General features: G+C 34.6%; 12 protein-coding genes, 1 long non-coding RNA gene, 1 other non-coding gene and 5 pseudogenes across 14 annotated transcripts; 6 read left to right on the forward strand and 13 right to left on the reverse strand.

Moving 5' to 3' along the window:
* Window positions 1-8,520: 8,520 nt before the first annotated feature.
* On the reverse strand, window positions 8,521-15,029 carry LOC106420887 (putative defensin-like protein 234). The gene is made up of 2 exons (XM_022706070.2): window positions 14,915-15,029; window positions 8,521-12,161 (listed from the first exon to the last, which is right to left on the reverse strand). The coding sequence occupies exons 1-2, from the start codon at window positions 14,979-14,981 to the stop codon at window positions 11,965-11,967; spliced, it is 264 nt and encodes an 87-aa protein (XP_022561791.1). The 5' UTR covers window positions 14,982-15,029; the 3' UTR covers window positions 8,521-11,964.
* A 3,980-nt stretch (window positions 15,030-19,009) lies between these two features.
* On the reverse strand, window positions 19,010-19,981 carry LOC106420965 (putative defensin-like protein 234). Its single transcript, XM_013861796.3, has 2 exons — window positions 19,528-19,981; window positions 19,010-19,344 (listed from the first exon to the last, which is right to left on the reverse strand). The coding sequence occupies exons 1-2, from the start codon at window positions 19,592-19,594 to the stop codon at window positions 19,148-19,150; spliced, it is 264 nt and encodes an 87-aa protein (XP_013717250.2). The 5' UTR covers window positions 19,595-19,981; the 3' UTR covers window positions 19,010-19,147.
* Window positions 19,982-27,721: 7,740 nt separating this feature from the next.
* Window positions 27,722-28,359, reverse strand: LOC125590059 (putative defensin-like protein 234). Its single transcript, XM_048763009.1, has 2 exons — window positions 28,245-28,359; window positions 27,722-28,061 (listed from the first exon to the last, which is right to left on the reverse strand). Exons 1-2 carry the CDS (start codon window positions 28,309-28,311, stop codon window positions 27,865-27,867), a joined length of 264 nt encoding a protein of 87 aa, XP_048618966.1. The 5' UTR covers window positions 28,312-28,359; the 3' UTR covers window positions 27,722-27,864.
* An 861-nt stretch (window positions 28,360-29,220) lies between these two features.
* Window positions 29,221-31,323, reverse strand: LOC106420831 (chromatin remodeling protein EBS-like). The gene is made up of 5 exons (XM_013861690.3): window positions 31,042-31,323; window positions 30,416-30,758; window positions 30,264-30,332; window positions 30,031-30,169; window positions 29,221-29,615 (listed from the first exon to the last, which is right to left on the reverse strand). Exons 1-5 carry the CDS (start codon window positions 31,136-31,138, stop codon window positions 29,589-29,591), a joined length of 675 nt encoding a protein of 224 aa, XP_013717144.2. The 5' UTR covers window positions 31,139-31,323; the 3' UTR covers window positions 29,221-29,588.
* A 5,605-nt stretch (window positions 31,324-36,928) lies between these two features.
* On the forward strand, window positions 36,929-38,357 carry LOC125590061 (annotated as a pseudogene).
* Window positions 38,358-38,790: 433 nt separating this feature from the next.
* On the forward strand, window positions 38,791-42,186 carry LOC125590060 (annotated as a pseudogene).
* A 739-nt stretch (window positions 42,187-42,925) lies between these two features.
* Window positions 42,926-44,658, forward strand: LOC125590660 (annotated as a pseudogene).
* Window positions 44,659-52,852: 8,194 nt separating this feature from the next.
* On the reverse strand, window positions 52,853-55,274 carry LOC125590062. Its single transcript, XR_007326279.1, has 2 exons — window positions 53,247-55,274; window positions 52,853-53,147 (listed from the first exon to the last, which is right to left on the reverse strand). It is a non-coding gene; the product is annotated as an uncharacterized LOC125590062 (long non-coding RNA).
* Window positions 55,275-55,373: 99 nt separating this feature from the next.
* On the forward strand, window positions 55,374-56,956 carry LOC125590661 (annotated as a pseudogene).
* Window positions 56,957-57,322: 366 nt separating this feature from the next.
* LOC106356322 lies at window positions 57,323-58,583 on the reverse strand. Its single transcript, XM_013796091.3, has one exon. The coding sequence runs from the start codon at window positions 58,460-58,462 to the stop codon at window positions 57,491-57,493; it is 972 nt and encodes a 323-aa protein (XP_013651545.2). The 5' UTR covers window positions 58,463-58,583; the 3' UTR covers window positions 57,323-57,490.
* Window positions 58,584-64,493: 5,910 nt separating this feature from the next.
* LOC111208126 lies at window positions 64,494-66,029 on the forward strand (annotated as a pseudogene).
* A 9,696-nt stretch (window positions 66,030-75,725) lies between these two features.
* LOC106420939 (death-associated inhibitor of apoptosis 1-like) lies at window positions 75,726-77,117 on the reverse strand. The gene has a single exon (XM_013861779.3). It carries the CDS (start codon window positions 76,644-76,646, stop codon window positions 76,029-76,031), a length of 618 nt encoding a protein of 205 aa, XP_013717233.2. The 5' UTR covers window positions 76,647-77,117; the 3' UTR covers window positions 75,726-76,028.
* A 3,061-nt stretch (window positions 77,118-80,178) lies between these two features.
* Window positions 80,179-82,949, forward strand: LOC106420844. The gene is made up of 5 exons (XM_013861702.3): window positions 80,179-80,857; window positions 81,462-81,914; window positions 82,010-82,313; window positions 82,389-82,514; window positions 82,607-82,949. Exons 1-5 carry the CDS (start codon window positions 80,429-80,431, stop codon window positions 82,618-82,620), a joined length of 1,326 nt encoding a protein of 441 aa, XP_013717156.2. The 5' UTR covers window positions 80,179-80,428; the 3' UTR covers window positions 82,621-82,949.
* Window positions 81,316-81,401, reverse strand: TRNAY-GUA. Its single transcript is given in 2 exon segments — window positions 81,316-81,351; window positions 81,365-81,401. It is a non-coding gene; the product is annotated as a tRNA-Tyr (tRNA).
* A 14-nt stretch (window positions 82,950-82,963) lies between the features above and the next one.
* Window positions 82,964-88,698, reverse strand: LOC125575491 (isoleucine--tRNA ligase, cytoplasmic-like). Its single transcript, XM_048763010.1, has 22 exons — window positions 87,590-88,698; window positions 87,405-87,518; window positions 87,231-87,328; window positions 87,067-87,148; window positions 86,809-86,967; window positions 86,644-86,733; window positions 86,429-86,562; window positions 86,035-86,194; window positions 85,869-85,952; window positions 85,557-85,766; window positions 85,347-85,472; window positions 85,108-85,245; window positions 84,913-85,019; window positions 84,764-84,827; window positions 84,527-84,615; window positions 84,301-84,442; window positions 84,161-84,224; window positions 83,991-84,058; window positions 83,699-83,821; window positions 83,501-83,566; window positions 83,310-83,421; window positions 82,964-83,189 (listed from the first exon to the last, which is right to left on the reverse strand). The coding sequence occupies exons 1-21, from the start codon at window positions 88,622-88,624 to the stop codon at window positions 83,335-83,337; spliced, it is 3,240 nt and encodes a 1,079-aa protein (XP_048618967.1). The 5' UTR covers window positions 88,625-88,698; the 3' UTR covers window positions 82,964-83,189; window positions 83,310-83,334.
* Window positions 88,699-90,628: 1,930 nt separating this feature from the next.
* LOC125590063 (isoleucine--tRNA ligase, cytoplasmic-like) lies at window positions 90,629-94,220 on the reverse strand. The gene is made up of 15 exons (XM_048763011.1): window positions 94,059-94,220; window positions 93,894-93,977; window positions 93,582-93,791; window positions 93,372-93,497; window positions 93,133-93,270; window positions 92,938-93,044; window positions 92,789-92,852; window positions 92,283-92,371; window positions 92,047-92,188; window positions 91,907-91,970; window positions 91,737-91,804; window positions 91,445-91,567; window positions 91,248-91,313; window positions 91,057-91,168; window positions 90,629-90,942 (listed from the first exon to the last, which is right to left on the reverse strand). Exons 1-14 carry the CDS (start codon window positions 94,203-94,205, stop codon window positions 91,082-91,084), a joined length of 1,515 nt encoding a protein of 504 aa, XP_048618968.1. The 5' UTR covers window positions 94,206-94,220; the 3' UTR covers window positions 90,629-90,942; window positions 91,057-91,081.
* A 248-nt stretch (window positions 94,221-94,468) lies between these two features.
* LOC125590064 (isoleucine--tRNA ligase, cytoplasmic-like) lies at window positions 94,469-95,045 on the reverse strand. The gene is made up of 3 exons (XM_048763012.1): window positions 94,907-95,045; window positions 94,742-94,831; window positions 94,469-94,645 (listed from the first exon to the last, which is right to left on the reverse strand). The coding sequence occupies exons 1-3, from the start codon at window positions 94,946-94,948 to the stop codon at window positions 94,505-94,507; spliced, it is 273 nt and encodes a 90-aa protein (XP_048618969.1). The 5' UTR covers window positions 94,949-95,045; the 3' UTR covers window positions 94,469-94,504.
* A 6,817-nt stretch (window positions 95,046-101,862) lies between these two features.
* LOC106420828 (isoleucine--tRNA ligase, cytoplasmic-like) lies at window positions 101,863-103,463 on the reverse strand. Its single transcript, XM_048764332.1, has 3 exons — window positions 102,318-103,463; window positions 102,052-102,165; window positions 101,863-101,982 (listed from the first exon to the last, which is right to left on the reverse strand). The coding sequence occupies exons 1-3, from the start codon at window positions 102,948-102,950 to the stop codon at window positions 101,863-101,865; spliced, it is 867 nt and encodes a 288-aa protein (XP_048620289.1). The 5' UTR covers window positions 102,951-103,463.
* Window positions 103,464-110,594: 7,131 nt separating this feature from the next.
* LOC125590065 (uncharacterized membrane protein At1g16860-like) lies at window positions 110,595-112,793 on the reverse strand. Its single transcript, XM_048763013.1, has 4 exons — window positions 111,901-112,793; window positions 111,634-111,789; window positions 111,352-111,563; window positions 110,595-111,008 (listed from the first exon to the last, which is right to left on the reverse strand). Exons 1-4 carry the CDS (start codon window positions 112,666-112,668, stop codon window positions 110,816-110,818), a joined length of 1,329 nt encoding a protein of 442 aa, XP_048618970.1. The 5' UTR covers window positions 112,669-112,793; the 3' UTR covers window positions 110,595-110,815.
* Between the last annotated feature and the right edge of the window lie 1,110 nt (window positions 112,794-113,903).

Consider the following 113,903-nt stretch of genomic DNA (forward strand, 5'->3'; position numbering starts at 1 on the left):
GAGTCTACTCTCAAATCCGACGGGTTGGTTTTGCAATTGACCAAAATAAAAAGTAGACTTTATATGCAGTCTACATTTTTTTTTTAAGATAAGAAGACTGCATATGAAGTCTACAATTTAATAAATTTTTGATTGTTTTTTAAACTTTTTGGTCAAACACAAAACTAACCTATTCCACGAAGTCAAAGTTTTGGTCAAATGCAAAAATGACCTTTTATAGACTTCGTTGGCAGTCTACATTTTGTAGACTTCCGTTGAAGTCTATTTTGAAAAGTCAAAAGTTCAGTCAAATGAAAAACTAACCTCTTTTAGGTAGACGTCTTAGTAAGTCTACCGAAAATTTTATTTTTGTTGTCAAAGGTAAAGACGGAGACTACTAGGGAAGTCTGCGTTAGAAAAAAAATTTGTCTGGTCAATTGCAAAACTAACCCGTGCGTTGACAAATAGACTGCATCGTAAGTCTCCACGGAGGCGTAGACATACAAAACAGTCTACCGTCGCGACACAGATCTGAAAAAGAACGAAAACCATGTAAATAGTTACCTTTTTCATGTGTAAAGCTCGTTTCCAACCTTTTCAACCGTCCAAACTCCAAATATGAGCAAAAAGAAGCATCTTTAACGATTCACTAATGAAAAAACTCGAAAATATGAAGTTTGTGATTATGAAAATGATAGTTATGAGAGTTTTTTAGATGGAAATGTAGAGGAGATGAGAGGAAATTAAGTTTTTTGGGTTAGAATGAGAAAAAAAGTGGTTGAAAATTGAATTCTAGAGTTTTAGAGCTCAAAAATGGTGGTTTATGGTGGTTGGAAAAATTGATGAAGATGGCATTTTTGTAAATAAGAAGAAATAGTTAGGGTGTATTTGGTTTTTTGTTAATTTCGAAATTAATAAAAAATAAATAAAAATGGCAATTTTGTGAATAATTCAAAAACATAAGGATAGTATGGAAATTTTATTGATGAATAGTATGGACAAAAAAAAAGGTTGGTTTTGTGTTTGACTTGAAAATATGGGTTGGTTTTGAAAAACACCCTTTAATATATGGTGATATATATAAAATAAAAATATTTTTTATCAAATAAAATATATTTAATAATATAAATATATTATTATTATTTTATATTGAAATATTTGATACAAAAAAATAAACAAATATAAAACAACATAAAAACAGTATCATAATTTAAAACCTAATTTAATCTCACTAAAGTTCTTAACGTTTATAAAATAATTTTTTTTATATTTTCTTAGGTTAATTTAATTGCAAATCTTATTATGTGTTTGTGTGATATATATAATATAAATAAAATTTGTAATTTTTGTTTGTAGTTATAAAAACCAATGTTAATTACGCTAGGCATAATGCGTGCACTTGACCCTAACCTAGCGGCGAATCAATTATTCTTGTAAATATCACATATGAGTAAGATTATTTATAATTATTTCTCATGTTTTATTAAGGTTATTTATGAAGGTCGGGTGTCGGTCGACGGTTGGGTGCGAGAATCGGTCTACGTGAAAGTTGTTGCGTCGATCGATGTGGAACGTTGGTCTTTGCGGATCGAGTGTTCCAAGTGAGCAGGATCTTCTGAGAATATCATGTGTTTGTCCTTGTTGCTTCTGGTACTGCTGGGCATACACCTGAAAAACAAGAAAAAAATTGTGTCAGAATGGGGTAGAGAAAAAAATAAGAATCAATAACACTAAATCTAATGGCAATCAAAGCTCCCCGGCAACGGCGCCAAATTTGATACCACTCAAATTATCCTAAGGAGTGAATTACTCTCTCAAATAAGAGGTTCAGTTGCAGTACTTAGGGATCGAATCCATAAGGAGCTAGGGAACTTATTAAATCTAGTCAGGTTATTAATTCTAGGTGTTTGTTGTTTTATGGTTTTAAAGTAAATAGTAATCCTAATTGAGCAAGGCTATTGCTTGACAAACAAGATGATTGGGGGTGTAACTTTATTGGAAGGTATTAGATGCAAGGTTTCTATTGAGGTGTTGGAGATTATAATCCTATAGATGCCTAACAGTTGCATGCATGATATATTGGAGCTCAACTCCTTAATCACAGTGATCAGCGATGGCAATGTTTCACTGGTTAACTAACTAGATCTTGGATCTCAACTGTCGTTTTTTGATCACAAGAAAGTGTCGATCGATGATCCTATAGGGATATCAATCAATACACCTTTCGCAATATCGATCGATTGTCAGATGACAATATCGATCGATAGCTTCTAGTTAAGCCCTAGGCGCAGGTTGATAATGCTCACTAGTCTCCTAGATCAGCGGTTAGCTCTCTCTAGCAGTCCTAGCATGACAGATTAGATTCAAGAGAGGATGATCAAGGATGCTTGACACATGCAAATTCCTAGCTTCAATATTCTAGTTAGCAAGGCTACAACAAGCATTACGAACAATCAATCAATGAATATCACAACTAAGTAATTCTATAGTTGGGGCTAATCCCTCTAACCTATTTGAACCCTGAATCTAACAAGTAAACTACTCAGACATAGCTAACCAATTCATGACACAAAATACAGATAGAACAGACATAGCTAACCAATTCACAAATCTCTCTATGATCTTTTCTCCTAAAACTCTCTCTCTCTCTCTCTTGCTGAAAGTAAGAATACAATGATGGTAAAAAAAATCCTCTTGCCTCCTAACACTTAGGAAAGTATATAACTATAAGGTTAAAAACTCGTCAGGGGTAATCTTGTAGTTTGGTGAAGCATTGGGTTTAAAGTCGGCTGGAACCAAGTCGCGCGTTCCGCGTCTCGACATCGATCGATGGTACAGGATGTACATCGATCGATCATAATCTTCAATCGTCGAGGCTTCTCTTCTGTATCGATCGACGGCACTGGCTGTGCATTGATCGATTGCTTCTTTTGCATATCGACCTCTAATGGTCAGCTCGGATAAAATCTCTTTTAAGCTCCTAAATGCTCCATAATCATCACTTTACTCCAAGATACTCCTGAACCTGAAAACATACCTAATACGATAGAATATATAATATATAGATAGTAAAACACTTATATACCGTGGATGAAAATAGGTCAGATCCATGGTATATCACTAAACTACAAAAAATTAAAATAAAAAAGAAATCTAAATCATCATATAATCGGCTATAGGCATGCTTTAGCTATGTATTTTGAGTTTAGGTATGCAATTCAAATTTTTATTTAGTTTAGAAATGTTTTGGCACATTAATATTGTTTAGGTATGTATTTTCCCGTTCTTCGTAGTGTGGGCATGAATAAGCCGTTTTCCCCAATTTAGGCTTAAACTAACTTATTAACAATGTTTAAAATTACAAAATATGTTTAGTGATTTACTAAAATTTTGTAATTATAGAAAAATAAGATTAAAACTAAGATAAATCCAAAGTTTTTAAAATAAAAATATATTAGTGGTAATTAAATTTTGTCTTTAATGTTTTGTAATTATTTTTGTGGGGTCAAATTTATTTTTTAAGTGAGGTCAATACAAAAATTATACAAATTTTATCAAAAATTTTTTTTAAAGAAGTGGGGTCAGCTAAGCTTCCTCCGGCCCTGGTATCTATCACTCCAAGCAATGTACAATCCTAGTTTTGTTAAACTTTGAACTCTTAATTTATGTCAAGAAAATGGCGTAAAATATATATTCAACCAGAGCTGATTTATTAGAAAAAAACAAAATACATCAATAGCACATGATAAAATCAGTTAAATGTTTATTTTTGGGCATATATGGTCGAGTGTTTTTTTTGGTAAAAAAAAAGTGTTTTCACCCTTTTGCCGGGAACCCAAACATTGTAAATAGTCCCTCCCACCGTGAGTTGAACCCAAGTGGCGGAAGTTACAGCCGCAATCCATTTACCACTATGTCAACTCATCATTGGTTATATGGTCGAGTGTTCTGCCTAATATAGATATTTATAATTAAAATATTGCTATTTTCTCCTATATTTTACTTTACTTTTGCTCGACTTTTAAAACTATTTTTTCTTATTCAAAACTTTCATTCAGAAATAATTTTATCAGTGAACTATAGAAAATATCTGATGTAATTATATTTACATTTATAAATTTACATGGGATAAATATATAAGTTGTGTGAATTTGAATTTTATTTAGTCAAATACATAGTAATTTAATTAATTTTAAATATATAAGATATCCATTTTAAATTTTTTGAAGGTTTATTTTAATTTAGATAATTAAGTTTGTTATACTGAAAACAAAAAAAATCAGTTTATTACTAATAAACAAACTGTATACAATTTTACCATTAATAAACACAATTTACCAAGAAAAAAAATAATATATGGTATTATTAATTCAAGTTTTGAAAATGTTTAAAAACATGTTTCACTAAGTTAATTTTTACTATCCCTCGAAAGTTTAAGTTACATATAAAGTGATTAAATAGTTTTCGTCTCTTTTGCCAAGTAAATATTTATGAGTTATTTTTGGGTTCACCTCATAGGATTTCTTCTCTTTTACCATGTAAATATTTATGTTTAGTGTTTTAATGTTTAGTGTTTTTATTTAGATTTTAGGATTTAGGGTTTAGGGTTTAGTGTTTTGCTGACGATATTAAAAAAAAATTAATATTTTTTTAACTACTACTATTTTTTATTTAATTTTTTACCTTTTTATTTTATAAACATAATACAAGTTGACAATATTTTATTTTCTTTTTCAAAAGATATCGAATATGAAATTAAAAAATCCTATTAGTTGGTGAACCTAAAGATTCACCATAGGGGGTGAACCCAAGAATAACTCAATATTTATAAAGTAAGGATCATTACCTAGTTGCTACATCAAATTAATTCCCCCCTCCCACCCCAAAAAAAAAAAAAAATTGGTTACTTATCTAAGTATGAAGTTTGTTGGGAAATTTGTTTAGGCTAAAAAATGATAACTATGTCATATTAGGCTAATCTCATATACTATATGTCTTATTATTCTAAATATTTTTTAAATGACAATAATGCCCTTAATTTCAATTAAAAACTCGAAATTACAATTAATAAAACAAGTGTTAAATATTAAATATAATTTTTAACTAAAATAATTTTTAAAAAAAATCCCCCAAAAAAACCTGAAGTTCGAAGTTCTTTTTTCTTAAAGGGAATCAATCGATCCCGTAAGCAACCGTTTGATCTGAACAGGTCGATCCTGATAAATATATCCAGAACAACGAAAATATGTGAAGCATATACTGATCGACCAAGCCCATGTCAGTAGATCGCAGAAGCTCGATCCCACTTCGATCGATCGGTCGCATCTTCGGGATCGATCGATTCCATGCCCAGGTAAGTCTTCCAAATCGATTTCCTGATTTTCGTCGGTTAAATCTGGTTTGATTTCCACTTGATTTGAACCGAACAAACACGAGCTGAACTCTTAAAACCCGATTTCTAATCAATAAAACCCATTTTCTCTTCTCCTTGAAGAACAAAGGGGAGAAGAAGATGGCGTGAGAATAAGTTTCCAAATCGACGTTTTAATTTTATTAATTTAAAAATTGATTTTATAAATCATGATTTTCTTTTAAAAAAAATCGATTTAATAAATATAATAAAAATAATATTTTCAAATATTCTCTTTCCATATTTTTGGAACTGATTATCCTTATCCATAGAATTTGTATTCTATTATATGTAGAACAGAGTAAACATGTTTGAAATCGATTTCTACTAGTTTTAGATTTATACTAATGTGTAGATTTTGATTTCTTCAGGTTTTAGGTTTATAGTAATGTGTAAATTCCGGATTCTACAAATTTTAGAACGATATGTTAAGCGCGGAATGTGTTTTCCAAATATTTTTTAGATTACTATTATTTACGTAGATCACATATTCTAAACATATTAGATTCAATGGAAAAAAAATTGATTACATTTTCTACTATGTAGAATGTCAATTCTAATTTTTGTAAAACAAAATATGAAATTATGATTTAAATATTTTTAGAACTGGAAAAAAATACCAATAAGTTGATATAGGTATTTCATCGGTAGTTACTATTTTATAAAAAAAAAATTGTTCGTAAAACTATTTATTTGATTTGTTTTAAAAAATACTAAAGGGTATTTGAGAAAAAAAATGGTACAAAAAAAATTAGCGTAATAGGACGTAGTTATCATTTTTTGGACTAAAAAATAATTTTCCCAAGTTTGTTTAACTTCCTAGTTAATTAAATTGACTCTTAGGATCATAATTGTTCTAAAAACAGTTTAGGTGGTGTTAAGCGTTCACCTAAACGGCCAATCGGTCATAAGCAAAACAATTTCTGTACATTGATTTTTTAAATGTTATAAACCATGCAAAGAAGTACCGTGTTTGTGTGTTTGGAGAGGCAACGGAAAACCGTGTTTGTGTGTTTCAACAAAAAGGAAACGAAACGACCTTTTCACACCGCTGGCTTTGGAGAGGCAACGGAAAACCGTGTTTGTGTGTTTCAAGAGGGAAAGAGAGAAATCAAAGACTAATACGCATTTTTCTTTTGCGAGTTGAACACATTTTTGTATTTTATTCAAAATAAACTGATTTGATCAGAATCTTGATAGCTTTAGTTACGGTTTACTAAGTGTTGCCACTATTTTCTTCGTTACATTTTCTTTAATGTCCAAAATGCTTTAAGATACGCACCGCAATAGAACTAGTTTATTTGGTTTACTCTACAGTATTTATTTATGGAGTATGTTTGTTTATCACTTTATTTTCCACTCCATTTTGCAGTAAATTATGGAGTGTGGTTAAAGATGCTTTTATCTAGCAAGGAAAATCGCATCGGCATAAATGTTCTTTGCTGAAGTTAATAGAGCATCTCCAATGGTGTACTCACCATTGGAATCCTTTGGAATATTATAGTATTTTTTTTTTAAAATAGTTAAGGACTCTAATCAAATTAGTATGTCAAATGGTGTTATCCAATTAGGAATCTTTAAGAATAAAAAATAATAAATTTGAAAACATGTGAAATATTAAGAAAGAAAAAATCGTTTTGAAACCCAATTCTCCTGAAAACCCCAAATTTCACCGATTCGATTGAAAACCCAATTCCCCAATTCCGTAACCTAATTTGAGAAGAAAACGACATGAAATCGAATGTAAATCCCAAAAATCAGAGGAAATCAACAACAGAACCCTTCGATTAACCTTCTTTACCCGGAGAGAGCACAATCGCCTTATCGCCGACACTAACTTTTTTTTTTCTCGTCTGGACTCGAAATGAAACGAACGCGTGAAACCCTTCACTCGACGGACAAAATTGATGTGCCACGTCAACAAGGATCAACACATTTTAATCCTTAGCAAAAGACTGATCCTTACGTTATTTGGGTTAAATATTATTATTATATGCCTAATAGTTAAGGATTTGGACTTAAGGATTCATTAAAATCCCGTGTTGCGGATGGTCTAACACTCGCAACTATAAGGCCTGTCGCCTCCTTTCTTAACAAAGTCATTTGTGCACGTCTCGTCTCCGTTAGGGCCACATCTACCGACAAATATATCTTTCTGGCTACATAGGTTACCCATTGTAGTAAATCCAGCTTCCGCATCTATTATTTCATAGGAACCACACATAATCGTTAAATTTTACACGAAACACTTTAGTTGTTGATAAAGCGACCAATTTAAATTGGTAAATGTTTTATAACTTTTTCTCTCTAGAAACTATAGAATTAAAGACTGAATTAGTTCTTTATTAACAACCGTAGAAGGTATTTATACATTATACAAGTAGGGTATTTAGTATTCTATACTAATTACAAGGAGGTCTTCTAGATATATACTTATTGCCTAACAGAAACAACTTATTCGCAATATGCAATACTTGGATTTTTTAAGTTTTACGTGTAAAGAAAAAATAGATGTCTTACCTATGACATTGTTCAGAATAAAGGACATGAGAATACAAGAAACGAAAAAAAAAATAGAAGCAGATCTCATGATTCTTGATGAGTGACTTTTATACTTCAACTCTTGTCTGCAAATTATTTTTCTTTCTGTATGTCTTAGTATTATTATATGTGATGAAACAGTTTGTGTAAATTTCTATATATACGCATATTCAACCAATGCATTGGTAAACGCAGTGGGGCCTGGTTTGGAAAGTATGTATACAAAGACCAAATCTTCATAATAATACTTTTGGAAATAGTGACCAAATCTGTAAACAATTAATGAGTATTTTAACTAGTTTTGGAAGGTAACGTTCAATTTATTTTCTTAAAGCTATTTTTGGCCATTATGTGCATATGTATTTTTTTGTACAGCTCCATTATTTACATATATATATATATATATGTATTTTTTATATATATATTTATTTCATTATTATTCAACAAAGATTAAAAAAAATCGTTTTAAATTTGTAAATGAAATAATGAAATTTCTATTTATTTATGATGCAATCTAAAAACAATATTTGAAATAGTGTCATATATCTAGTATTAGTATATAAATATATATATATATATAGATATATATAATCTTTTACAAAAATATGCATTTTTCTGACAATTCTTTCATTTTAGAGACTGTTAAGTACGTAAGAGTTTTAAAAGTGGTTGAATACAAAACAGCTCACAGCTAAATATATTACGATCTATCTAAATTTGTCCATTATTTATTCAAATTCTATCTGCTGGATTAAACCGGTTGTTTGATCATAGCTTAATGTGTATAAGTTAGTTAAGGTAATACACACTTTCATTTTTCTATATTTATTTATTTATTATTTTCTTCTCCACACTTTCTTTTTTTTATTTTAACTTCTAAAAGCAAATAAAATAATTATCTGAGATATGAATTACACTTTTTTGCTAAAATATAAATTATACTTTGTCAATATTTTGATATTTGTTTTATTATTTTTCTATTTGCAGATGGACCGATCTTGTAGATTTGAAAGATACAACATATGATGGTTTATGTGGTCTCGGTCCATTATTTTTGGATGTACTAAGCAGAGAAAAAAGTATTTTAAAAGTTGGCACACATAATTTTATCAAACTAACTGCACATCAATATTAGTCAATGTTATCATAAATATTTCACTGATAATACAAAATTTCACGTTTTAAAAATAATTATTATTTAACAATACACTTATTCAATATATATATTTTTTTTTATCAGACATTCACATATTCATATTGACTATGTAAACCAAAACGGTAACTCCGCATCCATGTAAACGACGAAAGACGGTTGTTTCCTAGCACTGCGTGCTAAGTTATCCGCCCGTAGGTTCTCTGCCCGAGGTACATGAACAATATCTGAGTTGAGAAAGCTTCTCCGTAAAAGCTTGATATCTTCCAGGTAATTTTCAAATGTTGGCCATTCTGCTGGTTCCGAAACCACCTTCACCAATTAAAAACAATCAGTTGCAAATGTAACCTAAAACTGTCGTAAATTCTTCATACATTCCATTGTCCAAATCAAAGCCTCCACCTCCGAGTGAAGAGGTGAAAGAAATGTCCTTACATTCTTTGCTCCTAATAAAACATCAAAGCCCGATAATGTACTATACCATCCCTGCCCCGAAAATAGTTCCTTATCTTTCCACGAATTATCTATAAACACCATCGTCCTGGAGTTTCTAATGTGGGTCTGGGCAGTACATGTCGCTCCCTCTGCTGATCAGTGACTACATGTGCCTTAGCCCAAAATGATGATTCAAATTCTGTTAATTGAAGTGTTTCCCTTGGATCAATATCCAGATTACTAAACACTTTATTATTCCGGCCTTTCAATATATACCATAATATCCATGCAAATTGATGGTCATCCATCTTTAGATTAACTCTCCAAAAAAGATGATCCATATTACGAAAAAAGAACAAGTAGGAAAAATATTGGGATTCGATGGTATTTTAGATAATGCCCACACTTGACGTGTTGGAGGACATTCAAAAAACACAGGGTTTATTGTTTCCTCCAGATCTCCGCATCGAGCACAACATATATCCCCTTGTATTCCCCTCGCGCTAAGATTCTTCATTACCGCTATACAACCTCAAAGGAGTTGCCATAAAAAATGTTTTATCTTCGGCGGGCACCGCACTTCCCAACAGAAGGCTTTTAGTATATCCACTGTTGGTCTATAAAAATCAGGTGGTTTTTCCTTATTAGAATAGACCCGTTCCACTTGATATCCTGATTTAACCGAATATTTCCCATTGTTAGTGAAATGCCATCCATTCCTATTTTCCATCTGATTTCTACTCAATGGAATACTTTCAATGATTTTTACATCATGAGGATCCACCAAAGCCCTAATTGCCTCAAGGTTCCAAGTTCGGGATTCCGAGTTAATGAAGGAATCCACTGTGAGGTCCGGGTAACTGTTTTGAAGGTTTTTGTTTGCTGGTCTCGGGCGAGTGGCTGGAATCCAAGGATCATTCCATACTGAAAAAGATGAACTTGTTCCCACCCTTTTAATTAGTCATTTAGAAACCAAATATCTAGCAGATATAATACTTCTCCAGCCATATGACGGAGAGTAAGATCGGATCGGTTCTAGGGGTGAAGCATTCCTATAGTACTGTCCTTTAAAGACTCTAGAAAAAAGAGTATTTGACTTCTCAATCAGCCTCCACAATTGCTTTCCAAGCATCGCTGTATTAAAATCCATAAGATCCTTAAAACCTAGTCCACCATTGTCTTTAAACGCACATAACTTATTCAATATATTTTTTAGTAAAATTTACATAAACGAGGGTAAACTTTTATACAAATATTAATATTATCAAAGGAATTGTAAATCATATTTACATATAAATAAAAATAAATAAACATGAAAAAAAAATCTACCTTCTAAAGCTATATGTTCAGAGTGGTTGTTTGGCTGACTTGCCATTTGGGCGGGCCTTGTATATAAAAGGCTGCCGAATCTCTAACGGATGATCGCATAAGATCGAAACAATATTTTTACTATGAATTTATCTATATGAACGAGTTATTATGGTCAACTTATAATGCATAAAGTATCGTAGAAATCAATGAATAAAAATTGATGTATGATAAAAACATTGATAATTTATATATATACATATTTCACACATTCACGAAATTATTATTAGAAAAGAAAATATGTGTAAATTTACAATCATGATTGAATATAGTTGAGTATTTATGTTGGTTTATTATGATATTAAAAAAAAAAGACCTTTAAATTGGCAAGCAGTCTAAACCCCACTAAAACAGAAATTCGTGATGTTTTACTACGAAGAAGCTGAAGGAACAAAGGGATGATGCTAGAGAATTACATTCTGTCGAGTTTGGTAATGCAGGCTTGTAATCTAAGTGGAGACAGACAATAAGGTCATGGGACATTGGGCTGATCTCTTTGGGCTGGGTTCGGTATTGCTCTTTACTGGCCTTCCCATTCCAAGTCAGTTGAGTGTCCGGACTCGAGCGAAGGCCGGTTCAGACTCTCTTAGAGCGGAGACTGTGTGAGGCTCGTTTCACAGAGCAGCGTCCTTCTTCCGCTTTTGACGGTTGAAGGATTACGGGCTCAGGCTGTTGCCTCCCGAACCCACTATGACCCAATAAGTCGGCTCCAACTGGACAAAAAAAAGTTAGAAAAAAGAAGCTGAAGAAAACATGTCGCTCTGCAATTGCGTGATCCCATGGGATGTGATATGATATCTGATACCATACTAATATGCAAATCATGGTACGTGAGATGACTTGCAATTGCGTGAGGCCGTCATTTATTGTTTTAAAAAAAAAATATTTATTGGGGTAAAAGAACATGGTGGGCAACCACCTATAAAAATTAGGTTTATTAAGTTTGCTACTATTTTCTTATGACTTTTTTTATTCAAACTTTCTTATGATTTTAGACACAACAATAACTAGTTTGTTCTGTGTTATTATTCTCCACTATTTTCTGTTATAGAATTTTGTTTATAGGCCATAACAAAAGCTAGCAAGAGAAATTACATCGGCATAAATGTTCTTCGCCGAAGTCATCACACTCGCAACTAGAAGGCCTATTCCCTTCACCTCCTTTCTTAACAAAGTCGTTTATGCACGTTTTGTTTCCGTCGGGACCGCATCCCCCGACAAATATATCCTTCCGGCCGCATTGGTTATCCATTGGAGTCAATCCAGCTTCCACGTCTATAATTATTTTACATCAACCATACAAAATCGTAAAGTTTAAAACAAAAGAATCTAGTTATTAGAGATATGTTGGGCCGAAAGATGTGTATCTTACGAACCAAGACTGTGAAGTCCGTGAAATCCAAACTAAAAGGAAAGACTTGAAGAACAAGTTAACCACAAGATATTATTAGCATATTTACATTAAGTGTTTAGGAAAGTTAGCATTATCTAGTGTTAACATTTTTTTAATGTTACCGCTATATATATGTGTCTTGGATTATGAGGTGTATCACCTCGGTCAAGTACAAAGTACTCATGAATGGAGAGCCAAAGGGAAATATTGTCCCAGGTAGAGGTTTACGTCAAGGAGATCCTCTGTCTCTTTTCATATTTATTCTATGCACGGAAACGCTCGTTAGCCTTCTTAATCATGCAGAGAATCAAAGGAAGATAACAGGGATGCGAGTCGCACGCGCTAGCCCCTCGGTATCACACCTTCTCTTTGCTGATGATAGCCTTTTATTTTGTAAGGCGGAGCCTCGTGAATGTGAAGAAGTTATGAAAGTAGTCACGAAATATGGGAAAGCATCAGGACAATGTATTAACTTTGATAAATCCTCATTACTCTTTGGTAAGAAGATTCCTGCAAATGATCGACAGCTGATTAAAGACACACTTGGTATCCAAAACGAAGGGGGAATGAGATCCTACTTAGGAATTCCAGAGGATATTAGTAGATCCAAGTGTAAGCTATTTGCGTTCTTAAAAGATAAAGTACTACACAGAGTGAATGGATGGACGAGTAGATGGCTATCAAAAGGTGGAAAAGAAGTTCTAATAAAATCTATTTTGTTAGCTCTTCCGACATATGTCATGTCCAATTTCTTGCTCCCCATGGAGATATGTGAGAACCTTGCGAGTGCCATCGCAAAATTCTGGTGGAGTTCAAATCCACCAAAGCATGGGATCCACTGGGCTAAATGGGAGAAGATGTATGCCCTTAGAGAGGAGGGAGGTATTGGTTTTCGCATGATCCAAGAATTTAATCTTGCTCTTCTGGCGAAACAGCTTTGGCGTCTTGTACAATTCCCAGATTCACTAGTGGCGAGAGTTCTCCGGGGAAGATACTATCGATTGAGTTTGCCTTTGCGAATCGGTGCAGTGGATAGCCCATCGTATGTGTGGACGAGTATCATAGCGGCAAGGAAACTATTACTTTTGAGCATCAGGAGTAAATTGACTCAGGATATGAAATTAATGTTTGGCAAGATCCATGGATTCCTCGATTCCAGCAAGACCGGCGCGCCCCAGAGCCCCAGAAGTTAATCCAAAGATGACAGTCAGTAATCTTATTGATTTTGAAATAAAGGAGTGGGATACTCTAATACTGGAACAGTATATAGACCAAGAGGATATACCAATGATTCAGAGTCTGGCCATAAGCCCTACTCATCGACGCGATACTTTTTGCTGGAGCTACACCAAAAATAGACAATACACTGTCAAATCAGGATACTGGGTAGCTACAAATATACTGAGAGATGTTGAGGAAAAATAAGTTGTTGAGCCCAGCATAACCAAACTTCAAGCATTTGCTTGGAAAGTCAATGCACCACAAAAGATTTGTCATCTTATATGGCAACTAATTTCTGGGCAGGTAGCTGTCACAAGGAATCTGGTACGTCGCAATATGCGATGTGGTAATTACAGCCCAAGATGTGGAGAGCCGGAAGAGACGGCCACTCATGCGATCTTTGAATGCCCACCGGCAGTACAAGCATGGACACTGTCATCAACACTGTCAAGCTCTCAGACTTTCCCTACTTCGAGTATCTACACCAACATGAATTATCTCTTTTGGAGGAAGAATAGTATTATGGAACCACAAAATGACAGAGACCCATATCCTTGGATAATTTGGTATATCTGGAAAGCGAGGAATGACAAGCTGTTCAGAGGTATAGATAGGGACTCCTTGGAGTTAGTCAGATATGCAGAGAGTGAGTGTCAGACATGGTACAGTGCAAAGGATTCTATACATGTTCCTCCACAGACACAAATGGTTGAAGACACACAAGCCTTAAGCTTGGAGAATGGTTCATGGACCTCTACGGATCAATTCAGTTGAATTGGATGGGTATGGAAGGATTACAAAGGGAAGATCCAACTAATGGAGACAAGGAATTTAAGGAGGCGTGAGACGTCACTACACTCTGAACTGGAAGCATTAAGATGGGCAATGGAGAGCATGCTACAGCACTCGACATGTCAGAGATTTGGGATGGATTGCAAGGACCTGATTGCAATGGTGGTGGATCCACAAGCATGGCCAAAATTTTCAACTGAGCTGGAGGTCATTCAACTTCTCAAGATGTGTTTTCCGGACTTCAAAATTGAATACTTCTCAAGGGTGCAAAATGGAATTGCTGACTCGCTAGCTAGGAATGCCCATTTTTTTCATAGATCTTTGTGTTTTGTTAGTTATTCTATTCCGGTCTGGTTACCCAGGTCACCTCAAGTTTGAGTAATAGAATAACCCTTTGTTGCTAAAAAAAAAAAAAAAAAAAACACAACACAATAATATATCTATTCTCATATCACACAAAATCGTAAAGTTTAAAACAAAAGAATCTAGTCACTGATAATCCAACAAATTTAAAGCACTATATGTTCTATAACTTTTTCCATGGAGAACGTATTTAGCAATAGGTAAAATTTAAAGTGTAACTAATCAACAGAAACAGACAATGGATGAATGGATGCCTTACCTTTGACATTGTTCATGATGAAAAACATGAGAATACAAGAAACCAAAAAAATACTAGCAGATCTCATGATTCTTGATGTGTGAGTTTTACTTTTCACTCTTTTGTGCCAATTTATTTTCTGTATATTGTATTGGATGAGTTAATACAACCGCATATATATAGGGCGTATTCAACAAATGCCTTGGTAATCAACGTGATTCGGAAAGTATGAATACAAAGACCAAATCAAAAATAATTAATGTGAATTAACTAGTTTTAGAAGGCAATCTTCAATTTATTCTTCAAAGCTATTGGCAATATATATTAATTTTACCGTTTGAGATGGATTAGTTACTATAAAACATCAATTAATATCTTCTGTTACTCTTGGTGATATTTATTAAAAAGTAATGTTAAATGAATTCATCTCCAAAAAAACAGTTGTACAAAGAATGTAAGCTATGGTTTGGTTTCATAAATCAATCTACATGTGATGGAAACTTGGAAACCAAAGCGTTTGAAAACAGAGTATCCTTTTACAATAGAAACTGAAACCACTTCGACTTTGTTTTATCAAAGTGTGTACTCCTACCTTCCAATAAGGTTGAGATTCTGTTACGCACCATATGAAATGTTAATTTAATTCGCAGAAGTTTAGAAAAATAATGTCTAGTGTATATAGTGTCTAACTCTTATTAGTATGAGATTTTGCCATTTTGGGAAGAAATTTAAAATCAAATCTATGCGAACTTTGCTACTTTAGGATCGCCATAGAGTTGGCTCAGGATTAGAAAAAGAAAACCAACAAGTGGTATTTAGAGCTCAGAGAAGACGACACTCCGCGTCAAAAGATTATGGACGTTCTGGTGTGGAAGATACCCTCAAAGTGAACTTCCAAATGGTGTGAATCGAAAGTCTCTTTAACTAAAATGTCTGGTAAATACGGTGGTACCCGAACATGGGCCAACTCAAGAGGGAGAGAGTTTTGCGCAATACATGTGGGACTCTGATCCAAAAAGATGTCAGAAGTAAAGAGAACAAAAAGAGTCTCCGTATCATGCCTTGATCATCTTTCTTGTTTCTTTTTTTTCCGTCGAATAAACAATCAATCTTAGACTTCCTTTGCATCCACATAACATTTTGAGCCTTGCCATATTTCAAGATTTGCTAACATGACTAAGAAAACTGAAGATAGATATGACGTTAGTTTTGTTGGGATAACCCAAAATCATAAGCGCTCTTCATGTTCTCATCAGACACAACAAAATAACATAGCCACAATGAACAGACCTAAAGTTAACTTAAGACTCCCCACGGAAAAGTCTATACAACAGACTCTGCCACCATAACTTGTCTTCAACATCTCTCCGATCTCTCTTTTTTCTCTTAGTTTTGGAACAGCACCATACAGACATAATCACAACCATGACGATATAGACAAGAAAAAACCTAAATTACTAAAATCTCCACCAAAGAGCTTCCAAGTTATGACTAACTTCCCAGCCCCCCTGTGGCTTGTACCCATGAGAACCTCGAGATTATCTTTTTCTGCGCTTCGTTCCAACCTGAAGACAACAATGCCATTGTTAAAATCAGCCTCAGGCTTTTGATATGATGTTGTGTTTTTAAATAAATAAATAAAAACAAAAATACAACATTAATATATGTTTTGTACAATTTCATCAAAAACGAATCTCAACAAATATAAAATTTTCAAAATAATATTATATACATAAAAGTTGGTATTATATATATTTATATATTTATAACTTATTTTAGATTTTAAATGTTATTAAAAACAAAAATACTACATTAATATATGATTTGTACAATTTCATCAAAAACAAATCTCAACAAATACAAAATTTTCAATTAATATTATATACATAAAAGTTGGTATTATATATATATATATATATATATATATATATATATATATATATATATATACTTATTTAAAATCTTAAATGTTATTAAAAAAAATATCCGCACGGACGTGCGAATTCAATCTAGTTTATCTATATGAACGAGTTATTATGGTTAACTTATAATGCATAAAGTTTTGTAGAAATCAATGAATAAAAATTGATGTATGATACAAACATTGATAATTTTATATATATATATATATATATATATATATATATATATTTCACTCATTCACGAAATTATTATTAGAAAAGAAAATATGTGTAAATTTACAATCATGATTGAATATAGTTGAGTATTTATGTTGGTTTATTATGATATTACAAATTATGAAAATATTACATAAAATTTTACAACCCACAGTTTTATATGTTTTACGAGAGTTCATGTATGATTCCACCATCATAAACAGTCTTTGAGAGTTATATTTGCACAATGTCGATTTTTTAAAAATAATTCTGCAAAATTCACTTTTCGAGATTCAAAACTCAGATATTTAGTGTAAAATCGTTAGTAAATCATATATTTACTAGATTATAGTGGCTTTTATATATAGTTTGTTTCAAGACACCATTATAATTTACATGAAAACTCGATTGCAAAATTCACCTTTTTCGAGATTCAAAACTCAGATATTTAATGTAAAATCGTTAGTAAATCATAAATTTACTAGATTATGGAGGCTTTTCCTATATAGCTTGTCTCAAGACAACATTATAATTTACATGAAAACTCAATTGTCAAAAAATAATTTATATTTTTAAAAATATTTTTTGGTTTTTTAGAAAGTCAGAGTTTGTTTTTTTTTTTTAAGTTGAAATTTCTTAAGGTTTTGATACTTTTGTGAGTTTTGCAAAAAAATATAAGATTTATATGAATTTTTCAAAAACAATTTGAATTTTCTTTATAAAATAATTTTATAATCTATTTATTTTTCCTATTTTTAGTTATTTACTTGTATTTATTTTTTTTATTTTATTTATTTTCAATTTTTATTAACTAAATAATAACTAAAAAACTGTTATGTTTGTACATTTTATTATTATCCGTTATATTTTGACTTGATTTACTAGTTAAATCAAGCTGAATTAAAAGTGTGATGGATTATTATATATAACTGATTTACTAGTTATTTTTTGTGATAAAAGTGTAATGGATTAAAATGTTAATTATATACAATGATGATTTAAAATGTAAGTGAATGCTATTTTAATGGGTTTTTATGTGATTTTGCCAAAGAATATATATAAGGTTATTAATGACAGAATTAAAAAGAAGCCCAATACTACATGTGCTACACAAAAGCCTGATGTTCTTGAATCATTAATTGGGATGATAGACCTTTAAATTGGCAAGCAGTCTAAACCCGACTAAAACAGAAATTCGTGATGTTTTGCTACGAAGAAGCTGAAGGAACAAAGGGATGATGCTAGAGAATTACATTCTGTCGAGTTTGGTAATGCAGGCTTGTAATCTAAATGGAGACAATAAGGTCATGGGACCAGAGGCGGATCCATGTGCCAGGTTACGAAATGGGGGTCACATGCAACATGTTTAATTTATATTTTAGTGTTTTTGTCATTAGCACGTTAAGATTTTGTAGCAATTCTGATTTGGGTACACAGCTTATGACCCATAAACTGGGTTCGAAGCTCCACTAATGCATATTTTTCCTTTAAATTGGGTTTCAGTCCAACTTATGACCCCTTTTAAATCTGAGTCTGGGTCCACCACTGCATGGGACATTGGGCTGGGTTCGGTATGGCTCTTTACTGGCCTTCCCATTCCAAGTCAGTTGAGTGTCCGGACTCGAGCGAAGGCTTGCGGTTCAGGCTCTCTTAGAGCGGAGAAGACTGTGAGCCTCGTTTCACAGAGCAGCGTCTATCTCCCGCTTTCGACGGTGGAAGGATTACGGGCTGTTGCCTCCCGAACCCACTATGACCCAATAAGTAAGCTCAAATTGGATTGAAAAAAAAAAAGCTGAAGAAAACATGTTGCTCTGCAATTGCGTGATGCCATGGGATGTGATATGATATCTGATACCATACTAATATGCAAATCATGGTACGTGAGATGACTTGCAATTGCGTGAGGCCGTCTTCTATTATTTTTTTAACTTTTTTTTATTTATTGGGGTAAAAGAACATGGTAGCTAGGCAACCACCTATAAAAATTAGGTTTATTAAGTTTGCTACTATTTTCTTGTGACTTTTTTTATTCAAACTTTCTTATGATTTTAGACACGCAACAATAACTAGTTTGTTCTGTGTTATTATTCTCCACTATTTTCTGTCGTAGAATTTTGTTTATAGACCATAACAAAAGCTAGCAAGAGAAATTACATCGGCATAAATGTTCTTCGCCGAAGTCATCACACTCGCAACTAGAAGGCCTATTCCCTTCACCTCCTTTCTTAACAAAGTCGTTTATGCACGTTTTGTTTCCGTCGGGACCGCATCCCCCGACAAATATATCCTTCCGGCCGCATTGGTTATCCATTGGAGTCAATCCAGCTTCCACGTCTATAATTATTTCACATCAACCATACAAAATCGTAAAGTTTAAAACAAAAGAATCTAGTCACTGATAATCCAACAAATTTAAAGCACTATATGTTCTATAACTTTTTCCATGGAGAACGTATTTAGCAATAGGTAAAAGTTAAAGTGTAACTAATCAACAGAAACAGAAAATGGATGCCTTACCTTTGACATTGTTCATGATGAAGAAAATGAGAATACAAGAAACCAGAAAAATACTGGCAGATCTCATGATTCTTGATGAGTGAGTTTTACTTTTCACTCTTTTGTGCCAAATTATTTTCTGTATATTGCATTGGATGAGTTAATACAACCGTCTATTAAGAGGCATATTCAACAAATGCCTTGGTAATCAACGTGATTTGGACAGTGAATACAAAGACCAAATCCAATTAATTAATGGGTTGTAGCTAGTTTTAGAAGGCAATCTTCAATATATTCTTCAAAGCTATATTAGGCAATATATATATTAATTTTACCGTTTGAGATGGACTAGTTACTATAAAACATCAATTAATCTCTTCAGTAATTAATATAAGAGACTATTTTTCTGTTACCCTTGGTGATATTTTTTTTAAAAACAACTAGGAGTTTTCCTGCGCCATGCGCAGAAATAGTAATTTTAACGTAACATTTTTTATTTCAAAAGAAAATTTTGATTTATATTTCAACATTATTAATTTATATTTTAACTTCAATAGTTATAAGAAATCATAAACGTATTTTTGTAATCTTATTCTTTTTGATTTGGTATAATTATTTAAATTTGATTTGATTTAATTTTTAATAAAGATAAAATTAGATTTTATAAAAATAATTTTAATTATATTATTGTGTTTAATGATTGTTTATTTTAAATATATATATATATATATATATATATATATATATATATATCTTCCCATCTAATTTTAAATATATATATATATATATATATATATATATATTTACATATAACTATAAATTCTAATAAATTTGAGACTTTGTTTGTTTTATTTAAACTGAAAAGTCTTTATGTTAATTTAAATGATGAAGATGAACAGATAAATTTAAATAATGTTTAAATATTTAACTATCAAATTTTTTTTGGATTAGTGTTACTTTATTTAGTTTATTTTTATTAATGTGAGATACATATATACATATATATTATTATTTTAATTGTGATATATGAATTATTAATATATTTAATAGTTTACCATAAATAAATATTTATATGGAAAATTGACATTAATGATTATATATGAGTTATTTTTATTACCATATTTAAAATCCCTGCAAAAAAAAATAATAATAATTTTTTATAAAGAAATTTTACATCTCACAATTAATATGATGTCATGTCACTACTTTCTAAAATCATGTAATCCTCCTATACATTAGAAGAGAAGTCACTTTAGTGATTTCTGCTGACATGGCATTAATATAATGCTTCTCAGAAAAATTGTTATAATTCTATTGGTCAATTTTTTTGAATTTTATTTTTCATTTATTTTAATCAATCGCTTATGTAGACAAGCCCAAAACTATTGTCGATTTCGTTAAACCCATATATAGCTAAGGGATAATAATTATCGATTTAGTTTAGCCTTGGGCAAGATTTAGAACTAATACAAATATTAAAAACTTTCCTTATTATTCAAACAGTAAACTTGCGCATGTTGATATCATATTAATTACATTTGCTTAGAAAATATTTTAATGTTTCTAATTAGTAGGGGTGGGCGTTCGGGTACCCGTTCGGGTTCGGATCGGGTATTTTGGATTTTCGAGTATTTCGGTATAGAGATGTAGAACCCGTTCGGGTATTTCTGTACTTCGGGTCGGGTTCGGGTATTTTTAGTTCGGATTTGATTATTTCAGATCGGGTTCGGATATTTAGATTTTGAAAAAAAAAATTAAAATTTTCATTTCTCAAATTTTTTATATTTAAAAATATAACTTTCAGTTAACTAATTTTTTATTTTTAATAGATTGAATGGTTAATAGATTTGAACATAAAAATTTAAAACTAAAAAGGCATTAACTTAGTTATTTTTTTAAAAAAATTGGATGTAACTTTTTGTTAATTTTTTAAATAAAAAACTTGATATGCATTTTCGGATCGGGTTCGGGTGCCACTTCAGATATCGGGTAAAGTACTCACCCCTACTAATTAGGTTGTTTGTTTTTAATAACTTACCTTTCTAATATGAATTACTTGCGCAAGTTGAAATCATTAAATATGCAAATAACTTATTGACAAAATTTGTTTTTAATAACTTACATTTCTAATAAGGATTACTTGCGCAAGTTGAAATCATTAAATATGCAAATCACTTATTCACAATATGAATTACTTGCGCAAGTTGAAATCATTAAATATTATAGATTTAGTTTACCCTTGGGCAAGATTTAGAATTAAGACAAATATTAAAAACTTTCCTTATTATTCAAATGGTAAACTTGCGCATGTTGATATCATATTTATTACATTGCTTACAAAATATTTTAATGTTTCTAATTAGGTTGTTTGTTTTTAATAACTTACCTTTCTAATATGGATTACTTGCGCAAGTTAAAATCATATCATATGCAAATCATTTTTTGACAATACACATTTAATATCTTTCTTTAAACAATTTCATTATTTATTGTGCAAAATATTGTGCGTCATTAATATGAGAAATAAATCGACTGTATATATATAGGAGACACCCAAGGTCTTAAAATACAATCATTCTCTTTTCATTCTTTAAAGTATTATTCACAAATCTCTCCTCTCATACTATTAAGTTATTACGACGATGCTGCTTGTGTGCTAAGAAAAATGTGTTTAGACGCAAAGGCTCTTCATCTTATTTATGTTTTAAAGTATACGAATGTGTAATAATACGCAAAGACTCCTCATCTTATTTAGAGTTTTCTTAGCATACAAATCACATTTATCTCATCTATACTTCTATCTGTTAAAATTTTGTTATTACATGACAGTGGCGATCGAACTCCAAAACAGAAGGTGAAACTAAATGTTACAGAGGAGAAACTGTTAAACTTGATGCTGAAGTACAATGGTGGAAAGCTAAGAGCTGAGGTGCGAGAGGCTCCAGCTTTTCTGTCACCCATCTTTTATCAGAGCCTTGATTCATTTTATATTTTTTTTTTTTGTAGACAAAACTAAAAAGTGCAGTCTAGTTGCAAGACCTATTAGATGCAACAAGAATGTTAGTTCCCCGTACAAGGTAGAACCATGAACTCAACTCTTTGAGTCTTGTCTCCAAAAAGCATGTCTGATCTATCCTTTCCATGTGTTGAATACTGGTAACGACAATATGGTCTTCCTTTTTTTTATATGTAGACCAAGTCGTGAGAGTGATAGTGATCCAGAAGACCTTGAACATGCTGAGAAGCTTCGCCAAATTAAAGCAGTTATTGAAGAGGTTATTTAGTACTTTCTCTTTTTTTGTTGAATATAGTCCGGGGAAAGTATTACATAGTATCATTTAGTAATACTATCTTATATTATTTTTTCTTATGCTGAATATACTATCTTATAAGTAAGCTAGCATTATGCATTTTTTATTTAATTCATGAGGTCATTTTCAAAGCAGTCAAAAACCTAGAAAATTATTAATCGAACCAGCTACCTTTTTTTATTAGACTGGATATTAGTTCCACCAATAATCGTGGTCAACTTACCAACATGGTGCATATATGTCAAATTGACAAATATACGTTTAAGTAACCCAACCTGTAAGAGATTTAGATTTTTTTTGTGAATCTCGTGGACTGATCTATCACAAATTGGGGTTCATAGGTGAAGTTTCAAGAAATTGTTATAATTTGATTGGTCGATTTTTTTTAATTTTTATTTATTTAATTTAGATCTAAAAATTTAAGATAAGTCTAAAATCATTTAACATCACTTGCCATATAATCAAACGAATATTACAAATAACAATTTATGGAAACTAATTTTCGAAATTACAGAAAGATTAATAATTTTTTGTTTATTACTTTTAATATTTATAAACTATAAAATACAATGAACAAAATTTTATTTAAGATAATTATAATAGTTTTATACTCTACTTGATGAATTGTGTTCGAATATAATTATATAATAACTATTTTAAATATTACAAAATCCAAAAATGTTTATTAATATTATTTTTAAATTATTTATCGTTGTTTAAAGAATAAATTTATCATAATTTTAAAATAATTTATAAAATGCTTACAAAATGCAAGGCAAAGTTGCACTTTCAAGAGTTTAGTCGAGATGTGGATTAAAAATTCTAATAACTGGTAAAGAAGGGAAGCCACAGACAAAAATATTGAATGTTGTCTACAAAAAAGTTTTTCAGAATATTTCGTAGCCACGGTACGTAATTTTAATCTACTTTTTTTTCAAATACAAATTTTAAAATAAATAAACTGTTGCAATTATTTATTTTTTGTATTTGCTAGATGGGTTGTGATGAGTTAGGAGACCGATGACAGTATGTCAATTTAATATTATTGCATGTTCAATAAAATTTAGAAATTTATAAATCTATCAAATAATGTTAACCCGTCAAATTGCTTACAAAATTTATTTAGTTTTTTGCAAGTTTCTAATTGAATCTGCTTTCTTTATCGAGAAATGTACTTCATAATTTATATTATTTATGGATAATATTTTGATTTTTATTATATTTTCTTTTATTATGTCTACATAAATGTTTGTTTATTATTTATGGAAAAATAATATTATTCACCTAAAATAAAGAATTACGAAACATATACAATACAATTCTAATTAATGATAATATAAAATCTGTTACTTCTAAAACTATACACTATTTATTCTATTTTTTGAATGAAAGTCGTAAACAAACAAAATATTTTGTGACGTTGCAATTATACATACACACAATATCTGCCTCTTCATACTGACGTTACTGTGTTCTCTCTCGTGAGGTACGGGCCGAGAGAGAACACAGGGTGTGCCGAGAGAGAACACAGGGTGCGGGCTGGTCATGTTCTTATGCCCGCACAGGGTGCGGACCGGTCACCTAGTTTATTTTAAGTGTCATGTCATCTTTTTTTCAGCGAGAATGATTGTAGTGACGACATGTGTATAAATCACTTCGCAAATATAGTGTAGGGGAAGTAAAATTAATTCATCTAAAAAGACAGTTGTACTTGTACAACGAATGTAAGCTATGGTTTGGATTTATACATGTGATGGAAACTTGAAAACCAAAGCGTTTAAAAAACAGAGCATCCCGTTGGTAAAGACGGTGGTACCCCCGAACATTAGGCCACACATAAGGTACTCTGATCCAACAAGATGTAGCAAAGGTCAAGAGTACACAAGAGTCTCTGTATCATGTCTTGATCATCTTTGTTTTTTTGTCGAATAAACAATCAATCTTAAGACTTCCATAGCATCTGCATAACATTTTGAGCCTTGCCATATTTCAGGATATGCTAACATGATTAAGAAAATGGAGATAGATACGCCTGTTAGTTTTTGTCGGGATGACCCAAAGTCATAAGCGCTCTTCATGTTCTCATCAGACACAACAAAACAACATAGCCACAATAAATAGACCTTAAAGTTAACTTAAGACTCCCCACGGAAAAGTCTATACAACAGACTCTGCCACCATAACTTGTCTTCAACATCTTTCCGATCTCTCTTTTTCTCTTAGTTTTGGAACAGCACCATACAGACATAATCACAACCATGACGACATAGACAAGAAAAAAAACTAGCTTACTAAAATCTCCACCAAAGAGGTTCCAAGTTATGACTAATTTCCCAGCCCCCCTGTGGCTTTGTACCCATGAGAACCCCCTCGACATTATCTTTTTCTGCGCTTCGTTTCCATCTGAAGACAACAATGCCATTGTTAAAATCAGCCTCAAGCTTTTGAACCCTTAATGAAGCTTTATATATGCGGAACAAACGAACCTTGACATCATCAGCTGGAGACGCAGCAAACCCGTTCTGCGATTTCTTGACATCATCATCAGAACTGCATTCAGCACACACAAAGTGGTCAAGCTTCTTTGCTTCTTCAATCGTCATTCCCACACACGCAGGATGATACCTACAACATCAAATAATTCGTGGAAAAAGGGTATTAAACTCTCCTTCTCGTTGAACCAGAAGTAATCAAAGCTAATAAATGAGACAGGACATTAACTATTACCAGTCTTTGCAACCTTCATTTTGATATTTTTTCTATTTCCAAATGGATCAATCCTTGTAGATTTGAAAAAGAATCTAACAGATGATGGTACATGCGGATAAATCTTTAATGGGCGATTGCATAAATCGAGTAAGCATTTAAAAGATGAATCTATGTATGAACTAGTTATTATGGTCAACTTATCATGTATATATCATAGCCATCAATGAATAAAAATTGATGTATGATACAAACACTATAATTTATATAATTTTCACATATCCACTAAATTATTATTAAAAATGAGAAAACATGTGTAAGCTTACAATCCTATGTGAATATAGTTGGTTTAAAGCCACCAGTAAAATTAACATGAAGACTCGATATGGTAAGGTCTAACGCACCTCACTGAATCCTATAGGATATTAATAGAAACAGGTAGTTTGTCAATATCGCTCGAAGTTACATTCCTTAGCTCCGTGGGCAACTCCATTGTGTTGTTTGTCCAGTTGACTAGCACAAGAACTACCCATACAAGCCCTTCTACTGGAGCAAAGACCTTAACCTGCGCATAAAAGAAAACAAAAGAGATATGTTTATGAAATCATTCGAGAGAGAAGACTAACAAAAATCGTCGTTAGGAGGTTCACATATAAAACGTGTAATGTGAATTTAATATATTTATGCTACATACATTCTTTGGCATGATTGGCTCAACTACTCAGCATCTAAATTAATTTATCCATGTGAGTATATATATAATAAGAAGTTACGTTCCAAATGTGATTTATGTAATATGAACTCTTGTTCCAAATGTGATTATATTATCATCTGAAGTCTTGTTCCAAGTTTCATAAAAATATATGCACAAATAGTTACAATACAAATATTAATAGTATGTCGGAAGAAAATATATGAGCTTCCTAGTAGCCAAGTTTAAAAAGAAACCCACGACTACATGTGCTGAAGGAAAGCATGATGTTCTTGTATCTTTAGTTCAGATTAGGCATGGGCATTCGGGGTCCCAATCGGGTTTCGGTTTTGTCCAATCGGATCTCAGTTTTTCGGATTTATAAAAATCAGCCACATTCGGGTTATATGAAAGTTCGGTTCGGGACCGGTTTGGGTTCCGCCGGGTTCGGGTCGGGGTTAGTAAATCTCCAAAGAACCGGTACAACCCGATGTACTTTCGGGTTTTGGTCCCAATCGGTTCTTCGGTTTAAAACTACATGATTTGTATCTACTTTGTAAGCAAAACATTAATAAAATCGATTCTTCGGTTTTAAAATACTTGATTTATACCTATTTTGTAACCAAAACATAAGTAAAATCTATTCAAAAATAAGAATAGAACATCATGATCATTCAAAATCAAACGAAAGGTAAACATAGTTATTGGAAGAAATAAAATCAAATAAATGAAAGCATAAAATGAAAACCAAGTTCTCATGAAATGAGAAACATTATTCAATGAAAACAAAACCAAAATCTAAAAACTTCAAGCTTCAACCGCCACCTTTAACCATCAACCTTCATGTAATAGATAATTATTTTAGATGTTCAATAATATATTAGTGTATTTTGGATACATATTAGAAACCGAGTCATGTTCGGTACAAATTCTTTTTTTTTTGATATTTTGAATCTTTCGGGTTTTATCGGGTATCCATTTAGGTTCGGATTCGGTTCGGATAATACCCATAACCCGAAATACCATAAAACAAGATCTATTTGGTATTTACATCGGATTTGGATCGGTTCGAATTTATTTTTATCGGATCGGATTCAGTTCGGGTTTTCGGTTTCGGTTTATTTGCCCAGTCCTAATTCAGATGATGGACCTTTAAAATGGCAAGCAGACTAAAGCCACTAAAACAGAAATTCGTGTTGTTTTTACTACGACGAACGAAAGAAGCTAAAGAAGACATGTCGCTCTGCAATTGCGTGATGCCTTGGGACGTGATATGATATCTGATACCATACTACTAATATGTAAATCATGGCACGTGAGATGACGTGCAACCGCGTGATGCCTTCATTTTATTTGATTTTCATACTTTTATTTTTAAATATTTATTTTGGTAAAAGATCATGGTAGGAAACCACCTAAAATAATGTCCGCAGTTTGTAACGTTAATGGAGCTGTAAAATCTCTGAACTATTGTAGGAATCTTCAAGTTTAATTAATGGAGAACATGTTTGCACAAATAATAAAGTTTATTAAGTTTTGCTACTTTTTTCTTATGATTTTAGACACACACAACAACAAAACTAGTTTCTTCTGTGTTAATCTCCATTAATTATTTATTGTTATTGAGTTTTGTTTATACCATAACAAAAGCTAGCAAGAAAAATTACATCGGCATAAATGTTCTTCGCCGAAGTCATCACACTCGCAACTAGAAGGCCTATTCCCTTCACCTCCTTTCTTAACAAAGTCGTTTATGCACGTTTTGTTTCCGTCAGGACCGCATCCCCCGACAAATATATCCTTCCGGCCGCATTGGTTATCCATTGGAGTCAATCCAGCTTCCACGTCTATTATTATTTCACATCAACCATACAAAATCGTAAAGTTTAAAACAAAAGAATCTAGTCACTGATAATCCAACAAATTTAAAGCACTATATGTTCTATAACTTTTTCCATGGTGAACGTATTTAGCAATAGGTAAAAGTTAAAGTGTAACTAATCAACAGAAGCAGAAAATGGATGCCTTACCTTTGACATTGTTCATGATGAAGAACATGATAATACAAGAAACCAAAAAAATACTAGCAGATCTCATGATTCTTGATGTGTGAGTTTTACTTTTCACTCTTTTGTGCCAATTTATTTTCTGTATATTGTATTGGATGATATAATACAACCGTATATATAGGCGTATTCAATAAATGCCTTGGTAATCAACGTGATTCGGAAAGTACGAATACAAAGACCAAATCCAAAATAATTAATGGGAATTAACTAGTTTTAGAAGGCAATCTTCAATCTATTCTTCAAAACTATATTGGTCAACATATATATATATATATATATATTAATTTTACCATTTGAGATGGATTAGTTACTACTTATCTGTTTCATATTAAGTATCGTTTTAAGTTTGTTCACACGGATTAAATAAACAATTAATTTTGTATATTTTCTATATAAAAACACAATTACCAATATACCTAACTATATTTCAACCAATAGAAAAATAAATTGCTGAATAAAATTAATAAATTTTGCATTAAAAATCGAAAACGACACTTATTTTGTAATGAAAAAAACTCTCTACAACGACACTTAATATAAAATGGAGAGAGTATAAAACATAAATTAATATCTTCTGTTACCCTTGGTGATTTTTAAAAAAAAAATAATGTTAAATTAATCCATCTCCAAAAAAAACAGTTGTACAAAGAATGTAAGCTATGGTTTTGGTTTTATAAATCAACCTACATGTGATGGAAACTTGAAAACCAAAGCGTTTGAAAACAGAGTATCCTTTTACTCTAGAGACTGAAACCACTTCGACATTGTTTTATCAAAGTGTGTACCCTACCTTCCAATAAGGTAGAGATTCTGTTACGCACCATATGAAATGTTAATTTAATTCTCACATTAGAAGTTTAGAAAAATAATGTCTAGTATATAAAGTGTCTAACTCTTATTAGTATGAGATTTTGACATATTTCAAGATATGCTAACATGACTAAGAAAATTGAAGATAGATATGACGTTAGTTTTTGTTGGAACAACCCAAAATCATAAGCGCTCTTCGTGTTCTCATCAGACACAACAAAACAACATAGCCACAATGAACAAAGACCTAAAGTTAACTTAGACCCCCACAGAAAAGTCTATACAACAGACTCTGCCACCATAACTTGTCTTCAACATCCCTCCGATCTCTCTTTTTCTCTTAGTTTTGGAACAGCACCATAAATACATAATCACAACCATGACGACATAGACAAGAAAAAACCTAACTTACTAAAATCCCCACCAAAGTGCTTCCAAGTTATGACTAACTTCCCAGCCCCCCTGTGGCTTGTACCCATGAGAACCCCCTCGAGATTATCTTTTTCTGCGCTTTGTTTCCACCTGAAGACAACAATGCCATTGTTAATATCAGCCTCAAGCTTTTGAAAACTAAGCAGAAAGAAAGAAAATGAGATTTATAATTGCGAAACAAGCTTTATGAAATCATGTTCTCTCTGGTAACAGTCAATGAAATTTCTAACTCCAATATCTACTAGTAAGTGAAGCGTTATAAAATTAATCTTTAATAACCTTCACAGACAGATTGTTTTGCAGCAAGAAACTGGAGCAACGTTAAGCATAGATCAGGTCCAGACAGGACCAAGAACCACAAAAATTGTATCTTTCTGGGCATGCCATTCCCCACTCAGTAAAGCACCATCAAGCAAATTTGATAGGACAAGGAGCGGCAGAGGCTAAGGTTATCAAAGTAATAGAACATTTTACACATGAACTGACAAAAGAGAGACACACGAACCTTGACATCATCAGCTGGAGACGCAGCAAACCCGTTCTGCGATTTCTTGACATCGTCATCAGAACTGCATTCAGCACACACAAAGTGATCAAGCTTCTTTGCTTCTTCAATCGTCATTCCCACACACGCAGGATGATACCTACAACATCAAATAAAATTCGTGTAAAAAGGATATTAAACTCTCCTTCTCGTTGAATCAAAGCTAACAAAAGAGACAGCACATTAACCATTACCAGTCTTTGCAACCTTCACATTGCACCATGAGATCGTCTGGATTATAAGGCATTTCACATTTGCAATACCTTAACCCACAAAATTAAAATTAAAAAAAAAATAATGGAAAATTACAACGTTTTTATCTGAACTGATTACTTTATCTACTTACACAGCAACTCGGTCAGGGGTGAATGCACCAGTAGCAGCCTTGTACTCGAATCTACAATAATAATCCTCAGCGCCAACGTTCTCAAGCCTCGTGTAGTTTTTGAAGGTGTGAACAATGCATTTCCCTTCAATGGTGTGCGCGCTCTGAACATCAAAATGGTCAGACAAGAAAAGCTCTTTGGCTCCATGGAACTGTCTCCTGCCGCCAAGGGACTCCTCAGGGCGGTAATACCACCGACAGTGCACCTTCACGTTGTTCCTAGCGTCCGCTTCGATCTTCTCAACACGGGCCACGTACGGTGGCTTACCAGCATCTGAGGGACGCATCAACACACAATCTCCAGCTGCAGATGACAACCCTCAAATATTATTACTTCATAGCTCCTCTCATCAGTAAAACGAATTATTGTAACAAGCCCAGCAAAAAAGTAATGGTTTTTTAGAAACACTTCTTCAAAGAGAGGAGACCCAACAAAAAAAAGTAAGTAAATTTACATAAAACAAGCCCCAAAAGCAAAACAGTTCACTCTGTTTCGGAACAAGAGAGCTACAAAAAAGATCACATTTTGCATAAACCAAACACTTCCGAAAGTGAAGCTACAAAGTGACGAAAGAAGAAGGTATTACCTCTGACGACTTTGTTGGTGCCTTTGATGGTGTAAGAGTCAAGCTCCTTCCTCCCAGGTTTGATTTTCGACGGGACTCCTGGTCGAGTTTTCGCCATGGAAGCGCTAAGTCGGAATAAAGGTTGGGTTTTTTTTATTTATTTATCTTCAAATGTAACAGAGATTGAAGATCTGAGGATGTGTAGATCGATGAGGAAGATGGAAGAGTAAATCTGGAACCCTAGATTCTCTCCTGGTGAAGAAGAAGAAGCAGAAGAAGAAGATGAGTCATTTGCAATTTGGGACTTTTACTATTTGTCAAGCCCAATTTATTATTTTGCCCTTTTTCTTTTTACTATTACATCTTTTTTTTTTGGTAATAAAAGTTGGAATTATGCTTACTTTTCTTTTTTTTTTGGTAAAATGTTAAAATTTATACCTTTGAATTTTTTTGAGTGTTGATTACAATTTATTAAAAACTAAAAAAAAGAGACTAAAACAACCAAACTCAAACCCAAAAAGACTTTGAAGAAGTCGAACAGAAGAAAAATAGAATGTAATGAAATGACAAACCCCAATGAGAAGATAGGTGGTAGAGTACGAGCTTTGTCTAGCTTTCAGAGCTTTAATACAATGATTCAGATTTGTGATTTTAAAGGATTTGAAGCATTCGGGGAATCCTTTTAGCTGGGTTGGTCGCAGAAGAAAGGAGGTCATTGAGTGTTGTTTAGATAGAGTCATGGTAAATACATCTTGGTTGAATAAGTTCCCGGTCTCAGTGAATGAATATTTGGAAATAGCAGAATCTGATAATAGACCGATGATCATTTCCATTGATTATAAACACCGTCGAAGAAAGGGTTTGTTTTGTTATGATAAAAGATTGGTTGCAGATCAGAGATTTGTGGATACGGTCATTGATACTTGGGGTCAAACAGAGTTTATTAGAGGATGAAGTCAGAAACTTGGTCATTGCCGTACTGAGATTATTAAATGGAAAAGAAGGAATCAAACGAACTCGGCTATCAGTATAGTTGAGATTCGTGACCAGTTGGGGACAGAAACACTCCATTTTACCATGGACTGACTAAAATGAAGAAAAGTAAGAATAAAATCTTAAAAATGAGTGATAAATATGGAGTGATTCATTATCAAGAGGAAACAATAACTCAGGTGGCTGAAGATTATTTTAAAGAAATGTTCTCATCATCTCCTACAGTATCTCTTGAGGAGTGTTTGCCTAATATTCATCCAAGGGTGACGCTGGAGATGAATGAGAGACTTATTGCTTTGGTTACAGATACAGAGATCAAAGAAGCTTTGAATCTAATTGGTGCGGATCGAGCCCCTGGCCCTGATGGATTTACTGCAGCATTATATCATCAATTTTGGGAGTCTATTGGACCAGACGTTTATCACATGGTAAAGAGATTCTTTGAAACTGGTGAGATGGAGAATGGAATTAATCATACTAATATTTGTCTCATTCCAAAGTTTCCTAAGACGGCAAATATGTGTGAGTATCGTCCTATAAGCTTGTGTTCTGTTGCGTATAAACTGATCTCCAAAGTCTTGGGTTTGAGAATTCAAAGATGCTTGGATGTAATTATCTCAGAATCACAAGCTGCATTTGTTCCAGGAAGACAGATTTCTGATAACATACTAGTAGTTCATGAGTTAATAAATTCTCTGAAATCAAAGGACTGCTTTGAGAAATATATGGCAATAAAGACTGACATTAGTAAAGCTTATGACAGGGTAGAGTGGAGTTTTTTTGAAGATATTCTGGTTAAGTTGGGTTTCCATACCATGCATATGTATCTCTTGGATAATGTCTTGTGTCAAGTCTGTTACCTATTCGGTATTGATTAATGGAACACCATTTGGGGAGATCAAACCATCAAGAGGTATACGGCAAGGTGATACATTATCTCCGTATTTGTTTCTCATCTGTGCAGAAGCTCTTAGTCAGATGATTGATAAAGCACAAAGAGAAAATAAGTTTCAAGGAATGCAATTGGCAAGACGATGTCCATCAGTATCTCATCTTTTATTTGCGGATGACTCTCTATTTTTCTGTAAAGCAAATGAGGATAATGCATCTTGTATGGCTGATATTCTTGTTAAATATGAAAAGGCATCTGGTCAGAAGGTTAACTTGGAGAAGTCTTCGATTATCTTTGGTGCGAGAATAGATAATCAAAGAAGAATTCAAATTCAGAATATGCTAAATATTCATGTCATTGGTGGAGGGGGTAAATATTTAGGACTTCCTGAACAATTTGGTAGAAGTAAAGTCAAAGATTTTGAAGGAATTGTTCAGAAGATCAAGACTATTACGTCACAGTGTCACAACCAGTTCTTATCTCAGGCTGGTAAAGAGGTTCTAATCAAGTCTGTTCTTCAAGCCAAACCGGTTTACCCAATGAGTTGTTTTTTGATTCCTAAAATCACTTGTGATGAGATCAATTCAATCCTATCTGAGTTCTGGTGGGGAAAAGGAGATGAAAGAAGAAAGATCTCATGGGTATCTTGGTAGCGATTATGTCTACCAAAGAAAGAGGGTGGAATGGGTTTTCGAGATTTATATAGCTTCAACAAAGCGTTACTTGCTAAACAAGCTTGGCGGATATGGCAAAACCCTAATTCTCTTCTTAGTAGAATATATAAAGGAAGATACCACCATTCGCTGACTTTCTTACAGTCTTCGAATCTTAAGCATGCCTCTTATGGCTATAAGTCTATTCAAGTAGGTAAAGAACTACTTCAACAGGGACTTCGTGTAAAGATAGGAAATGGAAAATCTACAAATGTGTGGCTTGATCATTGGTTACCGGTGATCCCTCCTCGTAAAGTGATTCAGGTGTCATACAATCAAAACATGAGAGTAGAGGAGTTCATTGATAAGGATACCTTTTCTTGGAACATGCCAATGTTAGAGAGATATCTTCAGCCTGGGGATATAGATCAAGTGTTAAAGATAAAGTTGTCTCGATTCGCTAATGAGGACAGTTTGGTTTGGCCTTTTACGAAGGATATGAGATATACAGTCAAGTCGGGTTATTGGACAATAACTCATCTCTATCAGGAGGGAGAAGCCATTATCAGACCGAAAGGCTCTCTGGTTATTAAACGGAAAATTTGGAAACTCAATATCTTACCAAAGATTAAACAGTTCTTATGGAGAGTTGTTTCTGGAGCTCTTCCTACTTATACAAAGCTGTGTACTCGGGGAATTAATATTGATCCAACCTGCCAGAGGTGTTGTCAAGAAGATGAGACAATAAATCATATTTTGTTCATGTGTCCTCATGCAATGGCGATGTGGAGATGTTCAGGTATTCTACCATCTCATGTGTTTACTCTTAATTTGGAAGATAATTTACAGGCCTTATTTGGATTCATGGAGTCCTTACATGCGAATGAAAGCATAAGACAACTGGTGTTTTGGATCCTTTGGCTATTATGGAAGTCAAGAAATGAATTCATTTTCCAGAAGAGGAACCTTCATCCTATAGAAGATCTTCGACGGGCTATCGATGCAAATACTGGATGGTATAGGAATGTTGTTCTCCCTAACTCTGGACCACGACAACAAGTTGTGAAATCTTCAAAATGGGAACCTCCACCAATAGGTTGGCTTAAGTGTAATTTTGATTATAGTTCTGCCTCTGGAGATACAATGGATGGGGTTTGTTGGATTTTAAGGGATGATTTAGGAAGATTCTTGGGTGCGGGAAGTGTTTAAGTACAAAAGATGCAGACATCTTTAGAAGGGGAAGCTTTAAGTTTTCTTATAGCTCTTCAACAAGTTTGGGTTCGTGGTTTGCGAAGAGTGTGGTTTGAAGGAGATAACCAAGAGCTGTGTACAACTATTAATCAAGTTAAAGACCATGTGGAACTGGAGAATTTGCTATGTGATATAGGTTACAACTTCTTATGGAATGCTCACTAGATTTTGTGAATAGGGAAAATAATCAGGCGGCTGATGCTATTGCTAAAAATGCTATTCATCAAAGTGTTTCTGCTCTATTTTATCATTTGCTTCCTGTTTGGCTAATTAATATCTTGTATCATCCTTTTACAATCTAATAAAATTTATGTGGTTACAAAAAAAAAAAAAAAAAAACTCTAGCATGGAGGGCGAGGTATCAGGGGATGGAAAAGAGATGAGACGGTTACGAATCTGTCTAGAGCGCGACAAATGCCAGGAGCGTTGGTGGAAGCTGCTTTGAAGACTAGAGTCGATTGAAAAAAAAAAAATTTGTGTAGATAGTCGATTGAAAAAAAAAAAAATTGCGTAGATAGTCGATTGGAAGATGAGTTTACTTTTTTCTTTAAACAAGAATTGCTTTGTAACGTGTGTAGTTAATTTGGATTTAGCGTCGAATCAATTAATGTCAAACTAATCAAAAGTTTTTTTATATGTATGTGTATTTCCTGTGTTCAAAATCATGGTTAAGTAGTTAAGTTTTTAGTTTGATTAATGATAATTGTGTCATTGGATTGCATTGAGTTTACATAGACTTGAACTCATGGTTACAGAGTTTATTATGCTCTTCTAACTACTTGACCAAATTAATATGCTGGCTTAATCGAACAAAATTAATATATATCATAGTTAAGGTATTTTAAACCATTCTTTGACTAAAAAAGTAAAAACTACAAATTAATCAACTACAAATTAATCATGTGTGGAGTATGTCCATAAATAAGCCAGTTTGGCATACCAATAACATGAATATTTGATAGAAGACATGTTAATTTGATAATAATCTCATGTAATAACTGTTTAGATACGAACTTATTTTTGTGGTCATGTCACAATTGCTTAGATTCGATCTCTAATAAACACAAAACCAGATCAATTTTCAAGTGAAAAGATGTAAAAGATCACTTTGCAACCAGACTTTTCACTGTGGTAATATGTAAGGACAGTGAAAAAGTTGATTCAAAAAGTATTTGATTTATTCAGATTTTGGAAACTTAGATTTAATATATATACAGATATTTATAGAGATAATGTTTTCTTTGGGTTTGGTTCCGTTTTTTGCATATTGAGTTTAAATATAAATTTATAATATTTTTTGAGAAAAAAATTAACTCAAAATCCAAAAATATATAGTATACAATATGCACATTTGAAAGAAAAAAACCAAAATATACATTACTTATTATTTGAGTTAATTATCCAAGTTTTAAATACTTATTTTAGGTATTTACTAAGATCTTTGAATATTTTGGATATTTATTCGGAATTGAATTTGGTATGTTTGTTTTGTTTTGTAACTTTTTAGGTATTAGTTTAAAACTCAAAATACCACCGTAGATCAAAACTCATTCCAGGTATTTATGGAAAAATTGGTTCAATTCAGAATTATTTTCAGGTCATTCGGTTCGAGTTTTTGAGTTCAATTTTTTTTTCTATATTGGGTCCTTGGGATCAAAATTATGTCAATAATGTTTCCAGCTATTGCCGTTTGCCAACATGTTGATTCTCAGCATTTGCACATTCCGAGTGGAATGAGAATAAGAAAATCATCACCACATTACTATAAAGTTCCTTAACTTGCCTACAACACGAGAAAGTGATCATTATTAAAAACACATGTCAGTAAGTATCTGATCATTTCATCCACAAGATTTTACTTCTTGAAGAGTAAGGGATCATATAGTTTTCGGTTCGGCTGATTCTACAATACTACCAGGGATACGCACGTTTCACTTCATGTACCTTGATCATCGATACATCACAAATAATGAGTGGCCTTTAAAGACTGGGCCGAATAGGCCCAATTGTAACATATATAAACGAAACCCTAATTCTTTCTTTATTTATAACTTCAAAAGAAACCCTAATCTTTGAACAGAGATTTACGGTGTTTCTCACAACTTGCCATGAAGAATAAGCTAAAGTGCTAAACCCTAATACAGCCAAATCCTGGTACGATCTTCCGTTTGATCTCTTGAATTTGATTTTCGAACGCCTAAGCATTGCTGATTTCCAACGAGCTAAATCCGTATGCTCGTCATGGCTCTCCTCTTCAAGACAATGTGTGCCTAAAAATAACGTCCCATGGGTACTTCTCTCCCCCCAAAACAACCAAACCAATTCTTTCATGTTGTTCAACCCCGAGGAAAAAGACAAACTCTACAAAACGCAATTAGATCTTGGTTTGGAGTTTGCAAATAGCTCGTGTATTAAAACCTTTGGAAGTTGGCTCTTGATGCAAAATCTCCAGCTAAATCTCTACATTGTGAATCTCTTTACCCACGAGATGATTACTCTACCTCTTGTGGAATCACTGCTTGGGATGACAGAGGTGGAGCGTATCTTAGACAATGAGTTTCGCATTAAAAGTAACAATGGACATATGAGTACAAAGATATGTACGTACGATCTCCTGTGTTCTGGATTGACGAGAAAACAAAAGATCATGTAGTTTCATGGGTACTTAGTAACTTTTGTGTGGTCTATTCTAAGACAGGAGACAACTCGTGGAATCAAATTCCCCAATCTTCAGGTTGCCTTGACATGGTTTACAAGGATCACAATCTTTACTTGTCAATCTACTCCAAAAAAGTCAAAATCTTCGATTTTTCTGGAGAGATTCCACAACAGATTATTCCACATCAAACCTGTGTTGTTACTGACGAAAGACATAGTTTCCTACTTCCTTTACAGACTAATCAAGTGAGTTATGGTTGGTCGATAACTGTTACGACCAAAATTATAGTCACAGTAACAGGAGACCAAGGCCTGGAATCTGGTCCTTCCGCCTCTACAAGGTTTATTCATTAGGGTTCTTTAAAAATGATGAAGAAATTCGTTCCTTGGGTGACGAGGCAATGATTTTGGATCTAGGTATCACTGTACTCGCCAATGACAATGATGGAATCCGTAGAAATACCATCTATTTCAGTCGTTCCAAGAAGACAAATTCTATCTTTCTCTTCGATCTAGAGACAGGGAAGATGGAGAAACTACACAAATTCGATTGCTCGTCTGTTCAACTCTCTAGTAAGCGATGGTTCTTACCAAGTAATTCACCAACACATGATTGATGTCAACTATGTTCTCCCCCTTTAATATGTTGTTTACTCTTATTAATTTAATGATATGGTTACGTGCTAGTTTTTTTATGGCGAAGGTTGATGTATAACCAAGGTTAAACTACAAATCTAGTTAGCAAATGTGTTTCAAAATAATATGGTGGCTTAATCAAACGAAGTTTTTCTTTGTTGTAGAATTTACTGGTGCAAAGAAAATTAAAACTCCTTTTAAAAGTAGAATCAAATTAGAAATAGTACCATCACGAACTAATAAGTTTTTCATCATTATACTATTACAGAGCTTTTGTTTACTAACAGACAGAATTATTATATCGGAAATACTTCATCGTGAAACTAACCCTTAATAATTGAGAAAAATAACTACACTATGTCATTGGATTGCATATTGAGCATGAGTCATGATTACATCTATATATTCTATTCAAATAGATTCAATATCTTTTTATCTAACTGTAGAATACCAAAATATACATTAAACTTATTCAGAATTGAGTTTGTTGTTATTTTTTGTTTTTAATATTTTCAAGTATCAGATTAGGTTATGGTAAACCCCAAAATACGATGAATCAAGTTTAGATTTATATTTTAGGCTATTCAATTAGAGTTTTCAGGTTCGATTTTTGACAGTACTATTTACAGCTATTACGGTTTGCCGGACATGTTTCTTCTCAGCATTTCATCAGAAATCATCACCGCATTAAAAGTTCCTTACCTTGTCTTAGTTGCCTAAAAGACGAGAAAGTGACAACATTAAAAACACATCTAGTGTTGCCTAAAACCAATAATCTAACTTAACGATTTAATCAAACAATAATAGAGAGATTTAGAAGCCAAAGGTTTAGTTTATTGAAATGTTTAAGCTGTTTACCGACAAGGAAATATAAGAGTTGATAAGCAGGTAGGCAGTAGCTCACTCTCTATCTCTAAGTCGTGTGTTCTTCTTCTTCTTCTTCTCTCTTTCGTTCCTTTTATAGACCCCTCACCCTTAGCTCCTTTCTTTCGCCTTTGTAGTTATCAATGCATTCATGCATCAGTACAGTGATTGGGAGGGTTGTTAACAGCTACGTTCGGCGACGTAGGCTTGGAGTCCTTCTCCGTTTGACTCCGGGTTGCGTGTGTCAGGTCTACTCTGACAAGCGACAAGTAGGTGGGGTGATGATCACCTTTCTAGTTGGGCTTCGTTTAATTTGGTCCTTTCTTCTTTCAAAAATGTTATCTTTTGTTTTGAGCCGGGCCGAGTCGTGGGTTCGGATATGATTTTGGACCCAATACAACATCTAAGTAAGTATCTGATCATTTCATCCACAAGATTTTACTTCTGGAAGAGAAAGGGACATATACTTTTCCGATCTTCCTATTCCACAATAGTATCAGAGAGAGACGTTTCTCCTCGTGTCCTTGATCATCGATGCATCAAAAATTGCGGCCCAAAACCATACAAGACAAATGATAAGTTTTAAAGACAGGGCTGAATGAGCCCACTTGTAACAGAATATAAAAGAAACCTTTTTTTGTAACTTGAAAAAAAAAAACCTAATTGTAGTAGATTCACAGTATTAGCCATGAAGAAGAAGCTAAACCTTATTATTAAACGTTTCAGAGGATATATTGCCATGAAGAAGAAGTTAAACCCTAATTCTCATAAACGTCTCAGAGGAAATACTGCCATGAAGAAGAAGCTAAACCCTAATTCTCATAAATATCTCATAGGAGATACGTCCAAATCCTGGTCCGATCTTACGTTTGATCTCTTGAATTTGGTTTTCGAAAGCCTCAGCTTTGCTGATTTCCAACTAGCTAAATCCGTATGCTCGTCATGGCGCTCCTCTTCGAGACAATGTGTGCCTAAAAATCACATCCCTTGGGTGTAGGGATGTTAACTGCACGGTTAGGGCTCAGACCTCTTTTGTTTATTATAAGCCCAGCCCTATTTTAACCCAACCCTATTTTAACCCTATTATAATCAAGGGTTAGGGCTGGTACCAGGGTTAACTCATTTAATTGAAAAAAATATTTCATTTATTTTTGTTCTTAAATTTTAAAGATAAAACTAGAAAAATTAAGATATCATATGATTCTTTCCTCCAATTTGTTGAGCATCAAAATCAAAAGTTTTCCTCCCAAAATCGCAAAATCGAGTTTTTGCTCCACAACTAAGAATAAAATTTTTCCGTCAAAAAAAAAATTGTGTTTTTTTCCGCCAAAACCTAATATGAGTTTTTCCACCAAAACCACAAAATCAAGTTTTCCCGCCAAAACCGTAAAATCGAGTTTTCCCGCAAAAACCGCAAAAACTGCAAAATCGAGTTTTCCTGTCAAAACCGGCAAATCAAGTTTTCCCGCCAAAACTGTAAAATCGCGTTTTCCCGCCAAAACAGCAAAATCAAGTTTTCTGCCGAAACCGGCAAATCGAGTTTTCCCGCAGAAACCGTAAAATCTAGTTTTTCCGCCAAAACCGCAAAATCGAGTTTTCCCGCCAAAACCACAAAAACGAGTTTTTCCGCCGAAACCGGCAAATCGAGTTTTTCCGCCGAAACAGCAAAAACGAGTTTTCCGCCGAAACCGACAAATCAGGTTTTCCCGCCAAAACTGTAAAATCGAATTTTTCCGCTGAAACCGCAAAATCGAGTTTTCCCGTCAAAACTAAAACCGCAATATCGAGTTTTCCCTACAAAACCGGCAAATCGAGTTTTCCCGCCAAAACCGTGAAATTGAGTTTTACGGGTTTTCCAGAAAAACTTAATTTAATTTTACGTTTTCACGGGAAAATTCGATTTGAGGTTTTGGCGAAAAACTCGATTTTGATTTTTTGGCGGGAAAACTCGATTTCGAATTTTTGACGAAAAACTCGATTTTGCGTTTTTGGAAAGAAAACTCGATTTTGTTGTTTTAGTTGAAAACTCAATTTTGCGGTTTCGACGGAAAATTTCGTTGTTCAGTTTTTGGCGAGAAAACTCTACTTTAAATTTTTTTTGATGAAAAACATTATTAAATATTGTATAATAGTTGTGTGAATCAAAATAAAAGGGTTAGAATTTAAACCCTGGTCCTATTAGGGCCAATCCTATTTAAACTCTGTTTAAAAAATGAGGGTTAGGGTTACAAATGGGTTTACAGGGTTAGGGCTAACCCTGTTAGGTTGAGCCCATATTAACATCCCCACTTGGGTGCTACGCTTCCCCCAAAACGATGAAAACAGTTCTTGCATGCTGTTCAATCCCCAAGAAAAAGACAAACTTTACAAAACGCAAGATCTTGGTTTGGAGTTCGCAAATAGTACGTGTATGAAAACCTATGGAAGTTGGCTCTTAATGCAAAATCTCCAGCTTACTCTCTACATTGTGAATCTCTTTACCCACGAGAGGATCAATCTACCTCCCGTGAAGTCACAGTTTGGAATGACAAAGATACAATCGCCTGTGTTTTGGATTGACGAGAAAACCAAAGATCATGTAGTTTCATGGGCACGTAGCAAAAAGTGTGTGGTCTATATTCTAAGACAGGAGATAACTCGTGGAATAAAATTCCCAAAACTTCAGGTTGTCTTGACATGGTTTACAAAGATCACAAGCTTTACTTGTCAAGCTATTCCAATAATGTCAAAATCTTCGATTTTTCTGGAGAAGTTCCTCAACGAATTGTTGTTGAGGAAAAACATATTGTACCTCCTCTCGTACTTTTTAAACCAATTGATTGTTTGAGAGCTCATCGGTCGAGCATTGTTGCTACAAACATTATAGTCAGAGTAACAGGAGATGTCCTCGAGGTTGTAAAAATGTGGGAACCAAGGTGTAGAAGCTGGTCCTTCTGTCTCTACAAGGTTTATTCATTAGGCTTTACAAAACATGAACGAGTTCATTCCTTGGGCGACGAGGCAATGCTTTTGGATCTAGGTATCACTGTGCTTGCCAATGACAATGCTGGAATCAGTAGAAACTCCATCTATTTCAGTGATTGCAATAACGCAAATAATGTCTCTCTCTTCAATCTCAAGACAAGCAAGATGGAGAAGTCACACAAATTTGATTGCTCGTCTGTTCAACTCTCTAGTAGTCGATGGTTTTTACCAAGTAATTCACAAAGACATGATTGATGTCAACTTTTATTTCCTCTTCAGTGTGTTGTTTTACTCTTACTTACTAATCGTATGGTTATTTATACACATGCATGCTACTTTTTCAAGTTACGAGTGACGTATAACCAAAGGTTAAACTACAAATCAAATTAGAAAATGTGTTAAAAATGATAACTCTTCTTAATAGTAGAATAGCTCTTCTTAATAGAAGTTTTTTTTGGGAAATCTGTTTTTTAGAACAAAAAAATGGTAACTATGTCCATTTAGACTAATTTATACTACTTTATGTCATATTAGACTAATTTTTTTCAAAATGGCAGTAATACCCTTAAAATTGTAATTTTTTTTAAAAGATATATATTGAGTTCGACAAGGGGGATCGATCGATCCCACTTTACAAGTTATAGTGGATCGATCGATCCCGATCATTATTCAGAACAAAGAAAACGCGAAATATATACTGATCGACCTGGTCCATTTCACTCGATCGGCGAATGTCGATTTACACAGATCGACCGATCTGTAAGAATAGATCGATCGATCCCGTGCCGAGGAAAGAATCCCAAATCGATTTTTTTGGTTTTGTATGATTATATCCGGATTGATTCCCACTTGATTTGAACCGACCAAGCTTGATTTCAACTCTTTAAACTCGATTTCTCTGGGATGAAAGTGAATATTCTCAAATATTCTCAAATATTTGAATTTCTAAACATAGGAATTTGAATTTCTAAAAAGAGGACACGCCTCTTCAAGAATGTTCCATCGACAACAACCAGTAGCACCCCTTTGAATTTGAATTTCTAAAAATAGGAATGAAAGTGAATATTTTCAAATCGATTTGTCGCTTTTTTTTTTGTTCCTTTTTCGTTTTTTTTTTTAAAATCGATTTTTTAAAAAAATATAAAAGTGAATATTCTCAAATATTTTGTTTCCATATTTTTAGGAACTGGTTTCTTATCCGTAGAATACAACTAATATGTAGAAATCAGTTTTTACAGTTTTTTAGAATTATAGTAATGTTTAGAATTGATTTCTACATGTTTTAGATTTTTAGTAAATCTGTAGAAGTCGGTTTCTACATGTTTTAGAATTAGATTAATGTGTAGATTTTGATTTCTAAGAATTTTAGAATGGTAGGTTAAGCGCGGAATGTGTATTCTACATATTTGTAGAATACTCCTATTTACGTAGATCACGTATTCTAAACATTGTAGATTCAATGAAAAAAGTAGATTTCGTTTTCTACTTCGTAGAATGTCATTTCTACGTTTTTAGAACATAATCTGAAATTTATAATTTTAGATTATAAATTTTAGAACATCCCTTGGGTGCTTCGCTCCCCCCCCCCCCCCCAAAACAACGAAAACAGTTCTTGCATGTTGTTCAATCCCGAGGAAAAAGACAAACTTTACAAAACGCAAGATCTTGGTTTGGAGTTTGCAAATAGTACTTGTATGAAAACCTATGGAAGGTGGCTCTTGATGCAAAATCTCCAGCTTAATCTCTACATTGTGAATCTCTTTACCCACGAGAGGATCAATCTACCTCCCGTGAAGTCACAGTTTGGAATGACAAAGATACAATCGCCTGTGTTTTGGATTGACGAGAAAACCAAAGATCATGTAGTTTCATGGGCACGTAGCAAAAAGTGTGTGGTCTATTCTAAGACAGGAGATAACTCGTGGAATAAAATTCCCAAAACTTCAGGTTGTCTTGACATGGTTTACAAGGATCACAAGCTTTACTTTTCAAGTTACTCCAATAATGATCTGGAGAAGTTCACCAACAAATTGTTATTGAGGAAAAACATATTGTACCTCCTCTCGTACGTCTTCGACCACTGGAAGTTAATTGGTGGAGAACTTTTTTTTTTTTGTTTAACCAGGTGTTGGCCTTTCACCTAGGCCCGGCGCCAGTCTTTGTCTCTACCTTTTTACGGGTTCTGGATACGCCTCTCCCTCCCCGCGAGTCGAACAGCCGACCTCCCCTCCCCAAGGAGATAGTACCACTGGACTACGAGGTCCTGGTTTTTTTTTTTTTTTTTTTTTTTTTTTTAAACCACTAGACTATAACACAACAACAATTGGTGGAGAACTGTTGCTACAAACATTATAGTCACAGTAACAGGAGATGTCCTCGAGGTTGTAAAAATGTGGGAACCAAGGTGTAGAAGCTGGTCCTTCTGTCTCTACAAGGTTTATTCATTATAGCTTTACAAAACATGAACAAGTTCATTCCTTGGGCGACGAGGCAATGCTTTTGGATCTAGGTATCACTGTGCTCGCCAATGACAATGATGGAATCAGTAGAAATTCTATCTATTTCAGTGATTGCAAGAACGCAAATAATGTCTTTCTCTTCAATCTCAAGACATGGAAGATGGAGAAACTACACAAATTTGATTGCTCGTCTGTTCAACTCTCTAGTAGTCGATGGTTTTTACCAAGTAATTCACAAAGACATGTTTGATGTCAACTTTTATTTCCTCTTCAGTTGTTGTTTTACTCTTACTTACTAATCGTATGGTTATTTATACACATGCTACTTTTTCAAGTTACGAGTGACGTATAACCAAAGGTTAAACTGCAAATCAAATTAGAAAATGTGTTAAAAATGATAGTTCTTCTTAATAGTAGAATAGCTCTTCTTAATAGAAGTTTTTTTGTGGTGGGGGGTCCTACTGATGTAAAGAATAGCTCTTCTTAATAGTAGAATAAAAGTAGAAATAGTCCCATCACAATTTAATATTTTTTCATCCTTAACTATAGTAATTTAAAGAGTTTTTAGCAAAGACCATGTACCTTCATTAAATTGGTAGTTTAGTAAAGGATAGAAAAATTGTGTATATATAAATACTTCATGAAACTAACCCATTATAATGGAAAAAATAAGGGTTGACATCACTATCCCCTTACTACTTAAACCAACTCTAATCCCACCCGTACTTATAGACTCATCGGTCAACCCCCCCAAACTAATATATTCCATGACTTCCCCCCCCTCCAAACGTGATCAATTCACAATAATTGCGTTTAACTATAAAAATCGCGATTATTATAATTGATTGCCCAATAACCCACCCGACGTAAAGTTAACAACCCTAACCCGTTTTTATGTTAAAGCAAAGAAAACCAATCCTTTTGACCAGTAAATTATTTTTCATTGAAAATTCATATTAGAAATTAGGGTTTACGTGAGGGAGAAGAATAATTTTTTTTTTTGAAACTACGGGAGAAGAGATTTGGAAACAAGGGAACAATGGAGGACGCCGATGAAATCATATGATTATGAATCCTTTTAATACCCCGGAGAAGGAGTCTGAGGAACACGAGAAGTATGAAAAGTTCGAAATCAGAAAAAAACCTGTGAAAAAGAATATGGAAGAGGAAGAAGATAGAAAGGAGATAATCAATTATGGTGAAGCAGATGGGAACGAAGAAATCAGTCATGGTGATGTTGAAGCACATGGGAACGAGGGAATTGCTTCTGCTGAAGACGAAGAAGAGTTTGAGGAATGTTATGAGCATGAAATAGAGCAATCAGTGGCTGACTTTGTGGATGAAGAGTACATTGGTCGAAATACTATTCCTGACAGCTCCGATGAAGAGGAAGATGATTTTGATATTAGGGATAGAAAACGCAAGAAGACATCAGATGATAAATTAGCAAACACGAAAATCTGCTCAAATTCACATATCGTACTCGTACTAAGAGCATCTCCAAAAAGACACTCGATTTTAAAGTTTACAAAAGATCAAATATGAAGTTTAAAGGTAGTGTTCTCCAAAAGCAAAACACCAAACTTAACTTCAAAAGTATTTATATTTTATACTATGATCCTTATATTTATGATTAACTTATAAGTTCATAAACTTTATAAATAAATAACAGATGTATAAATTTATTATAGCAATATCTATTCTATTAGTGCTATACTAAAATATAAAATTGTACATAGAAATACATAATTAAATATTAAATTACAAGTAGAATACCACATCATTCTATAGAACTATTTTCCTAATACTCCCAAATATAATTGATTCGTACATTTATTAAGTTTCTTTTGTAATATTGTTGTTATCTAAATCTAGTTTAAAAAAATCTTATTTAAAAGCTTTTATTTAATTTTATGCGTAAAATTATAATTATAAAGGAAAATTTGAAATATTTATGAGTTATAAAAATTTGAAGGATTAAAAAAATAAAACGACAAAATATTTAAGAATCATAAATGTAATATATAATTATAAGGACCAAAATGAAAATAAAATTTCAAATTTCAAATTTGAAGTTTTGAATAGTGACACTCTATATTTGAAGTTTCACTAATCAAAACTTCAAATTTGAAATTCTGAAATTTCTTTTTGGAGAACAAAAAACTTCATATCTATTCTATTAAAATAGAATTACTATTTTTTATCTACTATCGAAAGGTCATAGTTGGACTATAATAAAAATTATATGCTATTTAATAAGTTTTATAATTATAGTCTATAATAGATTAAATATTAAATTAGAAGTATTATCTAAATTAAATATGACAATTGATAAGTTTTAAAGATGGGGTCGAATGGGCCCAATTGTAACAGAATAGAAAAGAAACCCTAATGTTATAAATCATGGAGTGGATTGCCATTAACCAGGCCCGGTCCAAGACCGGCCCAATACCTAGAAGATGGAGAGATGACCGAAGCCCTAGAAAGAGGAGAGAGAGAGCCGACTTCAGGAGAGAGAGAGGCGGCTTGGAGAAAAGAAAACCTTTTCCTTTTCCTAATAGATGTAATCTTTCCATTATTATGTATTAGTATTTTTTCTAATCCTAGTGAGTTTAGGTTTTGGATACTTTCCATTTATCTTCCTCTTGTAATCCTTATATAAAGGAACCCCCTTGATCATTAATAATAACACAGAACTATTCAGTCTTCAAACTCTCTAATTACAACACGTTATCAGCACGATAGACTCCAAAACCCTGAGACAAAACCTAACCTAAAATCCGTCACACATAAACCCTAAATCAGGCGCAACTTAAAATTGATATATCTCTCAAACCCTAAGGAACCAGACGACGAGCCACATATCAAATTGAAGCTCTTGACGAGATGAATCCATCAGCGCAAACCGTTCGTCGATCCAATCTCAGACTCGCCCACACTCGTAGAAACAATACGCGGCGCCGTCTTGGTCTTTTGGAACCCTAATCCGAACCAACATGATTTTCTAGCCAAATTCAAATCTTGTGAAAGATAAGTTTATCATACCTTACTTGTTTGATGATATCTTGTTCAGATTATGGTGTTCATGTGATCTAATACTCCTTGTTTTTATTTCATGAGCTGAGAGGAGTTGGTGCAAAGATCTCAAACACAAAGCTGTTCACGATCCATCTACTGACCATGAACCGACCATCTCAAGCTTGACCAGATCACGGTTCTACTCATATTGCTTCCTGTTCACAACAGAGCCAGCCCACGTTCGCATCACAGCCAGCTCGCAATTCAGATCAGCCGCTTGCAGAGGCAGCAGCTCGCGAACTAGATAAGAAGAAGACGCGTCCCGATCGCGTCCGAATACCTCAGCACACATCCGTGACCAGACGCAAGACCGTTCCAGACAGCTCGCGTCCCGTCCCAGCTTGCGACCCGATAAGGAGCAAGCTCGCGTCCATGTGTAACTAGAGGTTCATCTGACTTTGGTGGTCCGGTTCAACCCTACAAAATAAAGGTAATTCGAAATCTGAAAACAAGAATCGAATTTGGTTGTTTTGTAAAGATTGAAACCCTAAAAGATAATCTCTAAAACTAAAAGCCATAGGTTAAATAGATCAATACCCTATGAGTAAATCGAAGCTCTATAAGTTCGATCTAAAACCTAAAAACGAGATTGATCTATTGATCAATTAAAATCAGAACCTTAAAGGTTTTTGAATCTCAAATCAAATCCCCTTGATCAAAGATCAAAGTTTTCGAAATCCCCTAAAAACCTAATTTTGGAAAATCGGTTTTAATTTTGATTTGAAACTTGAGTGTTTGATTGATCGCCTAGAGCTATGATTAGGATTGTTTTAAAACTTGAATCTGAATCTTTTTTAAACTAAAACCCTAATCTCGAATTTTAAAATTCCTAAAAGCCTTGAAACCTTAAATCTCTCATTACTTAAAGCTTGAAAGATTGATTTAAAGAATTTACATATTGAATGAGAGTTAGGTTGCTAGATTATTTAATTCTAAAACTAAATAGATATGCAACTAAGAAATAGGATTGAATGCATCTAGATCCCATTTTGTATATGGTCGTGTGGCCTAATACATTGTTCATACTTGCGGCCTTGTGCCCTTGATTGATTAAAAGCTGTGTGGTTTAGTGCATATCAAAGTGACCGTGTGGCCTAGTATCTGGATGGTTATATAAACCGGATTGCATCATGATCCGATCCTTAAGATCGTTGTATCTTATATTGGCCGTGAGGTATAAGCATCACAATGCAAAGCCGTATGGCCTAAGCATCACAATGCAAAGCCGTATGGCCTAAGCATCATAGATAGACTTATGAAATCATATGCACTGATTATTTTGAATTGGTTGCATTCTAAATCAATGAATTGATTGATAGTATGATTTCAGATGCCGAGATTTGATCTCATGGATTATGCCATTCTAAATCTCTCTGAAGATAATTATCTAGAATGGGCAATGAACACTTCAGTTACCCTGAAATCAAAAGGACTCGGAAGGAGTATCATTCAGGGTGATTATGAACCTAGAAGTGAAAAGTTAAGAGCCATTACAATAATGTGCCATCATCTCACTGAGGAACTGAGAAATCAGTATCTACATATTGAGAATCCTCGTGACCTTTGGACAAAATTAAAGTCCAGATACACTATGGTATTATTACCAAAGGTCAAACATGAATGGATGAGTCTCAGATTCCAAGACTTTGAGACAGTGGCCGAGTTTCACTTTGCCTTGTCCAGGGTCGTGTACCAACTGAGATTATGTGGAGAAGAGGTAACAGATAATGATTGTCTATTCAAGACATACCCCACATTCCATCCAGAATATTTGTTGTCAAAACATATCTACATAGAAAGAGGTTCTACCACTTACAATGACCTGATGTCTTGCCTAACGGTGATTGAGAATAACAAGGTACTAAAAAGGAGCAGTGAGATGAGATATCCTGATACAAATAAGACTGATATGAATCAGGATGAATCCAAGGGAGCCGTGTCCAATATAACTCAAGGAGTGGCCGGCATGTCTATTGACTAAGAGGGATCTCGACATTTTATTTTAAAGTCCTTGATTTGTGATTTGCTTTAACCTAATTGACATTCACGATTTTATATATACAATGGAATTGGTTTTGAATTCATTGTCTTGTCTGGCCTTACTTGAACATATAAATGATTTTAAAAAGTTGCCTAAAGGGCATAAAACCAAGTAAGAAATCATGAATGGGTATAGTAAGCCTAGTAAAGAAACTATGGCTAAGGCATTGCCTACAAGGCATTATACACACCCAATGATACCCATTGAATTATAAATGGTTTCCAAATAGAAACAATGGGCAAGAAGGAAACAAGTTCCTTCGGTTTAAAAAAAAAAAAAAACGCCTAAGACCTTATAAGTGGTCGAGACTATACCTATGATCTCTACTGATTTAAAACTATGCTATAAGATCAGTATGATAAGAGGCAAGAGAAGTGGTGACTATACTGATATATCCCACGAAATTTTACACTATATGGCATGATAGGATTAGCCATCCTAAAGTCTAAATCTGATGCAAAGATTGAAAAGGCACAGAGTTATCCCGTAAAAGATCTCACGTTGTGAAACATGTACACAAAGGGAAAGTCATTAGGCTTAATTGTCCCAAGCACCACGACCTTGTAGTATGGTCATGAGGGAGAGAGAGAGGATAAACCCATGATCAATACTACAAGCTCGTGTACCACTATGGTCTAAGACCATGTTATATGGCTCGGTCATTACTCGGCCATAAAGGACCATTCCTCGGCCGTAGAGGCCATGATACAAACGGCCAAACCAAAGAGGCCATTACCCGGCTGAAGAGACCATGAGAATAAACGGCTCGGCCGTGACTTGGTCGTGACTTGGCCGCATAGTGCAGGCTTGGCCGCACACGTTCCATTACCTATAAAGGTTCGGCCAAGTAAGCTATTACCTATAAGTTATCGGCCATGTAAGCCATTGCCTATAAGGATAAGACTATCAAGTCTATAAGCTTGGGGACATTATGAATTTACATGTATAGAATGATAATATGATCATATACATCAGGCCATATAAGTGAGCATAGATATTACCATCTCAGATTATATACGGGTCATAAAACCAGACATACACCATCTTAAGAGATTTTGAATAAACCACCACATACATATATGTGCCGTCTAAGATGGAACCTCAGAAGAGGATTGGGAATATATAAGAATAAGATCTTCTCCACGAATTTAAAGGACCGTGAGCCAAAACATGGGTGATTAAAATAGTGGCCAGGTACGGATTGCATGAAACAAATGAATCCGGATATTCAATATTAAAGGAGAAAGATTATAAGCTGGACAAAGAAAGATTAAAAAGTAAAAGAATGATAATAATGGTTTTAACCATCATTGTCTTGGCAAAGATCATCGGACTAGAGATTATAATTTAAGGCGTCCAAAGAAAGATTATATAAAGCTAGCTAATTGAGAAGCTAATCAAAATGCCAGACACTGACCCGAGAAATGACTAACCAGCTTAGCACCAAATGAATGTCCTAGAAGAGACATAATCAAGTTGCTATAGAGTCTATACAAGATAGACCAAGTGTTCCATAAGATAAAGAAATCTCGGATAGAAAAATGGTGCATAGAATACAGATCCGAGATTATAAGAGAAACCATACCAGACATTGAGAAAAGGCTGCGCAGCTACACATCTAAGGTACCAAACCATGTGGCTTGGGACGCCAAGCTATTAGGTAACAAAGGTCCTGGATAATGAAATCTCAAAGTGATCAGATCATGTCTGGAACATAATGGAACCATATAAAGGTGTCGACACACATATTTGTATAAAGATGCATAAGAGAATAGCACTTGAACATAAAGAGATGAACGAGGATCATGAACCCACGAAAGAGTACTCATACAATCATAAAAGATCATAGAGATTAGAAAAGATAAAACGTAGAGGTTCAAAGTATCTAAAAGAGAAATGGGCGTATTGGCCATATACATATACAGAAACGCCATCTGATAAACCAGTGAAATAGATGGATCTTGTGAGATAAAGAAACCGTGAGAGAAGGCACATGATCACGAGGTCTAAGAGTGTTCATGTCTTCCTACTTAACAGCATTAGATTATAGCTTGTTACACAAGGTACTCACAGAGATCAAAGGAACAGATTATAAGGAGATAAACTCATATGTGGTGGATGCTGCTACAGATTTTCGAAATTGACAATGGTCTAGTCATAAGAAAGAAATTAGATACAATGATGTAGTAAGCAGCATATGGATCACTGGATAAGATGAAAAAACAGCTTCGTTCCTAAGCTGATTCATGGACTGAAACATAAAGCAGCTGCATATAGTATGTAAAAGAAATTGATCACGCATGATCGTTGATCTTGTATAAAAGACAATCCAATACAGTCCATATATTTGAAATTCCTTGTGATTATAGTAAACCTTAAAGAGGTTAGTAGGCATAGAATAAATCTATGTGGGTGTCCGACCAAAAGCGTTCGGCCCCGGCCCTTCAAACTAAAAGATGTCCGACTCTGTCCGTCTAAGGGCGTCCGGCTCTTCAGCAAAGAATGTCTGGCTCTTCTACTAGACGCGTCCGGCTTTTAAGACTAAAAGGCGTATAGCCCTTCTTCTTGATCATGGGCTAGTAGAGACAAAAGATCAACCGGATACAAATGTATTGTAGTCCATAAGCTTGTGAGAGCCGAGATCTATGACCTAATAATATATATTTCAGTGTGTGATATAATCCACAGCAACAGAGGTCATGAGATACCATCAAGAGATGGATAAAGGACTACAATGTCCGAGATAGATATGGTACTGCCTAAAGCAAGAAATATCGATGTCCACATGAGAGTGGTTTCAGCCGCAGAGCCATAATAAGAGATTATAAACTCACATCAATGATCATTGATTTTGAACACTCATGAGACAAGTAGTGGACATGTATAGACGAGGTCTATGACCCAGACATGGATCGGCCAGATCGAGACATAGAATCATGATAACCATGTCTAGTACATTGTCCATAAGTACTTATTTTGTCCGACCAAAGTAAAGAGTTAACAGTAGACGATCACGTCTAGACTATGGACACATGCACTAGTAAAAAAAGACGGTCATAGCCACGGTGCATTTTCGTAGCTATGGGACACATTTCGTAGCTATATGAGTTCTTGCTACGAAAATGCTACGAAAATAAAATAGTAGCTATACAATCGTAGCAGAAAAAAATCGTAGCAAAAGTCGAAGCAAAAAGCTACGCTTTTGAGACGATGAATTCGTAGTAAATAAGCCATGTTTTGCCACGAAATATTACGTGTCTGTATTTGCTACGAAATAAACTGTAGCTAAAACCGTGGCTTTCTAAAAAAATATATTAAAAAAAAAAATCAAATTCGAAGAAAAAATAATAATAATTTTTGTAAATGTAAAAATATTAAACGAGAATTGATATACAAATTAAATCGATTTACATTAACAAATTAAAGAGGTTTAAGAAACTAAACCAAAAAGGCTAAAACCAAATTAAACCTAATGTCCGGCCAATCCTCTTCGTTTCTCTTCTCTCCGGCCAGCTCCTCGACCATATCCGGCGTAGCTCCTGTCGTCTCCGTCATTTCTCCTCGGTCTTCACCAGCGTGGCTCCTCAGCCTTCTCCGACGCCACTTTTTCTGTCTTCTCTAAGCTTTCCCAGATTCTCCTGCACGAAACATTCTATTAATGGCCCACTAACAAAATCAGATTCAAAATCCAACTTTGACCATATGAAGAAAGACGTTACAAATGAGAGGAAGCTTACGGGGCGGAGACTTCACGGAGAGCGACAGAGGAAGAAAAGAGGCGTCATGAAGAAGAGATGTCATGGAGGAAAGAGGCGTCACGGTGACTTCACGGAGGATAGAGATAGAGGAGGAGATGAGGCCTCACGGTTCTTGGTGACTTCACGGATGAGAGAGGCAGAGGAGGAGACGAATAGAAGAAAGAGATGAAGACATTGTAATGGCGTAGAGAAAAGAAGAACAGAAGATGTGCACAAAGAGAGATGGTTGGGACTTGGGATAATGAATATGTTTCAGATCTGAAACGAAAAGAGAAGAAAAGAAAATGAAAGCAATAGTGAATTGTGGCCATTGATTTAAATTTATCAATGGTTGAGATGATGATCCTTGCCATAACATTTGGACCAATGAGAAGAAAGTTAGAGGATAAGATAAGTTAAAAAAATTTATATTATTAAATTGTGTGGTTTTGAATAACGCAGTATATTAATATGTTAATCCAAAAACCTTTAGCCATCGCCATATTTAACAAGACTTGGAATATAAAATTTTTGGTTTTATATTTTACATTTAGTTAAAAATAAAAATATAATGGTTAATAGTTATTTTCATGATTAGTGTTTATAGTTTAGTGAATAGAGTTTACAGTTTAGATAGATAGAGCTTGGAATTAAAATTTAAAATTATGGTTCATAATAAATGTTAAAGTTATTAAATGTAAATGGTAAGATTAAACTATTTTAACTATACAAGTATGATTCAATGATTTGTAATTTAGAATTTGAAAATTTTAGATTAGTAGTTTATGTTTAAGTTTTGATGTTTAAATTTGAAATGTTAAAATTAGTGTTTGGGTTTTATGATTTGGGGTATAAGGTTTAGGGTTAGAGTGTACGGTTTGGAGTATAGTGTTTGAAGTTTAGATTTAAATTTTGGAACTAAATTTAAAAAAAAAAAAAGATTAACTTTTGAGTTTTAGTTTTAGATTTGTTGTTTAACTTTGAAAACAGTATATTTAGTGTTTAGATTCATGATTTGGAATATAGAGTAATATATAGAGTTTAGAGTTTGGAGTATAGTGTTTGAAGTTTAGATTTAAATTTTGGAATTAAATTTAAAAAAAAAAATTAACTTTTGAGTTTTAGTTTTAGATTTGTTGTTTAACTTTGAAAAAAGTATATTTAGTGTTTAGATTCATGATTTGGAATATAGAGTAATATATAGAGTTTAGATTTTGGAGTATATATAGTGTTTAAAGTTTAGATTTAAATTTTGGAATTAAATTTAAAAAAAAAGATTAACTTTTGAGTTTTAGTTTTAGATTTGTTGTTTAACTTTGAAAAAAGTATATTTAGTGTTTAGATTCATGATTTGGAATATAGAGTAATATATAGAGTTTAGAGTTTGGAGTAAAGTGTTTGAAGTTTAGATTTAAATTTTGGAATTAAATTTTAAAAAAAAGATTAACTTTTGATTTTTAGTTTTAGATTTGTTGTTTAACTTTGAAAAAAGTATATTTAGTGTTTAGATTCATGATTTGGAATATAGAGTAATATATAGAGTTTAGAGTTTGGAGTATAGTGTTTGAAGTTTAGATTTAAATTTTGGAATTAAATTTAAAAAAAAAGATTAACTTTTGAGTTTTAGTTTTAGATTTGTTGTTTAACTTTGAAAAAGTATATTTAGTGTTTAGATTCATGATTTGGAATATAGAGTAATATATAGAGTTTAGAGTTTGGAATATAGTGTTTGAGTTTTGACTTAAAAATTGATATTACATTTTTAAAATAATTAAATATGAGTTTAGGTTTAAGATTTTGAGATATAGTATGAAGATTAGAATTTAAGATTTACTTTTAGAGTTTATGGGGTTAAAAACATGTTTAGGGTATAGGGTTTTAAATAGCTATGAATTTTTTTTCCTGGCAAAAATCGTAGCTAAAAGATATTTTTTTTGTAGTTAGCCACGATTTTTGCTACGGTTTGTTTCGTATCAATTTTGCCACGAAATTTTCATAGCAAAATCGTACCTATATCTTGCTACGTTTTTTTCGTAGCAATTTCGTAGCTTTTTTGCTACGATTTACACACGAAAAGCTAGAATTTGCTACGAAAATTTCGTAGCAAGATATAGGTACGATTTTGCTATGAAAATTTCGTGGCAAAGATATAGGTACGATTTTGCTATGAAAATTTCGTAGCAAGATATAGGTACGATTTTGCTATGAAAATTTCGTAGCAAGATATAGGTACCATTTTGATAGCGAGCTAAATCTGTATGCTCGTCATGGCTCTCCTTTTCAAGACAATGTGTGCCTAAAGATCACATCCCTTGGGTGCTTCTCTTCCCCAAAAACAACGAAACCAATTCTTGCATGTTGTTCAACCCCGGGAAGAAGACAAACTCTACAAAACGCAATTAGATCTTGGTTTGGAGTTTGCAAATAGCTCGTGTATGAAAACCTATGGAAGTTGGCTCTTAATGCAAAATCTCCAGCTTAATCTCTACATTGTGAATCTCTTTACCCACGAGAGGATCAATCTACCTCCCGTGAAGTCACAGTTTGGAATGACAAAGATACAATCGCCTGTGATTTGGATTGACGACGAAACCAAAGATCACGTAGTTTCATGGGCACTTACCAACAAGTACCGTGTGGTCTATTCTATTTCTAAGACAGGAGATAACTCGTGGAATAAAATTCCCATAGCTTCAAGTTGTCTTGACATGGTTTACAAGGATCACAAGCTTTACTTGTTAAGTTACTCTGAAAGTCTCAAAATCTTCGACTTTTCTGGAGAAATTCCCCAACAAATTGTTGTTGCTGAGAAACATACTGTACCTCCTCTAGTATTTTATCAACCAGTTAATGTGCGATGGCTGAGCATGAGCATTGTCGCTACAAGCATTGTAGTCACAGCAACAGGAGATGTCCTCAAGGTTGTAAAAAAGTGGACACCAAGGTCTAGAAGCTGGTCCTTCCGTCTCTACAAGGTTTATTCATTAGGCTTTAAAGAGGATGAACGAGTTTATTCCTTGGGCGACGAGGCAATGTTTTTGGATCTAGGTATCACTGTGCTCGCCAATGACAATGCTGGAATCAGTAGAAATTCCATCTATTTCTGTGATTGCAATTTCAGTGATTGCAAGAACGCAAATAATGTTTTTCTCTTCAATCTCAAGACAAGCAAGATGGAGAAGTCACACAAATTTGATTGCTCGTCTGTTCAACTCTCTAGTAGTCGATGGTTTTTACCAAGTAATTCACAAAGACATGATTGATGTCAACTTTTATTTCCTCTTCAGTGTGTTGTTTTACCCTTACTTACTAATGGTATGGTTATTTATACACATGCTAGTTTTTCAAGTTACGAGTGACGTATAACCAAAAGTTAAACTACAATCAAATGCAAATTAGAAAATGTATTAAAATGATATGGTGACTTCAAAGAACTTTTCTTTGTGGTGGAATCGTACTGATGTAAAGAATCGCTCTTTCTTAATAGTAGAATAAAAGTAGAAATAGTCCCGTCATAATTTAATAATTTTCATCCTTAAACTATACTATATTTAAGAGTTTTTAGCAAAAACCATGTACCTTCATTACACCGGTCGTTTAGTAACGGATATAAAAATTGTGTATATATAAATACTTCATGAAATTAACCCATGAAAATGGCTACATTAAACGTTTATATTAATAAAAAAAGAGAAAAAAACAAAAATAGCACTAAATCAAGTTTTTATTCCCAAATTAGCACTCAAGGTCAAAAGTCACAAAAATAGCATTTAATGTTTTATCAAAAGTCACAAACTTAGGGTTTAGAGTTAAAGGGTGGGGTTTAGGATTTAGGGTTTAGGGTTTAGGGTTTAGAGCTTAGGGTTTAAATTTTAGGATTTAGGGTTTAGGGTTTAGGGTTTAGAGTTTATAGTTGAGAAATGAGTTTTTGGAGATAAGATTTCAAATTTTGAAAAATAAAAAAATTAAAATTTTCAAAAAATAAACTTAGAAAGGTGCTATTTTGGTCATTTTAGTTTTTGAGTGCTATTTTTGTGATATAAACTTAGAAAGATGCTATTTTGGAGATTTGCCCATAAAAAAAAAATGTTCCTTATTTTACATGAAATATAAGCAAACACGAAAATTTGCTCAAATCCACACATCGGCGTCGTACTAACAGCAAAAGTAGCAAATTAAAAATTAAAAGTGGACCCTTGAGACTATTAAGAGGGTTTGACAAATCATCACCCTGAAAAGCTTACTTAATGAACTTTCTTAATGAAAAGATTACGAAAGCCAAATAAACCATTGGGATTATTAACATTGGCGATATAATTGTCACTCCCAATGTTACTATCTCCAGCCACGTTGCTACTGCAGCTTAACCGGCTCCGATAACCGATGCACATAGGCACGTTCAAGTTTATGACTTTTGATTTATTGCCATCTATTCCAGTTTTACCCCTACGCGCCTCAGGAATTACCCTTTTACGCACCCGCTCGGATATCGTTTTCGCGGTCGGAGCTCCACTTCCACGTCGGACTTGCAAGACTGGACTGTTCCGACCAAGATGCACGCCGTTCCGACCAGGACTGCTAGGACATTTCCTAGACTTAGATTCGCCGGTGGAGTTGCTCCGGGAACACGGCGCGCTGCTGACTTTCCGGGTCGTCGGAGCTCCAAAAGATATTCTGGGTCGGATCCCGTTGTTACCAGCGGATCTGCTTCTTGAAAACGGCCAAATGTTTATATTCAGCTCCGCTCCTGAACCCGAACCCGACCCGGTCTTCTTATCCTTCTTTCTATTCTCTTTCCGCTTATCTTTCTTCCCGACCGGTTTATTTTCGCTCTTCTTGAATATATCTCTCCACCGCTTCGAACCCGTTGTGTCCCGGGTCAACTCGGATCCTAAACCGAGTTTAGGTTCGGGTTTTTGCTCTGTAATCAAGGTATCAGTCGAAAGAGATGGATCCGGGGCACACTCCGAGGCACTCGAGTCGGGTTGAGGTTCGGGTTTGATGGAGAGGAGGTGAAGAGGGAGAAGAACGCCGTCGTGAAAAAGCTCGTCGGCGGAGAGGAGATCTGTTTCGGTTTGATGAAATGAAGAGTTTGACAGACGCCAGAACTCGAATTCCGGTGAGTTGGAGGCGCAGCTGCTCCTACGTCGTTGGCTACCACACGGGGAGAGAATCTCCGGCGGTGGTTTACTTCGTATGCTCGTCGGACTGTCCATGTTGCAGCGAAAGAGAGAGAAGGAAGGTTGAAGATAATAAATGGAATGTTAATGAAATGAAAATGCTACATAGGGAGAAGATGAGCAGGTGCAATGTGACCTTTATATGCAGAGTGCATAAATGACGGAAATGTATTACATTTATTTTATTGCTTCATTTTATTTATTCGAATTTTTTTTAAAACAATTATGGGGTTTTGTCTATAATTGTAAATATCTATAATCTACCATTTAATCTACATGTGTATAAAGGTTGACAAAAAAAAATCTACATGTCTATCAATCTTGAAACCAAACAAAATTGTGAGTTTTGTTTGTTTGTAGAAGTTTCAGACATTCATTCCACAATTTTTTTTTTTGATAATCCAGTATCCGACCACTTTGCGTGATCGACTAGTCCACCGGGCCTGAACCCATGCCATTACAGGATTTTTAAGCGTCCACTTAAGGGCCCCTGGTTACGCGAAGTGGTCTGGAGGGCGGGAGGCAGCCCATGTAAATACCCCCGTGGCCGGGGTTCGAACTCGTGATGGCGGGCACCTCAGCCGAGGTTCCTTTACCACCAGACTACGAGGCCCGGTTCATTTCCACAATTTATTTATGAATATTGAAATATGTTATTCATTCCACAATTATTTATGAATATGGGAATATTTTATTCATGTTTCATTTGCACTAGATAACCATGCCCACAATAATTTATGAATATGAGAATATTTCATATTGACCAAAAAGATGATAATAATTTATTAACTTAGTATTAAATTAAAATCAAAACACTTTTTTTTTTGTCAACAAAATCAAAACACTTTCGATGTTTCATTTGCACTAGATAATATGTAAGTAATTAGTCCAGTTGTCATTTTAACTGTATAGTTTATATTTTGTGATAATATCGCATGATGGATTGGTGAAATACCACCTATTAAAATGTTCTTACGTTTCTCTCTATCTATATACGACCCAACTCATTAACTCACCTCGCCTAACTTGATTTTAAGCAAATACAAATATAACTTATATGAATCACTTCCATATTTCATGACACAAGCTAACCAAATTATAAGTTTCAACTTCTTAGGCCAGATTCTTAATCAAGATCCAACTCATGATAAGACTGATCGTTTCCTTAACCAAACTAATTATATACTTAAAAAAAAATACGATATTTGATTTAAAAAAATACGATTTATTTGGTATATTGTTTTTATTTCGTTTGTTAACTTATCATTCGTATTGCATTTCGCTTCTCTTGTAATGTTTTTTCTTTCAATTTTATCTAAACATGCACATGTATGTGGAAGGCAAAAAAAAAAGAGATGTGGAATATAAATCACACTCCATTTTATACCTGGAGTACCCCTCTGAACTTGATTTTTTCGTTTCTTGATTAATGTTTCCCTAGAAAATAGCAAACGGAAGTTCAACTTATATACTACAAGAATAAGTTTTGTAAACCGAAGTTGACCAATTTCATGTTTAAAATCTTCTGCAACTATCATTACCCTGAACCCAAAGTCATTTTCATGACATTTTCGTTTTTTTTCCCTTGATTCTTACATAACAACATTTATTAGAATTTTATTGAAATATGATGCCATTAAGTTTTTTGTGATATCAAAAGTTTTTAATTTTAAAATTTTAATTATTTATTATTTATCATGTGATTTTCAATCATTACTTTTTGACTAAATAATTCGAGTAACAAACCACATTCCTCGACCGCGTTTCATGGAATATCTGATAAATCGAATTAATTTTTTTTTTTTAAATGTCCCACAATTTCATCAGAAAAAAAAAGTAAATGGAAAAAACGAGGCCCAGTAATAGAAGGAAACAAATGTTCGTATGTTTCTCTCCATCAGTGGCTGTGAGTGAATCTTAACTAGTTCAGGAAAGAAACTAACACATTTTTCATTTTCCCAAAAAAATAGATAAGGAGAAAACATCCAAGAAATTCAAAGAATCATATCCGGATTGAAAATTACATGATCATCAATAAATCTTTTAAATTGATTTTAAAAATCAGAACAAAAAATAAATTAGTATACAAAAATTGCTGGAGGAAGAGGAAAGTAAGTTATAGCAAAGAGATTTTGTTGGTTCGTTTGTGTTTGGAAACATGCTTAATAATGTGAGAGCCATGTGATAGATAACATTATCTCACACTCATTTAATAACGTCGGGTCTCTGATTATGAAATGTCATAAATACCTGTAACCCTCTCTCTCTCTCTCTCTCTCTCTCTCTCTCTCTCTCTCTCTCTCTCTCTCTCTCTCTCTCTCTCTCTCTCTCTCTCTCTCTCTCTCTCTCTCTCTCTCTCTCTCTCTCTCTCTCTCTCTCTATATCTCCTCTGCACGCAACTTCGACTTTACAAAGATTTGGTATCCGAGTCTGAGGTTTTCCCATTTCCATATCCGTACACTGCCACCATGTCACGACTACTTACTAGCTAGCTATCTTTTTAAAGTACTATAGCACATTTTTCTCTCTTTTCTTTTTAACTAGAGCTTCAAAACTAAGAGCATGATTATCCGGGATTCTTAGTGGGTTTCTCAGTGCGTGGATCCCCATAAAACTTTTAAGGATCGGTTACAAAAACTACTAATTAAAAACCGATTTTAGTGTGTTTCTTACACTGTTCGCGGGCCCCACTGACTCATGGCGGCCCGCGATTGGTTTGCTTTTAATTTTTTTTTTTTTTAAAAACTAAGAAATCCAATGGGTTTTAGGGATAATCATGGTCTAATGCTACGTTCTTAGAGCATGTTTATCCAGGATCTTTAGTGAGGTTCTTAGTGTGTGGACCTTCACAAAACCCTTAAAGATCGGTTACAAAAACTACTAATTAAAAATCGATTTTAGTAAGTTTTTTACACTGTTCGCGGACCTCACTAATTCGTGGCGGTCTGCGATTGGTTTGCTTTTTAATTTATTTTTTTTTAGACAAAAAAAAAACTTAAGAAAGTCATTAAATTTCTTAGGGATAAACATGGTCTTATAACTTAAATAGTATATACAAATTAGACTATTTCTTTAACCAGGATTACCAGGATTTTTAGATTTTGATCAACGTACAATAAGGAAACTTAACCATTAAATAAATTAGATAACCTATTTAACTAAAAAATGTAAAATCATAATTATTGAATAATTTAAATATAATACCTACCAACAACAATTTTTAAACATCTAGCATCATATGCATATTTAATATTTATTGTGACACCCACATCGTTCAAGTAAATCAATATGTCTTTTTTGGGTCTGTGCACAATTACCCGAAACGAAGAATGAAATCCTATTGAACGTAAAATAAATAAATTAAACTCAAATTAAATTTCATAAATATCCACACATATTTTATCTCTTTTGAACCAAATAAAAATTCGAATGTATATCCGAATTTATAAAAAAGAGTTTATATACCTTAAAATATTAATAATATTTAGTTGTGCAACGACCAAATATTCTAAATGCTCTTTATAATCGAAATTATTTGAAAATTAGTTACCCAAAACTTTTTATCTACTATATTTCAAATTATCTGAACTACCCAATAATTCCAAAACCCAAATTACCCAATTTTGTTTTTTTTTAGAAAATGAAGTATCCATAACATTTACTCAAATTAACCAAAATTATCTAAAAATTAGAATAAAGGAGAAACCGGATTGGACCCAAAATTTTCTCAGATATTAGTTGGTTCCAAACTTTGTTTTCTGAACTGATTCAAAAACTGAACCTAAACCGAACATAAACTAAACCAAATTTTATACAACCTAACGGATCCTATATCTATGAAACCGGAAAACCAAAAGTCAAACTAACCGTAACAATCCAAACCAAAAAGAAATGCCCAGAGTTAGATTTATTAGGTGGAATTTTTTTGGATCCATTCGAATAACTTACGAGTTTCAGTTAAAGTTTGGCACAACTTTTTGGATCGGATTTGGTTCAGTTCTTCGGTTTTGGATATTTTTTCCAGCCTGAAAACTTTGATAAGAAAATTCCTATAACTCGTATGACTTTTTAAAAAAAGATCGGTTTTATTAAAAAAAAGAAACATAATCCGTGTTTTAACGCGGGTCAAAATCTAGTTTGGGATTAAACTAACATATTACTAAAGTTTAAAATAACAAAACATGTTTAGAGATTTTATATTTTTGGATAATTATAAAAAAAAATGAGGTTAAAACTAATATAACTCTAAAGTTTCAATGATAAAAAGTATAATTATTTTAGTTGTATAATTAAATTCTATCTTCAATATTTAGTAATTATTTTTGTGGGGTCAATTTTTTTTGTGTGGGGTCAATACAAATTTTGCTTAAAACAAAACAATATTTTTTTTAAGTAGTGGGGTCAGCTGACCACTATCTTCATATGCTGCCCCCGCCCTTGGTCATGTGTATTTTATATGAATAATAAGAATCTCTCTGTTGCTCAAAAAAACAAAATTAGAATCTCTCTAAGTCATGATTTGTGGAGCGTGCATGTTGTTGGAGTTTGCTTGCATGTCTGTTAAGTAACTGGCTATTAATGCATTTTCTACGTATTTATTTGACGTACCAAATGTATCGAAACGCCGATTTGTTCTAGTTATGTAGCTTGTGTGTTGAGTCACATCCTCTGTGTTATATTAATAAAGTTTTATCTGCAATTATCTATTCCATTTATTTTATTCCATAACTTCCATTATTCCATTAGTAGTCATCACTAATATTTTGAAGTACCAAATGTATAGAAACGCTGATTTGTTCTAGTTATGTAGCTTGTGTGTTGAGTCACAGCCTCTGTATTATATTAATAAAATCTTTCGAAACCCAGTGGCGGAGCTACACTAAGAGTTATATTAATAAAATCTTCCTAAATAACATATATAATAAAAAGTAAATATTCATATATTAAAAACGAAAATACTATTTACAAAAAGGAAAGAAAAGATATTTAATGAAAATATATTTTATATATAATGTGATTTCATAAAAAAATAAAGTTAAAAAAAAAACAGTTTTAATGTTAAAAAGACAACCTCTCTTTAAAACATGATATTAAACAACATAATATATTTTAATTAATAAAAATATTTTATTTATGTCAGTCATTTTCTTAGATTTTTACAAAAGTTAACTTAAATAACATATACTAAAATATCATTGATGAACTAAAAATATTTTATAATTGATACGATTGAGATGTTTAATCAGTTTTACATAATGAAAACAATCTATATTTTGAAGTCCAAGACCAAAGTCTAAATGTTAAAAATAAAAATTAATCAAAACATTAATCTATATTAGCACAGTTAAATTTGGAGAATTAAATACAATTCAAGAATGCCAAAGTAATAACCAATCGACTATAGATATTATATATTAAAATTATATGTCTAATTATAATAATATAATGTTATATAAAATAAATCATATATATAAATTAAAATTAAAATATTAAGAATGATAATATATTTATTTCTGTATTTTAATGTGATATTAAAATAAATAAAATCAAATTTAGTTTGCTAATTTTAATATATAATATCTATAGTATGTTAGGTATAGTCTTACCCATCAGAAAAGCTTGCTAATTTGTCTCTGGATAGCATGAACCAAACACGGTTCAATTCGGTACAATATATCTCTTCTTGGTTTTGTCATATCAAACTTGAACCGAACCGGTTCGGTTAGATAGAACAAACCGCGTAACTTCAAAATAATATTGAGGAAAAGGAAAAACCACAGACTTGGGCTTTCTAAGAAATTAACATTGGTGGCCATAAAAGATTGAAGTAAGGTAACAAAAACCTAAGCCCTCTTGATTCTGATAGCTCATCGGTTTGATTCCGTATTCGCTTCTGTGAGGTTCGTCTTCTAGAATCTTAAAAGTAATTCAAGTCTTAGAGATCGTTTCAATCGTTCCCGTTACGTACTTAGAGAATCTTGAGCTAGGTTTGTTGTTGTTGGGATATATATATATAAATCGTGAAATGTTTAAGATTTAGGGTTACTCGTTTAGTTTGCTACCTTGAATGGAAAGTATTCACACACAGATTCGAAAAAGGAGATGTTTTCAGTCTCAGCCTCATCATGCAGAGCCAAGCCTGCTCCTGTACAAGCATCATCCTGCTTTGATCGTCGTCCCTCCTCATCCAGACCCAGGCTTGCTCCTCTACAAGATTTATCTTCACAAGGGCAAGCAAACGCAATATGCTTTCCCTGTGATCAGCGATAAGAAACTAAAGAAGCTTGAGAGTAAAGAAATATTAGCTCTCCAGGCTGCAAAGACCGAGCCTTTGAAGGATGACCATGATGCTTTCACGGTTGTTATGGGGAGCAAGGCCTCTGGTTCTTGAACGAGGACGAGGGGACATCGTCAAAAGCTCCTAAAAGGTGGAGAGACTATAGCGTGGTGCTCCATTTTCCAGAACCAACCGAGCTCGCTCCACCTCTTTTGCAGTTGATTGAGGTTAGCTTCAGCTACCCCGACATGCCAGATTTCAGGCTTTCAGATGTTGACGTAGGCATAGATATGGAGTAGTGATAGTTGGACCCAACGGAGCTGGAAAGTCCACTCTTTTTAGTTCCAACAGAGGGTGAAGTGAGACGAAGCCAGAAGCTACCTGGTAACAACCATTTAACTCCAATTGCAAATTTGTCTGGAGGACAAAAAGGCTAGGGTTGTGCTTACCTCCATCTCAATTATTGCTTCTAGACGAGCCAACAAAATCACCTGGACATGCAGACTATAGATGCTTTGGCCGATGCACTGGATGGGTTCAAAGGTGGAGTTGTGTTGGTGAGTCACGACTCGAGGCTCATATCACGTGTCTGTGAGGACGAGGACAAGAGTGAGATTTGGGTTGTACAAGATGGAACAGTGACTTTCTTCCAAGGCAGAGTTTAAAGAAGAACTCAAAAGAGAAATCAAAGCTAACGTTGATGAGTTGAGCTAAAAGGTCTCCTCAGTTACGTACGTGTGAAGACCTTCAATACTCTCGCTCGCCTATCTATCTTATTTAAACTAAATCTCCCTTGAACTTTCTGTCATTTATAACTCTTGTTTAAATTATTAAATTATGTTTCAACTTTTTCTTGTTACTTTAACATGCTAAAAGATGTACCGTTAGACAATAATATATTTTCTGAGGTTACATACACTCAGGTAGTTCGTTCTATTCGCCAGGTCTATTTTTAACTGACCATTATCTAGAGGATTGTTTTATTGCTATGAACGCAAGATTGAGTTTCTGTTGGAGAGAAGGTGATCCTTGAAACGTTTGACCAGGACTTTCCGTTGTGAAAAGGCCGAGGAACTGCTAGAAGCTGCCACTATAACAATGGTTTTGTACAATTAAATAACCAATTTATGTCAATTATATCGTTTCTTACAAATGCTCACCCTTTTCTGTACCTTATATGCTTGATCATCGGTTCCTTGGCTTATCTTCCAATGCACGTTACCAAATCATCAACGGCCTTGAACGCGTCGTGGAAGTTTCAACAGCAGCCAAACGCTTTCATGTGGGTGTGGTGGCGTTTACGGTTGGACTCCGGTTTTCTAATAATGTATATGGCCGTATGCAGTTTGTGGAGTGGGCTTAATTATCCAGCATCCAGCAGTCAGACCGGCTCGGTTTATTAAAAATCGGTTTCCAAACCAGCGTTAGGAGTTTCCGTCTGAGATCTGTATAGTATCTGATGTACTAGTTGTTATTGTTAGGTTATTTCATGATCTGGACTGAATTAGTCTAACCGGATTACTTGAACGGACCGGCTGATTCGTTAATCAGCATAATGTATAGACTTTAATCTTAGTACAATTTTAGTTAACAAGTCAACACGTCACGATGGCTATCACACATATATCCTACAATATATTTAACTAAAAAAAGTAAAATTGGATACTGTTCTGAGAATATGAATAATTATTTGAATCATTAATAATTACTTATAGACATATAAGAACTCTACGTTTATAATAAAGATATACAAAATAAATTAATTTGTTTAAAACATTAAGAGAACAGTATATCTTAACTTATAAATTATTAGTTTCATCTTAATTTTGTATGAATTTAAACATCTACATATATATGTTGTATAGTGTATATAACCAAATATAAATGCTACACTAATCTAATATTAATATGATATTTTATAAAAAAAATAACAGAAAATAAAATCTAACAATACTAACATGACAATATGCTGAAGCTGTCTATGTCATTTAAAAATTTGACCAATTAAAATATGTCACATTATCAACATATGCCAACTCATTTTTATTTTCATACCTGAAAAAAACCTCTCTAAACAAAGTCATATGAGCTTCTTTAATTGTGTTCGACTGTTTCTAGAAGCCCACATCTTGTCCTACATTATTTCTCAGCCCTATCACCTCCAACGCTGGCTCATCCTCTTCCCTCTTCGTTTCCCTCGGACAATGTTGACGTTCTCTACATTCTCATCTGTAACATCGGGCTCCCATTACTCTGGTTCACAAAACTCTTTATTTACTGCGACAATCGAGACCAGTGAAACCATTTTGAATCCTTTTTATCTTATTTATACCCACATTCACATTCTCTTTCCCACGCCAAAATATGCAAAACCATATAATCACTTCAGGAAATAACTTTCAAATCTGAAAAATCCATCGTAAAGACTAAAATTGTTTCAGGGTTCTTCGAAACTGGTTTTTCTAGGAAAATCTTCCATTAATTTTCCAGGCTTGCTGTGCCAACAAGGTATGGTGAAAACTATCTAGATCTTTGAATCCTAACCCTCCTAACTCTTTTGATAAACACAACTTATCCCATTTCATCCAGTGAATTTTCCTTTTGTGTTCTAAGTAATTCCACAAAAAAATCAGCCATAGCGCCTGTGAGATTGGAGATTGTTGTTTTCGCAACTTGAAGCAACTTATTGCATATATCGGAAGAGCTAGAGCCACTGCTTTCAAAAGGATATCATTTCCTCATAAGGAGAGGGCTCTTGCAAGCCTAATAATCTACTCTTCAGCATCTTTTTTATATATATTTTATATAATCAAACATCTTCACTTTAGAACCACTAAAGCATTCATGCAATTCTAAGTAAGCTCTCCTTCATTGAAAATACTAAAATATCTAATATTATCTTTAAGCTCCTCATTTACTTATGCACCAAAAGTTATGAACGACTTTTGAAGACTAATCACTTGACCTATTGCCTGATCACCATATATGCTCAGGATCTCTTGCAGTGCTTTTGCTTGACCACTCTTATGTTTACACAAAAAAGACTCACATCTGCAAAAGAGAAGATGACTAACTGAAAATCTAAAAATTTGATCTCATTTATAATTCATGCTTCCTATGCTCTTGCTAACAAATGAGACAAGCCTTCATCACACAAGACAAAAAGTGCAAGAGGCATTGAATTCCCCTCTTTCAAACCCTTTTGGGGAATAATTAGCCCATGAAGTTGGTCATTGATTAAAAACTAAATACGAGAATGATGAGATACATAACATTGCAAGCTCCACCCATTTCACATAAAAATCCATAGCCAGCAGCAGACATCTGATATACTTCCCTTCGACGCTGTCATAAACTTTTGACATATCCGATTTTATGGCCATTTACTCAGATGTAACTGATTTACAAGTTTTTAAACAGTTGACTACTTCATGAGCAACCAATATATTGTTTGAGTTCTGTCTTATTGGCACAAACACCGACTAATTAGGAGATACTACCAAATGGAAAATTGGCTGTAGTTTTTTTACCATAATCTTCGAGATGATTTCATAAAAACAAAGCATAAGCTGATTGGTCGAAGGTCATTCATTCGGGTGGGTTTTACAATCTTCGGGATTAAACACAAATGGGTGAAGTTCCAATCCCTTGTAAACGAGCATGACCTGAAAAATTTCTTGACTTCATTGGCAACTTGATCACCAATTTTATGCCAAAACTTTTAGAAAAGAAACCGCTCATACTATCCGGTCTTGGAGCACTGGATGCTCTGATATGGAAGACACTTCTTATCTCTTCATCAGAAATCTCAGAAAGTAAATCTTCATTCATTTTGACAAATCGTAATCATATTCCATGTAAAATGAAACAATCACAAACCTAAAATAAAGCCTTTAACCAATAGTTGTCTCATTCAAAGCAAATTCAGATAAATAGTTCCAGTAAAACAAGTCAAATATTTAAAACATATTTTGGTTGTTTGAACTCAAATCCATGCTAATATATTTTTTATTATTAAAATAAATAAATCAGAAAACGTTATATAACTAGAAAAATTTAGTTGTCTGACCTAAAAAAACAAATTACAAATCATAATCATATATCAAATGAAATAGCTAAGATCACAACTAAATTGAAGAGGTCAATACTTTGGCTACATTTAATTCGAAGAAAAGTTGTTGTGAAAGGTATTAGATGTAAGAATTTTACATGAATTTGATTGTTAGTCGCATGTTTTTTTTGTCTTATTTCAGATACTACAAAAGATTAAAATGATAATAAAATCAAAGTATAGTGATGATGTGACCAAAGAAAAGGCAAGCAAAAAAATTTCTTAAAAATCTAATAAAAAACTTTCTTCATATAGCATAAATCCCTTTTTTATTATTTGAGAAGCATTAGTAAAAAATAACTTTGGCTTCATGTGTTTATTACATGTGTGTCATTTCCTAGGTGTCATCACCACAAGCTCTCTCACCTCATTATTTTAAAAGCCCTTCCTCAACTAGACTAATTACAAAAAAATGTCACTGGTCATTACATTATAGTATAAGATTCTCGAGCATAATTATCTTCACAACGTTACTTTCGGATCTTTAAATAAGGAAACATTTTATTACCATTTTTAAGAGAGTCTTTATTGTTATAATTATGTTCCTCGGTGAAGAACCTTGAGAATATATCCAAGAATACGTGTGGTGATAATTCTTTAAGCTTGAGTAAACGATTGGTTCTTTAATCTATTAAACTTCTTTATATTATGTTCTTTGCATTTTGAATTGGTTCTTTAAGCTTGATACGCCGATTGTAAGAAAATATCATAACCAAGATTGCATTTCATATCTCATCCTGCATCAAGTTAACCATGTTTATCATAATGTTTTGAAAAGCTAATAATAGCAACAAGTTAACCATGTTTATCATAATGTTTTGAAAAGCTAATTGTGGTATGAAGAGGTAATATGCCATGACCATATGAAAGTACCATGACCATTTCTTAGATTTGATTTTGTCAATATATAATATGCCAAATTGTTTTATGATCTTTTAGATTCAAGGCAACACAATTATGATAATTACCAATTCGATTATTCCCAAAATTAATGCTTCCAATTTTAAAGGAAACACAATTGACTTGATCACTGGATCGAATATATTATACAAAAAAAAGTTCGATCATGTTAGGGTATTAAAGGAAACACAATTGACTTGAAAAGAAATAATTTCTATATCACGGATTTAACGGATATTGCATAGTTGTTATTTGAATCAAATTATACCATTTCAAAGTTATTACGAATACATTATTTTCCATCTTTGATTTACACTTACCTTAATCGACAGGAGAATATTTGTGAAATTAAATTTGCGTGACCAAAACTTCATTTTGTTATCTATTTGACGTCCAAACATTTCGCAATTTTGTACAACAAGGCAAGTAGTATATACAATATTAATTTCATCCAATATTAATCTGTGAATGCATGCATTAATATTGTTTCATCTTTCATAATAAGGCCGACTTAAGAAGGTTACTAACATTGATGGATTTTCCAAAAATGTCTTTGACCCCACTGGTGTTCCAGAAATCGATGCTTTACGATTGAGGTAATACATGCATTCACAGATTTTTTAAAATAATATGTTTAATTTCGCAAGATGATCCCTTTTTTATCGCTCATAATAGGATTGCAAACGAAGACTTCTGAAGACATTATTGACAACAGTTATTTTGTCTCTATTTTTCATTTTCTTTTGTTTTCTGATACATTCTTCCTTTTATATTTTATTAAACTATTGTTTATGTTTCATTTAATTTTATATTTATAATTTACCTTTATGCAAATAAATATACAATTTAATTTTAAAGTCGATCGCATATAAATTTATATTGACATACTAAAATTTTTAGCTATGACCCGTACTTTCTTACATATATTTTTTTACTATGACTTTAACCTTTATTATGTCTACAAATTATAAGTTATAATATTTTTAAATCTACTCGCTCCGCAGGACGCGGGTTATCACCTAGTAAATAAATAAAGATAAAAAAACCAAAAAATGTTTATCATCAAGAAAGTAGAAGAGAACAAATACATCTTAATGTCTCCTATTTTCGGTGAAAGGAAACGTCACCTCTCTGTCTCCTGTTTTGATAGAAATGAAATATCATCATCTGGATCCAAGTAGGTTTTGATGAGATAACATGTTGAATCACATATAAGATTTTCACTCACAAATAAACCTTAAAAACATCTCCAATGAAACACTATTTTTTCTCTATATTTTGCATTAAAATAGAGCAACTCTATTATAGAGTTAGATTCTTCTACATTTCACTCTATTATAATGTAACTCTATTATAGAGTGAACCATTGGAACAAATCCAACTCTATAATAGAATTATTCTATTTTAGTGTCAAATATAAAGGAAATAATAGTGTTCTATCGGAGATGATCCAAGCACGTTGAAAAAACATTTAGCACACCGGTAGGTAACAACTACGTATGCCTTGTTTCATATATTATATTTATTACTTAATGATGTTAGGGACATATAGATGATCAGCATATTTCCTGTTTTTTCTATGTACTGGAGATGGGAATAAACGAATGTTTCCTTTGTGCCTTGAAAATTTAGGATATTAATAGGCGAGGGGGTCACGTCGTGGAGACCAGTCTTAGTAAATATAATATGATTTTATGGACATATACATAGACTCATGGTGAGCCTATTTCATGTGTTTGGAGATATGAGTAAGTAATGCTTGTTTGTCTTGAATAATATGCGTGGTGGATCACGTCGTGGAGAGTCTTACATTAAAAATTAATAAACTTATAGTACGGGCCAACTAATGGCTAGTAAATCTTTATATATAAAGTAGACTTTTTCCCTTCTTCCGACAAGTGGTAGGGGGGTTTGCTGCCACATGTCATCTTTTTGTCTTTTTACATTTTAGATCCTTCTTCTTTTAGATTATTGCAATTTGGTTCACTATTTTCTAATTATACATTATCTAATCCTTCTCACACTAACCATCATCATTTGAATTTTGCTAATATATTTTAATCTATTTTATTGTTCAAAAAATTGCAAAACGAATAAAGAAATAAGTAAAAAATATAAATGTACTTTAAATATTTAATTTATTCGCAGCTAAAAATAACATAAACTTTCGTTATTTTATTATTTTTTACTATTTTCTATTATTTCATTTACAACTATATATTTATCTTAATATTAACCAAACTAAAGCAGAACACATAATTTAAACATAAAACCACCATAATCCCAGAGAAAAAAAATGCCAAAGAAACACTAACTCAATAAAGGTCCAGAGCTCAAAGGCGATCAAGAACGAAAACTAACTTACCCCACTTTATCATAGAGTATCTTGGCCAGAACAATCAAAAGTCAGTAAAATGTAGAAATATAATCTTCAGATAAAGCAATCCCTCGAACACAAATGAGCGTGATCAAGGACCAATGCAAAGAACCAAGAAAGCGGGTTAGAGTAAGAATAATCAACAGAAGGCCAAAATCACCACGAAGCAGGAAGAGACATACATAACAAACGATAAGCACAACCACCAGCTAAGAGGTAAGAAGCATCTCACAAACTAAACAAGCACAAACAAGACGCCTATGCCGGGGAAGAACCACAAAATTCTGGATAGAAGGGACCAAAGCTCCAAGAGTCTAATATCACACATTTATACTAAGGGAAGAAGAGAACAACATGAGTGAGGGAGAAATGAAGCCAACCCCCGAGAAACATGAGTCCAGACTTGAGACCAGAAACAATCTTCCAAATCTACAGATCATACTCGGAGGAGAACACTATCCAAACCTAGAGTGGCAAACATGGCGAAAGAGAGAGATAGTCACATAGACGCAAGCAGGGTTGAAAGCTGCAACGAGATGAAAGAACATAGCTGGAAGGGTAGACAAAACGAAATCATCAAATCGTGGAGCCGTCCTCGAGCTATAGAAGTCAGATCACCAAAAACCATATCTTGAAAACCAAGACGAGAGGGGAGTAACAATGGTAAGCCAACGACGAGGAAAACAACTTCAAAGACGACTAAACTCTGACCCAACCCAAAGAGATGCAGTTCCTAACATCAGCTAAAATCTAAGGAAGAAGAGGAGCATCCAATATTGCATGGAGTAGCCTAAAATGATGCGAGAAACAACCGCACAACTGGGAACTCCTAAACCCGATCTACAATAAATACCAGAAATCTCAAGGTGAAGAAGGCGATAAAGAACAAGAGCATGAGGTGAGTCTTTTTTGGTGATGATGAGAAACACCGCATACCAGAAACGTAAAGAAAATACATAGATGTTGAAGGCTCAATGTAAAAATATGGGAAAAAAACGAAAACATCTTGAAAGTTATAATGTTCAAAAATATAAAAAAAAAATTAAAAAAAAATAAAAGAAAATTTTGACGCTGAAACCGTAAATCTTAGAATCAACAAATGCATAAATGCAAAGTTATTGAAATTCAATATATTTTTATATTAGAGGCTCACTTCACTGCTAACAAATACTATACAGACAAAACACATTATTAAAAAAACAAAGACAAAATATATTAACATATCACTATTACTACTACATAACACAATAAAAACACCAAAGAACATTCTTAACAAATAAAAGTGATCACATAATTACATTATCCAAAAAATCATACTTTTAACAACAATAAAACAATATTCCGCGCGAAGCGCGGACACCCCCTAGTATAAAGTATAATAAAGTTTGGTGTTTGAATAAGTGTCTCTCCCCTCTAGTCGATCCAGTGCTATAAATAAAATCCTTCTTTGCTAAATAAATTACAAAAAGAAAGAAAGAAAAGCAATGGGGAGCTTAAAGTTAAGCTTAGTAGTTGTAGTTGTCGTTTGTTTCTCCGTCCTCCTCCTATCTCCTATCGGTACAGAAGAAAACAATAAATTTTTCTCTTTTTTTTTCAAGATCTTAATTACACACATACATGTTTGTAAAATGTGTCTATTTGTATGGATTGGACAGAAGTGGAGGGGGCGTGTGATATCCCAAATGGTATATGTTGGCCCGGCAATCTCTTCCAGGCAAGTTGCAGGGACAGATGCCTTGATCTGAACAGAAACTATCATGATGGCACCTGCACTCCTAGCGAAAATATAATGACTTTTGTATCGAATTGTATGTGCTGCCGCTATGATGAATAGGTGCTGAAGAAGAATGATTCCAGAAGATATAGGCATGACTTTACACTTTAGTGATTGTATGTGTTGCATGTATATATCATCTCACATGATCTACCTGAACTGTTATACCTTGCATTGCTTCCATTTGTTTCAAATAAATCTGGATATTTTTATATCTCCACCAAACTGACTTTATATTTCAATGGCAGTTTCAGCAATTTATAGATATTTTTGTTGTTATAGTTAGCTGACTTAAATTTAATTAGTTCATTTGTTGCATTTCTGTTAACATAGATTTTATCGTATGTTTTAACATTAATATGCATTTAATTTGCAAAAGATGCATTTTACATAATATTTGATGCAAGAATGTTAATATTTATTAAATAACTAAATAATAGTAATTAGTTATTTTTTTATATATTTTTTAAATTTAAATATTTATAATTTAAATATATGAAAATTAAATAAACATATTACAAATAACTCTATATTATTATTTTAAATAAACTGATTTTGGGTAAAAAATAATTTCAATTAATCCAATTATTCATTTTCTTTATTTATTAGCTTCAACTGGTAACTGTTGAATTGAATGGAAAATGGATAAAAAAAATGAAAAAAAATATTCAGTCGAGGAAATGAAAAATCCAAAAATATATGAATTTGTGTTCATTTCATTCCTCATAGAAATTAGAGAAGAAATTTTTTCTTCATAATTTTTTTCATTCATAAGGAAATGAGAGGAATAGAATGGACTCCATGACAAAATTCACCATGAATGGTATAAAACTTGAGGAATGGAAAATTCGCCATCATTTGTTTTCTAAATTGTGGTCGCCAATTGAAGCTTAAGTTGCAGTAATTCTTTTGATTTAAACCACAGTAATTTTTGGATTTTAAATAGGCGAAAATTGGTTAAACTCTTGTATAATTTCATATATTGTTGTTTTGAATTTTTTTTTAAACCACTGATGTGGCTGCCATCAATTTGGTTAGTTGGATTTGGATTAGGCATGAAGAAAAGTAACATAGATTGAAGAAACACATCGATAGAGTAGAAGAGGAAATGAACTGAGAGCTTTTACTGTAGACTTGGTCCCCATTTGGACAGCTTCTAGAAGTTTATTGGACAAGATGGTCCTAGTCTCTCTCGTGGCAAACTTCTGTAGCGGATGCATTGCCTGCCTCAAGCATGATGGACTGATGTGGAAGAAGACTGTTTGTTCAGTGTCCTTGTAGTCATTCAGAGCTGCCTTGGTGGCATCCTCTGGCAACATACTACAATGTAGCTTCACTGGTGGTAGAGAAAGATGCTTGGCTATTTCTCTGCCAAAATATATCACAGAAAGAAAAACCACACATTCAATAGAGAAACTCCATGGGATATATCACAGTGTTTATTTATTCTCAGTTAAAGAAGTCAAGGGTGTTTGGCGTTGGCATATTAAATCATATGTACCATAATAACCAATACCATACCAAAGCAAGACAATAGTCATGCGGTACGGACAACAACACAAGTCACAACAAATCATGTCAATGTCTTAGAAAAAATAAATAGGAACAAACAAACGGTACTTGCGCGTTCTTGATGCTCATAACTTCCTCCTTAGCTTTGCCTTTCACCCATTCATTGGCTGAAAACATTCAAAGCATTCAACATAACAAAACTGCTATAACCAGATAACTGTTTCCAAACGACAATTAGGTAAAACATACCGAGATAAGAAGCCGCGATGGCGGAGCCACAAAACTGCTATAAATACCATCCAGTCACACTCTTTATGGCTCTGATTTTTGTTTTGTCAAATCCGATTTTAAAATTTGATGTGTTTCAAATGTAATTTTGAACAGTAGATACAAGCGATCAGATCATTACATATTTTAAAATATTTAAGGCCAAGTCGCTACTCCCTAACATAAGCTAGGACACGAGGACATATTATTGGGCTATAGATTTTGATTTAATGGGCCTCGTGAACAGAATCTCTCGCATTTACATAAGCTGCTTTCTCATAAACAAAAGAAACGAACAAAAGTACAAACCGTAATAAAACTTTGTCTTCGACGCCTATCACACTCAACGTAGTTACTCACAGTGATCGAGAACTTTGATTAGTTTCAGAAAATGTCAAGGATCTCGATGATCGGACGGTTGCAAAGAGGACACGAGCCCCGGTTCAGCCACAGCTCTCTGGAGCAAACTCTGCAAAAAGTGTGTCCACATGGGATAAACGCAGCGCCTCTCTTTCTTCCCATACACACGCAGCACACCGTATCATTCCCCGTTAACGCCGTCGATATCTCCGTCTCTCTCCCGTCATCAACGGCTCTCTCCGCCGTCTCATCCAGCAATCTCATCAACGACACTCTCGTCGGCGTCATGTCGACCTCCGTCGGATCGCCCCGGTTATATCTCTCCGCCTCTAACGCCGTCGCGAGGTTCATACCCGATCCTGACGATGCGCCCGCTCCAATGTCCGACCCGGGAGCGAATCGGGTTTCGAGTTCGTCTTCACTTGAGGTTGTTGGACTGTGGAGAGTATTGTTGGGCTGATGGAGACGCCTAATGGGCCCACAGCACCCGATGCATTTGAATCTCAACCGTTCTTTGAGAGTCCGCTTCCTCCTTGTGCGATCCACACCGCTCATCTGGCGTCGGAGCAAGTCAAGAAACGTCGTCGTGCGGTGTGTCTCAGTCGTCGTCATCTGACTCGTTCCGCGTTCGAGTTCACTCATTATCTCGACTTAGTCAGTTATAACAAACTCTCTGATAGTAAAACAGAATCACACTATGGGATGGGGGAGAGATTGTTGAGATCTTTGGGTCTCGCGGTGATTGTGATGAGATTATAAAGGCTTTTCAGAGCTTCTTTTGCTTTTCATTTTTTTCTTTTAAACGAATTATATATCTTTTTGGGTCAAAGTTGTTTCCGAATATATTATTGGGTCCCACGAATTAGTAGTATTTTAAACATATAAATAATAATTAGGGGAATCACACTCAAATTAAATAAAAATTCTCCAATAGGGGAATCAAATATTATAGAATTTAAAGTAGCATAAAGTTGAGTTTTGCTTACAGAAACAAATCTATGTGATTATCAATTTTAAAATATTTTCTATATTATTTTATACTTAGATTTTTTTGTCAAAAAGATTAATTAGTGAATTGATCACCAGACAAAGCCGTACGCTATGATGCACTATACTGTTATTATTTTTGTTTTTAATAAAACTATAATGTTAGTTCTTCTGAATTTCAGGTAGAAACAAACAAAAAAAAAATCCTACTGGAAGTGAAAGGAATAAGTATTATTTTACGAAAAAGTTAATGCTGTTTCTGTAACTGTACGTCTGATTTTTTTTATTTTAAACAAAAAATTGTTTAAAGAGTCTTGAATAAAAACAAAATCCAAGAATAATTACAAATTCATTTATAAAAGATATCCTCCATCAGATTTCAAAGTTTCAAACGCAATTAAAGAAATCATTAATCGGACAAAGATAATTATATTCAAAACTAACCTAACGCTAAAATCTGAAAATAATGGCGGATGATTACAAATTTAATAGCAACCCGACCGATGACGTCTCAATGCCGTTTCATATATACAGACTAATTGATGGTTTAAAAAAGTTCATTTTCTGGCGGAATAAATCATTTGAAAACAGAAAAAGCAAAAAAGGAAAAATAGAAGTAAATTATAAAGAGGGGGGGGGGGGGGGCGCATGATTCAAAGCTTTTCCCACGTGAGATGTCACCATATACGACGTCGTTCGCTCTACGCTTTCCCCCAACAAAAACCAATAAAAGTTAAGAGAGAGAAATGGTAACGCTAATACCAAAGAGCTTTTTGAGGGAATGATACATTCAATGATTTTGTATATTTGGATAGAATATACTACTATTCTTCAACATAAAGTAAATACAATTAATCTATTTTGCTTCTTGATTTAGTTTGTAATGTTTTTCTTGATGCAGTCTACAATACCTTCACAATGAGCTTCCTCAGGAACAACACATCCTGACTCTTCACTACAATCTTCGTCTTCTATAATGGAATGTGGTGGATAACGGAGACTTCCTAAAGTCTGACAAGCTCTCATTGTCTTGCAGTGTTCTGCTTCATCATCTCTTATGTTCACAAACACATCGTATTAATTCTCTGCCTCCAACATAATCACGACACCAACGTTATAGAATCTTAAAAAGCAACACTAAAGCAAGTAAAAAAAATGTGGATTTGACCAATACATATAGTTACCTATAACTGGCCTTCGAGTGTTGGGAGCACTGGATGTTTGGAATTCATATGGGGGCAAAAGAGAGCCACTTTGAGAGACTCCTACTTGTCAAAGGAACAAAGACTTGAGAATTCAAAGAACATTGATAAAACCAAAGAAGGATGAACTTACCAAACAAGTACAAGTCACTTCCAGTGTAGTACTTAACTGCTATATCAGGTGCAGGCGAATTCTTCAGCTCCTCTGTTCAAAAAAAAGAAAACAATCCAAAGTGTAAAAATCACTGAAGTATGTTGTGTGATTTTGGAAAAAGATGGATCAAATGAGTATTGACAATGATAAAATCAAATAGAATTACGGTCGGAGAATTTGCCCATTGACGTCGAGGCGTCCAATAAATTACGGTCGGAGAATTTGCCAACCAAATAGGATCCGACTATGTCAAATAATCCGACCCGGTTTATGTTCTGGGCATATAATAACTTATGGGCTGTGTGACCCAAAGGTTGAGACACGTCATAACCAAAGTAACTAGCATTTCCAACTACCCGCTACCCACGGATCATCGATGGATCTATTTTAAATATTTGCAATAGGAGTTCAGTGCAGATTGATTATTTTATTTTCATATGAAGAATGAGTTGCGGATCATCGCAACGAATATATCCACAAATTTTATAAAATTGAATAATTATCTAAATAACTAGTAGAAATATTAGATAATATATATTAATTAATAAATTTAATTTTGGATAATATATATATAACTATATTATTTTAAAATAAAATTCTAATTAAATATATATAGTTCTCTAGTTTATTATTATAATTGTATTTTTCAGCCAAGAAAAATCTTTATATTTAAACATAATAGTTTACATATTTTTACCAGTTATACGAATCAATTTTTTTGATAGAATTACGTAAATCCGCAAAACGGTTTAGTCTGTTTCATGTTTTTAAATTTTAAATAAAAATAATAATAAGCTTTCATAAAATCACTAAATAAATATTTATATTCGTTGGATTTGTAACATAACTTTGTGTATATTATCTATAAAACAAATATACAAACTTTAGGGTCAACGAACATATCATGGCTGATTTGGTTTTAGCTGGACGATTGTTTAGGCTAGTTCAGCTCAATTTTTTATTATTACAAACTGGCTTTTGTTTATTTATTGAGGTTGGATATGAATTATGCCACCAAACAGTATTATGTCGTTGTTCTTCTTAACACATTTCAACTCTCACAATACTAAATGTCTTATGGAAAAAACAAGCCAGTGGCATCCTTAATACTACGCTATAAGTTGTTTGCAAGAGTGATGAGGAACTGAAACCACAAACGGCAGGCCTGCCAAGGTAAGACACCTCTAGGAATTATTAAGAACAAAGAACCTTGTATAGGTTCAGTCACGGTAAAATGTGTCAAGTATCTGAGGGTCAAGCTTGATGATCCATGACTCCAGAGCTAATCAAAGAACTCATTTTTGGCTCTTCAATTGGTTCTAACTGTACCAGGAAAAGGTCTCGGCGTTAAAAAACTGGTCCACCACAACTTTCTTTTCATATTTGGCTCTTCAATTAGTTGCTTGAACTCGATGAATGTCCCTGAACCTTTCAAAGACAACAATAAGTAAAAAAAACACTTCAGCCCATACTGTTTTTAGCCAGACAATTGAGAAACATTCAAGTCTAAGTTAAGTTCATCTCAAATAAATTTAATTAAAAACTGACTGATCTTCAAAATTGAAAATTAATATCTCATGTCTCTTTTTTCTGTTAACTTATACTTTTGACAATTTCTTTTTGTTGTCAGCCAATTTTTTTTTTACCAATTCAGCTGGAAACTAGTCACCAACTGAAAAGTCATACAGAGTCAAATCCAGACAGTAAACACCTAATAAATAAATTGTTACCTCATTTTATTATTGTCACCATAACGACCATTATACACAACTTCACTCCACTAAACCCTTATTAATCATTATTTTAAATATCAAACCGAAGTTAAAAAGAAAATAACACCCTTTCCAACAACTATCAGCCAAAAATAATGAAACCACATAATATCTGAAAATTAATAAAATAAATATAACTCATATGTTAATACATGTGTTTTAAATTTAAAAATGTATATATAAACACTTGTAGTATTTAAACATACCACAGGTGACTTACAAAACCAGAAAACGCGACTTTTATGTTCTGCCTTTTTTCCCCTCTCACTTTGATTTGACCCTAAGAAAAATCTCTGAAAGTACCCTTCCATGGAGAACGGATCATCGGTTCAAGGATCTCGGGAGCTTCTACTCCCGGTGGAGTCGCGACAAAGCGCGATCGCGATCAACAACAAACCGCCGGAGTTTCCAGCGTCACGGTTCACCTTCCTGAGCATCGTGCTCTGGTTCGACCAGTCGAGCCGCGGCACAGCTCTGATCTCGTGGTCCGTTTTCTTCCTTCTAGTCGTCGGCGCTCCGTTGATCTCCCACTTCGTCCTGGTCTGCTCCGACTGCGATTTCCACCACCGACGACCGTACGACTCCGTGGTACAGCTGTCGCTTTCGCTTTTCGCGGGAATCTCGTTCGTTAGTCTCTCCTATTGGTCGAGGAAGTTCGGTATGCGGAAGTTTCTGTTTCTTGATAAGCTGTGGGATGTTAGCGACAAGGTTAGGATCGAATACGAAGCCGAGATTCAGGTTCGAACCTCCTCTTCCCCTGTGTTTTATTAGTTATTTTTTAAACCGGTCAAACATTGTTCTTGAATCGATATTTTTGCAAGAAACCGAGAAGCTTTACCAAATGATTTATTTATTAGTTTTTTTTTTTTAATTTCCACTCTCATTTTTTAAATTGTAGATCATAGTAAACGCAACGACAATCATTCACTAACATTTTTAAAAATAAACATGTTACTATTTAAAATGTTAGATTAATTATATTTAAATCATTCAATATGTGAATCTTTTGGTATTTTTCTTTAAAAAAACGTGAAATAATTGAAAACAATCAATAAAATATCTGAATAAAAGTCATTGACCAGGAAAGAATCTTTGTATTTGTCGCAGAACAATTCCCTTTTTAATTTCTGGCCGACAATTTCCCTTTTTGTACGGCTTTAGAAAACAAAATAATTTTGAAAAAAGTAAAAAAATATTCCGACCTGCCGGAATCGAACCAGCGACCTAAAGATTTGCTGTCACAGACTACAGTCTTCCGCTCTACCAACTGAGCTAAGGTCGGATGTTGTTTAGCTCATGATTTACGCTAATTAATTGTTTTCTACCTTTCTTCGTGATACAGCGATCAACGAAACGCCTAATGATCTTCGTCCTCCCATCACTAACACTCGAAGCCATCTACAGAATCTGGTGGTACATCTCCGGCTCAAACCAGATCCCTTACTTCATCAACCCTGTTCTAAGCAACTCCCTCGCATGCACTCTCCAGCTCTCTTCTTGGTTTTACCGTAACGCCATCTTCATCACCGTCTGCATCCTCTACCAAATCTCCTGTCATCTCCAGACTCTTCGTCTCAATGACTTCGCACGCTGCTTCTCCTCCGAGATCGCTGACGTCGGCGTAGCTCTCGCCGAGCATCAAAAGATCCGTCGTAACTTGAGGATCGTTAGTCATCGTTTCAGGAGATTCATTCTCTCGTCTTTGGTTCTTGTGACCGGTACTCAGTTCATGGCGTTGCTTACCACCACGAGGGCTAGTGTTGCAGTTAATATCTATGAAGTTGGCGAGCTTGCGGTATGAGTTTCTTTAAGTACATTACAAGACTCTTTGTATTTATTATATTACTAATATACTAACCAATGAGTGTTTTGTGTCTGTTTATATTACAGTTATGTTCGTTGTGTTTGGTTACAGGAGTATTCATATGTTTGAGAAGTGCAACGAAGATAACTCACAAAGCTCAATCCGTAACCAGCCTTGCAGCTAAATGGAACGTGTGCGCCACGGTAGACTCGTTCGGTCATCTTGATTACGAAACTCCTACAGGTTCAATGGTTGAGTCCCACACTACACCATTGCATCTTGATACAACATCTGACGATGAAGAAGGAGAAGGAGACGATGATCTTGCTAATACCAAGATTCATCCCAGCTACGCCAATACAATTTCTTATCAAAAACGTCAAGCCCTAGGTAAGAAACAAATATTTCTATGCATTCATTAGATATAAACTTGAATTTATACTTGTTGATTGTTATGTATTGCAGTGACATATCTAGAGAACAACAGAGCTGGGATCACAGTGTATGGATTCCTTGTGGATAGATCATGGTTACATACGATTTTCGGCGTTGAACTTGCTCTTCTTCTATGGTTACTCAATAAAACAATCGGTATATTGGCTTAGTAACCGCTCTGTTTTCTTATGTTATAAACAATTTGTAACTCTCTTTTTTTTTTAATCTTGTCTTTGGTTTCTTGACAGTGAACCTACCATGAATAACACTATAAATATATATGAGTGAATGGTTTTTGGCATGATGTTTTCTCTCGAAGATATGACGGAAAACTTTAGGGAGTTATTTATGGTGGTGCATGGTGATAACTCTCTCTTCCTCCTGTTTTGTTTGATTACATGTAAGGAGATATGGCAAACTATTCATAGACACAAAACATGTACGTAAGATATGATATATCAATTTGTTTTTTGTTTTCTTGTCTGATTCGTTCTGAGTTCAAGTAAATACATGTATCGACTTAAGTTACTAGTTAACACATGTATGCTTTGGAGTGTAGAATGATGAATAAATATCGCAATATGTTTTTGATGTCGACTGCTCAATTTGTAGTCAGAAAATGATCATTACTCATAAGTATTAAAAGTCATAGGGTTGCAAAAGGAAACGAAGTACTAAAGACTTGTAGCAAAAAAAAAAAAGATGGATGGTGCGACATAGGGATTGGGTTCTCGTGGTCGTGCTCAACAAGTAGTCCCCGACTGTCAAATGAAGATGGTCTCCAAGGACCACACTCACCACTGGCAGCTTCTCAACGCAGCTTACAGTTATCTGCTCATGCAAGACAATAAAAATAGAAAAAAATGATTTAGGCACACAAAAACAATCTTAGGGTTCATCAAAGAAAATCAACAGTTATTATTTGAGATATTTAGATGGTGACTCACTCACCTGAACACAAGGGAAGAATGGTATCTTAGTTGAACTTCAAAGCCGGACGAGCCAAGCTAATCTTAAACGACAGCTTTGAAACGTTTTGGAAACTATCGTCAGATAATATCACCTGCACAAAATAACATTCATTACGTGTCTGACTTATTAGCGCAGGCGTGCAAGGAGTGTTAATGAGGATGATGACTTACTGCATGAGATGGCATCAACCTAGACGGAAGCAAAGATGAACCAATTGTATCCTTAATGTATTGTTCCTGCCCACACAAAAAAAAAATAGATCAACGGTAAGACATTCTCTGCTGACACGAATAGGGGTTGGTTTTCAAAAGAAAATCCACACATCGGATTAGATAGAAGCTTTTTAAGTCAAGAAGAGAGATACAAACCTGAGAGCTCAGAACTTGTTGCAAAGCAGATTCATCCTTGTCCAATGATTCAATGTACACTTCCACAACGTCTGTTGGTTCCAGACCTGACTTCTTCCTTAGTTTTTGGACCCTATTGACAATCTATACACAGGGAAAAGAACAGCTCATAAGCACAGCATCTGAAAATTGATTAGATACAGAAAAAGAAAAGGATACACATCCAATCGATTATATAACAACAACATTCTTATGTATTTTTTTTCCTACGGTTTTCATCTTAGGCATATTACGGAATTGTTATCTAGTTTACCTCACGAGCAACACCTGATTCATACAACGAATCATCTGGTCGTAGATCCAAAAGCACCAAAACATCACCTGCATCATTAACGAAAGCAAAATGTTACATGTTATATCATTTACATAAATTACATTAGAGATTAAAGATTTAAACAAAAAATAGACAAGGTAATCACGTACCATCTCCATTTGCATCAATCTCCGTATCTTTCAAACCATCCGGACGTTTGAAAACCCTGACAATCTGAACAACACATGAAACAAAAAGTGTCAGCATATTCTTCAATCTAAGAGAAAAGCATAGGATGAGATGATGATACCTTGATATCTGTTAGCTCCAGCGTGTGTCCATCAAGAGTAACTTTTCCGGCCTCCTCGAATCTTAAGATATCTTGCTGAGACATTTCTTTAACTTCTTTTGCAACAAGCCTCATTGACTTCCCAAGCCGTTTTCCCAATACACTACAGAGCAATATGAATAAATCAAAATTGCTTTCTACATTGAGCACAAAAGGTTAAAAAGCAGGAAGAAAAACTTGATCAAACCTGAAATCTGGTTCTGCTTTTAGAGACGCGTACTTCAGAGTATCATTGCATGGCACAAGAGATCTTACATTAAGTTCTTCCAAGACATACTGCAAAAAAAGGAAAAATCAAAATGGAATGTTTTGCTTATTACATTAACAACCTCAAAAAATTCCTGTAGATATATATATATATATATGCATAATAATAAAAAAAAAACTTCAAAAGTTGTACTACTGTTAATGTAACACTACCGACCTCTCTTAGTTTTCCAGTTATGTCATCCAAGAACTCTGCATCTGGATGAACTACAGTGATTTCCCTGATACAACAAGTATTAATTTTTTCAGTATAGGCTAACCAAACAGATGCTGCAAACCAAAATAGTGATAAAGTTCAACACTCACATTAGAGGAGTTTTCAAGGGTAGCTTGTGACGCTCACGAATGTTCCGAGCAAGATCAATGACTGTCATCATCCTTGTAACACTTTGCTCAATCCTCCTCTCCACTCTCTGGTTAATTTCAAATAAGCAAAAAGTCAAGACAATTCATATGTTATCTTTTTGGTTACAGCTAGAGATATGGACTTCAGTATTTTACCGTTCCATCCGCTTCCGGAAAACTGCAGTAATGAATGCTTTCCTCAGAACCTTCACATGCTTTCCGCAGATTCTGGTATAACGTCTCAGTGAAGAAAGGTGTAAAAGGGGTCATCACTTTGCAAGAAGTGAGGAGCACCTGAAAATCCACACACAATTATTTAATTAGCCATTACACAAATAATGTTCAAATAATATGTCACCATAGTATTCCCACAACTATTTACTATATATACATACATTGTATAGAGTTGAAAGAGCAATGTGACAATCATCTTCTCCTGTACGGCCTTTTAACCTCTTGCGGTTGAATCTAACATATATGTTAGTGAGATTGTCCAGGAACTTCAAAAGATAAGGAACAACCTGAAAAAAAGGAAAAAAGAAAGATGTAATAAATACCACGAGACACTGATAACTTTTGTAAATAGACATGTAAATATAGCTTACAGTATAAAGCCGATAAGCATCCATCTCCTGGCGGACAAAACAAACAAGACTCTGGGTAGCTGAGTGAATCCACTGATCGAGAACGTTTGATGAACGTAAAGTAGCTAGATCAGTAGGAACAAATGGTCCAGAACCCTCAATCTCAAGCCTCTTTGCATTCTGAACAAGGAATCTGTATGCATTGTACCATGGAAGAAATACATTTTTGACCTAGTGACCCCCCATACAGAGACCAAAACAGTTCAGACATACAATGGATCTCTAGTCAAATAAGCAGAGCAATAAAAATTAACAACCAAGAAGATAACTCACAACACCAAGTACTCCTTCCTTTCTGAAGCGTAGTGACTCAGCGCGTACGATTGGAGAGTTTATGAGGTACAATCGCACAGCATCCTGTCAACGTTCACGTGAAGTTACTAACTATTGACGCAAAAAGAAAAACAACATAAAAATGCATATTACAGGGAAAACTTACAGCTCCGTACTCATCTATGACTTCCGTAGGAGGCGGATAATTCTTTTCACTCTTACTCATCTTTTTTCCATCCTCATCAAGCACAATACCATTGCAAATCAGATTTCGAAATGCTGGCTTCCCAAATAGTGCAGTCGACAGCAACAAAAGATGATAAAACCTGTATATGCCAAACCAGCAGTTAAGATGTTATTAACTGTCTACAAAGCAGACAAAAATCACATTTGCTTTATACTAATAATAACACCTTCCATTAATTGCCTGCTTAGCAGAAAAAAAGTAACAATTCTTTTTCAATACACTTCTAAAATCACATTTGCTTTATACTAATAATAACACCTTCCATTAGCCTCGACTCATTACTTGATTTTACATATGCAAGAGTTTAACATACCATCCACGAGTCTGATCAATCCCTTCAGCCACAAAATCACCAGGGAAGTTCTTCTCGAAAAGCTCCTTGTTTTCAAAAGGATAATGGATGTACGCATAAGGCATTGACCCACTCTCAAACCAACAATCAAAAACCTGAAAAAAGGTAAGCATAAGTACTGTGAGATAACCAAGGATTATAAGATAAAATGAAAGAGAGCAGGGGATCCATCTTACGTCTTCTACACGACGGAGCACACCAAACTCAGGCCCACGGCTAGATGGGATTGTAATTTGATCAATATGGTGACGATGTAGATCAAAGACCTGCTTCATCAGAAAGGCAAAATGAGCACCAGGAGAGTACTAGTTGCAGGAGAAAGAAAGCAAAAGAAGAGTGACCTTGACACCAGAGAGCTTTTCAAGCTTGTCGACAGAATCCATGACAACAACTTCCTCACCATCATCACTGATCCATATTGGTAGAGGCGTGCCCCAAAATCTACTTCGGCTAACGCACCAATCCCTTGCGTTTTCAAGCCAATTGTGAAAGCGTTTATCCTGAGTTGCAGGTCAATCAAGAAGAATAAATTTATATTAATGTCATTAACTCTAAAACTGCTACACTTGTAATGTAGTATTGATCCTTGTTCCACTGACCTTCACATGATCAGGTACCCAGTATGTCTGATCATTGTTTTTTAACAACTGTTCCTTCAACTGCTCGTCCACCCGCACAAACCTGACAGACAGGTCAAACACAAACAAACCTCAGCATCCTAACCACAACCTTAGCTTAAGCTCATACGAAGCAAAAAGCATACCAAGCGGGACCGGCTCTATATATGAGAGGAGTGTCTGTTCGATAGCAAAATGGATATTCGTGAGTAAAGCTCCCAGTTTTAACAAGTCTGCATTTGGCCTGAAATAACAAGAAGAAATATTATTCAACAATTAATAATATCCAATGGGTCCAAATAACAAGAAATATTATTCACCTTCACGGCTTCAATTACATCTTTCTCTGCATCTCTGACATAGCGGCCAAAGAAATGGGTAATTCTCTCAGTAAACAACCCATCTTCATCAACAGCCACGACTAGACCCTCACCCTGAAAGAGAGACATTATGAGATAAAAGGGAGTTCAGTAGCGTAGAGACTAGCATGGGTCCTTAACCTAACCTTTTCAATGATGTTGTTGTCAAGACAAACACGGTAGTCATCTTCACCAAAGGCGGGAGCCAAGTGGACGATGCCAGTACCACTGTCATCCTTGACATAATTATCTGCTACAACTCGAAAGGCCACGCTTGAGAAATCACTGAAGTAGTCAAACAGAGGCTCGTACTTCTTCCCAACCAGAGAAGCTCCATCAAATTTCTCCAAAATCTCATAAGAATCAGCCGCAGCGGGAAGAGCTGAAAGGCGAGATTCAGCAACGATGTAGACTCTCCCATTGTGCTTGTTACGAACCTTGAGATAAACAAACTTGGCATTGACACACAAAGCAAGATTGCAAGGAAGAGTCCACGGAGTAGTAGTCCACGCCACGAAAGCAGCGTTATCTTCATCGCCAATAACTGGGAACGTCACCATAGCATCAGGATCCGAAACGTCCTTGCACTTGTACTTTGCTTCGGAATTAGATAGTGGTGTCTTGAGACCAGTACTAAAAGGCATAACCTTGAAGCCTTTGTAGACAAGATTCTTATCAAAAAGCTGACCAAAAACCCACCAAACACTCTCCATAAAATCCAGATCCATGGTCTTGTAGTCCTTCTTGAAATCAATCCAACGCCCACTCCTAGTAATAACCTTCTCCCACTCCTCCACAAAGCTAGTCACAACGCTCCTACACTCTTCGTTATAGTTATCAATCCCCATCTCAACCACTTGGGCTCTCCTCGTAATACCGAGCTTCTTTTCAATCTCGGTCTCGATGGGGAGGCCGTGACAGTCCCACCCGAACCGACGCGTCACGTGGTGGCCTGTCATGCTCTGGTACCGAGTTACGATGTCCTTAAGGGTGCTGGCGAGGATGTGGCCGTAGTGAGGGAGACCGGTGGCGAAAGGAGGACCGTCGTAGAAGATGAACTCGGGGAGATGCTCAGTTCGTTTGAGCTGCGTCTTGAACGCATCGATCTGAGTCCAGAAGGAGAGGACTTTCTCTTCTTCGCGAGGAAAAGAGAAATCCTTCCCTTCTCCCACTTCTTCCATGGCTTGCGGCAGAGAGACAGAGAAGGAGAGGAAATAGGGTCGGCACAAAATCTGATTTTGCCGAGATTGGTAATTGTCTGACTATATATATGGCTTGGGGATCAAGCGTTTCCAATTTCCATTTATGGCAAATATGGAAATCTTTTTTTTTTTTTTTATTAAAACAGGAAAATTGTATTCACCTAACATTTATTCATGTATTATATATCACATAAAATGTTATTAATGTTTAATAAAAACCTATAACTAACATTAAAATAGTTATGGAAATAATATTTTACTATTATTTATGTTTTTAGACGACGAAATAATTAATTTTGTGTCTAAACAATATAAATTAAATTTCATTTTTAACAAATTTTATTAATATTTTTAGAACATTATTTGAATAAAATATAATTTATGAAAAAATAAAAATAAGTATAACTATTATTTTCAGGTTTAGATACTTACAAAATAATTTCATAAATAAAGAATTACATTTGTTAAAACTTAAATAAACTTTCTTATTAAATTAAATATTTTAGAGAAATTACCACAAATATCATATTCATAGTACCACTTTTCATATTTACACTAACCATTTTTACTATCAATTTTAATGAATAATAAAATACATTTAACTAATATAGACCTAAGGTTTAGAGTTGAGGGTGGGGTAAGGTTTTTGGAATATGAAATTTTGGATTCTAATAAATATACTTAAAAAAATTTTAAAATAGTTTTAAACACAATTTTTCGATTTTCAAAAAGAAAATTTGAAAAAAATAAAATAAAAATTCGAAAAAAGTTATTCAAAAAATGAAAAATATTTATTAAAAAGTTCGAATTTGAAAAATATAATTCGAAAACATAATTTTTTTTAATAATTATTTATTATATATAAAGAACAAAGGTATAAGAGTCTTTTACCACTTAATAAAGAATATATTAATGAATAATAGTACCACAAAAATATTAAACATGAAATTTTCCAGTATTTTATAAAAATAAAATGATAGTGTCAGTAAATTGACATCAAATAAGTTTTGTTTTACTATAAATATGATTATATATAATATATAATTTGTCTGAAATCAGGAATCAGATAGGTTACAAGCTTGTTTTGAACAAAATGTTGAAATCAAACTATTACAAACCTAGCTTCGCCCACCCACTAAACCCGGCACATTTCATTAAGTTGTTTTTCGAAATCATCCAATATCGGTAACCGTTCTCGACCATCAATGTGATTCTTGGGAAAGTGAGGTTTTCCTCGTTTCCTCGGATGCCGGGAGTTCCTTGACGTTTCCGGAGTAGCTAGTTCCGATGAACTCCACAAAGCTCATAACTTTCTCTGCCAATGAAGCAAAAAACGACCAAAGAGGAGGTTTCAAATACATACCAATGCTTTGCAGATGCCACCAAAGCCGGAATGAAAGAAGCGCCACACAACGCCTGAACCCCTACACTAAACAAGTAAGCACTCGCTTCAGCCATCAACGAGACCTGTACAAAGATGGGTGGTTTCCACCGCAACGACCTGGAAAGCAGTCCCTAAACCTGCAAGAAAGGTCAGCTGTACCACCATAGAACACTACGGCGCCGGGATGTGAGCATGGACAGGATGCGGCTCGGAGACGGCGAATGACTCTCCCGAGAACCGTCTACGCATCCCTGGCCATTGAGAACCAAAGGACCACTTGCTAGACCGCTAACAATTCAACCCCTAAGCCAAAGGATTGATACAACGAGGAAGAACAAGAGACTTAACCCTGTAAAGTGAAGCCGTCGCCAAACTCTCGGAGAGAACTGAACAGGGCGCCGGGAGCGGGAGCTCCGAAGAAGCTGCGGCGCATCTAAAGACCTTCTCAAAGCCATAGACGACCCGTCGAAGAGTAAACAGAAGCACACACGCGACGAATCAAGCAGGACATCAAATAAGTTTTGAGTTGAAGTAATTACATGTATCGACTTAAGTTACTAGTTAACTCTAATATGTGTGCTTTGGAGTGTAGAATGATGAATAAAAAATCGCAACATGTTTTTGATGTCGACTGCTCAATTTGTAGTCAGAAAATGATATTTGTAGTTTTGTACAGCAGTCGTAAAAGATCATTACTCATAAGTAGTAAATGAGAATATGAGATCCGAGAAAGCCATAGGGTTGCAAAAGGAAACGAAGTACTAAAGAAAAAAAAGATGGATGGTGTCATGGTGTGACATAGGGTCCTCATGATGTTGGTCGTGCTCAACAAGTAGTCCCCGACTGTCAAATGAAGATGGTCTCCAAGGACCACACTCACCACTGGCAGCTTCTTAACGCAGCTTACAGTTATCTGCTCATGCAAGACAATAAAAATAGAAAAAAATGATTTAGGCACAACAACAATCTTAGGGTTCATCAAAGAAAATCAACAGTTATTATTTGAGATATTTAGATGGTGACTCACCTGAACACAAGGCAAGAATGGTATCTTAGTTGAACTTCAAAGCCGGACGAGCCAAGCTAATCTTAAACGACAGCTTTGAAACGTTTTGGAAACTATCGTCAGATAATATCACCTGCACAAAATAACATTCATTACGTGTCTGACTTATTAGCGCAGGCGTGCAAGGAGTGTTAATGAGGATGATGACTTACTGCATGAGATGGCATCAACCTAGACGGAAGCAAAGATGAACCAATTGTATCCTTAATGTATTGTTCCTGCCCACACAAAAAAAAATAGATCAACGGTAAGACATTCTCTGCTGACACGAATAGGGGTTGGTTTTCAAAAGAAAATCCACACATCGGATTAGATAGAAGCTTTTTAAGTCAAGAAGAGAGATACAAACCTGAGAGCTCAGAACTTGTTGCAAAGCAGATTCATCCTTGTCCAATGATTCAATGTACACTTCCACAACGTCTGTTGGTTCCAGACCTGACTTCTTCCTTAGTTTTTGGACCCTATTGACAATCTATACACAGGGAAAAGAACAGCTCATAAGCACAGCATCTGAAAATTGATTAGATACAGAAAAAGAAAAGGATACACATCCAATCGATTATATAACAACAACATTCTTATGTATTTTTTTTCCTACGGTTTTCATCTTAGGCATATTACGGAATTGTTATCTAGTTTACCTCACGAGCAACACCTGATTCATACAACGAATCATCTGGTCGTAGATCCAAAAGCACCAAAACATCACCTGCATCATTAACGAAAGCAAAATGTTACATGTTATATCATTTACATAAATTACATTAGAGATTAAAGATTTAAACAAAAAATAGACAAGGTAATCACGTACCATCTCCATTTGCATCAATCTCCGTATCTTTCAAACCATCCGGACGTTTGAAAACCCTGACAATCTGAACAACACATGAAACAAAAAGTGTCAGCATATTCTTCAATCTAAGAGAAAAGCATAGGATGAGATGATGATACCTTGATATCTGTTAGCTCCAGCGTGTGTCCATCAAGAGTAACTTTTCCGGCCTCCTCGAATCTTAAGATATCTTGCTGAGACATTTCTTTAACTTCTTTTGCAACAAGCCTCATTGACTTCCCAAGCCGTTTTCCCAATACACTACAGAGCAATATGAATAAATCAAAATTGCTTTCTACATTGAGCACAAAAGGTTAAAAAGCAAAAAAAAGCAGGAAGAAAAACTTGACCAAACCTGAAATCTGGTTCTGCTTTTAGAGACGCATACTTCAGAGTATCATTGCATGTCACAAGAGATCTTACGTTAAGCTCTTCCAAGACATACTGCAAAAAGGAAAAATCAAAATGGATTGTTTTGTTGATTACATTAACAACCGCAAAAATTACATGTAGATATTTCATATATGCATGATAAATTAAAAAAAAAAAAAAGAACTTCAAGAAGATACCCACAGACTGGCGTGCCGAGTGCAGTATCGATTTTTCCAGGTTATTGTTATCTGCTACTTTTGAGGTCTTTTGCACTGGTTTGTCGCATGCTGTGTGTAGCTATATCTAGTTTCTTTGCTTTGTTAAGATTGTGTTAGAAAGTTCCCCCAGTGTGGGTTCTAGCTGCCTGTTCTTTGGGCTCTTGTCTCTGGGGATGTCTTGTATCCGCCAGCTTCTGTATTGAACTATCGTGTATTTCAGTTATGAATGAATTTCAATTTGGGAAAAAAAAAAAAGAAGATACCCACAGACCTCTCTTAGTTTTCCAGTTATGTCATCCAAGAACTCTGCATCTGGATGAACTACAGTGATTTCCCTGATACAACAAGTATTAATTTTTTCAGTATAGGCTAACCAAACAAATGCTGCAAACCAAAATAGTGATAAAGTTCAACACTCACATTAGAGGAGATTTCAAGGGTAGCTTGTGACGCTCACGAATGTTCCGAGCAAGATCAATGACTGTCATCATCCTTGTAACACTTTGCTCAATCCTCCTCTCCACTCTCTGGTTAATTTCAAATAAGCAAAAAGTCAAGACAATTCATATGTTATCTTTTTGGTTACAGCTAGAGATATGGACTTCAGTATTTTACCGTTCCATCCGCTTCCGGAAAACTGCAGTAATGAATGCTTTCCTCAGAACCTTCACATGCTTTCCGCAGATTCTGGTATAACGTCTCAGTGAAGAAAGGTGTAAAAGGGGTCATCACTTTGCAAGAAGTGAGGAGCACCTGAAAATCCACACACAATTATTTAATTAGCCATTACACAAATAATGTTCAAATAATATGTCACCATAGTATTCCCACAACTATTTACTATATATACATACATTGTATAGAGTTGAAAGAGCAATGTGACAATCATCTTCTCCTGTACGGCCTTTTAACCTCTTGCGGTTGAATCTAACATATATGTTAGTGAGATTGTCCAGGAACTTCAAAAGATAAGGAACAACCTGAAAAAAAGGAAAAAAGAAAGATGTAATAAATACCACGAGACACTGATAACTTTTGTAAATAGACATGTAAATATAGCTTACAGTATAAAGCCGATAAGCATCCATCTCCTGGCGGACAAAACAAACAAGACTCTGGGTAGCTGAGTGAATCCACTGATCGAGAACGTTTGATGAACGTAAAGTAGCTAGATCAGTAGGAACAAATGGTCCAGAACCCTCAATCTCAAGCCTCTTTGCATTCTGAACAAGGAATCTGTATGCATTGTACCATGGAAGAAATACATTTTTGACCTAGTGACCCCCCATACAGAGACCAAAACAGTTCAGACATACAATGGATCTCTAGTCAAATAAGCAGAGCAATAAAAATTAACAACCAAGAAGATAACTCACAACACCAAGTACTCCTTCCTTTCTGAAGCGTAGTGGCTCAGCGCGTACGACCGGAGAGTTTATGAGGTACAATCGCACAGCATCCTGTCAGCGTTCACAACGTAAAGTTACTAACTATTGACGCCAAGATTTTCCATAAAGAAGTTACTAATTAATGACGCTCACAGCTCCATACTCATCTATGACTTCCAGAGGAGGCGGATAATTCTTTTCACTCTTACTCATCTTTTTCCCATCCTCAGCAAGCACAAGACCATTGCAAATCAGATTTCGAAATGCTGGCTTTCCGAATAGTGCAGTCGATAGCACCATGAGAGTATAAAACCTGTATATGCCAAACCAGCAGTTAAGATGTTATTAACTGTCTACAAAGCAGAAAAAAACAATATTGTTTTTTTTTTCTTTCAATACACTTCTAAAATCACGATTTCTTTATACTAATAATAACTAGCACAAAAAACAATATTGTTTTTTTTTTCTTTCAATACACTTCTAAAATCACGATTTCTTTATACTAATAATAACTAGCACCTTCCATTAGCCTCGACTCATTACTTTATTTAAGTACAGTAATTGAGGATAGTTAAGAGATGATTTTACATATGCAAGGTTCACATACCATCCACGAGTCTGATCAAGCCCTTCAGCCACAAAATCACCAGGGAGTTCTTCTCGAAAAGCCCCTTGTTTTCAAAAGGATAATGGATGTACGCATAAGGCATTGACCCACTCTCAAACCAACAATCAAAAACCTGAAAAAAGGTAATAATAATAATAATAAGCATAAGTACTGTGAGATAACCAAGGATTATAAGATAAAATGAAAGAGAGCAGGGGATCCATCTTACGTCTTCTACACGACGGAGCACACCAAACTCAGGCCCACGGCTAGATGGGATTGTAATTTGATCAATATGGTGACGATGTAGATCAAAGACCTGCTTCATCAGAAAGGCAAAATGAGCACCAGGAGAGTACTAGTTGCAGGAGAAAGAAAGCAAAAGAAGAGTGACCTTGACACCAGAGAGCTTTTCAAGCTTGTCGACAGAATCCATGACAACAACTTCCTCACCACACTACAAGAAAACAGCTGTATTCTGACGGACATTCCGACGGAAAATGAAATCCTCGGAATATCCCAAGGAATTTCCGAGGAAATTCCGAAGAAACACAAAATTGGGTTTCCTCGGAATTTCCTCGAAATATACCGACGGAATTCCGAGGAAATATCAATCCGTCGGAATATTCCGAGGAAATTCCGAGGAAAAATGTGTTCCTCGGAAAAAACCGATGAATTCCGAGGAAATATTATAGCCGTTGGAGAGCCGTTGGGGGATTTTACAAAATTCCGGGGAAATTCCGACGAACTAGCCTTTTCCGTCGGAATTCCGTCGGAATTTCCTCGGTCTGTCGACAGGATTTAAACTATAATTACAAGCACTGCTCTTCCTCTTCATTCACTCCATATCTTCATCATCTCTCTTACTCTATTTACACACGAATTTGATTCATAAAAAATATGTCTTCTTCAAATTATTTTCGTTCTTGGATCGATCGACCTCATTTGGATCCGAACACGAGATTGCTTACGGAAGAATACCAACGAGGTATAACCGAATTCATGGGGTTAGTTCACCAACAACCGGAAGCAAAAACAGGTATGTTAAGATGTCATTGCTCTAATTGTAAAAATAGAAAGGTTATTAAAGAGTGAGATGTTTGGACTCATCTATATTTGAGTGGGTTTACACGAAGTTACAAAATTTGGTATCATCATGGGGAAACTGATTATGAACATGATAGTACTAGCGAACCTCAGCCAGCGGTTAGATTAGAAGAACCAATTAGAACGGATGTAGATTATGGTGTAGGTACTGAGCAGATGGTAAATGATCATTTTAGAGGGGAAGATTTATCCAATGCACAAGCTAGGAGATTTTATGATATGTTGGATGCTGGAAAGCAACCATTGTACGAAGGTTGCAGAGATGGTCATTCAGCTTTATCATCTGCTACAAGATTGATGGGCATTAAAACAGATTATAATTTGGCTGAAGACTGTGTGGATGCGATTGCTGATTTTGTAAAAGGTATTCTACCCGAGGATAATGTAACTCCTGGTTCATACTACGAGGTTCAGAAAATCGTAGCTGGTATTGGTTTATCGTATCAGGTAATAGATGTATGCAGCGACAACTGCATGATTTATTGGAGGGCGGATGAACAGCGGGTTACATGCAAATTTTGTGGAAAGCCTCGTTATAAAGATACGAGTGGAAGAGTTCCAGTGCCATATAAAAGGATGTGGTATTTACCTTTGACGGAAAGGTTGCAGAGGTTGTATCTGTCTGAACGCACAGCGCAACCAATGAGATGGCATGTGGAGCACTCAACAGATGGTGAGATCAGACATCCTTCAGATGCAAAAGCGTGGAAGCATTTCCAATCAAAGTATCCCGACTTTGCGTATGAGAGAAGAAATGTCTACCTTGGATTATGTACTGATGGTTTCAGTCCGTTTGGCAAGAGTGGAAGACAATATTCTCTATGGCCCGTCATTCTTACACCATACAACCTACCCTCAAACTTGTGCTTGCGACGAGAGTTTTTGTTTCTCTCGATTCTCGTTCCCGGACCAGAGCATCCTAAGAGATCACTTGATGTGTTTCTTCAGCCACTAATATATGAGTTGCAACAACTATGGGCTCAAGGTGCTGAAACATACGATGTTTCGTGTAAAGAAAACTTTCAAATGCGGGCAGTACTAATGTGGACAATAAGTGATTTTCCAGCATATGGTATGTTGTCTGGATGGACAGCGCATGGAAGGCTATCATGTCCATATTGTCAAGATAACACTGATGCTTTCCAACTAAAACACGGAAGGAAAACGTGTTGGTTTGACTGTCACAGGAGATTCCTACCACCTGATCATCCATATCGTAGGAGTAGGAATTTGTTTACGAAGAACAAGAGGGTGTTTGACAGTCCACCTCCGGAAATTTGTGGGAAAGATTTGAAGATACAACTAAGAGATTTTGGTGCAGAAAGGACGCCAGACGTCGGTGGACATGAGCGTTTTCCGGTAGATGCTGTTGGAGAACTACATAACTGGCACAAAAAAGTATTTTCTGGGATCTGCCATACTGGGAGGATCATCTGCTAAGGCATAATTTAGATGTCATGCATATTGAGAAGAACTTTTTTGACAATCTCATGAACACGATCCTTAATGTTCAAGGTAAAACAAAGGATAATTTGAAGTCAAGACTTGATTTAGTCGATATATGTGCTCGTTCAGAACTTCATGTTGATGAGAATGGTAGGGCTCCTTTTCCCATATACCGACTTGATGCAGAGGGAAAAGATGCGTTCTTTGATTGGATTTCAAACGATGTGGAATTTCCAGACGGTTACACATCAAATTTGTGTAACTGTATCGACAGAAAGGAAGGAAAGTTTACTGGCTTGAAAAGCCACGATTGCCATGTAATGATGCAGCTCCTCCTTCCGTTCGCCTTCAAGGAACTATTAGCACGAAATGTTCATGAAGCAATTGCAGGGATAAGTGGTTTCTTCCGCGATTTATGCACGAGATCAGTGACTCTTGAAAGTATTGAAAATTTGAAGACTAACATAGCCGTGATTCAGTGCAACCTTGAGAAGATATTTCCTCCCGCATTTTTTGATGTTATGGAGCATCTTGTTATTCACCTGGCAAGAGAATTGGAACTTGGTGGTCATGTGCAGTATAGATGGATGTATCTGTATGAGCGGTATATGTTCCATTTGAAGAAGATGGTGAAAAATTTAAGTAGGGTGGAAGGTTCTATAGTCGCACAGATGATCAATGAAGAAACTTCAAACTTTGCCGAGTACTACTTTCCAGCAGAAGTTCAGACCAAAAATAGAAGACCTGCTCGGCATGATGATAGAGGCGAACGGGCAACATATCATGTTACGGTTCCAGACATTTTCACAGACGTTGGACGACTTAGCGGAAAACCAAAGGACCGTCGACTTACTGAGCAGGAGCAGAGTCATTTGCAAACATATTTGCTCACCAACTGCGAAGACGTTCTTCAATATGAGAGGTAAATAAATGAGCTTACAAATTTTTATTTTAACAAGTTGAAATTTAAATCTTAATTAATTACATTATTGTCATCATATACAGGATTTTCATGGCAGAAAAACGGTTCGAGTATAGATACGCCACAGAGGACGAACTAGAAGAAATGAAGCAGAGAGAATTTACTGGATGGATGTTTACTTATGTGAGTGCTTTAAACAAATTAAAATATATTTTATCACATATTTATATTAATTCACATTTATTGATATAACATATATATATATGTGCTATTAATAGGTGTCTGCTGGTTTGGCCAGAGGTGAAACATTTGACGATTGGATACGTGAGATGGTCGTTGGACCAAACTTTGTTGTGAAGTCATATCCGAGATTTTGTACTCGAGGATATGCATTCACAACTCAGAAGAGGAGACGTTCGAGTACGACTTATGATGCTGGCGTTTGTTCTGCATCAGGAGATGATGTATACTACGGACACATACATGAGATTTTGGAAATCAAGTATTTGGGCATGGTTGGATTGCGCTGTACTGTTTTCTATTGTGATTGGCACGACAACACTCCAGATCGAGGTGTGAGAACAGATGCATTTGGTGTTACATCAGTAAATTCGAGGCGAAAGCTGCAATATTATGATCCTTTCATTCTTGTTTCTCAGGCCGATCAGGTAATTAAATGTTAATTATTCAGAATGATTCATCATCATGTGTATTAATTTATAATTTTTTCTAAATGTTACAGGTTTGTTATATCAAGTACCCCCGGGTAAGGAACAGAGATGATCCATGGGTTACTGTTACAAGACTCAACCCGAGAGGCCGAGTTCAGGGAAGTTCTGAGCTGGAAGACCCACTACAACCAAGCACATCCGGCAACTTAAGTGCAGCAGAAGATTTAGCTGGAGTTGGCCTTGTAGTCGATTTAACCGACTTCGGAGAGGAAGCTGTCGTTCACGTAGAGGATGAACCAGTTTTTGGACATATATCCATCGATCGATCCGTTTATAAAAAAAATTACAAGATTTTCCGAGGACATTCCGAGGAACAATTGAGATTCTCGATCGATCGATGGGATAATCTAATCGATCGATCACATTGCTACGCTTTGGTCCATCTTAGTGATCGATCGATGCGTTTTTGGACATATATCCATCGATCGATCTGTTTATAAAAAAACTTACAAGATTTTCCGAGGACATTCCGAGGAACAATTGAGATTCTCGATCGATCGATGGGATAATCTAATCGATCGATCACATTGTTACGCTTTGGTCAATCTTAGTGATCGATCGATGCGTTTTTGAACATATATCCATCGATCGATCCGTTTATAAAAAAACTTACAAGATTTTCCGAGGACATTCCGAGGAACAATTGAGATTCTCGATCGATCGATGGGATAATCTAATCGATCGATCACATTGTTACGCTTTGGTCCATCTTAGTGATCGATCGATGCGTTTTTGGACATATATCCATCGATCGATCCGTTTATAAAAAAAATTGACGTATTGATCAACTGGAATTGTCAGTTTGCGGTAAGTATTCTAATTTTTTACTTATATTTTTAATCTTTAATATAAATTTTCTACTAATTGTGTTTTTTTTTCCAGCAAGAGTTCAACTGGAATTCCGATGAGACGCTCTTTATCTATCACCACTTCGTCCATAAAGTTATGGACAACTATGGGAAGCAGATCCACGAGTGGAAGAAGAAGTGGGAAATCAATAAGGTTCGATTTAATTTATTAAACTATTTTTTAATTTATTAAACTATTTTTTTTTTATTATTAAAAGGTCCCAAAGTCGATGAACGACACGGTCTGGAAGGAGTTGTGTGCGCATTGGGATAAGGAAGAGACGAAAGAAACTTCTTCCACCAACTCCACCAACCGCTGGAGCGACCGTAAAGGGAATGGCATCTACAAGCATAACTTGGGTGCTCAATCTATTGTCACTCTGGGAGATCGCATGGTAAGTTCAACCGCTTTTTCTTCAATTATTTGAGTTTCAAAATTTTAATTTATTGTGCATTTCTTCTAATTTATAATGTTTCTTTAATTTATGTTTTTTTTCAAGGCGGAAGAAAATGATGGCGAGCCGGTTGATGATCTCGCCCTAATGAGGAGGGCGTATACCAACAAGAAGACCGGCCAGATTGATGACGGTCTTGTGAGGGACGTGGTCGACCTGGTCCAAACTCAGGTGGTAGACGAAGTGTCTCAGCTTCAAACCGAGGATGACGCTTCGACGGCTTCGACCAACTTGTCCCGGTTTCGAATCAACGAAATCGTTGAATCCGTAAGTTCTTTTTTTTTAAAGTTCAATTCATTTATTTCTTGGTTTAAATTTGTAAATTTAGCTATTTTTTATTCAGTCGGTTCCAAAGAAGAAGGGACGTCTGGTCGGTTTGGGTCGTCGCACCCGGTCGGTTCCTCCTTCTTCTGCACCACCGCCCTTTGTTGATCCAGAAGTACTTACGGCTCAGTTGAAGGACAAGGATGATCGCATATCTTTGTTGGAGACCCAGATGGCGGCTAAACAGGCGGGCTATGAGGCACAGATGAGGCTGAACCAGCAAATGATGGAGATGATGCAGAGGATGTACCCGAACGAGGTGTTCCCGGACGTGCCAGACCCGTAGTTTTTTTTTTTTCCAAATACTCGGAATGTTTTATTTTTATTTGTGAAACTTTGAATATTAATTAATATGCTTTCAATTTTAATTTTAATTTTATATTTTTGAATTTAAATTTCAAAATTTTTATTTTTTAAAAAAATTAATATTTTTACATTCCGAAGAAATTAATTATATTTTTTACTCGATCGATCGATGCGTTTTTGGACATAAATCCATCGATCGATCTGTTTATAAAAAAACGTTCGGAATATACCGAGGGACACCTCTCCTCGGAATATACCGAGGGACACCTCTCCTCGGAATATACCGAGGGACCTGTTCCTCGGAATATACCGAGGGACATGTTCCTCGGAATATACCGAGGGACATGTTCCTCGGAATATTCCGAGGAAGATTTCCCTCGGTATATTCCAATCGATCGATGGATAAATGTCCAAAAACGCATCGATCGATGAATTTCCGAGGAAATATCCGGACGAAGTTCTCCCTCGGTATATTCCGAGGAGATTTCCGACAAACTAGTGATCCTCGGAATTTCCTCGGAAATTTGTTTCCTCGGAATTCCGTCGGAAAATTCCGAGGGATTTCCGAGGAAAGAAGAAATTCCGAGGAATTATTTCCGAGGACTTGTTTCGTCGGTATGTCGTCGGAATAACGTTATTCCGACGAAATTCCGACGATTTTTTCCCTCAGTATCCTTGCTGTTTTCTTGTAGTGCCATCATCGCTGATCCATATTGGTAGAGGCGTGCCCCAAAATCTACTTCGGCTAACGCACCAATCCCTTGCGTTTTCAAGCCAATTGTGAAAGCGTTTATCCTGAGTTGCAGGTCAATCAAGAAGAATAAATTTATATTAATATCATTAACTCTAAAACTGCTACACTTGTAATGTAGTATTGATCCTTGTTCCACTGACCTTCACATGATCAGGTACCCAGTATGTCTGATCATTGTTTTTTAACAACTGTTCCTTCAACTGCTCGTCCACCCGCACAAACCTGACAGGTCAAACACAAACAAACTTCAGCATCCTAACCACGCATAAGAATCAAACAACCATAACGATCTGATGTTCACTACTTATTGAAATAAATACAATATGGAAATGACAACATGGAAATCAAGATATTCTAAATAGTTTGGCAATTAACTGTCAAAAAATACAGAATAGTCGAAATAAATATCATCTCTTAAGCAAACTCAATGCAACGACCAAGACCTTAGCTTTTAAGCTCATACGAAGCAAGAAGCATACCAACTGGGAAGGGCTCTATTTAGGAGAGGAGTGTCTGATCGAGGGCAAAATGGATATTCGTGAGTAAAGCTCCCAGTTTTAACAAATCTGCCTTTGACCTGAGATAACAGGAAATATATTATTCAACAATTAATAATCCAATGGTCCAAATGCACATCAATACTCACCTTCACGGCTTCAATGATGTCCTTGTCTGCATCTTTGACATACCGGCCAAAGAAATGGGTAATCCTCTCAGTAAACAACCCATCTTCATCAACAGCCACAACTAGACCCTCACCCTGAAATAGAACATTTACCATTATGAGGATAAAGAGAGCTCAGAAGAGTAGAGACAAAAGCATGGGTCCTTAAACAAGAGAGAAAGAAACTACAACTTTGCTAGCCATGCATGTCCGACGTGATAAGGAGAATGTAGTTGAAACCTCCTAACCTGTTCAATGATCTTGTTCTCAAGACAAACACGGTAATCGTCTTCACCAAAGGCAGGAGCACAGTGGACGATGCCAGTACCACTGTCATCAGTGACATAATCATCTGCTACTACTCGAAAGGCCTCACTTGAGAAATCACTAAAGTAGTCAAACAAAGGTTCGTACTTCTTCCCAACCAGGGAAGCTCCATCAAATTTCTCCAGAACTTGATAAGAATCAGCCGCCGCACTGTCACCACCTTTGGCTTTCTTGGTATCAGCAGCAGCATTAGCAAAGCTGGGAAGAGCTGAGAGGCGAGGTTCAGCAACCACGTAGACTCTCCCATTGTGCTTGTTACGAACCTTGAGATAAACAAACTCGGGATTGACACACAAAGCAAGATTGCATGGAAGAGTCCACGGAGTAGTAGTCCACGCCACGAAAGCAGCATTATCTTGATCCCCAATAACTGGGAACGTCACCATAGCCTCAGGATCCGAAACGTTCTTGTAGGTCCCTTTCGCTTCTGAGTTAGACAAGGGCGTCTTTAGTCCAGTACTATAAGGCATAACCTTGAAGCCTTTGTAGACAAGATTCTTATCAAAAAGCTGAGCAAAAACCCACCAAACACTCTCCATAAACGCCACATCCATCGTCTTATAATCGTTCTTGAAATCAATCCAACGACCACTCCTAGTGATCACCTTCTCCCACTCCTCCACGGCTCCACGTAAAGATCCACAACGATCCTACACTCTTCGTTATAGTTATCAATCAACCACTTCTTCCATGGCTGCTGCGGCGGCAGAGAGAGGAGACTTGACGATTTCGCAGTAGAAACGGAGAGAAAATAGGGTTTTTCTTAGCGGAGGCAACAAATCTGATTTGGCTGACTTGTCTTAATATATATATAGCTTGGGCTTTACGTGTTTTCCTGTTTCCGTTTTTGGCAATATTAAATCTATCTTTATTAAAATAAGAAAAATTAGACAAATAACTTATGCGTTTAAAAATGTCACTAAACAATTTATAAAAAGTAAAAACTAACATCCGGGCATACGTGCAGATCAAGCTCTAATTTTTATATTACATAAAATGTCACTACTGCTTAATAAAAAATTAAAATTATGTTAAATTAATTATGTAAACAATATTATATTAGTATTTATGTTTCCAAACAATACAATAATTAATCTTGTGACCAAACAAAAAACATTAGATTCTATTTTTTTAACAACTTTTACTAATCTTTAAAAAAAATAAAACACTCAAATAACATATGCAAAAAAATAAGTATAACTGTTATTTTTAGATACTACAAAATCATTTCATAAATAAAAAACGTACATTCTCTAAAACTTAAATAAGCCTTCATATATATTAAATTAAATATTTTCTAGAAATAAAATGTTAGAGTTAATAAATTGACATCAAATACGTATAACTGTTATTTTTTAGATACTACAAAATAATTTCATAAATTAATAAAAATACTAACATTCGCTAAAACTTAAATAAGCTTTCATATTAAATTAAATATTTTCTAGAAATCAAATGTTAGAGTTAATAAATTGACATCAAATAATCAAATAAGTATAACTGTTATTTTTTAGATACTACAAAATAATTTCATAAATACAAAAATTACATTCTCTAAAACTTAAATAGCTTTAATATTAAATTAAATATTTTCTATAAATAAAATGTTAGAGTCAATAAATTGACATCAAATAAAATTTCTAACTCACAAGTCTAAATAAAATGTTACGTCAAAACGATGTTGCAACATTTCTGGCTCACAATGTCCTTTTTTTTTGTAAAGGCACTTGTTGCTGAGATGGCACCGGACACAAGAGTGAACGCGTTAGCTCTTGTGTATGCATTTCACAGAGAAGAGGCAATGAGGAGACAACTCTCCTCAATAGGATTTAATTTCTCATATTTAAAAAATAACACTAGTATGGAGAAAAACATACAAAGATGATGGTTATTTTAAAATAAAGGTATGAGTACATTGTTGACATTCACACAATAGAAGACAAAGAAATTGTGCACACAAACTGACTTATCAGAGATTAAATAACTTCATTCATTAACATAATAGTCTTATTTAAGTATTCAATTTGGGTATTGCTTTCTCACAAAACTTGATATGGAGCTTGCACATGGACAATCTGGGAAGCATTAGTAGATCACTGGTGATCCTAGCCTTTTCCTTGTCGGTTATTGCATAAACACTAACTTTGACAAGCTCAAGAAATGTGAGTTTCTCTAGGAAAAGCTTCATTTGCTCAAGTTCTCCAACTTCTCCTACATACTCAGTTATCTTCATTACTTTCACAGGTGAAAATCCATACTCTCGTTCAGCATTATCAGCTTGCACTGGACCCTGAAACAAGGTTAGAAATTTAGAGCTTGTCCCATTAAAGTAACTTTCAAGGGTGTGGTTTTCGGTAATTACATTGATGACAAGAGAGTCTATAAATTTAGAGACTTGTTTAAAAGTAGTGGCAGAAACTTTCAGTCGTAGCTTGAGAAATCAATTGTAATAATTAAGCGGGACAGGCTGATGAACACTGGAACTGCTTCAAGCCAAAGAATAAAATGTCTGACAAAAGAAAAAAAAAAGGTCTAATCATCACCAGCTTCTTCATCCGGTGATGTTGAAAAGGATAATTGCACAAAAAATGCATGGTAAATTTTTTTTTATTGGACTTACGAAATGTAGCGTGCTTGGGCTAACAAATTGTGTGTTAATTAAGAAAGCATACATTAAACTAGGTTCGACTTAATTTCAGAACATTTTAGCAAACAAACAGACATTAAACTAGGTTCGATTTAATTTCAGAACACTTAAACAAGCAAATATTATCATAAGATTTGAGTTTAGGAAAGGAACATTGGGTTAAAAACTTATTACTCCGGTAATCATAATGGTTTAAAACAGGAAAACAAGAAAGAGATCAATATCTCCTCCCAAAATCTTCTACCATCTATTATTTCTTTAGATATTTGTGTTCCTCCTTCCTAGCTCACCAGCTTTCTTTATATGTAGGGATTTGACATATTAACTTTCTCGCCACCTTTTTCATCAGTAGTCTTGTCATCTTCCACATCAAGAGACTCATCAGTAGACTTATTTCCATTGTCGCCTAAGAAAAGATAAACACAACGGAGTCAACCTCAGACACATACACAATTTTAATATAGACAAAAGTTAGAGAACGAAATTACTGTCTGACCTTTCTTCATCGCTCTTGGAAGATTGTCTGGTATGCCTGAAGCATCTTTTTTTGTAGCCTCTTCTTCGACCTTGCAACATTTTTGTCATCCTATTCTTCAGTCTGTTCAAGGGTAAACTGTCTCTCCACTAAACGTAGAGTTATGTAAAGATATGTTCATTTAATTACTTATTTGTACTTCTATTTTAATAGTATACTAGATCTTGACCCGCGCCCCCGCGCGGATGTTGGATTTAACTTGCGTTCAACGTAAATTTATAAACCATTTTTTATAAAATGTCCATTTATATTTTTGTGTTTTGTAAAATATATTTAGAGTAGAATATATTATATTATAATATAGATGTTTGATAATAATTTTTTATCTGTACGTAATATTATATTTATAATTTTATAACTTGATGCAATTTGATGTAATTGTAATATTCATATATTAACCTATTGATTTTTTGTTTATTTATTTAAAAATGATTTAATTTTTTACAGTAAGTTTTTATGAATTATTATTAATTTTATGATATTTGGTTTTCTTGAAAATTGTATTGTAGCAGATTAATATATACTATATATTACAGTTTGTGTTTTTTTTTCAGCAAAAAGAAATAACAATTCATTGTAATTAATTAATTTAAATTTTTGATTTTAAGTGAAGTGACAGATTTGTAAATAAGAAAGAAATGCAATGGCTAAATGTGTAAATAAAACAAAATATTTAATCTACTATCTGTGTTTCCTAACAATTCTCATTTAATCTGCTATCCAAGTTTCCAAACGACAAAATCTGTAAATGAGAAATAAATACAGTGACTAAATATGTAAATAAAATAATTTGCTATCCTTGTTTCCAAACAACTTTCATAGCATTAATAATATAGATGTTTAAAATATTATGAAATTCAATCATATACTAAGAAATTGAATTTATTGTTACTCGTCCATACATATGTGAACATAGGCAAGTAGAATGAAGTAGATATTAGCATTGATTATTTTATTTATGTTTTGGTTAATGTACGAGGTGTCTTACTACATAAAGGGCATATGGCATATCTCTCTCACACACACAAACACAAACACAAACACAACCAAAACAACCTTTTAAAAAAAGAGTTTTTGAGAAGGATACTTCAAAGAAGACCGTCTTACGATTATATGATCATGAATTTTGTATTTTTAATTACGTTAAATAAATTCCACTTACAAAAACATCACACAAAAAGTAGAAAATATTGTTTGATGGATGTCCATTTGCCCGACATGCATTGTATATCAATAATTAATTCGACCGAACATTAGCAAATACTAGAGATTTGTTTTGTTTAGTTCGAGGAAAAAAAAAGCGATTTCTGTTAGAAGGTTTCTAGCTGCTTCTCATTCTCTCACACTCGCTATGCATTATGTCCCATATCATATGTTTATAATTAAATAAGTATGTTTCAGTCGTGTTAAAAATATAAGCAAAAATAAGCAAAAACATAAGCAAAAAATAAGCCAAATTGTTTAGTTAAATTTTGAACTGATTAATTAATCATTAATCTTCAAAATATTTGTGATATATTCAACGCTGGTAAAAAAATATAATGTCTTGACATGTTGTGTTACTAAAATAAAATTTATAAGGATAGTTTATTAATAATATTACATATATGGAAAGGTTGAGTGATTTTGTTTTAATAAAATACTAGATTTTGATCCGCGTTTTCAAAGTGCGTGATTATTTATTTTGTCAAAATTTAGTTTAGTTTATTCTCGTTATTTTTTAAAGTCTTGAGCCTAATTGCATTTCATTATGTTGACTGATTTATTATTTAAATTGGTCTAGCGAAGTGGATTTATATTCAATACAAATAATTAAAAATGGATAAAAAATGTGCTTCCATAGAAAAGTATTTATTATTTTTAAATTACATATTAATTTAACCCTTTAAATCATAATGTTTAAATTAACACCACGTTGTGATCAGGACCGGCCCTGGGCTAAAGCTCGCAAAGCAAAGGCTTTAGACGCCAAGATTTATATATATTTTTGAGGTGCCAAATATTTACAACTTGATCATATGTAGCTTAGTGATTCGCGTACATGTTCTCTAGTGCTTCAGGTAGCGGGTTCGAATTTGAGTCATTTTTACTACTTTTTGTTTTTGGAATTTAATAGCAATTAATTTGCCCAATTTAAAGATATGACGGTTTACTTACCATTTCTAATAATTTTGGTCTCTTTTATCCTAAATATTATTTTAAATAACATATTAAATAAACAATCTAATAAAGCAAACGGTAGTTTTTTCGGATAGCAAACTTTATTTATTTATTTTAAGTAGACGTTCTTCTTGCCATCTTTATTTTCTGTTTCTTTTTTTTTTTCTTTTTGAAGAAAATAGATGTGTAAACAAGAGAGATACTGGGGGTGATTGGTAGTTGCTGTAGGTGCTCTCCACAGCCCTATTTATTTCTAAATCATCAAATTCAGAGCAATCAAGCTTTAAATTTTTTTTTGAAACCACAACTTTAAAAATAACCTACAGCTGTACAAGTGCTCTGCAGAGCCAAATATCCAAAGCAAATTTTTAATGCTTTCATAAAATTCTACAGAAATAAAATTTAAAGCCACAGCAAAAAATCTACAGATTTTTTTCTACAGCAAAAATTTTAAAGCTACAGCCATTACCAATCGGACCCACTATAACAATGGAATTAAATTATCAGTAGGTCATATTCCATGTCTCTTTTGCTCTACTTATGTTTTTTTTTTTGTAAGTTCTTATCATTTCTACGAATTTATGAAATCTGAACAAACAAATTATCATAAATTAGGTTCTAATATCCCGTGAGACATTTCATAAAGGGAAATGATGTTGATGTTAACATAACTTTATCATATGTATTGTCATATTATACTGTTTATGTTTTTTTTTTTATATAAAATGCCACAAAAACAAAGATTAGTAACCAATCAGTAAAAACATTATTTCTCAAGAATAATAAATTTTCTGTATGTATTTTTTTTATTTGATAACAAGTTAATATTTAATAATATATTGCATTATTTTGTTTACATACTTAAAATGCAGCACAAAAAGTTTAGTTATAACTTATAACTAGGGCACCAAATTTTTAAATTGCTTTAGGCGCCACCTAAGTCCGGACCGGCACTGGTTGTGATACGGCATTTTTGTTAATGTCGGTTCTCAGTCTAAGTCAAACAGATTACATTATAAATTATGCATCACTTGCAAATACATAGAAATCATCCAACCACCATCTAATAGCAAATAGAGCCAAATAGAAGTGTAAAAGAAGAATATGATCAACCTTGTAGAATGAAGTCTTTTACTTCAATCATCAAATTCTTGTCAACCTATTTAGCCAAAAAAAAGTTCTCCATCATATGCAAACTGTTTGCATCAAGCTCGGAGTGGTAAATCTCGTGAATTTTGTCAAGGAATTTTCTTCCAACCCCTTTCTGTTCAACAGGATGCCCATCATAATAGAAGAGCGCCACTTGTTCAAGATCACAAGTAATTACATTGGTTATACATCATTAGATGAAATGGACATGACAGTAGTATGAGTAGTATGAACACGTACACTGTATTGGTGGAAAGATTCATGAAGATTCGCAACATTGACTTTGAAATGGTTAGTCAAGAGTGGTATCTTCTGACCCTTTAATCCAAACCCAAGACGAGCAATAGGGACTCTCAGGTTTTTCTTCTCAACAACTTCAGTTTTAACCCGCACTGGCTCCACAATGGGAGGTATGATCGGCGGAGGAGGAGGCAGTGCGTCCACAACCCCCACTCCCATTTGCTGACTCAAGATCAACTCTATTACCGCTAATAGAATCCATGTCCTACACACACACAAAAAAACAACAACAACAACAACAAAAAAGAAAAAAAAAACGAATTTTGAAAGAAAAAAATGACCTTTTGTCGTTTCTATAAAATAAACATTTTATTTTCAAAAAAAAACATACCAAAAAGCACAAACCTAGAAGCATTACGAAGCTATGAAGCTTGAACGCATAAAAAATCATCACAAGTTTTAAACAGAGCCGTGCATGAACAGAGGCTGGTAGATCATTTGCTTGGGGCCAAAAATGGGATAAAAGTTTTAGAGGCCAATCTTTTTGCAAGAGTTGCTTACAGCACAGTTGGTAACCATCCGCATTATTACTCTAGGTTCGCGTGTTCAAAACGCAACTATAGAATTTTAAACATTTTTCCAAAAAGTAATAGTTTATGGGCCAAGAAAAATTTCTACTTAAGAACCTACAATATTCAGGCACGACCTGGCTTTAAACAGAAGAATGAGCGAGCAAAACCCTATAACCACACATGTGAATGTATCAATGAAAGAAACATGAAACCCTAAAAATGAAAGTTTCTTTGGATTAGTCATTAGTTGGTTAAAGTTTCTATTTCTCTCCCATGTTGTTTTTTTTTTCAAAATTTCAACTGTAGTAGCCCAATTTATTTATTTTTTGCTTGTATCCCACGTCACTTCCGGGCCGGGCCTGAGTGAACACAACCATAATCATCATTTTTATCCAATACATGTGTGAAGCTCCGTTTGGTAGGCTTATATGTCATGTTGTATAGAAGCATTGGCAGCACGAAATCGAGTGGGATAAACCCAAACGTTCCTACCACCGCGGTTATACCCCCAAAGAAGGGTAGCATCGCTGCCATGAACCCACAGGTTGCGTCTTAGAACATCCTTTAGTTGTATCTGCGGATTTTTCCTCCATTATCTTATGCGCAACTTTAGAATAAAACCTACCAAAAAACCCCCTCTAAATGTTAGTCACTGCCAATTTGCTAATCTGATCTAACAATCTTGTAAATGTCTGATGTATTGAAGATAAGCTGGGCCGCAAGATGTTTTATCTTGCTGTACACGTAACCTTCAGTACGATAACTTTAGTATTTTGAACTTACAAGGCCAATGACGAAGAGCTGAAGAAGAACAAAGAACTTACAAGTAACCTTTAGTACGATAAGATTCTTAACCTATCAGTGGAAATACTTAAGTTTCTCGTGATGCAATGAATAGTAAATGGAACATAATATTTATTTAAGTATTTACAGTTTGGAGCGTTATGTACACAAAACAAAACATAAACCCCGAAGAAGAGGGCAAAAAGCAACAGCTAATAGGGTCATCGCAAAAGACATTCCTCTCATTCTTTCCTCAGTCTCGTGAGCCTATCTCTTGAGCATTTATATGATTGAATTTTTGGGGGAAAATAAGCATTAGATACATATTTGGTTTCAGACAGGGATGACATCAGCGTTTTGATTATCGTCGCAGGTGATGATTAGGCCATCTGCATAGGTCGGGAGGAGGCAACGCCACCACCGGCAGCCACTGGAGACAGGTTCTGCTGGAGGAACTATCATCAGAACGTTGTCGTGTCTTCTCACCATTCCCATCACGCTCACCGTGCTTCCTTCTTTTATGTATCTGATCATATCACCACACAACCAAATATGATTTTAACTGGGAAAAAAAAAGATTCTATCTTTTTAATTGCAAATGTGTATTCAAAGATCATTTCTACTAAAAAAATGTGACTTTTGGGTCTCACTAACTTATCAAGCACTGATGTGAGATGTTCAAGCCGTTTACGTTGACAAAACTAAATGGATTTCTACCCACATGAGATATGACTATTTGGCTATTTCCAAGTCATACAAGGATCCAAGGTTTGGATAGTGACACTAATAAAAAAGTTTCTTATTACTTTTCGGCTAAGATACCTAGTAAGAACAATCTAAAATGGGTGTGTGGAATATAGCACACATACCCTTCTTTGAGACGCATGACACGGTTATCAGCAGAGAGGTTGCGATCGGAGAGCCACTTAAGGAAGCTGGGAGACAAATCTTTGTTCTGAGTAGTTACATTAGCCACTGTTGCCGGTTTGACAAAAGGAGAAACTTTTGATCCATATCCTGCTTTTACCAGCGCTCTTAGTCCAGATTGAAAGTCTGATATGTGAAAATCCGAAACGTATCTCTGCCAAAGAGAAACATAAACGACATCAGATCTTGTACTAGTCAAAGAGACAAAGATCGTATTAACTAACCTCTGCGTGTCTAGATCCCCAAGAAAAGCATCGATGTTTTGGATTTGCTGATCTCCCACCAAGACCTTTGTACTCATACAGTTCCGTGGAAACATAGACGCATCTTGGTGTTCTTTGGTATGATGACTCCAGAGGAATGCTTCCACATGTCACAACCTACAAAACAACGATAACGACATTCTAAAACACCAAACTGAAACTATTAAAAGACAAAACTAGAACTTAAACACTTGAGAGATCTGTGTCCTGAGCAGGGTGAAAGCTTACCCCAGTAACTTTAACGAACTGTCCATCAATGGCGCCTCTAAGCTCAGCATCTGGATACTTCTTGATGAAACTCAACAACCCTTTCCTTCCCCAAACGTAGTTCCAAACCAACACCACGACGGCGGGAACCACCGCCGCTAAAACCGCCGCAATCACCACCGGTTTCTTCACCGCCACAGTTAGAAACGCCCCCACAAGTAACCCCATCGCCGCCACGATCAGCACCGCCCACACAACCGTCTTCGGAACTTTAAACCCGACCCGAACCGGGTCGGTATTCAGACACGTCACAGACGACCCGTATTTCGCCTTGCTCGATCCCAAGTTACTCACTTGACGGTCCATCTGACCCGACCGTCTGGACCCGGACCCAATCGGACCGGATAGCGAACCGGAGGTTATTAAACCGGTTGGCTGGAGCTGAGAGAGTGGACCGGAAGACTTCTTCATCGAACCGGAGTTAGGTCCGGACCGAACAGATCCACTGTTGGGGTTCGAAGAAGAACCGGAGACACGTGGCGGCGCATGCTGCCTCGAGTTCCCGCCGCTGCTGTTACCGCCGACGATGAGCGGCGGCGGCGGAGGTCCTTGGGGGTCGAGGAGGGAGATATCGAACATCCTTCCGAGCTCGCCGGAGTTCTTGATGTCGCCTCCGGTGTAAGGCACGGCACGAGCCGCCATTGTCGGTGGTCGGTCTTTAGGTTGCTCGAGCTTTCCGGAGACGTAGAGTCCGTTAGGAAGCTGGTGGGATTGGATCCGACCCGCCATTTTTCTAGAGGGAGAGAGAACTTTACTCTCTTGAGTGCTTCGGAAGAGAGGGAGAGAGAGAGTGGTCGCGCGGGTAGGTGTGAGTGTGCAGTGAAGGTGGAGGAGAGAAAGAAGAAGGACGATGTATGTTAAATGATCACAAAGGGCATATAAAGATTCTTATATTACGAGTTTGCCACTGTAGTTAGTAAGTTATGAAAGGCTTTGTTTTTGATTGGTTAATTTGTAACAGTAATCCCTACAATCGTTCGCGCTTTTTTTTTAGTTTTCACTTTTTCTATTTTTGTTTCGAAAAGTCACTGAATAACCCCTTTTACTCTTTTTTTCTTTACATTAAGAGTTAGAATTTTTGAGTAATTTTGACCTAGAAAAGGTGATTGTTAAACTACGATTATCCATTTTTCAATTTTTAGTTATTAACTATTATTTGAAAACTACTATGATTTTATTCATTTCTTAGTTGTTACGTAAGTGATATGTTTATACCAATCTCGTCACCCACGAAAATTTTCATGCATAGACTGCAAAGTCCAAATATCATGTTTCCTACTTTGGCTAATGAAATAAGGAAAACACACACATCACATGTGAGAATCTTGAGAACTGTTTTAGACTATGGTCTTCTTTGGTATACAATACAAACTCTTTTGCCTTGGAACGACAAAAGTGTAGCCTTTGACCATTGTATACAATACAAGCTTGAACATCAAAATCGGAATTTTTTTTTTTTTTAACTTAAAATTCAGAATTCTTTATTGAATTAAAGATCGATATTGTTGTTGCCTTGTTGGTGTTGTCATTATTATTATTATTATTATTATATTAATTTTGTTGTAAAAGATGTTTATTAGAGTTTTGTTGTTGGAGTCACAAGACTGTTAACCGATAATAGACATCTCTTAGGGTAGGACCATCTCCAACGTCCCAATGCCAGCGTTTCTATAATCATTAATAAGTTCATACACGTATAGATTTTTTGAATGAATATCATCTTCTCTTGTTACTTTCTCTACCTTTAAATTTTTGCATTTTAAACTCCGAGTGATGTTCAATAATTGAAGCAGGTTAAAATATACACTATAGTACAAACATAGTTAGTAGGTTGAAATCTTTGTTTCAAATTTCAGCGGCTATACCACTTGTTATTAATTATTCAAACCTTAAGATAATACATCGGGTTGTTGATTACTTTCTTCCACAGTTCCACCATGAACAATCTCGTCAAGTAGTACTTG

Source organism: Brassica napus, chromosome C7, assembly GCF_020379485.1.
Source record: "Brassica napus cultivar Da-Ae chromosome C7, Da-Ae, whole genome shotgun sequence".
Lineage (NCBI taxonomy): Eukaryota > Viridiplantae > Streptophyta > Magnoliopsida > Brassicales > Brassicaceae > Brassica > Brassica napus.

Bases quoted from the DNA above. Each gene is read 5' to 3' on its own strand.
- LOC106420828 (XM_048764332.1), bottom strand. From the start codon at position 102,950: ATGGATGTGGCGTTTATGGAGAGTGTTTGGTGGGTTTTTGCTCAGCTT. The intron at 102,166-102,317 runs GTTAGGAGGTTT...GTTCTATTTCAG, and splicing joins AGAACAAGATCATTGAACAG to GGTGAGGGTCTAGTTGTGGC. The intron at 101,983-102,051 runs GTGAGTATTGAT...CTGTTATCTCAG, and splicing joins ACATCATTGAAGCCGTGAAG to GTCAAAGGCAGATTTGTTAA.
- LOC125590063 (XM_048763011.1), bottom strand. From the start codon at position 94,205: ATGGTGCTATCGACTGCACTATTCGGAAAGCCAGCATTTCGAAATCTG. The intron at 92,853-92,937 runs GTGAGTGTTGAA...TTGTTGTATCAG, and splicing joins CCCTTGAAATCTCCTCTAAT to GGAAATCACTGTAGTTCATC. The intron at 91,169-91,247 runs GTAAGTCATCAT...TATTTTGTGCAG, and splicing joins GGTTGATGCCATCTCATGCA to GTGATATTATCTGACGATAG.
- LOC106420844 (XM_013861702.3), top strand. From the start codon at position 80,429: ATGGAGAACGGATCATCGGTTCAAGGATCTCGGGAGCTTCTACTCCCG. The intron at 80,858-81,461 runs GTTCGAACCTCC...TTCGTGATACAG, and splicing joins AATACGAAGCCGAGATTCAG to CGATCAACGAAACGCCTAAT. The intron at 82,314-82,388 runs GTAAGAAACAAA...TATGTATTGCAG, and splicing joins TCAAAAACGTCAAGCCCTAG to TGACATATCTAGAGAACAAC.
- LOC125590059 (XM_048763009.1), bottom strand. From the start codon at position 28,311: ATGAGATCTGCTAGTATTTTTTTGGTTTCTTGTATTATCATGTTCTTC. The intron at 28,062-28,244 runs GTAAGGCATCCA...AAATAATAATAG, and splicing joins CATCATGAACAATGTCAAAG to ACGTGGAAGCTGGATTGACT.
- LOC106420831 (XM_013861690.3), bottom strand. From the start codon at position 31,138: ATGGCGAAAACTCGACCAGGAGTCCCGTCGAAAATCAAACCTGGGAGG. The intron at 30,759-31,041 runs GTAATACCTTCT...TGTCATCTGCAG, and splicing joins CACCAACAAAGTCGTCAGAG to CTGGAGATTGTGTGTTGATG. The intron at 29,616-30,030 runs GTTCGTGTGTCT...TGTTGTCTTCAG, and splicing joins CTCCAGCTGATGATGTCAAG to GTGGAAACAAAGCGCAGAAA.
- LOC106420965 (XM_013861796.3), bottom strand. From the start codon at position 19,594: ATGAGATCTGCCAGTATTTTTCTGGTTTCTTGTATTCTCATTTTCTTC. The intron at 19,345-19,527 runs GTAAGGCATCCA...AAATAATTATAG, and splicing joins CATCATGAACAATGTCAAAG to ACGTGGAAGCTGGATTGACT.
- LOC125575491 (XM_048763010.1), bottom strand. From the start codon at position 88,624: ATGGAAGAAGTGGGAGAAGGGAAGGATTTCTCTTTTCCTCGCGAAGAA. The intron at 86,734-86,808 runs GTCACTCTTCTT...CTGATGAAGCAG, and splicing joins AAAAGCTCTCTGGTGTCAAG to GTCTTTGATCTACATCGTCA. The intron at 83,422-83,500 runs GTAAGTCATCAT...TATTTTGTGCAG, and splicing joins GGTTGATGCCATCTCATGCA to GTGATATTATCTGACGATAG.
- LOC106356322 (XM_013796091.3), bottom strand. From the start codon at position 58,462: ATGGACAGTCCGACGAGCATACGAAGTAAACCACCGCCGGAGATTCTC.
- LOC106420939 (XM_013861779.3), bottom strand. From the start codon at position 76,646: ATGAGTGAACTCGAACGCGGAACGAGTCAGATGACGACGACTGAGACA.
- LOC125590065 (XM_048763013.1), bottom strand. From the start codon at position 112,668: ATGGCGGGTCGGATCCAATCCCACCAGCTTCCTAACGGACTCTACGTC. The intron at 111,790-111,900 runs GTAAGCTTTCAC...GTTGTTTTGTAG, and splicing joins AGTTCGTTAAAGTTACTGGG to GTTGTGACATGTGGAAGCAT. The intron at 111,009-111,351 runs GTATGTGTGCTA...TGATATGATCAG, and splicing joins GTCATGCGTCTCAAAGAAGG to ATACATAAAAGAAGGAAGCA.
- LOC106420887 (XM_022706070.2), bottom strand. From the start codon at position 14,981: ATGAGATCTGCTAGTATTTTTTTGGTTTCTTGTATTCTCATGTTTTTC. The intron at 12,162-14,914 runs GTAAGGCATCCA...AAATAATTATAG, and splicing joins CATCATGAACAATGTCAAAG to ACGTGGAAGCTGGATTGACT.
- LOC125590064 (XM_048763012.1), bottom strand. From the start codon at position 94,948: ATGGATTCTGTCGACAAGCTTGAAAAGCTCTCTGGTGTCAAG. The intron at 94,832-94,906 runs GTCACTCTTCTT...CTGATGAAGCAG, and splicing joins AAAAGCTCTCTGGTGTCAAG to GTCTTTGATCTACATCGTCA. The intron at 94,646-94,741 runs GTAAGATGGATC...ACCTTTTTTCAG, and splicing joins TGCTCCGTCGTGTAGAAGAC to GTTTTTGATTGTTGGTTTGA.